Here is a 144,179-nt window from a genome sequence, read left to right as displayed (position 1 = left end):
TTGTACAGAGTTTTTATGAAAAGTAAATGCACATGTGATGTCATCAGTGATGTCATCAATGACATTTGTGATGTCATCTTTGATGTCCTGGGTGTTAGGGTTAGCAGTGCACGGTGGCGCGAGTTATGGTTGTTTATCTTACCAGAACTGCCGAATTTCAGGGGTTTTTCGGTTTTACTTTGAACCATAATGTCCCTTTAACAAAGTTTTTTCACTGAATTTCATAGGTTTTTAGCAGCGCAACTTAACCATAACGTCCCTTTAACAAAGTTTTTTTACTGAATTTCATAGGTTTTTAGTAGCGAAACTTAACCATAATATCCCTGACTTTAAATACATGTAACATAGAACATACTGAACCCCTAGCTAGTGATTTCGATGTCCGCGGACTACCGCCATGTCCGCGGACATATCGAAAATCTGAGCGTGGTGAATGTAAATTTAAATAGTGTGCCCCATTTCCCCTTTGAGGTTGGCTCTGAAAAGAGCCGTTTTTTTTGTTTTTTTTGCAGATGCTTGACAGACACCTGTTATTTTGTATTTTTTTTCTTCTATTTTTCTTACTTTACTCCTAAAACCTTCACATAACCTTCTCCAAAGCAACCCTTACATTCCAAAACAGCATGGCATTTCCCATAAAAGATAAGGAAATGCCATCTTCTTTAAAATAAACAGCATTACTGGAATCAATATTCTCATTATTACAGAAGAACATACTAGCTCTAAGCATGAAGGCACACATGCCTCGGTTGATTACACACCTAGCATTGTTTTGCTGAGGACAAAAAACTGAACTATTGTCCCATATTGCCCTAGGTAGTAATCCAGAAAAAAATACTTTGGCATTTGGAAGGATGTTCATTACTGCTTGAACCAAGTGTTCCAAATCTGCCAACAAAGTAGGGGCACTGACATAGCCCAAACGGAAAGCACCATAGTGCAAAACTACCACATGGGGACTGTTGATCCTGGCCATATCTTCACAAACTTGTACAATTCCCTGTACATTGCAATCAGGCACAGTGCTCCACACGACCTCCACTCCTTTAACATCAAAATTCTTTGCAACATGCCTGCATTGAGAATACTGTTGTAAACCATGCACAGACATATCTCAGAGCACCAACACCCTGACTTTCTCCACTTCTGCCATCTTTACTACGCACAGTCTCTTTCAACACAAATCCACAACCTCAACATCTGATTGGCTGATCCCTACAGTCTTCTTTCCATGCTGGATTTGCTGGAAAACCCCGGATGTAGCACGCCCTGTCCACGGACAGCTGCGGTGTCCACGGACCACGTAACTCTTGGACAGCCCTTCTACCATTTCCACTTCACTCTCTGTGCCATTCCCTCCTTGCATACAGCTAAGCAGTCACACAATACGGAGAACGTCCTCAGAACACCCCCATTTTGTTTATTTTCAAACATTTCAGGACACCGCGGGTGTTCCTATAACACATGCAACTTGCCAACGAACAATACGGACAACGTCCTCAGAACACCCCCATTTTCTTTATGTACGAACATTTCAGGACACCGCCAGTGTTCTTCTGGCTCACTCTTTTTTCTTTTGCTGGCATATCTAGGCCACATGGTTTTCCTCAGTAACAGTCAGAAACTAAAAAATGTATTTTATTTGTAGACATATCCTACAAGTAGGTTCTTATAGTAATTCCCTTAGAGTCCAGCCACATCATATGAAACATGTACCTAGGGGAAGACACAAGCTTTAAAGACAGCATTATTTTCAAGCAAATAAATGATGATTTCTCTGTTTCAAAGCTGCTATTTACCCTATGTATATGTATATTGGTATGTGTTCTTGTCTATTTCTGTTTTCTCTATAGTAATGCAATTATGTAATACATGGGTTTTATTAGCTACTTATTACATATTTCACAGTACACAAAAATCTATTAACAATGATCATTTCATTATTCAACATATTAACATTACGAATATTATACCTTCATCTTGTACGCTACACACAATGCTATGTTTCTGCATTAGTAGCTTAGTATACTAGATAGAACCCATAATAGAATGCTATTTATATCAATGCATCGTTCAAAGCACTAATTAGGGTATGATATTTATTGCAATGATCCTTGACACTTTTTTCGCAACATTATAATAAGAATCCCTTGTACACATATGTCATGAAAAGTACATACACATGTGATGTCATCAGTGATGTCATCAATGACATTTGTGATTTCATCTTTGATGTCCTGGGTGTTAGTCTTAGCAGTGCACGGTGGTGGCGCGAGTTATGGTTGCTTAGCTTACCATAACTGGCGAATTTCAGGGGTTTTTCGGTTTTACTTGGAACCATAACGTCCCTTTAACAAAGTTTTTTCATTAGCACGCAAACAATATACAAAGATGGAGTGTAAAAAGCAATTTCTCAGAGATGGCTGAACACAGAATGTTGCAAACTAAGAATTTATGGTCGTTTACAGTGAAGGTCAGCTGCTTCCATTTTTTGTTCGCTTGCCGGAGAGGCCCACGACTCGCACTATAAGGTTCCATTGTTTTTTGACCTTGACAGACAGGGATCGTGCTAAAAGACTTCTTTTGAAGGAGTGTTGCAAAAACGTAAGACACGATAAGGATGAAATTTCTGAAACAAAACCACTTTTATATATTATATCACTATGAGAAAGATCGTTGGCACAGACAGAGTCATATTTTGGGACTGCACTATGCTTAGACAATGGAAAATGCCAATATAATGTAAGTAACCCTTTAGATTATTTTATACCGGAATATAATAACAATAGCGTGGCGTTAAATCCCGGTTAAGTTATACTTGTTCGTTAAATGTGGCATAGTGTTTTCTACCGCGCACTATCACCGCCGAATTGGTCCCCTGTCGCTTAGAGGGCTCTGAAAAAGGCAGAGGACAGAGGGTGAGTTAATGGGAATAAGTTAACATACTCCGTTGCACTATCCTCGCTAGCAAATAGTTTCACGCCCTAATAAATAAAATGAATATTTTTAATGAAGATCGGTTGGTGAGCTACTTCTAAACAACTTCATGACCCTCACCATTTTATGGGACAATCGCCAAGGACCAATATGCCCTTACGTGGTAGTAGCGGCTAGAAGCAACATACCAACCATTATGGTGGTTTAATGCCTCGTTGTTGGAACAGCCTTCCGATTATCAGTGCGACCATAGTGCTTCTTTAATCATAAACCAACACCCTGTGTACCGCAAAGGAACAGCACGTGACTCAAGATGAACTTTTGTGGATCGACAGCAAAGACAAATGCAAATCGCTGAATATTCTCTAAACATTTGATGTCAAATAAAAGTACTTTACGAAATGCACAATCTTGCTGTTTGCTTTTAAATCACAGTTTCATATTCCGAATTGTGGCACGTTGTGTTGTGAGATGATCTGTGTTGTTTTCCGGGTTCTGTGTAAAGTCGCGTAGGACTGGAGACGACTGGGCGCGTTTAGCTACGCACCCTGTGCCGTCACGGAGAGAGACAGGGAATATGAATGCTTTGATAATGTCAGGCTTAGGGGCGGGAGATATGATTTAGTGTCGCAAAAGCAGGTCAGCCAGGTCGATGGTGCAAGTGATAGGATTATCACATAATGTCGACGCACAGCAGCCTGATTTATCGTTTGTTTAGTGGACAAAAAGTCGGGTAAGGGCCATAGGAAATTGTAATGTCAACTGACATAAGGAGGGTTCTTAGAACACTTTCAACCTGACAACGAACAATACGAACAGCGTTCTCAGTACACCCCCATTTTGTTTAATTGCTAACATTACCTCCACGTCCACTCTTCCTCTTCCCAGTACTTACTTCATGAGGCCCCTGCCTCCGACACAGGACCTTCTTCTATTTCTTTAAATTCCTATAACTCCTCCCCCACATCCACATCACTCAGTTTCATATTACCAAGCCGGAGCATGGGACCTTCCCCGCAGGGAGGGTGAGGAGGGTCGTCAGTACTGTGACGAGGAAGAGTAGGACTAGGAGTAATGAAGACTACCGGTAAGTAATCAGACATTTCAGGACACCGCGAGTGTTCTTAGAACACATTCAACTTGCCAGAGTACAATACGGACAGCGTCCTCAGGACACCCGCATTTTGTTTATGTACAAACATTTAAGGGCACCGCAAGTGTTCTTAGCTCAATTTTAGCTTGCTTGCGAACAAAACAGACACATACTCCGTCCTCAGAACACCCTACCATTTAGTTTACATAGAACATTTCAGAACAGCCTTGTTGTCCGCAGACAAATCGAACACAACAAAAGTGTCTAGCATATAAAAAAACAGAACTTTGAACCTATCTCATACTCCCCCACCCTCCCCAAACACTCTTACACACCAACACACTCCACTAAATACAATTTTGAATCCAAGTTTCACCGCGCTGTCCGCGGTGGTCCGCGAATGCAAGATGGCGGGCGCCACAGAAAATCTGACATGCTTCACGCACCACGCCGTCCAATCAGAGAACACGTTGCATGTCCGCGGACATCACGCAAGCCGCTCGGCCAATCAGGGCACTGTCCGCGGAGCGAACCGGGAAGTCCGTCCACGGAGCGAACGGAGATATCACTAATTTTTTTGCCTTACATTTTGGTCATTTAAAAAAAAAAATACTGGACGGATTTACACCAAATTTGCAAAAGCACGCTTTCAGGACCAAGCCCCCACTCCTGCCACAAATTTGGTGTAAATCCGTCCAGCGGTTTGGGCTGTAGGCGTGCGCAAAGTTTTTCCCATTATGTCTATGGGAAAAAACAAAAGTTTTGGGACTCCCCCTATACCTTTGCCCCCCCTGGACCAAACCTCTCCAAACTTTGGAAAAATATTCAGAGTGGGCCATATACTTTTTTTGCAAAGTTTGGTGAGGATTCGTCCAGAGGGAGCGAAGTTATAAGCCGCCCAAAAAATGCTCTTCCTATGGAAACACCAACTTAACCATAACTACATGGACGTTACCGCGTCCATGTAATATTGGAGCCATACAGGATAAATATGCTGAAGGCCAAGATCTGGCAAGTAAGCAACTGCAGGCATTAGGAAAGGCCCAAACTGATCTGGACTCTGCTGAGCAGAGGCTACAGAGGAGCCAAGAGCCCAAAAATGAAAGTAGGCAGTACATAATCAAAATAAAAGAGGACATGGGTATCCTGCAGCAGGAAAAGGCAGACCAGGATACCAGAATGCTGGCCCTGCAGAAGGACTACCAAGAAAGTTTGGACTCCCTACTGCAGAGCCAGGAAAATCTGGAGCAACAAATAACTTTCAACAGGGCATGCGCAGAGTAGGTAGTCAACCTGCAAAGCCACTTAGACAGAGAGAAAGAAGGGAGCAATAAATTAATCCTGAAAGACCTAGACACCCAGGCAGAATTTGATGAAGAGCGCCAGAAAGCTGGTGCGCTTCAAAGTCAGAGGGACGACCTGGCGGCACAGAGGCAGGCTCTTGCTCAGGAAAGGGACACCTTAGGCCAGGAAGTCTGTCATTTAAAAGAGAAAGTAGAAGAAAATCACCTGGCCCTTCAGGGACTGGGTGACCTCTAAAAAGAGCATGAAAGATTGTTAGAACACATCAGGAGGGTGGAAGAGGCTCTAGCAAGGAAGGACCAGGCCAGTATGGACAGGACTCAGGAGGTAACCCTCCTGCAGAAAAGACTGGCCCAGTACTCAAAAACTACCCAGGAAGCACAGAGAGAAAATGAGGCTCTCTGTGAGAACAATGGGCCTCATTACAAGTACTCCGGTCCGGATTTAACGCTGCCGGTATAACTATACCGGCACCGTTTCCGTGACCACCCAATTATGACCCACGGACCCAGAAATAGCACCACCACAAACCACCACCGCGGAGTGAAAGCGGCCGTAAACTTCGCCTGCACGGAAAAACCCCCGTTACCAGCAATACGAAACACCGCGCGCATCATAAGTAGCATGGACATGGAAACACCGCCACAAAAATGGAGCTAAAACCGTGACCACGGGGGCGGTATCGCTGCCCCCACCAAAATGACGTTAAACAGTGCCTGGTGATCTGAATGAGGCCACAGGTGCACCAAATGAGCCCAGCTGGACCCAGCAGGCCACTGGGAGCCTACAAAAGGGCCACACCCAGGCCAACTCCAAACAGAATCATGCAGGCAGCAGCTCTAGTAGCAGTGGGACTGGGGCTACTCAACCAACAGGCAGGACTGCACATGCTGGCAGTAATGGTGCAGAGGAGGAGGCGGAGGCGCAGGTGGCAACTACCTAACCCTGTACCCATGGCAAACCCTACTGTCAAGCCGGCACCACCCCGCAGGCAGCCAGCAATACCACGCATCCGGGTCTCACCCTGGAACCTTACCCCAGGACAGATCCACACATTATACTGGCTGGACCGTCCCACAATCCTGTACATCACCGCCATGATAGCGGACGACATCAGCAGCCAGATTGAGATCACCACCGCCATCCCCCCCTCCTAAAGGTGGTGTCGGTACTGCATTTTCTTGGCACGGAACCTATCAGCACAGAGTTGGTGAGCTGCACGGGCTATCACAACCCTGTTTCTCTAAAATGTTGGTTCAAGTACTGGATGCCCTGTTGCGCCATGTGTCCGGACATTTTGCCCTACCCCGTACCCTTCCTGAGGTCATTGCCACCAAGTTGGCCTTCCATGCCATTGCAGGCATGCCAAATTACATTGGTGCAGTCGACTGCACCCACATCGAGCTCACAGTACCACGTGCCATCGAGATGGTGTTCCGCAATAGGAATCAGTACCACTCACTGAATGTACATATGGTATGTGACGCTGCACAAGTGATAACACATTGCTGCATATGTTTCCCGGGCTCAACACATGACTCAATGGTTCTGCGAAATTCAACATTGCCACAGTACATGGAACGCTATGCTAGACAAAGCACATGGCTATTGGGTGAGTACAGCTGCCAATGGCCAGGCCATGTGGAAGGGGGTGTGTGTCCAGGGCGCTGAACAATGTGAGTGGGCTGCTGCGACTGCACATGCATTACCCCCCGCCCATACACTGACTAGACAGCACATCCCAAACACCTCCAACCTATACATGCAAGGTCACCACAGTGTGCCCGTACACACCCTGCCACATGACACACACAGTCGATAGTATCACTAGCCATTCACCTGGAGCCACTGCATACATCCACCCACAATATGCACCACTGGTCCACCAATGCACATGATGCCTGCACATGAGACTCCCTGCATTGACAACATCATCACAGTGGACTGATTGACTCTGCCATGTGTGTGCATCACTGCACAATGCGATACTTACCAACCAATGTCACCCGCAGGGCAAAGTAAACATGCACACCAATGCGTTGGACAATGTCCAGATGCCAACGTCCACTACTATGACCCAGGAATGGTAATCAACCACCGGTCCAACCACTGCATGTCACATATGCATGAATGAACAATGACACAACATTGCAATGCATCTGATAAAGCCATGAAACGACAAACACTGACATATCCCCCACATCTACATCCCATGTAGGTGATGCTGGATATGCACTTACGCCATGGCTGATGACGCCAGTACGGAGGCCAAGGAACAGGCATGAGGAGGCGTACAACAGGGCACACGTCCGCACTCGTGGCATGATTGAGAGGACATTTGGACTACTGAAGGCCCGGTTCCGCTGTTTGAGCAGATCTGGTGGATCACTGCTGTACAGCCCAGTGAATACGGGTAAAATTACGCTCGTTTGTGCCATGCTGCACAATGTGTGCCTGCGCAGGAACATTCCGATGCCCCCAGACGCAGAGGATGGAGATGGGGATGGAAATGGGGATGGGGATGGAGAAGGAGATGGGGATGGAGAAGGAGATGGGGATGGAGATGGGGATGGGGATGGGATGGCTCCATCTCCTCCCGGGGGTGCACTAGATGGACAACGAGCATGGGATGCACTGATTTGCATTTACTTTTGAGAGACTGCACATTAACAGCATTGCATGGATATGACGATGCCAGTAAATGAATTCATGTACTGCAAATGAAATGATGGATGTCCACTCATGAATGTTTTTTTCAATGATGATATATTGATAACATTACAACAGGGAAGGAGGTGCAATGGGTAGGGAAGTTGTACACCCGTGCCCACCCACCACCTAAATGTACCCACCCCCAACCAGGCCCCAATTCACTAACCCCCTAATGGACCTCCCCCACCACCCAAACGTACCCACCCCCAACCAGGCCCCAATTCACTAACCCCCCAATGGACCTCCCCCACCACCCAAACGTACCCACCCCCTTACACCCTTCTAGTCCCCATGTGTCCTGCAGTGCCAAACACACATGCCATCATTTGCGTGTGCGCTTCGGTGCTTGTGCTTCCTTGCCTGAGGGCCCTGCCTGGCGACTTGAGCACCTCCGTGGACTGGCAGAGGTTGAGCTAGAGGGAGTGGTGGTAGTGGATGGCACTGTTGCTGGCATTGGTGGCAAACCTCCAAGATATGCCTGGTGGGCTAGAAACATTGACTCTGCAATACTCGAAGTGTTGTTATTGCCCTCCCGCACATGGCGTGCTAGGGTCACTATTGTCTTGGCGAAGTGTCCAATTGACCTTGAGAGCCGACGCACAGATGTGCTGTAGCTCTCCCTCTGCAGCCTGGATTCCTCAAGCTGCCTTTCCACCAGCTGGGTGAGGGTGCCTGCTGCCCCTCCATCTGCTGCATGCGGGCATTGAGCTCAGCCATTGAGGGGGTAGGCGACCTCATTGGACTGTGGAGTGATGTTGGGCTGAACTCCAGGTTATGAAACGATGCCAAGTCATCCAGGTTGTGCACCTGCGCCTGTGGCCCTGAATCAGACTGCAGTGCTGGGGCAATGTTGTTGCTACTTGCTGCCTCCTCTGCAGTGCAGATACTATCTGTGGTGATTGTGTGGGCATGATGGCTACCTGTGGCAACTGTGTTGCAGCAGGCGGCATGGGGATGGTGGAGATGGTGGATATGGTGGTGCTGGTGGTGCTGGTGGTGCTGGTGGCCGGAACATGTGTACCAGATGCTACTGGGGGCAGAGTTGCAGAACTGCTAGTGGCATACTCGTGGGCAGGGGCGCTAGCTTGCACATGTGCTGGAGCCGATTGCCTGGGCTGTTGTACGGTGTCACTGTCACTTGATATGGCTGTGGGGACACAGAGGGCATGCAATTAGTTGTGTGGTGGTGCGTGATGGGTGCATCACATACATCAGACAGGTTGATCGGTGAACAATTGCATTCACACGCATATGCTTGTTAGCGGTCACGTATTGTAGTGCTGTGGGTTGTCATCTGGATCATGATTGCGTCCTTTGGGGCACTGGCTGGGGGGGTTGTTAATGGGTCCTTTGTGGGAAATCATGCACTGGCTAGGTGGGGGGGGTTGTTAATGGGTCCTTTGTGGGAAATCATGCACTGGCTGGGGGGGTTAATGGGTCATTTGGGGCACTCCTGGCCTCCACATGTACTCATGTTGCATTCAAATTTGTGCACTTACCAGCATCTGCAGGTGGGCTTGCTCCTGCCTCAGCATCACCAATCCCATGGATGGTCTCAAGGTGGAGGACACTGCTGCAGCACTCCTCCCATGTCTGCAGCCTCAGTGGGGAAGGGGGCCCTCCACCAGTCCCACTGCTGCATTGCAGGTGTGTTGAAATCAGGTTCCGCACCCTCAGTCTGAGGTCGCCCACCTCTTATGGCAGTCCTTGATGCTCCTCGTAGTCACCCCCACAGCAGTGCACTTGCGTGCAGCTTCCGCCCACACTTCCTTCCTGCGCTGCTGTGTTGCATGCCGTTGGTCTGCACTAAACAGCATCTCAGCATGCTGCACTATATGGTCAACCAATACAGTAAGCTCTGCCTCACTGAAGCGCTGTTTGCATTGCCTCTGGGCAGGGATCCTGGCAGACATGCTGGTGGTCCTTTTTGCCTTCTCACTGTGTTGATTTAGCTTGTGCTGACTGTGGATGGCAGTGGATTGTGATTCTCTGTTTCTGATTTTTCGCGGTCATGGTATTTCCGTTTCCGTGTCCGTAACAACGGTGGAGGACACGGTTTTTACACTGCTTGTGGGGCAACTATGTCAATTTCCGTGGGTGTTTTTATGTGGCGGAATCACCGCATTCCGGACCGGGAAACTTGTAATGAAGCCCAATGACAGGCTCCACAGACAGGTAGCCATGCAAGTGAGATTGATAGAGACTACTAAGGCCTTGATTGAGGAACAGAAAGCTCAGGTTCTTGCATGGCAACAGAGAGCAGGGGCTGATAGAGATGAGGTTCGCTGGGAAAGGGAAACACCTGAGCATAACCTCAGGAACCCTAGTACCAGAGGCCTTCACCTCTTCCAATCCCTGGACCCTGCCACCCCCATGTCCACTGGCGCACATGAGCCAAGGGCAACGGGGATGGCAGATTTCAATCCAATCAGAAATATGGGGCTCATAGACCAGCACCTCCCAGGAATGGATGGGCGGGCATCTGGGTATGGGTACCCAAGTACTGTGAAATTTAGTGGGGAACTCCATGAGAGTAGGCCCACTAAGGGCATCCTGAAAACCTCTGCCCAGCCACGACAGGGGGGGGGTACTCATCAAATCCTGGGAGCAAGGAGGAATCAGAAGACTCCACTGAGCGCCCCAGGACACAGGAGACTAGGTCCCCACATTCTGCCAGCCAGTTCCAGGCTCGCAGAATCCAGGAGAGCCTAGAAGACCAGACAGGCACCTCTGGGAGCAGTGCCTCTGAGTCAGAGGAGGAGTGGTCCAGGGTTAGCCGAACCAAGAAGGCCAATAAGGCAAAAAGGGCCTTGCTTAAGGACCCCTTAAAGCAAATCAAGGCGATAAGGAGCGTCATCACGCCCTATCATAAGAACGCTAAGTATTCTGTTTGGGAGCGCTTAGAGCTCTTTGAGCAGATGATGGAAACTTTCCATTTGAAGGACAGCCAGAGCTGTATTCAATATGTGAAATGGAACTTCTCACCAGAATACTCCAGCTTCTTTGCGGGGCTGGAGGACCAAAATCATTCTAGATGGTCCATTTATAGGGCGGCCATCTTGAAGCATTTTTCTGTACACAGAAATCCTCAGGAGGCTCGCAAGGCAGCCTACAACTTGCAATGTGTGGAGGATCAGGCCCCACAAGAATTTGTGCAGGAATTAAAAGCGTGCCTTTGCGCAGACCACCAAAAGGGTGCACACGGACAGCAAAGAATTTGTCAATACTTTTTTCCACGCTCTACCAAAGTACATCATGACCCAACTAGTGAGAGATTTTCATGAGAAAAGATCACTAGACTGGGTCATTGAACAGGCCACCCGTATTTATGAGGTGCAAAAGCCCATAGAAAACAAGAATAATGCTAAAAGCCCCAAAATAACCAACACCCCTGCTGCGGCTAAGGTGGCAGAGATGAAGGTTGCCCCCATTTTAGATTTGGAGATGGGGGGCCTAAAATCCCACCTGCACAAAATCAGAGCAATCCCAAGCCCAGAAGGTCCTCAGGCCAGTCACAGACAGGGAGCCAAGGAGGTAGTCCCATGAATGGGATCCCTCACTCCCCTGACTATATTAGTCCCCGCTACAAGGGGAACAGACCCATTCTGGGTTATGTGTGGACTCCTCCAGCCCAAGGGGCAGTATCCAACCAGGCACAAGCTAACCCAGGGAACTTCCCTCCTCACTTCCCCCAGGAGGGCAGAAATTCCCCAAATCCTGGACAGAACTTTTTCCCTAGGTACCCACAAAACTTTCAACCCCAATACAATCCATCCTTCTTTCCCCACTTTCCAGAGCCCAGACAACCTAATCCGGGAGAGGGGAGGCCAAGGGTGGGGGGGTACCCAAATTTTCCAAACCCGGGGTATTTTCAGAGAAGGGATAGCTACCCTTCCTGGGATCAGCCCAGGGGAAACAACAGAACCCCGTATCAGCCTGAGCGGGTGTCACAGCTAGAGTGCCAGGTCAAAAACATGGCACAGGATCTGGGTCGCATGCTGAGGGCTCAACAGAACTCTGAGATGAGCATGCCGGCGCAGAATGCCTCAAACTCCAGACATGGTGCTCCAGAGCAATGACAGGGGCAGAACCCCGGCAACCCACCGGTTCCCTGGGAGAAGGCACAAGGAGAAGGGGGGTGTAAAGCCTTGGAGGAAGCTTCCTTCCTCACTTGTAAAAAGCCCCTGGAAACCCAGGAACCAGAACCAAAATCTCCTGCCCCTGAAAGTCTGCCACCCAAGGAGCAGAGGAGGGGTAGGAGAAACAAAGAACCCAAACAGACCCATTTTGAGGAGGAGGTACAAATCTTCCAATTTGAAGGAGAGGGATCCTCAAAGGATCCTGGGAAAAGGATCTTCTCCTTCAGAGATGGGGGAACTCCTCCCAAAGAAGAATGGGTCCCAAAGGATTCAAATCCAGACTGGGGATATGTGGGGACTGAGCTAGCGCTGCCCATTATCCACCCCCAGAAACAACAACATGAAAATCCTTTGGTTCAAACCAATCCTGGTGACTGCCTCCAAAAAGGGAGGGGAGAAGCCCAGAACCGGAACCAGGGGAACCCAAAACTTCTCCCATATCTAATTGCCATCTTTTCTTTTCAGATTCCCTAGATTCCAAACAGAGTGCTGCCCAAATCTCTTCTCTATCAGTGTCCAAATGTAAAAAACTAACCCACCAGTTGTCCAAAAATGTACATTATCTGTGCCCCCTTGCGGAGAAGGAGGGAAGATTCTATGCCCCGGTCCAAATACAGGGGCAGGGTAAAATTTTGGCACTGGTGGAAACTGGATCCCAACCTACCCTTCTGTCAAAAAGGGCCTTTGATAAACTGAACGCAGGAAGGGGGGAGAATTACCAAATTCCTCTCACCCTTCTTCCTGGACAACTTCAGAACTTTGACGGGAAGGAAATTCCCGTCGAGGGGACTGCGGATTTGGACATTAAAATTGGGTGACACAAGGTGAAGCACCCGGTCATAGTTGTTAATCCAGAGGGCACCCCTTGTTTACTAGGGAATGACCTCCTGCGAAGGTTGTCACCCCTAATAGATTGCGTAAACAAGGTTCTCTGGACCCAGACTAGCCGACCAATAAAATTAAAAGAGAGTGTCAACCATGTTAGTTTAAACGGAACCTGCCACATGGTTGAACAAAAATCTGACCAAGTAGAATTCCACTTCCAGAATAACCAAATCCCAGACGTGACAGTAATAGCAGTAGGACAACAAACTGGTGATGGGGGGTCCTCTCTATTTCTGAAAATCAACCTTCCTTCCAGTCTAAGGTTGCATTCCACACTGGAAGGAAACACTCTGAAATTCTTTACCAATCCACAATCAGACATTCCCATTCCTATAGTCCAGAAAGATGAGAAATCAGCTCAAAGCCTGGCTGATATTCAGCAAATTGGAGAGCAGTTGTTCATCCCTGTTCAGTTAAATGAAGGGAAGGACTCTGTTCTCACCCGAGTATGTGTGAACAACGGTAAGAGCTTCATCAGCGAAGCCATGTTCCGCCAACTCCCAAAAGATCCAGCCATTCCCACATTTAGACTCATAGACAAATGGGAAATGGATCTGGAAACACCCAATTCCAAACATCTCCTGCCAAGCAGGTGTATGCTCAAAATCTCCATAGGCAACAAGAGCATAGTCCATAATTGTCGGGTCGTGCTAGACGTCACTGCCGCCTTTTACTTAGGCAGTGACATTCTCAATCGCTTTGCCATTAGTTTGACCTAATAAAGTTCAAAGCTTGGTCCCGATTAGCGGATAATCCCATGGGCTTTGATGACCCAGAGAAAGCATTTATGTCAGCTCAATTGCTGCCGTATGCAGTTGAAATTCCGATTGGAGAGGAAGTCACCATCCCAGAAAGGACCCGACAATTCTCCCTGGAAGTGAAAGTTAAAAGAGGACAGAAATTGAAAAACTCTGATGCCTATGTTCATCTAAATGCTTCTCTCCAACAGCAAGGGTTAGGGGTAAACCCAACACCACTAGTCAACATAGAACATGACACCATTCCAATACAGGTGGATAACATCGACTTAAAGAGTATCACTCTAGCCGCAGGCACCCTTATTGGAATGGCGGTTGATGACCAACATTTTTCCATAGATTTAGCCAATGAACTGTTAGGACCAATCCCCAAGGACTGTTTTGACAGTGATAGCGATGACAACACAACACCAGACAGGATCTTTACCCGGCATGGGGGGAACTTCCTGGTGTACACTTCCTGCCCTTATGGTAAGGAGAATGTGACCTGTGACTTCAGGAGGGATGAGGTGATTTTCCAGGTCTATGAGGATTGCCTTTCCCACCTGAAGCCACCAGTCCAAATCAACACTTTGACCAGGGACTTCTCCACCCAGCTGGAGGAGGCCGCTGAGATAGCAAAACCAGAAGTCTTTCCAGGCTTCAGGCAGATGGCTGAAGAGAGAGTCAACCTAGCTGATGCCTGTGAGACACTGGAGCAAAGGCAAACATTGAAACAAGTTTTCTTAGATTTTCAAGATCTCTTTGCGGGGGACTCATATGAGGGTGGTCGCACCGACATCCACACAACAACAATTCCCACAGACCCTGGCAGGACTCCAGTGTTTGTGAAGCAATACCGCTTGCCTCTCGCATCAATGGAGTCCCTTACTGAAATAATTAAGAACCTTGAGTCCCGTGGGATAATCCGTCCAGTCCACAGCACCTTCAATAATCCGGTGCTGGGGATATTGAAGCCAAACGGCCAATGGAGACTCTGCGTCGACCTTAGGGAGCTCAACAAACGGGTCCATACTTCTCGATGGCCTCTTCCCTACATTGACCAGGGGCTGGCCCAGATCCAGGGGTCACAGGTATTCACTGCAATAGACCAGACCAATGGATACTGGACCGTACCTGTCAGTAGGGAGGACCAATACAAGCTGGCCTTTACCTTTTGGGGGCAGCAGAACACATGGACCCGGACTCCCTTTGGATACATCAACTCCGGCAATTAATTCAACATTTTTCTACATAAGGCCATGCCCGACCTGGGTGAGAGGGGCAACCTGGGCTATGTAGATGATGTTCTCATCAAAAGCTCAACTGTTGAGGAATACATAGCGGAGATCCGTTATGTTCTGACACAGTTGAGGGCTGCCGGAGCAAAACTCTCCTTTCAAAAGGCACAATGGTGTAGAACCTGTGTCAATTTCTTGGGGCATGAGATTACTCCTCAGGGTCTCTGTCCCCAGGAAAAGAAAGTGGAAGCACTCCAGAAATTGAAAGACCCCACAACTCTGCGGGAACTAAGGAGCCTCCTTGGACTGACTAATTACAGTAGAAAGTTCATTGAGGACTACACAGAGATCACAAGACCGCTGATTCATCTTTTGAAGGGGGGCGTCAAGTGGGACTGTGGTCCACAACAAGCCGAGGCAGTAATACAACTCAAAAGAAGCCTCACACAAGCGCCTTGCCTAGCTTACCCTGTCAAAAACAAGGAGTTCTTCTTGGAGACAGGGTTCTCTAATACATGCTTGACTGCAGTATTATATCAAAAGCATGACAAGGTCAATAAAGTAATCTCCTATGCGAGTAAAACTTTATCCTCTGTGGAGGAAAATTTCGACGATTGTGAGAAGGCACTCCTGGCAACGGTGTGGGCATTGAAGAATTACTGCCCGTTCATCCAGGGGGAAGACATCATAGTGGAGACTCCACACCAGCCTCTGCAATATCTCCAAAGTGACAGAATCCGGCCCGGAAATGTGAGTAATTCCCAAATTACTTCCTGGATTCTGTCAATGAAAGGCTTTCCTGTGGAGGTCAGATATGGCCAAAACAAGAAGAGTCCCCTCGCGCAAGGTCTGGCTGACTTGCATGATTGTGCCAGAGAAAACTGTCTCGAGGACGAGGGTCTAAAAATTAAGGACAACATGGAGGCATACCTCAATTCCCCACACAAAGTCTTTGAAGAAGACAAGTTTGAGGGAATGCCCACCGTCTATGTGGATGGATGCTCTTACCATGTTGACAACAATTGGGAAAAAGAACTTGTGGCCGGCGTAGGGTATGCATGGGTGAATGAGACCCCAGAACCCTCCGCTGGGTACAAGATTGGTCCCCGAAGTAGTCAAGTGGCATAGTTGATGGCTGTGCATCAAGCCATCCTCACTGCTGTCCAACATCAACTCCACAAACTGGTTATAATCACAGATTCGGATTATGTACGGAACGGGTTTGTGGAGCACTTGGTTAACTGGAAAACCAGAGGCATGTTATGTGCTAATAATAAACCCTTGAAACATGGGAAATTAATTCAAAACATTGATGATCTGGTCACATCGAACGGGATGACCATCTGCTGGAAAAAGATTAAGGGCATTCCAAAGTAGAGGGACCAGACAAAACTGGAAATTACCTAGCTGATCAGCTGGCCAAAACCAGAGCCATCCAAGGGGATCTACTAGAGATCGAGTCCCTGTTGGGGGAAATTCAGGTCACTGCTATAACTAGGTCCCAGACGAATGCTCACAATGAACTCTCAACTGCACAATGGAGTAAGGGGACCCCAGATGCTGATTTGATTACGACTCAAAAAGGGGATCCAATAATTGGTAAGTTTTATCAACACATTGAGGACCCTGAGAACTTTCCCTTGACGGATACCGATTACATAGGGAAAGAGGACCTCAGAGTGTTGATGAAATGTCCAAAAATGTTCTGAATCCAAGACGGTTTGTTGGTGAGGAAATCCCTAGCTGGCCATGATCAGTGGGTGGTCCCTACCTCATTCCGAAGCCTGATGTTAAGTCACGCCCATGATGCGGCCACAGCCGGTCATAGGGGGTTTCATACAACACTTGAAATCTTAAGAGAGGTTGCATACTGGCCACACATGGGGCAGGACCTTGACCAATATTTCAAGGGGTGTCTTGTGTGTGCACAATTTCAGCCAACATCCCTCACACACCGTGTGCCTCTCCAAAAGAGGGGGATGACACTGCCTTGGTCAGATTTACAAGTCGACTATATCGGGCCCATGATTTGCTCCTCTAGGGGGAACAAGTACATGTTGACTGTGACATGCTTGTTTACTAAATGGGTGGAATGTCTCCCGGACCCAAACTGCAAGGCAGAAACAGCAGCTGCCCTGATGATCAACCACATCTTTTCGCATTTTGGACTACCCCAAAGGATCGAATCAGACCAAGGTAGCCATTTCACTAGCGAAGTAATGACAAAGATGTGGGAGATGCTTGGGGTCAAAAGGAAGCTACACATTGCTTACCAGCTAGCCTCTAGTGGTTCAGTGGAGAGATACAACAAGACAATTGTGAGCATATTAAAAAAGTTTGTGGCAGATTCTGGGCCAAGTTGGGATATTCGATTACCTCTTGTCCTAATGGCCATCAAATGGAAAAGTTTGCCGCGATTCTGCATTTGACTCAATTTCATCACATGTAAAATAGCTATTTTTTTGCATTCAACCTCTGAATTCATTTTCCAATCCGCCAGTCATTCAATCCTGAAGCTATCCAACGTAGCTCCCACTAGTTTTGAATCCCATTTAGAGAATTAAATCAATTTTTAGCATTTTTCCCATTCATTTAAAATCACATTCAAAAGCAATTGACCTGTTTTGAAATCATTCCCGTTTCTATCTAAGCTTGCTGGGGGAATTGGCATTGAGACTGCATTTGTAGAGTGTTTATTCCTGAAACCAGTTTTTTCTCCTTCCATCTCTATATTGCATAGTAGGGGGGATTGAGGATTATCAGGGGGAAAGAGTGATTACATTGCATTTGATTGAACACACAAAAGTATTATTTCTGTGATGCATTAATTTTCTATCATTGCATTTCATTGAACCCACACAAAGTTTTATTCTACGCTACAGTATTCTTCTCATCCATACTCCTATTGATTAAAGAGATTGTTGATTGTAATATCACCTATTGGTAATCATTGTATAAACAGTAATTGTGTGATATCTAGATATTGTTCGAATTCATAAAAGTGTGACATATATCTTGTTCAAATCCATAAAATAAATCTTTCAACTTTGCAAAACAGCCTACTTCTTGGTTCAGTGAGACCAGGGGGGATTCAAAGAGAGGGGCGTGATATAAGGGTATATCATTCAGAAATAAAAGAACTTTAGACATAAAAATATATAATTTAGGGTCCCAGCTGGGCATCACACGCTAGGCATTGACTTAAGTGGAGTGCTGGGTTGGAACCACTTACAGATCTCACCTGGATGGAGAAAATGTCCGGCTCATCATCCTACACACCACCCCACTAGCACCTATGAGAACGGGTTTCCATGCTACTGTCATGCGTCTGCAGAGACGCTGGCCCAATGTTCCATGGGCCGGCACTGCCCATTCCTAGATGGCACTCGCGGTAAGCCACCGACGCCGAGCCAGATCGACATCATATGTCAGCGGCAAGATGGCGCCCGGGACCGTAGCACCAGGTGGGTGATCCAAACACTGGTACGATGTTGCCACAATTTGCATTGCAAACTCTCCTAATGTACAATTCCCAGTTTCCTTCTGCTCTTCGCCCTTCCTGGTTTCTGGCCTATTCCTCTTCTTACTTCTGCCTCTTTGTCTCCCTCCTGATATTACCTTCTGCTCCTTACCTGCAGTCCTGGCTTTACTGCTGCTGCTTACTTCAAGCCTTGGTCCCACTACTGCTGCTCAATATCTTCAGCCCCAGTATTCCAGCCTTTAACTACCTCTTCAGCGCCAGCCTTCCTTCAAGTCTTCACTAACTGCTGGTAGCTGCCATCAGAGAGCTGTTTCTTTCCCGCAAGGGTTTTCCTCTGGTTACCGCTCTGTGGGTCACTCACCCTCTAGACTTTTTACCTGCTGGGCCAGTGACTTCCAGTAGAGAGAGACTGTTTCTCACTAAGGGTTGGCGTCATCCAGTAGAGGTACGTGCAGCCAATGGCAGCTACTCCCCACCTCATCCAAGGTCTCCCCAAAAATGTCCAGTGAACAACACATATCATACTTTATTGGCTACTCCCACATGCATGGATCACTTTCAAAGTCAGATGCATCACATAAATAGCTGCACCTTCATGCTCCCTCCTAGCTAGCGGATAAGGTCACCATCGCTGGTAGTCAGTGCACAACCAGAGTCAGCACCTAGCCAGACTAGAGCAGCAGAAATGCAAAAAAAGAGAACCAGGAAACAAGCATTCTGCATCTACACCCCAACTGTGGAAACTCACACCTGTCAACATCAGACCTCCTCCCATCCTTATGCAATTCAGAAAATAAGGAACACCAATCTTCAGCTACAATGCAGAGATAGGTTTACAGATTATGAATATGCCTGGATCCAACTTTTTAAATATACACTTAGTTTTCGTGCAAGATTTTAATGCTCATTTCCACCAGTCCACTTGAAGGATGGAAACACCCGAACCTTGTTGGGAATGAAATGGTAAATGTTGTTGGAAATCAGGATTTATTTTTGTTGAAAACTCTTTCGGCGAATCAAATGAACTGACTACAATCGCCAAAAAAATGGTGTGAGAATTGCATGCATTGGAATACAGTCTGGTTTATGCAAGAATATTGCTCAAAGCAGCATTGGAAATGACATGCCTCTCAGCAAGGAGTCTGCAACTTTAGCTCTGCAGATGTTTTGGACTATAAATCCCATCAGCGTGAGCCAGCATAGTCAATGGTGTGAGCTCCTGGGAGTTGTAGTCCAGAACATCTGGATAGCCGCAGGTTGCTGACCACTGTATGATTGTGGATAGTGGAGTGCGGAACCTACGTCCAGTTCAGCCATTCTAGCAATTCACTCGGCCCCGTCCGTGGCTTGGGTCCATGCACCAATACAAGTTCAGGTGGCATTCTGAACACTATTTGGGTCCATTGAACGTGCCACTTTAAATGTATGACTGTGATACATGATATGGCATTTATAACGCTATAGTGTAAGGACTGTGCCCTTTGTAACTATCAAATGCATGTCTGTAACGCCTACTCATGTACAGTGCTTTACTGCCTGCCGATGCCAGGCTCAGACTCAGTAAATATCCACAATAAAATGAAATATTATTAATTGAAATACATAGGTAATTCCATAAAATAACTCAGATGCGCAAACCATGTGTAAAATAGCTCAGTTAGTTCAGCACTCAGCAAGATGGATCAGCAATAAAGCACTTGTGTCCGTCATCTTTGCGCAGCCTGCAGTCAAAGATTCGAAAAGCTGTAGGACTCGGCCCTTTTTCATTCTGTGGCTGATGAATTGAGTACCATTACAATGGGTGACAATAGCAGCTATCATTACAGTGCTTAGAGGTGGGAGGAATCTGGCGTGAAGCGCTATTTGAAGCTGCGATATGATTTTTATTATTTCTGGTTGCAGAGGCATCCGGAGGCAATGGTCTGTATATACCTTAAAGGGCCCAGGGACTGAAGGCCCATTCGTTTTTTTTTTTTTTTTTTTAAATATCTTTACCAAGAAACAATTCAGGTTGCGGTGTTCATTTTATGCATATGCTCACAATGATTAATTATACAATTTTCTAAATGCAAAAAAATGTGATTACTGACAGCACTACTAAAGAGGAAGGCAGAATGAAAGGACTCAGGAGAAAATCGAATCTCCCCTCGGACAAACTCGCCTGTCACATGCGTCCTGGAAGACACAAGAAATACATGATCTGCCATAAAAAGAAACACTGTTTCACAAAGAGACACTGTTTCACATTGATTGATAGCACGAAAAGTGATACTTCGCCCCTCTTTCGTTATGGAAATCAGTCTCCGAACCGAGCGGCGGGAGCTCGGCCATGCGTTGCCTCATGACTTAGCCAATAACCTTCAGAACCTTTTTCATAAAGAAAATTGAAGTGATCAGGTGAAAAAAAAGTTGCCACCCTCATATCGTTGCCTCCCAGCAATAATAAGATAAATACCTTCTCTTCCAGCGTTTGCTATTTGCCATCGCCTGTGGAAATGAAGGGTGTCTCGGCCTTGCACCTTTTTCTTGTCCTGAAGAACAGATCCGCTCATAATCAGCAGCAGGAGTATTGAACCCGTAGCCGCAAGTACTAGGACAGTCATTACTCCATGTTTCAGAAGTCCAAGCAGCAAAGTGCAGACCAGCAACTAAAGAACATCCATCTGACATTCACTGCACAAATCACCATCCCTTCCATTGCAGCTGAATCTGCTTTCATTCAATTGTGTGGAGGATCCTGGGTGCATGCCTCTTTAGCATGCAGGGCCAGCCTTAAAGGCAGCAGCGCCCTGGGCGAATTGGCGCCCTTCCCTTACCCCTGCACACCCCTGATTAATAGGGGGCAGGGCGGAAGGGGGCGGGGCCAGGATGGGCCACTTTTTTTGTTTAACCTCCTCGCTCCGGCGAGGAGGTAATGATATGAATAGGGCATGTCAGCACTCTATTGTCATTCAATGAGCCCACAGCCGCAGGTGCATTTAATGACAATGAGGCCCCTGCCACGCCTTCTGCCACTACGCCAGCTCGGGGGAGCCCTTGAAAGACTCCCCGAGCTGGCATGGTGGGGTGCTAATGGCGCCCTGGGGGCCGTGGTGCCCCGGGCGGTTGCCCGGCCCCCCCCCCCCAGGCCGGCTCTGTTAGCATGGCACCATTCTGTCTCTTAAAAAACGAGACTGTTGTAAGCGGTGTCACACATATTAACTAGTGAATTCCATCACCTAACTTCTGTCTCAAACACTAACAGCATGGAAAGAGTGTCTGCCTTGGGCCCCTTTACACTTGCCAGCTGACCCGGGTCTGCCTACATGATAAAGGACTTTATCCACACACTGGCATCCATTATTCAGAAAATGATTCAGGCTTCTTTCGCACTGGAGGAGGGCACCATGGCAGCAGTGGAGGCTGCTGCATTTTTTAATTGGAGGGGGTAAATATTCCCTACAAATGTGCCAGAGTGACCGAGCATTGCGAGGAAGCCCGAACCAACTAAAGGGGGTTTCGGCGTGGTTTCCCCTCCTCCCCTGAGAATTCCTTTTTGATATTGGGTTATAATGGTGCATTATACAGCACACTTTCTGTGAAAAAAGCCAAACAGTTTGCAATTGGTTTTGTAGGGCAACTCCAATCCATAAATGCAATAGTTGCAAATCACCAACAGCGCACAGGAGCATTTTCCAACACATTTCATGATGCCTTCGCCCACAATGTATGCCAGTATAAGAACATTTTCACAATGGCTGTGCCTATACATTTCCATACTGGCAGCACAATTATATGCCAGAAATCCTAACAAACATACTCTTGTTGGCTTTGCCTTTAAAAATGCCACGCGACAATTAGTAAAATATGTCCTTACTGGCAGCACAATAAAGTCCAGTCAAGATACGCTACAACTTAACATACTTAAGTTATCATAAATGCCCACAGTAAAAAAAATTTAAAAATCAGTATGAAAGGGCTAGAATAGCTGCCCCAAAATGCCAGTCTAGACAAGTAACACATATCATGCAGTACGAAAGGGGTAGGCTGGCTGCCCCAAAATGTCATTCTAGCCACCTAATAACATATACTATGTTTGGTTTATCATAGATGCCCAGGACAAAAGTCATGCTACAGTAAGCAAAGGCTACACTGGTGACCTCAAAATGGCAGTCTACCCAAGTAATAACGCATAACATGCTTTGTTTATCATAGATACCCAGAAGAAAAATTCATGCCATGGTAAGAAAGGGCTAAACTGGCTACCCCAAAATACCAGTCTAGTAAAATAATAATACATATCATGCTCGGTATATCATAGCTATACCGAAAAAGATGTCATGCAATCATAAGAAATGGCTAGAATGACTGCCCAAAAGACCAGTCTTACCAAGTAATAACACTTAACATGCTTTCTTTATCATAGCTAACCAGTAAAAAGTGTCCTGACACATCAAGACAAGGCTAGACTGGCAGTCAAAAATGCCAGTCTAGCCATGTAATCATGTCATCCTTTCTTTTATAAAGCGTCAGTTGATGAAAGAAAGGATCACGACACTTTAGTGGGCATCTATAATAGATGCCTATTAAAATGTGTTGTTGCATGCCCCCACCCCTGCCTCCAAACCCCACCATCTCCCCGGCCCAGCACAAACACACACACAGTCACAATTACACAACACATTCACACACATCATTCACTCACACATTCACACACGCATCCAAACACCAAACACATACTATTCATGCACACTTTACAATACATAAAAAATAAAAATAATGTGTTATCTGCACGCAGCTCTCGTTCGGATTTAGCTTCGCTGTGGCTCCAGAGAGCCTCATGCTCCGACACAACATGAACAGGAAACAGGAAGCAGAGAGCTTCCAGGCTCATGTGCGCAGGAGCTGGAACACTGATGACTCGGAGCACCACTCAGTTTGTATTTGAGATGAAGCACAGGAGCACCCCTCACACATACAAACATGAAGGTCCCCAGGCAGCATTACCAATGGGCCATGCAAGGTTGGGACGCTAACACACACGCCCCCTCTGGCTTTGCATGGCCCATTGAGCATGTGCAGCTGTGGAACTGAACTATCAAAGGGAAACATTGTTTCCCATTGACAGTTCAAGCCAGCCCAGAAGTGCTTCCTTGCCTGCAACAAGCAGCTGTGTAGCACTCCTGGAATGGTGCAGCTCCTCCATTCAGGGGGTGCTAACCCAACAGTACCCTCTCACCCATTTTGGAGGAGCCCATTTGCATGATAGCACAAAATAAGAATATATATTGTGAGACATGCATGGTAGCAAGAGAGACACACACACAAAGATGTTTGTTTCAAAACCTTTATTTACTAAGGTTCCTGGGTTGGTATAATGCCTAACTGGCCCTAACACTGAAGGGATGATTCCCTTAACTGATGTTTCTAAGGGCCGTCGATGTCTGAAAGTTCAAAACAATAATCCGTCTTTGTCTAAACCTATGCTTGCCATAGCTCTTTCCAAAAATGTGTTACAAAGTCTTTAAAAAGGAAAAACATAGTGGTTTAAAGAAAAGGAAATGTAAACCACAGCTGGTTTCAGATAGTCTTACCAATAGGTATAGTTCTGCCAGTGTAAGATAGTTAAATTCAAAAGGGAAGCCAATAGAACCTTCCACGCAGGGCTCTTGCAGCAAACCAACAAAGTTCACAATATCCTTGGGTCTCTTGGGGTTCCCTTCCCCAAGCTTGGACTCTTCCATTTCCAAACAAAAAGAATACACAGTTCTGGTCAGACCTCTCAGGGATCCCTTCCCCAAGTGTAGGCCTCTCTTTACGGAGTTCAAAAATGTCTCTTGCACAACTCTTATTATGCTTCTCATGGTTCCCTTCCCCAAGCTTAGGCCCTTTCCATCTTTTAACAAACAAACAAACAAACAAACAAACAAACAAACAAACAAACAAAAAAAGTTCTTCTAGTTCGCATGCACCTTTTGTTTCTTACACAATTCCTCTTAGGCCTCGCAGGGTTACCTTCCCCAAACCTAGACTCCCTTTTTCTTTAAACAAACAAAGTTCTCCTAGTCAGGATGCACATTTCACTGTACAGTTCTTAAATGGGGTACTATCAGAGACTTCCGAGAACGCTGGGCTCTTTGCTCCTTGCAAGCGTGACCACTCTGACCTTTATCCCCTCTCCTTATTCGTTGCTCTTCCTTTTCAACCGTTCACCTTCAGTTGCTTCCTGCACCTGATTAGGTAAAACTTTCATAGTAATGGTAAATATTTCTGACCTGAGTCAACCCCAGAACCTTTTGATTTTACGGGTAGATTATTTTTCCTTATACCTCTATGAGTGGGAATCTTTTCCCACCCTCACAGAATCTTTTACTCTTTTTATGGGTCTCATTTTTAAGACCCTCCATAGTGTCCTTTAAATGTTATCCTCTTTGACAACTTTGTGGCAATAAGTGCCTATTGTTGCTGGGTTGCCCTAGGGGCTCGCCTTTCAACTTTCTATGGCTAACCTTGAGAGAACTGCAGTTCCCAAGGATAGAAAGGATCTTTGGATCCCTTTTCCATTTTATTAAGTGAGACCAGCCCCCCCGCCCCCACCTTATGTGGAGTGTTGGGGAGATACTGAGTAGCCCCTTTCTCATTTTAAATGTAACATTTATGTTACATGGACAAACCTACCTTTAATGGCTGGTGGCAGTGAATCTTTTTATTAATTCAGTGCACCCTTAGTGCAGGCTGTTTGCACAGCCCTGGTAAAGACACCCATGGGTGCTCATTTTACCAAAATGGCCCCGGTCTTGTTTTGTCACCATTTTAGTGTACCTTCTCTTTTCTTGTTCCTTCCTCTGACAACCAGGATGGGAAATTCCTTTGTGTGATTTTTATCTTCAGCGGGAGTCCTGTGGACTCCATGCCCAGGCTCCAGAGTGTCTGTGAAGGCAGGAAGTGAGGGAGGTGTCAAAAACTCTGAAGCCTGGAAAGCTGGATGTCCTGAAAAGATTGCCAACCCTCCAAGTTTGAATGTTGCAAGGCTGTTTGATTGGCTGGGTTTCTGCATAAGAGTCGGATGCTGGAAGCTGAAGAGGTAGTCAACCACTGGAACCAAAACTGAAGAGGATGATGAAGGAAACAGCTGAAACAATTTCCATCAACCATAGAGCCTGCTGTGTAACCAGAGCCTGCTGTAGCCCTTCCTTCCCATCAACCTGGGGATTCCGAAATGATGACCTCGACCTAGAGCCTGATGCGACCCACTAGACTCAAGAAGACCTGTATTTTGAGCCATCACACACCGTGCTACGACCTTGTGGGCTGCAATATCCCAATACCCTCGGACCTCAAGCCATTGTCCAGTGCACGGTCTTCTGAATTCTGAATCCAGCTGAAACTTCGTAGGCATCCTGCTGGATCTCGAGAGCCACGACTCTAGTCCATAAAGTTCCCTTACCACAGTGCTTAACCTTATAAATGACAATAATCCAACAAACAATATTCTGTCTTCTTCTGTGCTCCTGAAAAAGGCTTCAAATCCACAGAATCGCATCCTGCTGTGGGAAAACCTTGCATAGAGCCTTCCCCATTGACCCTGCTACAAAGTCTCCAAGGTCCTATTTTCAGTCACCACACCAAGGAAGTCACTGACCGGGTTTTTCGCTGGAGATCCTAAAGCTCTCGTGCTGTAAAATATTCTTCTGTGCTGAGGTACTGTGCTGCTTGGGTATTTACATAGCAAAAACAAAGAGGTGATGGCTGGAAGGTTCAGAATGAATCTTAACCACTGGCATTGCTCTGGGCGACCCTCCAGACCATTGTTCTTCGCCTGCCAAGCCATTACAGAAGGGGAAAGACCATATGAACATATGGCTTGGTCCCACCCTAAAAGGGGCAGTCCAGTCCAAACTGCTAGGTCACGTCCCTTTTGCGCGAGACCACAAGCATCCCCAAACATGTTTCGGCCTTGTTGGGCCTCATCAGTGAGGAGTAGCTTGGGTCTCTAGGCCCAGCAGGCATGGCACCCAGGTTCAGGCTGGACTGCCCATTTTGGGGTGGGACCAAGTCTGATTTGCATATGGTCTTTCCCCTTCTGTAATGGCTTGGCAGGTGAAGAACGATGGTCTGGAGGGTTGCCCAGAGCAATGCCAGTGGTTAAGATTCCTTCTAAACCTTCCAGCCATCACCTCTTTGTTTTTGCTTTGTCACCCCGAGTGGGACGGGTATGCCCAGACGTGGTTCCCGTGCCTGCTGGGCCTAGAGACCCAAGCTACTCCTCACTGATGAGGCCCAACAAGGCCGAAACATGTTTTGGGATGCTTGTGGTCTCGTGCAGAAGGGATTTCTTTCCAACCTTTCACTTTCAGGTGCTTCCTGCACCCCTCCTTGCTTTCCTTTGTTTCCTTTATTTCACCTGCACACTTGCACCCTTTTCTTCACCATGCACACTTGCATCTTCCTTTGGTTTCTTGTCTTTATGTCATGCCTCTTGCACACTTTACTTTCTTTATCGTGCACACTTGCACCGGTCTGCTTGTTTCTCGTGCCTCTTGCACACTTCACATGCCTTTACTGTGCTTTAATTTCGTTCAGCGCCGCTAGTGCCTTTTCCTTCTTTCTGTTTTCCCTACTTCTGTTATTTCTTACTCTTTCTGTACTTCTTATGCTTTCTCTCTCTTTCCGCTGCGTGCTGCTTTGCAAACTGCCTTTATCCCACTCAGCTCCAGTCAAACCCACCCTCCTGAGTTTCTTTCTCTGACTTTCACAAAACTCACCAGGCAGCATCGTGTTGACAGGCGGTCTCCCTCTTGATACGCAGGGTTGTGGTCATGGTCTCACCACCTGCCCCTCAGACACCCATGGGACCGGCACAGGTCCCAAGTGAACAGGCACTTCACGAACACCGGCAGCAGGATGCAGGCTGCCTTACTCTGGCTCCTTGGAGGCGGGGCTCACTAGCCATGTTCCTGCCCCTCACAAACAGCTGGCCAGCGTCTCAACACGCAGCTCTCCTCCTTGTTTCAGCTCCTGCTGCTCTCTGCTCCTTGTCTTCTCTGGTCTGGACAGCATCACCAGCTTGTTCTGCTTTACTTTCAAAATATGGCTTGGGACTGAGAAGGGATCCCCTGCTGGACGCAGCCACTCAGCCTCCCTTCTGCTCTCCCAACTGCGTTACACCGCACGGTTGAATGGACCACCTTTTATACACCTTAGGCCTGTTATGGGGCTTGAGGTGTGAGTCCTTGGCCTCCCTTGCCTGACCTTCATTGGGCCAATTAATGGGACATGCCTGACCCTTGGGACCCCTTCTCTCCTAGTCAATCCTGAAGTGGTGTTTAATAAGTGCAGGTGTGTAGGATTGCTGGCAATTGCCTGACCTCGCCTGACTATTAACGGACAGCCTAATGGTGGAGTGTAGAAGGCCTCTCCCTGCACAGTGTTGTTCCTATGGGTAATCCTTATAACTCCTGGTCGCCTCTTCCTCATCCCAATACATGTTGGAAATGGGGGGGGCAGGATGAGACGGAAAATACCTCATAAATGCTGAGGGAGAGTATGATGATGTATAACTGGTAAGGATGAATACTATGTGTCTGTGCCAGTAGATATTACATGTGGGAACATTAGGGAAGATGTTTTACTGCAACCAAAAGCGGCCGTGGGAGGGGTTGCTAGATTGATCATCAGTAGGAAAGGGAGGGATACCGCGTCTCACCTGTGGATATCTCAATCCCAATCCTCAAGTACCCTCCACCCAGGTGAACCTCCCTCGCTTGTCCAACCCCTGGTTCTGGATCCAACAGCAATGGCCCTCCCTTGGCCACCTCAGCAGAGGATATAGGGGGAGAAGAAGTGAGAATACCCTCAGGTTTCTCACAAAATATAAATATGCTTTTAAAGACCTGCCTTTGCCAACTACCTTCTTCAGAGGATTTTCTCCACTATTTTCCCCTGCTGTAACTTCCTTTTTCACTCTCCTGCCCCCCCCCCCACCCGATGCAGCTCTCCCCAGTCTCTATCCATTGGCTCTGACCTGTGTTCCTTTTGTCCGCCAGTTTTTCTCACCTTCCTTAGCTCCCCCCTACTCACTCTTCTATCCTGCACGTCTGCACCTCCCCTAGCCTCCTACATCTCTGGACCCTCCTTGGGAGCTCCCCATTTTGGCCTCATACTCTTGCGTCTCTCATACGCTCGCGTTCTGCAGCTCATCCATGTCTCTCTACTCACCTGCCAAGCTCTCACCTACTGCACCCTCCTCTCTCTCTGCTCCAGCATTTCATTCATCCCTCGTTCACCTCCCCGTCGCACCTGCCATGGCCTTCTCTTCTCCTGCAGCGGCCTTCCCTCAATGTGCTCACCTCCCCATCACCGCCTTGCAGTACCTGCCTCTCTTGCGTTCTACAGCCCTCCCCCATCCCTCCCTCAAAGCCTGCTCTCAAATCATGTCCCCCTCCTCTCTCCGCCATCACTTAATTCAGCCAGAATTCTTACTCCATGCAGCCCTCCCCTCTCTTTCCTACTGCATCACTATCTTCCCAAGTACTTCCTGCAACACCAGTGCTTTAAATGGGCCGGTTCTAACTGGCCCTCAGTACCTGCACTTCTTATATTTGGCCGTATCGAAGGTCGAGACTTCTCCAAGTTTAAGTCGAAAACCGGTACTCAATACTGTGGCCAACCGTCTCATATTTCCTAGTAGACATCAACTGTTCAAAGCCTTCCCAACTCAGCGTTTACACTTGTTGCTGTGGAAAATCAAATGGCAGGGAAGCATAGCTGCTCCCACCCTGAAGTTTCACTTTATGTCAACAAAGCAAGGGGAAGGAATATTGTCCACTAAGAGGTGTGAATGGTGGCTGATAATGAAAGGAGGGGGCAGAACGTTGCAAGCTGTGTGAAATAAAGACTCTAACAGATGGCATAACATTGCAATTCATATCCTTTCACTCTGCATACAGTTTCAAAACCAATGTTGTTTCACTGCAGTTTTAACAACACGCTTTTGTAAGCTTTTACTGTGAACTTCTAGTCATGATGGATACATGAAAGCTATAATCCTGTTTTTGATTGATATGTTTCTAAAACGATGTAATGTGTGTACTTTTAAATGCAATGCTATAAAACTATTTTGTTCTCTTTTCAAGTTGAAATCTTAACAAATGAGAAGGTATGCCGCTGAGTGCTTTAAATACTGGTTTCACCGCTCAAGCAAAGTGTGTGATCCTGGCCAAATCTCATTGGGCTTTATCTACATTTGGGAGTCACGAGAACAATATCCTCTCCCCAACAATGGGCTAGATTTAGGTAGCCATTGTCCAATCTTACAAAGCTATAAATGAAGTGTAGAAACCATGTGTAAACGATGTTCACGTGTTTTTCTTTCCCCATTTGACCCTCCAGAGGATTTTCAAAGTTTAAACTGGCTTGGTTGGGGTCCCAGAAAGAAACTTAAGTGCCCACGACCGCATCTGCTCCTCTTTACAAGAATGAATGAACATCAGCCACACCTGATTCTGATGACGGAAGATGTGAATTAGATTATTATGGAATCCACTAGCTTTCAGCAACTGGAAAATCTGGTGGATTCCATAGGAATAAATGAAAATGCTTCATGGCATGCACATACATGACAGGAGGCATTGACGATTGCACTATGAAGTGCAAAGCATGCATGGAAACTTAGGTTCATCTGAGTTTCCATGCATTTGTACTTCATGGTGTAGAAAACCAAAAATGCAACGAAAATTGCATGGAAGGAGTGCTAACATGCCAGTGCCAGTGTTAGGGAGATTGGGTCCTCTCGTTGCAATTAGCATAGGGACAAAAATGACCCCCTTCCAAACAAAGAGTAGGTATCGTATGTTGCCCTCAGTAAATCCTGCAGAACAACTTTTGGATGATCAATTTTGAAGCAAACGTGTTAACCTATCTATTCATTGGTTTAATGTATGCAGCCACCCCCTGCCCTTAACAGGTATAAATGGGGATTGCGAGAGTTTATCTGGGACTTTTCTCTTTAAGCAGCCTAGTTTATCAATAGATCTTCATTCTTCATATAGTTTTAGTTCTCTTTATGACAAACCTTTCATTCAAAATCTGACAAATTTTACAAATCACAATATTGGTGCCAAAGAGGGAAAAATCAGTCTGTGATTGATGAACGCCTTAGAGAGATGACTGCCTAAAGCTGACAGAATCAAATTTCAAGTGAATTACTTAGAATTACACCATTATACTGAGCTTTTGGTTAGAGTCATGGATTGTAATGTTTCAGTGTTCTAGGGTCCCAAGACGTAATCCCAGAAAATAAGGGGCTTACGCAGAGTGAAAGAGAGCATGAAAATACGATGGGAGTGGGGGTAAGTGGGGAAAGAGATAGATAGAAAGTGTTAGGTAAGAATTGGTGCAGTCACACTGTGTGAGAATACACAAGACTTATCTGCTTAGTATTAGGTACCCCACCTTTTGGTATAGATCTGTACTACACAAGTTAGTAGTGTGACTGAGCAGCCAAGCCTATCTCAAGAGGGGTAAATGCGAGCTGTACAGCTGTACAGAGGAAATCCGTCAATACAAGACACCAAGTACCACTTACAATCAAAGTTTCAGTTACAAATAATTATTTGTTAATTTAACATCAGTTTTAAATAACCATTCTTTAAAAAGGCAATTATTTCTAACGGTTCAAGTAAACTTTGGAAATACTTTACAGAATCAATAAAGCTGGTTAATATTCTTAGGATATGCTCAATACACTTCTCCTACACCCTGAAGTGACTTCAATTACAAGGATAGAATTTGCATTTATATATCACAACAATATACTTTGTAGACTCTGGGTTGCATAAAGAAAGGGGTAGGAAAAATAAAAAGGTTAGAACAACTGAATCCTTCGATGAAGTCTGGGTAAGCCTTTTCCAGCAGTAACAGTATTCAGCAAGCTACAACCTATGGAGGGACAAGCAATGTCAAAGTCAATGGATTTAGAAGAGTGCTTTTATGGAGCCAGAACAGCCAAAGTCATTTGGACAAAGTCAATAGTTCTGATGCACTTCTTGGATAAAAGTCTTTCACCACAGTCAGATAGTTCAGAAAATCACTGTAGGCATACAAGCTGTTAAGCCTGTGCAAGGGGAGTTGAAATCAACTGAGAAAGTTAGACTAGTACAAATTCCAAGTGAGACAACACGACTTAAGGCAAGAAGGTAAGGACCCCCAAGCCCAACAGTACCTCTGGTTAGAAGAAAAGTGGCCCAGCTGGATTCCCGCTTGCTGCAGCTATGCAGATCCTGGTTCCTGAGCCTCAGTCGTGGGGACAAGAAGGAGGACGTTTGGAAGGTTCCTGCGGCAGTACTCAGAAAGGCCGTCGGCAGCTATGGGCTCTCTTCGATTCAGCGGCACTTCATGGTTTCAGTGCTTCGCAAACAGCACTGAGGCAGATCGAATATCTCTGTTTGGACTTTCCTGCTTCCTTTGGTCCCGGACTCTGGTGAGAGGACTCTGGCATGGGAGTTCCTGCTTCTGGAGTGTCACTAGGAGGCTCCTGGAGCTTTTGGCTGGATTCGGTCTGCGGACGACGTTGCACCTGGTTGTGGACACTCAACCCCTGGCATTGGGCTTCTGCAAGACTGGAGAGGCACAGCAAGTCTGACATTGTGCCAAAGTGGAGTTCGTCCAGGGGCTAGTTGGTCCCACCAGCCCAAGGGGAAAAGTTTTCCGTCCGGAGCTTCTCTGTCGATTCGAAAAAGGAGGCTAGCACAGCAGCAGGGCTTCACCGGTACTTCGACGTCCAGCAGGTTGCAGTGGGCTTCTCTTCATGTTTCTGCTTCAAATGTTTCTTCCTTTGGTCGACTCTGCCTCTAGTCCCAAAACCCTCACCTTTTAAGCAAGTTTCTCATTCATTCACAGCCTAAGCTGTTAATCACACAGCAGGCCAGCCAACCAGGACTGGTTTCGTTCAGGCATTCCTAGAGACAAAGGACCGGGGGGTTTTGGGACCCTCCCTCACTTCCTACCCTTCCAGACACACTGGAGCCTTGGTCGGGCTTCAGGGCTAAAGCCTGCCTAAGGCGAAACACACAAAGGGCTCAAATCCATCTCAACGCCCAGAGTAAAAGCCAAGAACGACCTGACAGACTGAAAATGGCGAAAAAAGAAGACAGGTGCCATTTTGACAAAATGCACACCCATGGGTGCTGTACTGCAGGTGAGGGTTCAGCCTGCAGCAAAAATGCACACTGGTAGTAAAAATAAACCACTGCCACCCGCCATTTACAGTAGTGAGGGTAACAACATTTTTTATACTAAGTAACCCCCCAGAACTCGACATAAGATGGTGTGTGCTGGACCTGCAAAGAGAAAAGGTAAGTAAGATTAATTTCACCTTACTATTCTTGGTAACAGAAGTTCACCCAAGAAAAGGTATTCAAACCTTACACTGCACTAAAGGTGCTGTGTGTCACCATACAAAAAGCAGATGCCTATGGAGTTTGTCAGACTCCAAAAACAGTGAAAACACAAACTCCAAATCAGGGAAAAACACATGAGACAGTGAGAAAAAGGTCCCACTCACTCATGAGTTAAAATTAAAAAGTCTTAAGCACAACAAAAGAGCTGGGGGTCTCTGGTTGAAGGGAATTAGCACAGAAATGACAATTCTCCCTAACAGAAAGTGATACAAATAGATAGTGAGACAAAAAGAGCAAGACACACATAGGGCCTCATTACGAGGCTGACGGTAATGGGTTAACGGCACCGGTAAGGATGCTGGTGCCGTTAACTCCTTACCACCGCATTCCGAGGTCCCTTAGTGGATCCCACTAAGGCCGGCTGGTTTTACCAGCCGCCCTTGACGGGAGCCGCTAAGGGACCAGGGAGCTAATAACGGGCCTGCTATTTGCAGGCGTGTTATTAGCTCCTTCCCCATTCCCATTGGGCTCTACGGGGGCTCGAATGGGAATGAGGAATGGTTTTCAGAATGGGGACTTACCTGGTCATCCAAGGTTGGAATGACTCGGTAAGTACCCATTGCGAGAACCCGGACCCTGTATGCGGTAAGGGGGTAGCCATGGTGCAAATAGCACCATGGCTACCTCCAACCTCGTAATGAGGCCCATGGAAAGTGAGACAAAAAAAACTATGGGCCTCATTACGAGTGTTGGAGGAATGGGTTTACCGGCACCGGTAATGGTGCTGGTGCCGGTAAACCCATTCCTCCCTATTTCGAGGTTCCCTTGCGGGACCCGCACAGAACGTCTGGTCAGACCAGACGTCCTTAGCTGGTCTCACAAGGGGACCAAGGAGCTAATATCGGGCCCGCTATTGGGGGAATGGGGATTGGTTTTGTGAATGAGGAAATACCAGGTCCTCCAAGGTTGGAATGACCCGGTAATTCCTCATTCACAGAACCCAGAGCTGGAACCCGGTATGGAGGCAGCCATGCCCTTATTAAGGGCACGGCTACCTCCATACTCGTAATGAGGCCATATGTGACTGGAAGGAAAGACAGGGTAAATTGCACAAAAGCAATTTTTGGATCATGCCCCGGCCAACTTAAAGCCTAAATTGGTGAGCACCTGCACTTCTTTTTTTCCATTTAAAGCACTGTGCAACACTTCACCCCCCCCCAATATGTACCACCTTACTTCCTGCAATCATCTCTTCTCTCGGCCCCTCTCAACCTCTACACCCCTGCCATACCATGTCATCTGCAACCCTCACTTCTAGCTGCTTTAACTACTCTCCCCTCCTGTAACCCTCTGTGGTTTGCCCTGCGGACCCCCTGCTGCATCCCTCCTTTTTCTCCATCCTACTTCCTGCACCCCTGCCCCTCTCGCCCACTGCATCTCTAACATACCATGCACCTCTAACCCTCACTTCTAGCAGCTTCCACTCCTCTCACCCCCTGCAACCCTGCGTTATTTGTCCTGCTGACTTCCTGCTACAGCCCTCTATCTTCCGTCCTGCAGTCATCTCTGCTCTATGCCCCTCTCACACTTTGCACCGGTTCCATACTATAAAACACGTAGCCCACCCTTCTTGCAGCTTTCGCTTCTCGCCACTGCAGTCCTGTTTCAGCGTCTGTTTACCCCCATGCCTCCCCTTCTCTAGACCCTGCTGCAGCTTTTCCTCTTCTCTTGCTTCTCCTGTACCACAGTTTCCCCCTCCCACCCCATGAATCCTTTTGCTCCCCTCTCCTCACGCACCACGCTCTTCTTACTTGAATCCTCCAATCCCTCGCAGTCCTCCCTTCTCTGCCTCGTGATTTTCTGTGGTCCTCCTCACCTCCCTGACCTTCACGGCTGCCTCGCGCCTTGAAACACTTGTGTAAATGCCATATCATATCATATCTTCTTTCTAGGCCTACCCCGCCCCCCTGCATCTCTCCCTGTTCGCTCTCTTGCCCTCACCCGTGACCTCCTTCACTCCTTTAAACTCGTGCTGAACCGACAGCAGCCTTCGAAGCAGTGGAGTAGCTTTGCTGAACATGTTCGGGGGGCCATGAAATCTGAAGAAAAGGTCCCCCAGCCAAATGAATGGGGACAAAATGGTGTGCCATTAAAGTTGGCGGGGTGACAAATACCTCTGTCCCCCCCTAAAATTACGCCCATGCTTCGAAGACTCCCCCGGAAGAAGCCAGGAGGCAGAGGATATGCCAGGCAACGGCAGAGAAAGGCCCGGGGCATGCCGTAGGGCTTTACCGGAGGCCTGGTGTTGTGGGGGATGACTACCAATGCCCGGGGAGGTAAGAACCAGTACTTCCAACTTAAACATATGCCATTAGGGCAATTTTAGAAGTGTACTGAAAAAAGTAGTGGCGCTATGTTCTAGGCAGGGGAGAGGATAGGCGGAAGCATAGTGCAACACGTGACAAGTGTTGCGGCCGGGCATTGCAATAGTCTAAGTGACTAGTAAGTAAGACTCCTATGACAACTTTACAATTACACAGGGACATGAGTGGAGAAATCCTCTATATAGAATGGTGAACATGGGCGTAAAAAGTAGAGGAATGGTAAACGGATACAAGTAAAAGTAGTGGAACACCACTCCCGACAGTTCCCGCTCATTTCGATCACTGCCTTGCTGGCAAGATCAAAAGAGTCCCAATAAGCATGCCATGGGTACCAAGATAAAGCACTTGAGCATCAGCTGGTTCCCATGGCAAACCCTAATTCAGGCGAGGTGAGCGCACAACCAGTGAGCTATCCTTGCAGCTAACAAGCTAGAACTCATTTATTGACACTTCAGTACTTTGCTAGATCCTGCCTCCAGTCTTGTGTTACTCTTTCAGGCATGGCAGCGCCTACAGTAGCGTGCCTGTATACACCCAGCGCAGGGCATGGGCCGGAACATGTCGGAGCGGTGCTCTGGCAAAACATGTCTTGCCGCCACGTCCCCAGACTTTGGGGCTTGTCCACAGCATTCACGCTTTAACGAACAGGCTTTAGAAGACTCTGCAGCACTGCCACGTCTTCTGTAAGCAGTCTGCTCAATGAACCATGCGTTGCTTATGCGAGTGTGTCACGACTCTGCTTCAGAACCAGTGATGGAATTGGAAAAAATGTAAAGGGGGATCCCACAAGGGATGGAGTTTTGAGGAGGGGGCAGAGTTCCAAGGAGGGGGCGGAGCTGGCAGTTGAACTCCACTCATAGGAAATGTCCAAAATAATAGTTTTCAAATTGAGAAATGTATGTTATGCTGCCTCTTTCCAATAACGACAATGGCAAAATATAAAAGGTGCTCACCTTTTAAACCCAGTAATCTATAGTGCAATATTCCCTGAGAAATAAAATATAAAAAGATGATACATGTGCTTTGATAACAATTTTATGTGGTCTTCTGGGTAGCCATCAACACTGGGAACATGAGAATCTGGGTGACATTCTGGTAGCCAATCTATTGAGCAAGAATGCCAGCCTCAACAACATCCAAGGGGTGCTGCGTCTGCGACACTGTCCACTGACATGTCTTTTCCTTGTGCCCTGCAAAGCAGCACAGGCCCACAAACAAGGAAAATAACTGCTCCAGTCTCCAGGATTGCAAACGCTCTTGCCAGCTCTCGGCAAATATTCACGACTCACTTGTGCTATTATCATCTCCCCCCCCCCTCACCCGCCTGTTTGGCTTTCAACAAAACTCTGCTTTATAAAGATGGCTTCAAAAGAGGTGTGAGGGAGCTGGCGACGGAGAAGAGGGGTACAAGGGGGCTGGGCCCTTAGAAAAGAGGATTGAGGGGTACAAGGGGGATGGAGGCCTGAGAAGAGGTTTGTTTGGTAGACCATGTGCTATACAATATTCAATAACATAGCATAACAGGCCATTGCAACACGTTTCACTCATTCTCTGTTGGGCAGTACTCTGGATGGCCCATGCCAATTTGGTGACAAGCACCAAAATGAGAACAAAGCCAATGATGCCTCTGCTGAGGCCAGTCCTCTATACTACAAGGGATGACATTATTTGCCCAGGATCACACACTGTGGTTAAACAGTGAAGCTGGGATTTTAATACAGGCACAGTTTAACCACTTCAACACAAAACTTCCAAGCTCCACTTGGCACAACTATTTAAAGTTTGGATTTCAAGGCCTACAATAATGTCTCGTAGAGCAAAGCTCTCAAGTTTCCTGTGGCAATGCATGAGAATGCCACCCAGTCCTGATTTTCTCTGGAATTCTGTGACTTTAAGTTTTCCTAAATTTCAAACAGGAGAGAAAAAACTGCAGGTCCCAGAATCCAAATGGAAAAAACAGGAACGTCATGGCCTTCTCACACGTGGCTCTGGAAACCTCAGAGCTCTGATACTTTACTTATAAAATACACACATCTCATATTATAGTGACATTACACTAAGTGAATCCTTAGACACACATCTTAAAGCAAAATAACATTGTTATTGCTTTATTTTCCACACCCTGACTGGAAAACTAGAAAGGGCACAATGCAAAATATGTAAAGCCCAAAATGTTTTAAAAATTGTTTAGACCACTGCTTGGATAAAGATTACTGTTGTCACAAACTTCCAGTCGGCTGTTGTGCAAGATGTTAAGAGCATATAAAACAGCTCTTTTTTAAAAATTTGTTTTACATGTCAGACCTTTAAAAGGGGAGCTTTATTTTAAGTCAGCTCCTTCTTTCTAAGGTAACGGGTCCATCTGTGTCAAATAAAGGGTGTGCTGGATAAGAGAAAGGCGGCAAATTGCAGGTCATTAAAAAGCCACAGGCAGCCCAGCTCAGTTCAGGATGCCATGTGTGGCCTTGCATAAGAATGGCAATCGGCCTGAGCTTTGAAAGTGGAGGGACTGGGATCGGGACCCTTCTCCACCTGCTGCGGGTTCTCTCACAATGTAAACACACATGAGAAGGAAAGTCCCGCTCTCTTTTGATGTGCGTTTACACTGTGAAAGAAGCCAGACCTGGCAGAGAAGGGTCCTGCTGCTGCGTGATGGCTGGATCCGCCACGGACTACAGCATGATTGAGAAAGACCTGTGTGATTCTGGGCAAAAATACAAGCCTCGCTGGGACTGCGTTGGACATCATTATAATCTTAACATGTACAATCACCTGTACTGGTGCTGTCCAGTACTTTCACGATTACACGCAGGTGGATACCCAGCTTCCTCAAAATGAGGTGTTCTCTAATCGAGCCCGGAATTGACACTGCTAGCCTGATGCATGCATATCATCCCGTGTTCAGGGCCTCCATCTACATTACATATCCTCTGCAGGGCGCTGTATTGTTGCTTTTCTCCTGCGCGGCGCTATAGCAAATGATTAAAATCGATATATACACGCTTCACGTCAGACTCACATGTCATTTACCGTTGAACCTCAAACGCCCCGATATTCCACATGAGGCCCGTTCTTAGTTGACGGAGCAGTTCCCAGAAGTGTGTTTTAAGGTTAACAATGCATTCGTTCATTCATCCATTCGTCCATCCTACTTTGTGCCTAAACAGAATTCCCTCTAGACTTGGGAGTTTGCCTTCTATTTTTTCAACCATTTTTTAACCTACAAAGCAAACAGCAGGGCACATGAGAGTGGGGAGAGGCGTAAACATGCACCGCCACGTCGCTGCTTCTTCCCGTGCGTCAAACAAAGCGCACATCATCCGTCCGAGAGAAGCCCGGGAGGTGCACTGTTCCCAGAAAGAGAGCCAGCCTCTGCGCAGGGCGCCAATTGTGGCTGCACTTGCTTTGCGCTGGCCCTGTGCCCACCTCTAAGGCCAGGCCTGAGGCAGGCCGGGTCCTGCGATTCGGCCAGACATCTGATGCCGGACTTCGGACCGGCAAGTGCCAGCCCAATGACCAGCACTGAACAGGATACTCCCAGCAGACCTGAAGCCCGAGCAAGCCACCTTTCAACAGACAAGTTCAGTAGACTCTGCATGGGCAACTGAATACAGAAACAGGCAAAGCTTCACATACTTGTTGTAGCCGTCCAGGCGGGTATATCTGTCCTACAATGTAGAGAATGTTTTTCTTAGGTTGAGTAGTGTGACCAATTAACACTGCAGACAGCATCTTACACTTTTCTCTCAAAAGGGCTTCTTACTGATTCTCAATAAGACAAGTTTCAAATTTTAAGAATCTGGGCATACTTATGTTCCCATAATGCTGTTTTCCTTAATGCAAATTGGTAGGATTGGGGTCTATCAAGATATATCAAGTGTATTATTAGTACCCGGCGAGGGCGCAATCAGAATGAAAGAGCCATTCTGATTGGCCCTCGCAGAGTCAATACCAGGCCGGGAATCCCACCGTCAGGATTCCACGGCCTTTGTCCCCGGTGGGGGGCGTGGCAGCCCCTCAGCCAATGAGGTGGCTCGAAGCGGGGCCATCCCCGCTCCGAGCCTCCCTGCAGCTGAGAGGCTGCCTTCGCCCCCCGCCGGGGACTCGGGTAAATCTTTTTTAAAATTTGTATTCCCTTCCCACTCTCCCTCCCACCCGCCCCCCCAACTTACCTTCTTGTTCCTGCGTCCCCGGCTCCGCGCCTCCACACGGCTGAAGGCTTCCCTCGTCCTTCGCCGGGGACGCAGGTACGTGTTTTTTTTTTTTGTTTGTTTTTCTTCCTCCATCCCACTCCCGCCCTCCCAACCCCACTTACCTTCTTTTTGATCCTTTTTCGGGAGCGGATGCGCTGGGAACACTTGTGTTCCCAGCGCATCCGCTCCCGATGGCCTCCATGGAAAGGGAAAACAGACTCTGTTTTCCCTTTCAATGGCGGCGGCCATTTTCTTTGTCATCTTTTTTTTTCTCCCGAAACGCGTTTTGGGACAAAACAAAGCTTTTAGTGCCCCGGTCACACAGTTTTTGCAGGCCGCGGTACTAAAAGCTATATTCCCCGAGCGGCGGGGGCATTACCGACTCTGGTAATGCCCCGGGGCCTTCGTTAAGGCCCTCGCTTCGCTCGGGGCCTATAACTATGGCCCCGGGGCATTACCTGACTCGGTAATGCCCCCACCGCTCGGGGCATATTGCTTAATTATTATTATTATTATTATTATTATTATTATTATTATTATTATTATTATTATTATTATTCTGTATTGCCACCTGGTCTGGGACAATTTTCACATTTCCAGCACTGATTACACACTCTCGCAAAACTCTGCTGCCAGTGACACTTGATTAACTCCATTAACTCTAAAAAATAGTTTTACAAACCTGTCTTCTGGGGCCGTATGTCGGACGTGAAATTAATAATAAAAAGACGGTGTTTCCATAGTCACGAACATGTGATGATCAGGGGAGGTGGAGGAGTTGGGGGAGGGGAGAGTTAGAATTCACACGTTCTCGCCTGGTCCCTAAGCTATGTATTTCATTTTATTTTTAGATTGTATTGGTTGAAGGTAGTATAGCAACACAAAATTAACATTTTACATTTACAACGTTTTCAAGCTGCATCTTTAACTCACAGGTATAAATATTGTAATAATACCTAAAAGTGTACAAAAAGACTGTATCTGAAACTATATCTAGAGTGGATTCACCACTTGTAGTTGCATTTATTTGAAAAACAAGGATGTCAATTTCCATCAGAAATGACTTACAATAACAATAACACAGTCGCATTCCCACGGAGGGTGTCTGCACAGTAGCACAAAGGGAAAAACAAGTGGTGGGCCAATTTATGAGGGTGTACAAAAGTAATATATACTAAGGACAAAACAAACTATATATTATACGCCCTAAAGTTAAGATGATAGCCTTGAAAAGTCATGATGCACCAAGAGGTTTCTTTGGGGTTCCACTTGCCACGGCCTTCATCTGTGATATCATCAGTGATGTCATCTGCCATCAGTGATCGAATTGGGCAGGAGCGGTTGGGAGCCGTGCTCCTCTACTTTTTTAAATTACATTTTACTGTTCCTATACTTTTATTTTAAAAAGAAACAGTTCCAGAATGATTTTGTTTTAAAATAAAAGTGTAGGAAGAAGTTGAAATGTGCACTTTCAGTGCACTGTTCTGAACGTTCCCTTAAACAGCAGGTGCATGCATTTGGGAGGGGGGGTTGTATTCTGCATGGGAGGGGGCGCAGTGATGGGGTTTGGTTTGTGGGAAGTGTGGGCAGGCCAGTAGGGAACACTACTTATTTTCATGCACTTCGACCACTGTCTGCGATGCCATCATTGTGCCATAGGCTGTGCAACAGGGGCACAAAGTTAAGGTGAACTTGATTCAAATGCGAGTGCTGAGTTTCAAGGTTTTTTTGTGTTAAATCTGATCACCTTAACTCTATCTTACAAAAGTGTTTTCACTGAATATACATATATATGAAAACTGGTGAATTACAAAGGCAACATTAACGTCAGACGACAAGTTCTTCTTCTCAAGGTGAGTACTATATAAATATACAAAATTACATTATTAAGCAGTACTGGAGGGAGTGGTGGGGTCAGGTAGGGAGTATGGAGGAGAGGGCGTGTTGAGCTTCCCCTTTAGCAAGTAAGTGAAGTTTAAGCCGAACTTTGAAGAGATCCCCGGTTGAACTGGCTTTGATTGTTATGGCCAACGAGTTCCAGTGGTGCAGGGTCACAAGGAACAAGAGCGAGAAGGGGAACAGTGAGAGTATGGGAAAGTGAAGTTAAATGCATAGAAATATCAGAGGGAACAACATAGTGAGTAAACAGAGATATAATCAGACAGGTACTGAGGAGCAAGACCATTGATAGCTTTGTAGTTTAGGAGAAGAAACGTGAAAAGTGGGAGGTTGTGCTTGTAGAGTCAATCAGTATGTTGTTGGTAGGTAGCAGTGAGGGACAATCTGACTAGGTTTTAGAGAGTGCAATTAGCAAAGCTGAGGAATTTGTCTACAGGGAAGAAGGAGTAGAGAGAAATGCCCTTGAGTAGGCCTGAGCAGTAGTCAAGTTTGCTGAGCACAAGGGTGAAGATTAGAGTTTTCATAAAGTGGTTAGTAAAAAAAAGAACACATTTTCTGAATGTTGAGGAGGTTAATACAAGCATCAAAGGGAGTGGTTGGTAGTGATGATTCTTTGCAATTGGGGGTCATTATCAAAGAGGACCCCAAGATTGTGAGTATTGAGTGAAGGGAGCAAGAAGGTCAGGCGGGAAGGAGATAGGGGAAGGGAGGGACGGCAATGGAAGCCGGGAGAAAGATGACTTCTGTTTTAGAAGACATCAGCATGAGGCAGCAGAGAGCCAGCCAGTAACAGACTGCAGTGAAACAATTTGTAATCCATTCTGAGATGGCTGGGGTGAAGGAGGGAAAGTAGAACATTATTTGAGAGTCACCAACAAAAAGGTGATAGTGAAAGTCAAAGGACGAGATATTTCTTCCTAGGGCAAAGGTACAGGGGATGAAGAACAGAGATCCAAGGACTGATCATTGAGGGACACCGACAGGGGTGGGCCCAGAGGTTTGCAAGTTCAAGGAGATTTTAAAGGTTTAACCTTCCAGGCAGGAGGCAATCCCGACAAGAGGAAATGTGCAAAACCCAAGGTCCTTGAGATAGGAGTGGTCCACAATGTTGAAAGCTACAGAGAGGTCCAAAAAGATGAATATAGAAGAGAGTTTGGAGTAGCAAGCATGAAAGAGAAAGATGGAGACATGCATGAGTGCAGTATCACTGGAGTGTTAACTATGCAAGACAGACTGCAGTGTATCTCCAAGGCCATTATCCTTAAGGTACTTAGTGATCCAGTTGAATATCACCCTCTCAGGGACCTTTGAATAATAGGGAAGGAGGGAAAGTGGGCTATAGTTTGCTGATATGTTTGGGTTAGCAGAGGATTTCTTCAATAGGGATAAGCTATTTGCGAGAAAGAGTCCAGCGGAGAAGGAGAAGTTAAAGAGCCCAGAAAGATACGGGCAAGAGATTGAGACTAAGTCTTTGACCATTTGGGGATGAAAAGGGTGGATAGGAGAGCAAGATGGGCTGGATCTGCAAAAGATGAATGCTAATTCTACTGCATAGGTAGGAGATAAGTATTTGAAAGTAGAAGTGGTAGGGGGTGTGTGGTGGCAGACAGGAGAAAGGTTGTGGAGGGAGAGGAGGAGGTCAGTGAGAATGGCACACGTTTTAGAGATTTTAGAAGAAATGTTATGAGCAAAGTCATTAGCAGAAATGAAGCAGGTGATGGATATTGGCTTGAGAGGTGTGAGCAAATCCTGATAAGTAGATGAAGGTTTTCCAGGGTTCTTGCAAAGGGAGATTGGGTTTGTGAAGTAGGAGGATTTGCCAGAGTCCAGTGCAGAGATGAGGGCAGCAAAGGACATATCTGTTGGCTAGGAGCAGGGTACGGGTCTGTAAGTTGTCCCATTGCAGGTCAGGGCGTATGTTTGTTTTGATGGTCTGAATTTCAGAGGTTATCCAGGGCTGAGGATGGGGATGGAAAGGTGTGAATGTGTGTGCAGGATAATGTTGGTCAAATGGAATCATAAGTGCAAAGAGAAAAGGCAGAAAAAATATGGTCAATGGAAGATATATGAATCAGGGAGAGAGAAAGGAGAGAGGTTCTTGAAGAATTCAGCCTGGAGACTCTGACCCAGAGCCCAGGTGGTGGCGGTAAGTACAAAAGGAAAGACTGTACTTTAATATTCAGTTGCAGGTTAAGCCAAAGACAGGAACAGAGGGAGCATGTATCTTAACAGCTCTAGTCCCATGCTGAAGTCGCCCTCAACACTCACTGCTGGAACTCCCACACGCTCACACTCTACATTCCATCAGACATTCCATTCCACAAGCAGCACCAAGCAGACAACATACAGGATACCACACACCTCCTTCCCTAAAAAAACAAGAATCAACCCAACCACTCAGAATCAAAGCAAAGAACAACAATGCACAACAGGATGACACACACTCCAAAAGGAACATCACTCCCACACGCCCTGGCCTGCCACACCAGGGCCTTGGGTCTGTCCTCCCAAGCACAAACTACCCACACAAGCGTAAAACTGCTGTATAAGGCAACACACCAACCTATACTCAAAACCATCCATACACAACATAACCTTCTTTTGACCTGGCCTGCCATCCCAGGTCCTCAGCTGTGCCACCCCGGAGCACAACCCAGCTCACCAACACAGAGCAACAACACAACAAACCAACATCCTGCCGTACCACCAAAAACTCCTAAACATCCTGAGAAAACAGTGCTAAACACCATGGGAACCACTCATCAACACAACCACCACCACCACAAGAAACACGACCAACACTACATGCACATCCCCCAAGAAACAGGAAAGGACATTTAGGAAAGCCACTCACAAATGCCACTACAAGGAAGCAGTAACATGACAATACACGCGAACACAGGGGACCAATCCTATGTTCGCGGTCAACCTCACCCATCACCCAAACACAGGGTGGTGAACCTTGTGTTTTATTTTTTCTGTTACCTTATGTTCGGGTAACAGAAAAAATCTGCAAAGAATAAACATCAATACAACTACTAGCCATCTAAAGTACTCAACTTACATCTGCCACATGTGACACCCGAGCCGGACACAGAAAAACTGCATGCAGCAAAGTGCCATACAGCCTCCACATGACAAAACAACTCCCCGTGGCAGAAACCTCCATGACACAAATGACTCCTTGTGGCACTACAACTACACTTCTTCTGCACCACCGTGCTTGAACTTCCTACTCCTACAACTACTAACACTTAAAGGCTTCTAAGTCAAAACTCCTGGCCAAAAATGTAAAAACATCCAACATCCACAAAACCAAAACACCAACTCATTACCTGGTGCCAGATACTATTCCAACCAAACCTACACACACTCACTACCTGATGTCATAAACTGATAACCAAAATACAAAACACCTACTCTTACCTGGTGTCAGTAACAAAAACTACTGTAGACCATACAAACACCTACACTTAACTGGTGTCCATACTCATAAACCATAGAGAAAAACACCTACTCTTACCTAGTGTCAACTATAAAAATTAATGTGCTTCACTCCACAACATCCATTCACTCCACAACATACATCTCCACACCACAACATAAGCGCCCTACATCCACTACCATCACTCTAACTTCAATGCACCCAGGCCCATACCAAAACATGTAATCTACATGAACATTTACATACAACTTCTTTTAAAGTAGTAACGATCAGGCACTACTTCAACTTTCCGCATAACTTCAATATGACATTTCCTAAAAATGTAGAAGATGTTAGAACACAGTAAAAGGCATTCTGTATAATATTATCAAAATACATGCACATTTTAAATACTTCTATCCATCACGGCGTACTACTTACACCCACACAAGCCTACACGGTGCACTAACTACGCCCAAAAAACATGCCTACATGGTGCACTTCTCATTTCTCACACCCACAAAGTGCAACTCGATGTAGTCTTTACACCCAACACATACCTACATCCACAAAGCACGCCCAAAATATACAAACAATCACGGTCTACTAACCACACCCAAACTGCATTAATTGTAAGCACAACCTGCAACACGAAAACACATGACATACATTTCATTACCAATTTACATTTCTCACGATATGAACACACTTCATTACTCCATTCTTTGCACTACATAAAATCTTTACACTCTTCCCTACAGCTGTCCACTCACATACAAATACTACAACCCCCAGTCTTATTGTAGCATAACATTCTAATCAACATAGCATCCTCCAAAGTGTTCTAATTACACCAAACATGTACCTAATTGCTACAACCCTATACCAAAACTTCATGCTACCAAAACACTCCTGATGTTATGGCGCTTCCATTTAAAAATACATGTATTGGAAAAAATTGAAAATGCCAATAAAAAGTTATTTGGTAAAAATACATTCCTACAAATCACCAATCAAGCACCACTGTGATTCTACCAAGCGCTTGTGCACTTAACTACATATCCAATAACTTCAACGTGCTACCAGAATTGTAAACAACAGTTTCCCAAATGTTGAGAAACATGCATTTGCCTTAGAGACCAGGCGTAGGCAGTACATACAAAATAAAAGTCTGCAATTTAATCTTCAATTGCAGGTTAAAACAAAGACAGGAAGAGAGGGAGTATGCATTTTATTAGCTCTAGTCTCATGCTGAAGTCACCCTCCAACAGTCACTGCCGTGACTCCCACACACTCACACTCTACATTCCATCAGGCATTCCACAAGCAGCACCAAGCAGATAGCATGCAGTATACCACAGTCCTCACATCAAGGTAAGGTGCAAGAGAGTCCTGCATACATTCTCGCGTAGTCATTTAAGAGGGGAGAAGGTGGAGGACAATGCTGGCAGTGGAAAAAAGACATGAATTGTTAACACCATTTTACTTTGTTGCAATTATTGGGTTACAAGTAAAACTATGAAAACAGAGGGGGAAGATGGTTTAACAAAAGAATGTTATAAAGCATTCTGGCAGATTTTGAAATATGACCTTCTAAATGTTCTTCAATAAAACTGTAGTTCACAAAAATGTCCAGATACTTTTAATAAGGAGTTATTACTTTGTTATATAAAAAGGGAGACAAAACAGCATTGAAAGAATTGGAGGTACATCATTTTATGAAGGAAGCCTATACGATGCATGTCAAAGTACTTGCCAAGAAGATGAGTAAGGTTAGGCTATCTGTCATCAATCAGAGCTAGCTTTGTGCAGTGCTTAATATGATAGATAGAGGTGTTCTCCTATGTGTTATTAATCTGGTCTTCGAAAAGACTTACAAAGGAATTGCTCATGCATTTTTATTTTAAGATCAAAAGATTTTAGGTTATGCTTAAGTGTCAGTTCATCAGTTATGAGCAATGCATTTTTAACAATTAGTTACCAGGAGAGGGAGAGGGGTCTCTAAACAAATGAGAAGGCTTGGAGCGAGGGCTTTACCACACAGCATAGCCCCCGCTCTGAACCTCCTTAGAGCAGGAGGCTGCCATCGAACCTCTCTGGCTTGCCAGTTAAGTGTGCTTTCCCTGCATCCTGTGTCACATCCCCCACACCCACACCTCTTTTCCACGCATTTCACCCCCCCCTCCCACTTCCTCCCCACTTTCCTTCAGCTGCCTTGTTGGGTGCCCGGAACATCGGTGTTCCCAGCGGAGCTCCAATGTCCAAGTGGCCCGCCATGGAAAGGGCAAAGGGACTAAGTGGACTCCCTTCTCCTCGATCCATGGCAGCCATCTTTTATTTTGTTTGTTTAAGTTGTGCAACAACGAATCCGTCATTTTACAACTTAAACATTATTAGTAGCCCGGTACAACTTGCTGGGATACCAATAGCAATAAACCCCCTGTTGCCTGGCCATTACCGCGTTTGGTGCATTACTGGATGTGTTCATGCCCCCCCACCCCCAGGGTTTAGTGCTTAATTAAAGCAGAGTGATATTTGATGGGTGGTGGTCAGATTTGTTCCCTGACCCCTGTGGAGTTTGACAAGGTTATCCAATGTCAGAAGTCTTTTTTACTTGCTGTTTGGAATTACATTCCATATTGAGCAGTCATTGCAAAAGTGAGTGAGTGGAGGCCTTCAGGGGGTGGATGGCGAGCAGCTAACTGCTCCGTCAGCTCCCGAGCCCGGGATCGTAAAGGGGGACTGAGTACCCCTACCCCCTGCAACTGTAAGGAGGATTGCCGCCTGGAGTAGAAAGCCTGGTGCACCTCCGCCCCAAGTCTGGAGTGAATTTAGGGCTGGACGGCTGAGATTGTTGTGTCAAGATCCTAGGTGGAGGAGGAAGAAACACGGATGCAAAGCGGAGTGAGAGAAGCAAACTGCGAGAGGCCCGGTCAGGCACCACATGAGGAGGGCCGGAGCGGTGGGACCCAGTGGCTGAGTGGTGATCTCTGGTCGGGGCAACATAGTGCAGCCCCCCAAGGAAGTGGAGCGAGGGACAAGGCCCCCACTGGAACAGCAGTGCAGCACGGGGGGGGCTGCCACAACTGAGGCAGCCCTGAGGAGGAAATGGTGTCTCCCACCCGGGGACACAGAGAACACTGATGCAAGCACAGTGACCCGGCAGCCCTACAGGGCACTGCTGATGACCCACAGGGGAGGAAGACATGCCACCCTGCAGGAGAGAGCATATGTGAGGCCTGGAGTGTGGTAGGACCCATGGACTCCCTGTAATGCTGCACCCCACGTGCTAGGGGTGCAGCAGGCAGGGGGAGAGGAGGTGAGCTAGTGAGTTGAGAAGCGGCGTGTTGGAGATGCCCTCAGGGGTGGCATCAGGTGTTCCCTCCGGTGCTGAGCCAGGGAGTGGGTGTGATCACCCGGTGGAGCTGGTGAGGACCCTTGGAAAGCAGCCTGGTGAAAGGGGCTTGCTGTTGACCTGTATTAGACCCCACATGCCGGCAACATTAATGTTTTTGGGATTGAACTCCCCTTGGAGTGCACTAAGGGTTGGCATGTAGCAATACATGCCCTCTTCCCTAGGCTTGCTGTTGGCTGCCTGGTCCTGTGCCCCTTGAAAGGGAAGGGGATGGCCTTGGCCAAGTGGGACCAGTGCAGGGCTCAAGTGGTGAGATGAGGCCCCCCTAAGTTGGAAGAGTGGCATGTGCCCGCCTCACCACAACACTTTTGAGACTGCCACAGGAGTGTGCCGGTGGGCAGGGAGGGGGACTGCCAATGTATCTGGAAGTGGGGGAGTGCAGGAGTATCTACAAGGAGCCCTGAGGGAGAGACACAGAGGCCCCTGGACACAGCGGGGGTGGCCTGTGGAAAAAGAAGAGGGGGTCTCAGTCTTGACTCCATGGACCCAAGCCCAGCTGACCATCTGGAGTGGGAAGTATGTAATCCATGGGGAGGATTGTGCAGCATTGAGGCCAAGCAACCAACCCGGGAATGACAAGCCAGGCAGGCCATTGAAGGGGCTGGGAGGAGTACTGGGAGCCGGGAGATAAATGAGCTGGAGAACTGCCTTAGAGAGATTCCAGTTCCAAGGACCACTACTGAGTGTACCCCCGACTACCAACACAGGCCGGAGGAATGGAGGAGGACCCGGTGTCCACCAAGAAGGACATTGCTGCACTGATGGAGGAAATAAGGGGTATGCGCTCTGCATTTTGCCTCTAGTTAGACAAAATGAACCATAGAATGGACTCAATCGATGAGAGGGTTCAATGTCTGGAGAGCAATCAAACCTTGCTTGATACATTGGAGACTCAAATGGATATGAGGCTCTCATAACTGGAAAGGGGGGAGTCCGAAATGAAGCTAAAGATGGATGACTTCGAGAATAGGGAACAAACGAACAACCTCTGTTTTTTCGGGTTCCAAGAAAGGGAGTAAGAAACAGAGGGGGATATCAAGAGGTCAATCATGGAAGTGTTTGGACTTGACTGACGAGCCTGCGATCGATCGGGCACACCAGGCAGGTGGACGGGCAGGGGGACTGAGAACAGTACTGTCGAGGTTCCACTACTTCACAGAAAAGGTGAAGATACTGGGGTGAGGAAAGCAGGTACAGTGGCCAATGGACCAACCAAGATAACAATCTACCAAGCTCTGTCACCCTTTATGTTGGCCCGGAGGAAGCAATGTGGCCACCTTATGAAATGGCTCACTGCCAAGGGAGTGAGGTACTATTGGGGGTTCCCCTTCTCAATTTCTTTTGAGGAAAAAGGCTATTCGTACAGGCTAATAACAGAAGATGACATTCAAAGGGTGGTTGCTGAATTTATGGGGTCTCCCAGCCTCCACCACGGGGCCCTGGTGAAGCATTGGAGGGAGCATGCAGCAGTGGCCAGTTGAAAGATAGACAAAAGATCCCCAGTTTGCGGAAGTTCAAAAAACTTAACACCCCCCCAGGAAGGGAGGGGGAGTCAATGAATAACACTGGGATTGGTAATGCTGGGTCAATGCCAATGAGGAAATGTATGATGGGACCTGAGGGGGCCGTTCCTGGCAGGGGCCCGTTGCTGGGACAGGACGATGGGGGCCATGATGGGGCTAGGGGTGAGGGGAGGGGGTGAGGAGACGTGAGGTACATTGTGGTGGGGGCCTCAGGAAAAAGAGCCTTATGGAGCTGGTCCTGGGTTTAGGAGGACCCCATGTGATTTGATGCCATTTTAGGTGATGAATCTGGGCGGGGTTAGATGCAGCAGTGGGGGCAGGGTGAGAAGGGGGAGTTAGGGTTGGTTGTTTTATGCATAGTTCAAAGCTTGTTACGTGATCCATGGGTTCCGGGGACAGGGTCCATCAATGGAAATGTCTTCGGGAAGGGGGAGTTACATGATGCTCCGGCAGCGGAGTAATGTCTGGGCTGGGTGAAATGATTATTAGCTCCCTCAATTGAGGCCTCAACCCACCAAGTAAGAGGTCGATGGTGCTTCGTGAATTTAAGAGGGCACGACTTGATTGGATGTGTCTTTAGGAAGCACACTGGCCGAGGGCCAAAGTGCCCCGCCTGCGATCCCGGGAGTTGGGGGCAGTGATCATGGCTTCTGATGTGAGGAAAAGGCGGGTGTAATGATTTTCTGCTAAAGGACAGGGAGGTGCAACAGTAACTGCTTTCGGGAATCAAGGAATATTTTCTCTTCAATGATACCGGGGAAGTGGGGATTCAATCTGTATGGGAGGGCTTCAAGGTAACAATCTGAGGGGTATCAATGAGGATAGGCTCCCAAAAGAAAAAAGAGAGAAGGAAAGTAATCTACATCATAAAATAGCACAGATACAGCCGGGGGTGTCAGTGGAAAAATATATATCGCTGACGGATGCGGAGGAGCTCTGGTGGAATAAAACACAGTTGAAGGACATCATGACTCAAGATACTGAAAAGAAGCTTCTGTTCCTGAAACGGAAGTACCATGAAAGGGGGGACAGAGCGGACAAGATTCTTGCATGGAGATTGAGGGAGGAGAGGAAGCGCAGGACAATTGGAGCTATAAAGACAGAGGAGGGTGGGTCCATTTTCGACCCCATAAACATTAGAAATCAATTTCCAAAGTACTATAAAGTAGAGGAGCAGCTGTGTACATCTGCAGGAGATCCTGCCCCCTAACTCCACTGCATTTGAGACATGAGATTATGCCGTGCCTATCACCAGCCATAATACCAATACGGCAGCGAGTGTTTGAAATAAAATAGCCATTGAGACAAAACTACCGAATATACTCTCGACAAGATGATAACCTACAGGAAGAAAAACCTGAAGGAGTATGAAAAGAAACTAAATGGGTGAATTGATGACATCATAAAGAAGTGTGCACGCTGTCTCAAGATAAAGAAGTTTGACAAGATATGAGTCCTAGAGGACAACGATGACGCAAGAGGTCAAATGAACTATCAACATAGACAAGAAGAAAACTATGCAATAAATAAGATGTTGAAGAAAACAGAAGTTCAATGCATGTACAGATGCTGAAACGCAAGATAGATTAAGTCATCATAGAAGCCAGCAATAAGTAGTGACTAGAATGCAGGCGAAGCCACCATTGTACAGAAAATGGACATTGGTATCATGAACCCATGAAGCGGGAATGGAAAACTGTGTTGCAGCAAGAATAATAGGGTACAGTTTGCTGACACATCGGATATGAGTGCAATTAAAACATGTAAAATGAAGGAACCTGAAGACCATATTGCTTATATTCAGTATATTCAGGAGAAATATCAGCTTGAAACTCGTGGACCGTGTGAAAATACAATGGCACTATTTTATCATATTTTATGTCAGGGGTTACCAGAACCAATACAAAGACAGATATGAAAAAAACAAGTGGGAATGGAAGCAAAGCCACGGGCTGAGATACAGTTGACTATAGTACATCACTGTCGGTCATTACAAGAGAAAAACAAAAAGAAGGATGAAAATAGAAAAATTGAGGAAGCCAAATTGGTTCTGAAAAACCACAAAGGGTTTATCCCCCACGGAAGCGTTATGGTGACAGGAAAGCACTGGAAAGCCAGTAATGCCAACAACATTATTGAAAGTCGCACTTGAACAATTGCATTACCCCACGCATATAACCAGAGAAAGTCTTGCTGCCACTATTGCAGAAAACTGGTTTGTTCCTAATTTTCTGCAACATGTTGCACAGTTCATGGTGAATTACATTGTGTGTCAAAGTTTTAATGCTGGGCATACAGTGAGAACAATTAGAGGAGTAATACCTTGACCAAATGGTCAGTTTCAGCATTTATATATGAACTACGTCAATATGCTGCAGGCATGTAATGGCTACAGGTATCTATTAGTGGTGGTGTGTCCCTTCTATAGGTGAATCGAAGCTGGTCCATGTGCACACCCTGATGCCACTTGCGCAGCAAAGTTTTTAGCGCGCAAAGTCTTCCGAAGGTGTGGGTGTGTGCGAAGTACTAAGATCTGATAATGGGCCACATTTTGTCAATGAACTATTCGAACAAATGGGGCTTCTACTAAGTATAAAGCATATGTTTTCTTCTGTGTATCATCCACAAGCGGACAGGATATGTGACTCAATGGCCTTGTCAAAGAGAAAATAACCAAGATTAAATTGACTTTGAAAAAGGGATGGCTGTATTGCCTACCCCAGCCTTATATGCCCTTCGGAATCAGGCAGGTACTGACCACCACCTCACGAGTTAGTGACATGGCGTGAAATGAGAACGCCTCTTACACCTCCATCTAGGGTTAGGAGCTATGCCCACAGTGTAGCAAAGACTCTAGGTGATGAAATGCACGATTATTTGACATGTATGACTACCAGTATTTCTTTCATTTCAGATCAAGTCAAGCATCGTGGGAGAGGTCTTGGAACACAGTAGAGGACAATCCAAGTGAACTATTGTCACCACCAAAGTTATATGTTGGGGACCTGATCCTTATAAAGCATTTTACTAGAAGGTGCCACAAACCTAGGTTCAATGGCCCCTTTGTTGTTGAGGAAGTCTCCCCTTCTGCATTTAACGTATCAGGAAGAGGAGCTTGGCTGCATCTAAGTGACTTGAAGATTTATAAAGGTGAGACCCTCCCTTCAACAGTTGCTGACCTAGAAGCAAGATAAGAAGAATCATTTATGCCTGTCCATACTCGATCAATGACCAAGAAGAAGGACGATAAGGCAACAAGTGATTAGCACATATTTCCTTTGGACTTGAATTCAGTGGACACTCATTATATATTTTAGCAGGAAGTGCAAAGACTTTCAGAGGAATTCCAGAGGCTGAAATGAACTTTTAGAAATGTATTGAAAAAATGAATAAAACATCAATATTATGCCTAAACGTCAGTTCTTCATTAGAAATTGGAAGAGAGATCCATATCTAGATTCATCTCATGGAGAATATCTATTTTAATTGATAGAATACATGGTATCTGTTGGCAGTAACACAAACAGTCTTGTGGTTGCTATTTTTGTGTTCATACTTCAATCCTACCCTGCCCTTGTTAAGAGAGACATTAATATTCACACCTTTTTACATGATCCCAAGACTGGTCCAGTGATAAGGAGACTATTGTCTGCGATTATTGAGCAACTTGTACAATTACAGATGTAAAATTGAATACTTGCAGCAAAAATGATTTGAGATGAATATAATGTGATTATAGAAAGAGCAAGTATTAGGATGGCACACTAAATGTTTTTCCAGACTCTTATGCTTGATATATATATGTTTATGTATCCTTTTTATCTTTATGTATCTTACATTTCTGAAAATCTATTTTCCTACTGATCGAATTGAAAAAAGATTGTCTATGATTCTTCTCAGTGCAGGTGCAAATGAGGATAATTTTGTTAATCTCTATGAGAATGTTAAACTACATAGGAGAGATGCAGAAGAAGATAATCAGGGGATAAATACTTACCTTGATAATGAAGCTCACCTGGGGAATAATATGTGGGATCAGCACATGAAAAAGAGCATCTGATGAGAATTGCTATGTCTGCTCTCTCATCCCCTATGCCATGAATACTGTCACAACCTTCATTTCAAAAGAGATGCCTGCGCAAGATGCAAAGTGCCTCAGTCATCTAGCAGCACGTACTATTACAGGACAGTTCCAAGGGAGCTGAGCGACATCATGTTGGAGATCAAGACTATCGTTTCCATACCAGGATGATTATATCAAACAGCACAAATGGAGAAGGGACCAGGATGGACAGAGAGTATGCTCGTGTATTCTGATGAAGGCCAGGACGAGGTGATCGTTGAACAAATGAAGAGAATGAACTGTTCTGACATGACAGAGAAGACTGAAATGCCTGGATGCTGGGAACGGTCACCGCTGCTGATCTATGGGTGAGTACATATCAGTAAAGGATGGGAAGATAGAATGATCTCATGTGCAGCTCATCTACTGAGAAAGGAAGCAGTACAAGGAGTGCAGAAAGTGAATGATGAGTGCTTGAAGTCAGTCTAAATACTCTAAACTACTGACATGGGTGGAGGATGAAGCTGGGCCACTATCCGTATTCCCATTAATAAACGCAACCATGTGCTTTCAAAGCAAGGGAAAGAACTAAGACGGACATAATAAAATAAAGGGTGTAAAAACACCATGGACTTTCCAGGAATGAGGAGAGGGACGGCTGACCTAATGGATCGGTATTGGGCCTGAGGATCTAGAGCATATATGAAATTGCCCATGAATTCGGGTGGAGTGTGCTCTCTGGTATACATCCATGTTCCAGCATTAGTTATGCCACGAAGTGACCTGAAGATTGAAGACTTCCCAAAAGTAGATGATCACCTGAGAAGAAGAATGTCAATAGAACTCCGGTGAAGAACAAGATCGAATTACCTCTAAGCAAACTCAAAAGCAGCTTTTGATGATATTCCTGATGAGCTCAAATTGTTCAGTAAAACTGCAGTGTTGTTCACATCTATGTTCACGCCTGCGGTTCATACTCCTGTAAATGCCAGTTGGTTACAAATCACCAGATTGGAGCTGCTGCAAACAATCAATGCCACCAAAAAGGGATTTAACACGATAGAAGAATTGAGGGCAATAACGCTGATGACCCTCCAGAACAGGTATGTCTTCGACATGATCACAGCTATGGAAGAGGTGTTTGCGCCAAGATCGGGCCATCATGTTGCACATTCATACAATCTCATGACAGAGAGAATGGGACGTTGACAGAGGCCATATAGATGTTGATAGATTTACACATAAAAATTGGGGACGAGACATCAGCCTTTGAACATGATAGTTGGTTCCCCTTCCTGTTCTCATGGATTCCCTATTGGCTGTCAAACCTACTCAAGTTCCTTGGAGCAATATTGGAGATAATCATATTTGGATTTTGTATGATAAGGATAATAATTATACAATGTAAGAAAACTGCCAAGAAAGCAGTAGGAATGAAGATCATGATTAATGCCAAGGCTGAACCAGAAGCAAAGGAGCTGACTGATGATGCCATCAGAGATTACATAAAGGCCAGCATTGTAGCACTTGAGGGAACAAAGTGTTCTGGTATCCAAAAGCTCATAATAAATATGTGGGATGATGAGTCTACTGTACCCCAAATAGACAATGTAATTACATGACCTGGAGTGTGGACGAACACATCAAAACAGTGGGCATCCTGAGGGGGTTGACAAAGATATGGACACGGAAGAGACATTTCTTCAAGAGAAAATGCAAGGACACAGAGAATTGAGGAGGTGGTCGAGGACTCAACCAGAGAGGGGAATGTAGAGGAGCAGCTGTGTACATCTGCAGGAGATCCTGCCCCCCTACCTCCCCTGTATTGGAGTAATGAGATTGTGCCGTGCCCAACACCAGCCATAATACCAATACTGCAGCAAGTGTATGAAAGAAGATATCTATTGAGACAACCCTACCGAATGTACCCTCGACGTGATGATAACCTACAGGATAAAACCTGAAGGAGTATGAGAAGAAGCTGAACCGGGGAATTGATGACGTCATAAAGAAGTGTGCACAATATCTCAAGATGAAGAAGTATGACAAGGTATGAGTCCTAGAGGACAATGATGACGCAAGAGGTCAAAGGAACTATCGACGTAGACAAGAAGAAAACAATGCAATAAATGAGATGTTGAAGAAAATAGAAATTCAATACATGCACAGACGTTGAAACGCAAGATAGATCAGGTCATCAGAGAAGTTAGCTATAAGTAGTGAATAGAGTGCAGGAGAAACCACCATTGTATAGAAGCTGGACATTGGTATCATGAATTTAGTAAACCAGAACCCATGGAAAACTATGTCACAGCAAGAATAATAGGCTCATGGAGCTGCATGGCGAGGCTGTCTGGCCTGGAGTCAAGACTGAAGCAACCAAGGTCAGCTATCTATTCTGGAAATGAGAGAGTGTACGGAGGATGAATCTTTTTTTGTTAAGGTGCAAGAAAGAACACCAAGGATTCCACGTTTGAATTCATTTAGAGCATTTAAAAACCTGCAAAATGGACTAGATGGTGGTCTCCTGTCACGTGAGGCAAGAATGGAAAGAGAGTTCGAACTTGGCGTCACAGACATGATAGCGAGTGCCCTCACTCCCGTGCATTGCCAAAGATGAGAATACTCTACCAGGCCAAGTACAAAGACAATTACATGGCAGAAGGCATGGGCGATGAGAGATGCTGGGCTAATTGTGTGTTGGGGTAGTTTCATGCCCTAATCTCCTTGCACCTGGGTCTGGGCTTACATGCTACTAAATGAACCGAATGTTCCAGACATGGCACAAGCGTGCCAACCAATTGTATGAGTCCATATAATGAAGGACCTTATAGTTTGAAGACCAATGATAAACTGTGTATCTAATGTTTCTGAAATTACATGTTTTTGGAGGTAGGCAGCGTTGTCCACCTGATAACGAACAACCAATAACAATCCTAGCTCCTATAGAAACGTATACTTAGATCTCTCCCTTAACCAATCCCAACCCTTGACAGTTTTTTCACTATTGCCACATAGTGTGATGTCATTCTGAAGTAGTTTTCATAGGAAAACCATATTTTGTGTAGAGATCATTGAGAGACTGAGCATACATCTGTTAATGTTCGTTGTAATCTCCCTATTTTAGATAATTGTTAATAAAACAGTACTTTGTCATCTTCCTGAGTTGGTTCCATTATTTGGACTCAGAAATACTCTGGTGTAATCCCATACATTTTATTTGCACATTCCATATGCTCAATAGCAACCTCTACGTGTCAGAATGGAGGGGTGAGGAGTGTAAGGAATCATGGTGGCAACAGTAAAGACAGACACAAGTGATCACAGTTCAAGGGTGTTTATTAAACTGTATAAATGGGCGAGAAAAATGCCTAATCTAAACCTAAATCTAAGATAGGAGCAAGCTATGATCATCAACTAATAAAAAGGCAGTCCTTGTGGCATCTTGTAAATAAAAGGGCCTATAGTAAAAAAAAACTATTGCCAATCCTTAACGCTAAGTTTACAAAAATAGTGTGGGATAGTGTTCACAAGAAAAGAAAGAAGTGTTCACAAAAATGATAAGTCAGGATGCTATGGCCGTGGTCTCCCTTCCCCACGTTTTTAGCATGGGACAAGGTGGGACTCTTGAGCACAGCACACTCCTTGGCTTCTTCAGCACAAGGGTACAGTTCCTTTAAGCCCCAGTCAAGCTCTCTATTAAGCCTCCAGTCAGGCTTCACACAGTTCGTTTATCACATAAGGTTCCCCTCCATCAGGGTCAAACCTTCTGGTTCTTGCGCCTTGCCTTCCCTCTGTTGGGCTTGAGCCGCTTGGCCTTCCACTGTTTGCTGGGTCAGAGACTTTTGAGTGGGCAAGGACTTTTATGAGAACCCCAGCCTGACCATTCTGCTCATTGTTCCACTCTCTCTATTCCTTTGGTATGCTTCCCTCATCCGGGCTCGAGCTGTAGGGTTTCTTTTTCATCTTCACCCCAATGCCTCTTGGGACTTGTAGTTGATTTATTTATTCTGCATTTCTCTCTTGTGTCTTTGCGATAGTCTCCCTCAATCGGGCTCAGACCATCAACTCACTGTGGACATCCCTCAGTCGGGTTCATGCTTGTCCTCACAAAGTTCACAGGTCTTATTTATTCTCGTGATTACGGGTCAAAGGGCCTCATTACGAGGTGGGTGGTAAGGGATTACCGGTAAGGGCACCGGTGCCGGTAATCCCTTACCGCCCTACTATGAGTTCCCTTTGTGGGTCCTTCCTTAACACCTGGTTTTACCAGGCGTTCAGGACGGGACCCGCAAAGGGACGCCGGGGTCAATAACGGTACCGCAATTTGTGGTACCGTTATTGCTGCCTTCCCCCTTCCCATTGAGCCCTATGGGGGCTCAAATGGGAATGGTTAATGGATCTGGTGAATGGGGAATTACCGGTCCCGCCAACCTCGGAATGGACCGGTAATTGCTCCATCCACCAGACAGGGGTTGGAACGATTTTGGAGGCAGCCATGGCGCTAATAGCGCCATGGATACCTCCAACCTTGTAATGAGGCCCAAAGACTTTCGATTGTTCAATGGATTTTACTCAACCCTTGTATGACCACTTTGACCTCTTACATCGGCCTCTCCCAGGGCCTCCTAGTATCTGTAGTTCAATGAAAAGGGGACCAATCAGAGTCTTTCAAATAAGCACCCGGTGGCACTGGACCACTCTGCATCTGGTCATCCCCTGTTCTCAAAAGTTCATCAACACACACAAGTTCTTCCGTCACAAGCTCTTTCAATTCATATCATGTTGCCATTTGCTACCTTCGCTCAGCGCAGCCTGGTCTGCTATCAGTTCACCCTCTGACTCACCGGCTTAGCTGAACTCCCTGGCGTTCTTGTCTCTGGAGTCAAGGACAGTACCACAGAAGTAAGCGCCTCTCTCCGTCTTGGCTATCAGGGTCGGAGGCTGCCGTGCACCTTTGACATCTGTTGCACCACACGTTAGCTGTCATTCCCAGTCTTATTATTCCTTTCACAGAGGATTCACAGGTCTGTGTCAAAAAGGGCAACGGCACTTCACTCCTTGTCATCCTTTCAGGTTTCACCGCTTTGCTTCTTCTTTTGAAATGCCGTCCTGGAACAGCCAAATCCTCGTGTGTTTTGCCTTGCTCCCAGTGTGCTCTTGTGCTCCACCTATTATCCTGGTGAGGAAGGGAACGGCCGTCAGGTGTGTGTACATATTGTCAATTGCCTGACTCTGCCTAACCCTTGTATTGGGATATGTCAGGTGAACGCCCCTGGTTTTAGTCTGTTGTCTTTCCTGGTGTACGAAAGTGTTTGTGTCAGAAAAATGGGGAGATAGAGTTTCTGAATATCCTACAGGGTAGGATGGGGAAAGGGTGTTATAAGGAAGGAGGTAGCATGTCTCACCCATCGGTGTCCCACTTCCACTTTACTAGGACCCCTCCTCCAGGTGATCGCCTGCACTGGTCCACCCCCAGGAACTGGATCCAATAGCGATGACCATGTCCTGGCCACCTGGATGACAGATCTAGTCATTGAGACAACTTCAGGTTTCTCACAGGAGCCACAGATAGACAAATTCTTGAGGGGGCTCTCCTTCCGGGGATTCCGAGGATATAGTGGAGAATCTTGAGAGCCATATAACTGGAGAGGAAGTCTTGCAGGCCATCGAGGGTATGAAGTCAGGGACAGCTCCGTGGGAAGATGGTTTCTCGATGAAGTATTATCAACAATTTCGGTCATTGTTAGCCCCATACTTAGTGAAGTTATCTAACGCATGTCTGCAGGGGGAGGCCCTGCCCTCCACGACTTTGCTGGCAACGATAGTGGCGATCCCGAAAGAGGGGAAAGATCCCACCAGGTGTTCTTCATATAGACCCATTTCCCTCCTGAACAGTGATGTAAAAATTCTGGAGAAAGTGCTGGGTACGAGACTAGAGGGGGGACTTCTGAAACTGGTACATGGAGACCAGGTGGGCTTCATAAGAGAAAGACAAGGATCGGACAATATTCAGAAGACCATACATTTGATTCACTGGGCTCAGGTGAGGGGCCTGGATGCCTGCTTGGTATCTCTGGACTATGAGAAAGCTTTTGACAGGGTCGAATGGCCCTTCATGATGAACGTCCTGACGAAGATTGGGTTTGGGACAAACTTCCTGAGATGGGTAGCAGAACTCTACAATATGCACAGGGCTAGAGTTGGCATCAATGGGGAGTTTCAGAGGTTTTTATGCTAAGAAGAGGCACAAGACAGAGTCGTCCCCTCTCACCATTACTTTATGCCCTAACGATGGAACCATTAGCAATTGCGATTCGGGAAAATGGGCAGATCAAGGGCATAACTGATGGGGAGATCGAGTGCAAGCTCTTGCTCGTTACAGACAATATGCTGAGACACCTCACTGACATCCAGCGCTCATGGCACAGATATCGGAATATGGCTACCTCCCGGGTCTTGAGATCAATGTAGGGAAATCATGCATTATGGCGATTCTTAAGCATAGTCCTCTCCTCGACTTGAAGAGACGATACCAGGGCATGAGAATTGATGAAAAGGGCATACCGTATCTGGGTATTCAGGTGACTAGGGACTTAGAGGAGATGGTTCCAACTAACTATGATCCCTTTCGTGCACAATTGACAGCTGATCTTAAAAGGTGGGACCCCCTTGTACTAACCTGGTACGGACGGATGATTTCTATAAAGATGAATGTACTCCCACGCCTGCTATATTTATTTGCAGCTATCCAGAGACAGCTCCCAGAGAGGTTCTTTTTTAGAAGTAACAGGAGAACTACATAGGTTTATCTGGAGTAATAAGATGCTGAGGGTGAAAATGGCAACTCAAGACACTCCTGAGGGATAAGGGGGATTTGAGTTCCCTGATGTTCGACTGCATTATAAGGTGGCCCAACTGAGGGTGATGCTTGAACACATGAGGTACGACTGGAGGATTTACTGGACCTACTTGGAAGACTTGGTGGCTCATCTGTTGAAGGTGAGCGACTACTTTTGGTCCCCACTTAGGTCCATTCGGGAACAACTTAGATCCCACCCTACTGTGGGGGTGTTTTGATCTATCTGGTGCGACACCATGAGTAACCGCAAATTCTCAACATGGCCCTCCCCAATGTCCTCGGTATGGGCCCCCCAACCCTCCTGATTCAATTTAGGGCATCAGGGGCTGGCTTTCTTGCAAAAATGGTCAGATATGGGCCATGAACGGGTGCGACAATTATTTAAGGGTGTGGTTTTCCGGACCTGTAAGCCGTCAGGGAGGTATTGGGGAGAGACTCGGGTTCAGTGTTTGAATATCTCTACATCAAGGGCATATTGACAAACTCAAAATGGGGAGGATCCGTGGCAAGGGAGCTAACTATTGTTGAAAAGATTCTTGATGTATCCACCACGAGAACGGATATCTTGTCTAGATTGTATAAAGCCATGAAAGAGACCTGCCTAATGGGGACACAAACATTTCAGAGGTATTGGATTGACTTGTTGGGGAAGGATATCTTGAAGGTGGACAGGGCACAAATCTACAGAGTTACCTTCCAGTGCACTCTGTTTACCTCCACGATAGATCATAATTTCAAAATGTTGATGGGCTGGTATAGGGATCCTCTGAGGCTATCCAGGATGTTTGTTGGAGCCTCTCCCATATGTCCCTGGCGATGCGGCCAGCGGAGGTCTCTAGTCCACATGTCGAGGCAGTGCCCTAAGGTACAGTTGTTTTGGATGGAACTGTTGAGCTGGAAAGAAGCAGTTCAGTTAGTCCTGGACCCATTGCAGATGCTGTTGGGGGTCCCAGAGAAGGAGATGGAGGGATACAGGCTCCCCAGGATGTGGGAGGCAATGTTGAGAGTGGGGCGATTGGCCATAGTCCAGAGTTGGAAAAGTGAAACGCTTCCGTCGAAAGAAGTCTGGGAGGGGAAAGTACAGAGCATGATGGTAATGGAGAAGCTGACAGCTGTAGTGCACGATAGGATGAGTGTGTTTAATACAGAGTGGAGCACGCTACAGCTTAAGTGGGGGCTCGGAGAGGGGAACCCTGCGGGTCTTACAGGTACATGAGCTATGATGGTGTTTGGGGGAGGCCTTAGAGAGTAAGGACATGATGAGGACAGAAAACAGAACCTCTGAGACATTGGTGAATGGGTAATTGCACCATTTGACAAGTGTTTGAGTTGGGGTCAAGGGGGGAGGGGAGGGAGGAGGAGGGATTAAAGGGGTTTAATATGCAGGGGATAGAGAATTGCAGTGCATCATTGGTGGAGATGAAGGAGGGTAGAGGATTGGCAAGGGCTGGGGGACCAAGATTGTTGATTATAATGTGGTTTGAAATTGAAAACATTTTTGTTATGTCTTGTTCCCTTAACAAATGTAAATAAAAATTAAGTTTCAAAATAAAAGTGAGTGAGTAATAATCATTGTGTTGCTGGAAATGAATTGGAGGGACAGGGCCTCCATATCCTTGTCCTTTACTTCTTTTTATCATGTGTTCTGTCGTGTTTTCCACACAGGAGTTCATGTGGGACTCCTGGCGGTGCCGCTCTCTCTTTTGGTTTTTTGAACAGACCTATGGGATACCCTTATGGCACCCATGGGTGGGGGTACAACTCTGTGCCCCTAGTGTATGTTTTTGGGCACCTGTGTGTGGCCCACAGAGCAGGGTACGGGCTGGTGGCAGCTCCGTGCTGAATTGACTGGTGCCCTGAGTATCCTCCATTTTGGGATGCCCAGGCCCTGTCATTGGAATCGGTAGATTCCTGATGGGGACAAGATGGCCCCCGTGGCCTCGTGCCTTCCATCGCCTGTTACCTTGATCTTCTCAAAGTCCCGGGAAGCCCTGACTCTGTCCCTTCCCTCTGACTGGCTGTTGGGTGGAAGTTCCATATATGGTAGTGTGGGGAAGTGCCGACCAGACTGGCTGGAGCCTGCCCAACAACCGTATGTTGTGGGTATGCCTGTGGGTCGGACCTGGGTGAATGGAGTGTATGACAAACATACCCTTCTTGTTGTGGATGTCTAGTTTCTGGTGTTTGACACAATGACTGAGACAGCCCTGCCCGAAACTGGTATGAATGCAGTGTGTAGTGTTGAATGGGGTGATACTTGTCTGAATCCACATTCTGTGTTGTGAGTGTCTGGATGCAGAAGAATGGCCTGAATGCACCGTGCGCCTGATTGGCTGACGGACTGCTGAATGCCCTTCATAGTGATTGGATGCTCGAGTGGGACCCAGCCGAATGAATGGGAGATCAACAGTATATCTGGGGACATCTCACTGCTAAGAATCGTGTTCAGAAGTGTTCAGAGCTGAAGTCCAAACTACGAAGAGTAACTGGAGTGAAACTGACACTTGACCTTGAAGCCCTGCTGGAAGAGAAGAATTGCTGTTGCTCTCCTTCATCATGCTGAAAGCTGCTGTGTCTCCAAGGACTGACCCAGAGAGGACCTGGTAAGGCGCCCGCTTCCTGAGCTACGAGGGACCATCGTGCACCAGCTGATATTTGCCAAATCTCCCTGGTAGACAGACCTTCGACAGGCTGCCGACCCGAGCTGGGGCCTGCTGAGGAATCCCAAGGAGAACCGCCCAGACTGTTATCCGCCACTGTCGACGACCGCCGTTGCCGACCGGAGCCGCCGTGCTCCCTTTGCCTAAGACCTTTTGATCCAAGGATGCTCTCGTCTGCATCTTCGCCCGTCTGGTCCTGCTGGAGAAGGCCAGGCCGTCGGCGTGCCGAGGAGTATCCGCCGGTGGCTTTCCCACCACGCAAAGACCACAGAGACGCCGACGACTCAAGGCCCTTGCTGGGCCACAGTTCTTCAAACTCTTTGAGGTCCAGAACTATCGACATCAAGGTGCCCTGCACGCCTCTTCCTTGCAGGACGTTTATGATTCCCCATCAAAGAGCACCGCTAGGAAAGAAGCTGCCACTTCACCGTCATAGCTCACCCTGTTCTCCGTCGGACTTTCGATGTCCCGTGACTCCTGCCTTAAAGGGAGGGTACTCAAGAAGGGCCAGTGATTCCCCGACGAGGAATGCTACAGCGCCAGGTACTTTGGGGTTGCAGAACTATTGGGAAGTCTCTGGTGAACAATATATGGACTGGGCTTGTGATATATCTTTATTTCTACAGGTTGCCCAGGTGGGGGGATCTCCACACAGAACTGTGTCTCGGTAGGGGCCAGTATTCTGTCAATTGTTCTAACCAACTGCTTTCTTCTTACCTCTATTGTTGGTTTCCTTTATGAACTGATTTGTGTGCCATTTAACCGTACAGTTGATGCACTTTAAAGAGATCTAACAGTAATTATGGTACCACGTACAACAGTTTATTTGCCATTATAGATAACTGAGCACAAAGTGAGTTAACCGGATATTGTACATAACCTTGAATATTAATTATATAAAGACTGTGTTTTAACTAATACAGTGTGCGGACATTCCTTTGAGGGTGCTTGGGGACTACACTGTACTTAAGAACCAGCCCACATCACCTCCTGAGAAGCTAGGCCTTGATTGCTCATCCATTGCTACCTTATAGAGAATCTTGGCAGGGATTGTCTGTGCCTCTCCTCTACCAAATAGAGAGCGGAAGTACAGACCCCCCCTCCGGTCCCTCACACTGGCGGCAGCGGTGGGATGCTTATGGTTTTAAGACTTAGTGTATAACCGTGCCACTTACAAGGATATCTGCACTTTGTTAAATTGAGGTTTAGTTGTGTACAAGATGACTGCATTACAAGCAATGGAATCTATTGCGAATGGTAAATTGACTCGAATGAGATTAGAGGCTTTCCAAGATGCTTGTGAAGCCAGGGAGTTAGAGTTTGTGGATAAGTCTACAGCTGAGCTGATAGCTGGCCTGGTGGACTGGTGGACTACCAGACTGATGGTAAAGCTCTTGATGGGGGGATGCAACCAATGAGGACTATACCCCGAGGGTTGTCGCTGAATCTGATTCTGGGAATGCCGCCATTCCTGCTCCCTCTTTTCTTGGAACTTGAGTTATTAAGGATGAAATTGGCCTTTGAATATCGCAAGTTGGAAATAGATGCTGAGCTTAAGAAAGAGGAGTTGGCACAGGAAGTGGAGCTCACGAATAGGGATCTTGAACTCAAAAATAAGGACCTCGAACTCAAGAACCGGGACACTGAATGTCAGTGAATCCAGTTAGAGAAAGCTTGAGTGGAGAATTCAGCCAAACCAGTTGAGAGTGTCAGGTCCCCAGCAACCAAGTTTATGAAAGATTTGGTTGGTGTGTATGCGGAGGGTTCTGATATCCTCCAATGTATTGAAGCATTTGAGATGGCTTGTGCAATTCATGATGTTGATAAAAGAGATTGGGCTAAGTGTTTGTTAAGCAGAGTGCCTCACACTGGATATTAATGTATTCTGATCTGAGTGTGGAAGAATGGGGTCAGTATGAGTGCATGAAGTCTGCTTTGATTGCCAAGTTTGGCAAGACACCTACCCAATACCTTAAGAGGTTCAAGGATTTTAAGAAACAAGAGAATGTGTCTTGGATTGACTGGGTGAGTGCTGCGCACATGAACATGATGGGGTGGATTTATGGTTACAAAGTGAAAACATTTGTTGAATCGTCCCACCTTTTGTCTTTTGAGCATTTTTCGGAAGCCTGTTCACCAGAGCTGGGTAAGTATGTTACTGACCAGAACATTTTGGACCCCTTTAAGCTGGCTAGGTTGGCTGACAAGTGGGTCTCCCATCGGGCGTCCCCTAAGGACTCCAGTGGGAAGGACAAGGAAAAAGAAAAGGGGACCTCTCAGAAAGCTGAGGAGTCCCCAAAGCAATCACAGTCGGGTAAACCAAAACCTTCCTCTCCTAAGACCCAACAACCTAGTGGGTATAAGTCTGTTGTGGGTGGGAGTAAGAGTAGTGGTCCGCCTGCTGCAAAGCAGGGTCCCAGTGGTTCCAGTACCGTACCCCGCACTAACCGGCACTTTTTGGGATTGTGGGGCTCTCGATCACCAAAGGGGTGACCCCAAGTGTAAGGGTAAGGCACTTGGAGTCCAGGCTGTCAGCCTGACCTACCCCTACTCCGTACCTGAGGTGGCGGCCACTGTCCTCCCCTCCTCTACCGGGATCACCTTTGGTGCTCCCGTAGAGATTTCCTTAGTGTCCCTTGGGGCCTCGGACCAGTACGCAGAAGTACTGGCAACTATCCCACAGAACACTTGTAGGTTTTTGAGAAGTGTCCTCTTGAATGGCCAGCCTTCTACTGGTTTGAGAGACACTGGGGCAAGCATGACAGTGGTGGACAGGACCCTGCTCAAGCCAGAGGTCTATGTAGGTGCTCCTCTGAGAACCACCAGGTTAGCTGGTGAGCCTCCCAAATTATTGCCTGTAGCCTTAGTCAACATTATGATTGGAGACAAGACAGCAAAGCTTCAGGTCCTGGTTCAGAAAAACGTGCCTGCAAACATCTTGTTAGGAAACAATTTGGTCGAGTTAGGGATGTTCACAGATGGTCTACCCAGGTCTGCTGTGGCGGTCACCCGATCGCAGGTCACACAGGGTCCGGCTGCGAGCCCGGTACCCTCGCTGACTAGGAATCCCAAGGCGCGAAGGAAATGGAAGAGTAAGAAGGCCACCTCTGTGGAGGGAGCCCCTGCTCTTCCTGCTGTTCCGACAGCACCCATTGGGATCCATGCTCCAGACGGGCTGGATCCAGTGGTACACCCCATCTCAACTCCTGTGGGAGAAGAGCCAGAAGATTTTCCTGTGGGAGAGGTACTCAATCCGGAGGATCATCCCGAACTTCAATGCTTGTTAGCTGAAGGGGGACCCTCCCGGTCGGACTTCTGTAAGGGACAGAGAGAGGGCCTCTCTCTCTCGAGGGTCTGAGGAAACAGGCCCTGTCCCAGGCACAAGGAGAAGTGCCTGGGACATTCCAGATCTAATGGGTGGGTGAGCTCCTTGTTAGTGAGCCCACTAAGCCTGAACCTGGTGCCCTCAAGAGGTTGGTGGTACCCCGGGTTTACAGGCCATTCCTGCTGCAGTTGACGCATGAGGTGCCCTTGGCTGGTCATCTTGGTACCAAGAAGATTAAGCAGAGGCTCTCTGCCCATTTCTACTGGCCTCGGGTGGGAGTAGAAGTGGAGTCCCACTGCAGGACCTGCTCAACTTGTCAGTTGTCTGGCAAGACTGGAGGCAGTGTCATTGCCCCTCTGCAGCCGTTGCCAGTGGTTGGCACACCGTTTTGTAAGAAGGAGAAAATATCGAGGCCACAAAGGAAATACACCAATCACAGGCTGAAAAGATTCACAGATCTTTTAATACTATACGGTTTACAAAGTACACAGATAGCTATCTGGCTCCCAACACCCCGCAATGTGTACCAGCCCGACAGAGAGAGGTGAGAGAGTGCTGGACGTCTAAATATTTGTGCTTTTATACAATTTTGAGTAATATTGTCCAGCCCCTCTTCACGTTAATAATTTGTGGTCTAGAGTTTGTGCCTAGTTCACATACGGTTCATACAATATTTTACAAAGGATTACATAAGTTTGTATTTCCGCAGAGGTAAAATGACGGTGTATGTTCTCAAATCCTACAGCAAGCACTATTTATGATTCTCTTACAATTGAGCTTGGCCTGTGTCCACGCTCGAGGTTTGCTTTACATTGTCCCCAGTGTGTATTCAAGGAGGATCCTGCGTTAACACAGCCAAAGCACATCCATCACGTTCATGCACATAAAACTCGAAGACCTTTTCATAATTTGGTGTGCCCAAAACTGTTGCTGAACACAATGCAGTCTTGGGCAGATCAAAAGCTTTCTGGTGTTCCAAGTTCCAGGGTAGTGGGAAAGAAATGCCCTTCTTTGTCAATGCCAACATTGGTTTGATCACTAGCGAAAAATTGGGGATCAACTGTCTACAGTAAGAAGCCATTCCTATCAAGGCTCTGACTTCCTTCTGTGTATTTGGGACAGACATTCTAGAAATTATTTTAATCCGTTCAGGTATCAATCTTCTTCCCTCCTTTGACAGGAGATAGCCTAAGTAGGCGACTTCCTGTCAACAATATTGAAACTTTTTCAGTGAAGCTTTATGTCCATGTTTTGCTAGATGAATAAGCAATAACACAGTGCCTTCCTTGCAAGCACTTTCTGAATCTGCAGCCAAAAGAAGATCATTGACATATTGTAGCAATGTACAAGTAGTAGGCAACTCAAGTGTGTCGAGCTGCTCTTTCAAAGCCCTACTGTAAATGCTCGGACTTTCCATGTACCCTTGCGGCGCATGGGTGAATGTAAACGAGCGTCCCCCTAGGGTGAACGCGAACAAGTATCTGCTATCCCCGTGTATAGGAATGCTAAAGAAGGCATTCATAAGGTCCACGACACTAAAATGAGTAGCAGAAGCTGGAATCATCGTTAATATCGTCGTTACATCAGGCACAATTGGAAATTGTGGAGCAACAATCTTATTGATAGCGCGTAAATCGATAATGAAACGAAAAGGAATTGCATTATCCCCTTTCTTATACACAGGTAAAATCGGACTATTGCACAAACTTCCTGCAATTTCTGTACACTTCAAAGCTTGTTCACCATCGACTGAAATCTTATACTGTGGAATTCGTGCAACTTTACTCCTGGTGTCAACACAATTTTAACAGGCTCAATCTGCAAAACACCAACATCGTTGTCATCAATCGCCCATAAACACTCCGGAACTTCACTAAATTCCGGCGGCAAAGGTCTAGTCAGAAACTGTGAAGCAGAAGATTGCTGTGGTGAAATCGTCAAGTGCACTCCATCCGAAGAACAATGAATTACCGCATTTAATTCCATCAACAGATTCAACCCCAAAAAATTCTCTCAACAATTCGATGTCAAAAGAAATGTTTAGTGATCTGTGAATGGACCCAGTGAAATCGGTACCGGCAGAGAAACCGGACTAACCACTGGAGTACCAGAAAACCCTACAGAAACGTTAGTTTGCCCTGACAGTGGAATGTCTAGCACCCGTGAATGGTCAATGGAACACTTCTGTGCTCCTGTATCTATCAAAAATAGATGCTTCCTATTCCCCACCATCATTTCAACGTAGGGACCTTTCTGATGAATGGGAATAGGCATTGGTTGCAAAACCTACTTCGGGCAATTCTAGCGGAACAATATATCTTCAAAGGGAAGATCTTCAGAAAGATAGGCAGTAGAAGGATTATCGAAATTATTTCTGCTATCCACACTTGGTTGCTGATTGTCTTGCGAATAAGACTGAGAATTTTGAGAAAACTGGCTTCTACCAGGACCTCCTGCCCCAGGGCAGCCTCTGGATCGTCTACCCATGACACCATATGTGTTATTCGACCTCTGCTGGAGGATCGGGCATTGTGCTCGCCAATAACCCTCTTGTCTGCAATAAGCACATTGGTTTTCGTGTACAGGACCGAACGGCGCATTACCTTGTGGAACATACTGTCCCCGAAACTGTGTACTACCCCCTCTAGGTCCTCTAACTATCTGTTGCAACAATACCTTAGTTTTCAAGTCTCCTTTTTTCTTTTCAATCCTTTCCTTTTCATTATTGACTTGGTTCTCATAATACTGAGCCATATGCAATACTTCAGACTGCGACTTAGCTTGTCAGGCGCTCTCGGAAGTGATAATTTGTGACTGGATATCAGGCAACAATCCACGCACAAATTTGTCCACAAATAATCGTTTTCCGGACTCTGTGCTTAAGTCTTGTTCGCTAAAATCTGAGAATACTTGTTCAAACCGATTAAAAAATGTGTTAGCACCTTCAGAGTTTCCTTGGGTACATGCAGTAACTTTGTCCCAAACAATCCTTCTCTCAGGAATTAAGGTTTTCAATTTTGTCACTATTCTATCAGGCAAAGTCAGTATCGCCTGTGGTGGTCTCTCACCAGCTTTCCTTTCTCTATCTTGCCTAGCCAAACTATCCCATGTGTCACCTAACCCTGCTGCATCGTCTACAGTCCTAATCTGTTTCATAAATCAGCAGGTAGGAGCACAGAAAATAGCAAATCTATATCACCCAAAGTGAATACTGACGATTGCAAGACAGATTCTCTTTATAGAACCCTGTTGGATTTTTCCTAATATCTGGGATGGATTGTCTAATAGTATTTACCTCCTGTCTTGATAACGGGACGTGAACAAACTGCAATACATAATGTGCTTCAATATCATAGGTGGCTACACCCGTTGCAGCATTAGCCGGGACCTCAACTTTAGGAACAAATGTCGGAGGAACCTCTCTCATAGGTAACTGAGAAACAGGCAAATACAAACGCCTACTAAGCAACAGAGCTAAATAGAGTGCTAGAGCGGTGGAAGCGGTGTCAGATGAAAAAGCTCTCTTATAGATATTCAATAATTCTACGGGACAACAAATCTTTCTTTTTATACATTCATCCTGCAGGTATTCTACCATTACCTGTATCACTTTCTTCTGCATTTCTGGAGTATACTGACAATACGGGTCATATACTTCGACGGGAGATATCGACATGTCTGAAATCCATCTAAGTGCATCTCTTGTGCAAATTCGTGTTTCTTAACTCATCAATTTACAAAGAGGAAGGAACCGTTTCTGTACATAAAAAGTATCTAAACTATCACCATCTATTTCATGATTCCGTAACTTTTCTAACTCCCTTCTAAACTCAAAAACCCTCTCGACGTGCTCATATACTTTCTCTGCAGTATCTCTCGAATATGCTAAAACATTGAGATCCCTCAACCCTCGTGGGATATCTACATTGTTCAGTCTGTTCCACATTACAGTTAAATGGATTCCCATCCCTATAATAAAGACATTTTTCTCAGGAAAACTTTCTAGATTAGAGAGTGTAGTGAAAACATCAGATTGTTCACCTTTCTCCATGCACTGTCTAGCCCATGCAATCAAGCCTCTCTTTCTCTCTTTAGAAACTGTATTACGAGTTACAATTTTTGATTCAACACCCGTTCTCTTATCAACTACAAGCAGAACAGAACTGCTTGGAAGAGAAAGTGTAGACAAATCTTGTACAACAACCAATGGAGGTATTATTACTGGTGCCAAAGACAAATCTACCGGAACCACAACAGCAGGCAAAGGTGGAGGTACAGGTGGAGGAACAACAATAGGAAACGGAGCAATAGCTGGCGGCGGAGGAGCAATAAGAGGAGCAATAGGAGGAATAATAAGAGCAGCAGGAATTAGTATGGGAGGAGAAGCAACAGCAGGAAGAGGTTAGACAACAGGAAAAGGTACATAAGGAGGTGGTGCAGTGGCACCAGGCCTACTTTCATTTAAAAGTTTATCAATCAATTCATCTGATGTATGAAAGTCTTTAGACGGATATATTTTCTGTACACCAAGTGGAAAAGCCCTATCCATGTTTGTAGCTGACTCTGACTGTTTTTGCTGAACATACAATAACGCTTTTTCTGCATTTGACATATGTCGACGCGCATGTTTCTCTCTACTTTTAAACTGCTGAATAGCTTCTTTTTTCCAATTTTGTAATATATCAAATGCTGCAGGTCTAGCTTTTTTCTTTAAGAATATAGATTCTAAATACTCTATATGAGAAATCTCAAAGCTACCATTGATTGGCCACAGAAGTTCGGAAGCATGTCTAGATTGTCTGTGACAAATATCGTTGAACACTATACTACCAATGCCGTACTTACAGTACATAGTACATGCCGGCAACCCCTCCTGTGGTGCCGGACGGCCAAATTCCAAAGATTGTCTGTCTCTGCGGAATAACACCCTGAAACAGGCAGACAATTTCCCAGGCATGTCAGATTACTGGTGTTACCTGGCAACGATTGCGCTCGCGAGGACAATACTACAACCAAATATCAGGATACTTAGGAATCGGGGTACGACTCACCTGATTCAAAGAACTAAGGGAGGTCCGATCGGATTACTAAGGACAACAAAGGACCCTCGTGGTTGGTGATTTTGGCAAAACTGCCCATCGCGATATATGGATCCTCATCAAGATGCCGCCTCGGACCGCGTGCTCACCATCCAGGTATCGGGTCGTGCAGTACTGTTGAGGTGTCTTGCGTCTCATCCAAGAAGGGGCCCCCTATCCCGGTCCGATAGCCGCATCAACTCTTCAACGAGATGGCATCAATCTTGAGGGTCCCTACTCGGGTGCCATCTGTAAGAACGAGAAAATATCAAGGCTGTGTACCACAAAGGAAATACACCAATCACGGGCTGAAAAGATTCACAGATCTTTTAATACTGTACAATTTATAAAGTAACACAGATAGCTATCTGGCTCCCAACACCCCGCAATCTGTACCAGCCCGACAGAGAGAGGTGAGAGAGTGCTGAATGTCTAAACATTTGTGTTTTATAAAATTTCGAGTAATATTGTCCAGCCCCTCTTCACGTTAATAATTTGTGGTCTAGAGTTCGTGCCTAGTTCACATATGGTTCACACAATATTTTACAAAGGATTACATAAGTTTGTATTTTCCGCAAAGGTACAATGACGGTGTATGTTCTCAAATCCTACAGCAAGCTCCATTTATGATTCTCTTACAATTGAGTTTGGCCTGTGTCCACGCTCGAGGTTTGCTTTACATTGTCCCTAGTGTGTATTCAAGGATGAGTCTTGTGAGCGTAGACAACACTTAAACAACAGTTCATATGCAGTGCAATGGCCATTACCTAGTCTAAACAGTCGGCTCTTGGACAGTCTAAACATTAACAGAACTCAAAGGTTGGGAGGCTTGGTTGCAAGTTGAAAACACAGTCCACCATTTTAGAACAGAGAACGCAAGGGTAGAAATTAAAATGGCGGATGAATCTTAAAATGGCGGCGAAGTCAATCCAAAATCACAACTTTGCAACGCGGTTTTCCTCGTGGAGCTACTAGGCGTAGGCCAATATAAATATAAAGGAGACACTATACAATTACTGTTTAACAGTTTGAGAGGGTGGACATCGACATTGTCGGTCCCCTTGACCCTCCCACTTCAGGTGGACATCGGTTCATCCTGGTCTTGGTCGATCATGCCACCAGTTACCTTGAGGCTATACCCCTTTGGACTGTTATTGCCAAGGTGGTTGCCCGGGCTCTCCTGAGCATTTTCACCCATGTTGGATTCCCTGAGGAGGTTGTCTCTGACAGAGGATCCACCTTCATGTCTAGTTACATGAAAACCATGTGGAAAGAGTGCGGGGTAACCTACAAGTTCTCCACCTCTTACCATCCCCAGACCAATGGTTTGGTTGAGAGGTTTAATAAAACTCTCAAGGGCATGCTAGGTGCTTTGGAAGTGCCCCTAAGGAGGTAATGGGATCTCCTCCTGCCATGCCTGCTGTTTGCTTACAGAGAGGTACCTCAAGATGGTGTTGGTTTCAGCCCCTTTGAGTTACTCTTTGGACATCCCGTGAGGGGGCCCCTTGTCTTGATCAGAGAAGGTTTGGAGGCCAACCCTCCAGGTCCCACCAAGCAAGTGGGGGACTATGTGTTAGGCCTCAGACGGAGGATGACACAGATGATGGGTCAGGCAACAGCAAATCTCACGGCCAGCCAAGAATTGAATAAGTACTGGCATTACCTTAAAACATTGCAAGTGGATTGGACTCTGAGACAGGAGGTCCTCGTGATGGAGCCTACCAAGCCTCGAGCTTTGGCCGATAAATGGACTGGACCCTTCAGGATAATCTCCAAGATGGGCAAGGTCAATTATCTGGTTGACTTGGGAGTCTCTGGGGTAGCCACTCACGTATTCCATGTGGACTACAGAGGAGTCAATGCCGTCACCAAAACAGACGTGCACCCATTGCCCAGGGCTGATGAGCTCTTGGACACCATAGTTCCAAATTTGTGAGCACCTTTGACCTTACCTCAGGCTATTGGCAAATAGCTCTGACGAACATGCCAAGGAAAAGACGCCGTTCTCAACACCGGAGGGACTCTAACAGTTTAGGGTCATGCCTTTTGGGTTGAAGAATGCCCCTGCCACCTTCCAGAGATTGGTCAATCATGCGCTAAGTGGTCTAAGTGTGACCTACTTAGACGACATTGCATTCTACAGTTCCACCTGGGAAGAGCATTTAACACATCTGGATAAGGTGTTGCAGGCCTTGAAAAGGGCTAACCTCACTATCAAGGCAACCAAGTGCCAGATGGCTCAGGGGAAAAACGTGTATCATGGTAATAAGGTAGGAGGGGGTCAAATCCAACCTCTCCCCATTAAAGTACAGGATGTACATGATTGGGAGACTCCCACTACTCAAACCCCGTTGCGATCCTTTTTTGGGTCTCACTGGTTATTATTGCAATTTCATGGCAGACTATGGAACCATAGCTGCACCACTGACAGCTCTGACTTCACCCAAACAGCCTAGGAAGGTTAATTGGACTGAAGACTGTCAGAGGTCCTTTGATGGCTTGAAAGAAAGTCTGTGTAGGGCACCCGTGTTATGTGCGCCTGATTACAGCAAGTCCTTTATCGTTCAAACTGTGACACCGGAATTGGATCTGTCTTGTCCCAGTTAGATGACAAAGGAAGAGAACATCCGATCATATTCATCAGTAGACAACTCAAGGGTAGAGAACTTAGGTGGGCTACCATAGAGCATAGACTAGGGAAGAGTCACGATAATGAAGATGGCCTTTCTAGAAGGTATGTTGACCGTCTGGATGAGGGTGTCTATCCCGTGGGAGATTAGGCACCCTAACCTCAGTCTGGAAGGGGGGGAGCGACTGTGATGCTGGAAATGCTTCGGAGGGACAGGGCCTCCGTATCCATGTCCTTTACTGCTTTTTATTGTGTGTTATGTTGTGTTTTCCACGCAGGAGTTAGTGTGGGACTCCTGGTGGTGCCGCTCTCTCTTTTGGTTTTGGTGAACAGACCCATGGGATACCCTTATGGCACCCATGGGTGGGGGTACAACCCTGTGCCCCTAGTGTATGTTTTTGGGCACCTGTGTGTGGCCCACAGAGCAGGACATGGGCTAGTGGCAGCCCTGTGCTGAATTGACTGGTGCCCTGAGTAGCCTCCATTTTGGGATGCCCAGGCCCTGTCATTGGAATTTGTAGATTCCTGATGGGGACAAGATTGCCTCTGTGGCCACTTGCCTTCTATCGCCTGTTACCTTGATCTTCCCGAAGTCCCGCAAAGCCCTGACTCTGTCCCTTCCCCCTGACTGGCTGTTGGGTAGAAGTTCTATATATGGTAGTGTGGGGAAGTGCTGACCAGATTGGCTGGAGCCTTCCCAACGACCGTATGTTATGGGTACGCCTGTGGGTGGGACCTGGGTGAATGGAGTGTGTGATGAATATGCACTTCTTGTTGTGGATGTCTGATTTCTCGTGTTTGACACAATGACTGAGACAGCCCTGCCCGAAACTGGTATGAATGCAGTGTGTAGTGTTGAATGACGTGATACTTGTCGGAATCCACATTCTGTGTTGTGAGTTTCTGGATGGAGAAGAATGGACTGAATGCACCGTGTGCTTGATTGGCTGACAGACTGCTGAATGCCCTTTGTAGTGACTGGATGCTCGAGTGTGACCAAGCGGAATGAATGGGAGATCAACAGTACACCTGGGGACCTCTCACTGCTAGGAATCGTGTTCAGAAGTGTTCAGAGCAGAAGTCCAAACTACGAAGAGTAACTGGAGTGAAACTGACGCTTGACCTTGAAGCCCTACTGGAAGAGAAGAATTGCTGTTGCTCTCCTTCATCAATCTGAAAGCTGCTGTGTCTCCAAGGACTGACCCAGAGAGGACCTGGTAAGGCGCCCTCTTCCCGAGCTACGAGGGACCATCATGCACCAACTGATCTTTGCCAAAGCTCCCTGGTAGACAGACCTTCGACAGGCTGCCGACCCGAGACGGGGACTGCCGCGGCATCCCAAGGAGAACCGCCCGGACTGTTGTCCGTCACTGTCGACGATCTCCGTCGCCGACTGGAGCCGCCGTGCTCCCGTTGCCTAAGAACTTTTGATCCAAGGACGCTCTCATCTGCATCTTCACCCGTCTGATCCCTCTGGAGAAGGCCAGGCCGTCGACGCGCTGAGGAGTATTCGCCGGTGGGTTTCCCGCCACCCAAAGACCACAGAGATGCAGACGACTCAACGCCCTTGCTGTGCCACAGTTCTTCAAACTCTTTGTGGTCCAGAACTATCAACATCGAGGTGCCCCGCATGCCTCTTCCTTGCAGGACGTTTACGCTTCCCCGTCGACGAGCATGGATAGGAAAGAATCTGCCACTTCACCGTCGTAGCTCAAACTGTTCTCCGTCAGACGTTCAATGACCCGTGACTCCTGCCTTAAAGGGAGGGCACTCAAGAAGGGCTGTTGATTCCCTGACGAGGAACGCTACAACGCCAGGTACTTTGGGGTTGCAGAACTATTGGGAAGTCTCTGGTGAACAATATATGGAATGGGCTTGTGATATATCTTTATTTCTACAGGTTGCTCAGGTGGGGGGATCTCCACACAGAACCGCGTCTCGGTAGGGGCCAGTATTCTGCCAATTGTTCTAACCAACTGGTTTCTTCTTACCTCTATTGTTGGTTTCCTTTACAAACTGATTTGTGTGCCATTTAACCGTACAGTTGATGCACATTAAAGAGATCTAACAGTAATTGTGGTACCACGTAGAACTGTATATTTGCCATTATAGATAACTGAGCACAAAGTGAGTTATTGTGATATTGTACATAACTTTGAATATTAATTATATAAAGACTGTGTTTTAACTAATACAGTGTGTGGACATTCCTTTGTGGGTGCTTAGGGACTAAACTGTACTTAAGAACCAGCCCGCATCACCTCCTGAGTAGCTAGGCCTTGATTGCTCGTCCATTGCTACCTTATAGAGAATCTTGGCAGGGTTCCTCTGTGCCTCTCCTTTAGCAAATAGAGAGCGGAAGTACAGACCCCCCTTGCGGTCCCTCACAATCAACAATCACACTGTAACATGCATATGGAAGGAATCACCCTTCTTGTCCAGTACTCCAGGCAGAACATGATGAAACATGTAGAAATGTTTTGTGCCGTGTCTGGAACAAAAGTGAATAAATACAAGTTCTTAAATATGTTGTATGGGAAAAGGGCATGCTTGCCAGTAAAAGGGAAAGATTTTAACCCTACTTTTACTGAGATTAAAGATGTCAAATCTGATTAAATTGGAAGGTGAATGCACACTTGGGTGATGAAATTCCAATAATGTTGCAATAAATTGGCGCCTACCCTTCTCAGAATCAAGAATGGCAGGAAAAGTATTAATGATGAAACGAGTATTAAGTTGTGGACTTATAGCTGATATTGTTCCTTCACCAAGAATTGTAATAATCATAAGGAAGGTGATGCTATTTTTTAGGGTTGATGGAGAGGAAAAGTTAAAAATAGATGTATTGCAAAACCCAAAAATGATAACAGTAAAGCATTACCAAATACACCTCGGGTTCCAAGATTATAGTTTTTAGTTGAGCAACTCGAGATTTGCTTTTGGGAGAGAAAGTCAGTCTCTGCTTTTGTAAGATATATTTTAGGAAGAGTACAAAGAAATTTGCAGATGATATAACAGTCTTTGCAAAAACCAATTGGTTTTCATGTTCCAAAATGTGCTTTTTTTAAAACGTTGTTGTGAGACTTAGAATTGGCGAAACAAGATGTTATGATGTATAATGTTCTCCTGTCCTGCTGGCCATCTCTGAATGCAGGCGAATATTGGTACAAGGTGTGACTGACAGAATGCTGATGAGTGCTTGAGTGTGAATGTTCTGAACGTGCCAGTTGGGGGTCTGAGCTGGAGTGCATGAGGATGGCCGGTGGGAGGTCTCATATGTGTATACTAAAGAGTAACTGGAACCATATACCACAGGTCTCTGAGGAGATTTGGAAAATGGTTTCCTACTCGACTTTTCGTCACCCACACTGAGATCTAAGCTGGGAGTGGTGCATGAAATCCTACCAATGGGTTGTATAATAGCCACACAATACCTGTTTGCCCATCAGACTGATGTGATGAAGAGGGGACAGAAGAACGTATCCTTTGGGTCTGTGACTGTGCAACCCTCTCGATGACAAAGGGTCCCTGGCATTTCAATCCCTCTTCTTCAGTCATCATAGTGAAGAGGGGAGGTCGAACTATTCCCCCCATCCTGAAAGACACCCCAACCGGAAGAAGAACTAAAGACAATATAGCCGCCGATTGTACGAGCTTGCACCAACCCCCACTGCACCCACGATGGACAAGTACCATGAGAAATCCCCTCTCAGCCGACCCTACAACCCAGGTGCAGTGCAAACACTACCCAAGGTGGTTGAATACGCACAAGACGGGACCAGTGACAGCTATATGGACAGAATGGACTAAAGCACTGAGAAGACATGCCTCAAGTCTTTAGAGGCACATGAACACCTAGGAGAGTCAGACATGAAGCACACGTGCCATCCACACATTCAGGACACCCACACACCCAAATACACGAAGAACACACAAGCACTGTTCTATGAGTTAGAGGACAGTGACATGCACATACTGTGTGCACGTTATTATTTTGCCATTAGCTTATCGCAGCAATGCAGAAAACCACAAAGAAGCAAGAAGACCATGTGTGAATGCTTGCAGATGCTTACATGCAAATAACCCTATGGATCGGCAGGAGCACTCGAGGGACCCAACCCAGCCATAACTCACTAACCTACGGATACTGTACGGAAGCACATGCAGTTGAAACCAGACTATGGTTTGGGAAATCATAGTAGGTCACAACCGTCTCAGAAAACCTGAAGCCACACAGATTATTGACAAGGTTGCTTGAGTTCAATATGACGCTTTTGTTGAGGAGAGATGTCTTCTGTCTGCCAAACAATCTGGTTTCAGGAAACCTCATGTCACAGAAACAGCGCTGCTTGATGTCAAATCCATGTTAGCTGGAATAGTTGACCAAGGGAAAGTGGCTATGTTGATGTTATTAGACCTGTCTGCCGCTTTCGATCTTGTCAATCATGATAGGATGGCAGACAGGCTAATCGAGGTGGGAGGCTGCTCTAAATCAGTAGCTAATTGGTTTCGATAATTTCTGGACCCCAGAAGAGCAAGGGTTGTTCAAGGGGATTTGCAGTCAGAGGAAGCGATTCTTGACTGTGGAGTTCCTCAGGGCTCCAGTGTGTCTCCCCTGCTCTACAATCTTTATTCAAATCTTTGTTTTGATGTGCTGGATGGTCTGGGTGTCAAATTTGCAAATTATGCTGATGACTCCCAGATCGTCCTGGAACTCACAGGCTCCTTCGAAGCTGTCTCTCTAGTGGTCATTAAAGTGTATGATGCCATAAAAGCTTGGATGCAAGATAATGTTCATAGCACTCAATGATAAAAAATCAGAGATCCTGCTCGTCAGCAGAAAAGCCAAACTTAAGGCTCTTGGACCTCAATATGATACATTTTTAGTGGGGGAGCCATCATTCAGATCTCGAGCTCTGTTAAAACATTGGGTGTGCTTTTTAACAGCAATTTAAATTTTGCAAAACACATGGCGAACTTCTGTGCCAGCTGTACTTACATCACATACCTTCTTTGGCAAATTTGACCCTACCTTTCACAAGGAAATAGAGCTCTGATAGTGACAGCCACTATCAACTCAAAAATAAACTACTGTAATAGCCCACTGGTTGGTACCACTGTGGCTAATATTAAAAAACTGCAGACAATACAAAATTGAGCTGTGCGTGCAGTGTGTGGCTTGGGACGCTCAGAACACGTTTCTCATGCACGAAGGAAGCTGCATTGGCTGCCTGTTCGCGAAAGGGTCCACTTTAAGGCATCTTGTTTAGTCTTCAAGTGCCTCGCTGATACTGCCCCATGATATCTTCAGTCATGGATCACGAAGCAGCCTTTCAGACGTACTTTACGTTCCAATGATAAGGATCTTCTCTCTCAACCCTGCTTCAAATTGAGAACCTATGGGGACCAAAACTTTGATGCCTGGGGGCCTAGAATTTGGAATGGCCTCCCCGTTCATCAGGCAATTGCCATTGTTGGCCCAATTTAGGAAGGCACTTAAAACGCTCCTATTCGATAGAGGTGGCAACTAAGTCACTGCCACATTGAACACTATCTGACTGTAGTTATACTATGCCCAGCTGTACTCCTCACTTGTTTTATGTCTGTACTGTTCTATGTGAGCGCTCTGAGGCCTGCGGGATAGCTGGCGCTATAAAAAAATACACAAGAATACAATAGAATAGAATAGAATAGAATAGAATGCTGCGCTAGCAGAATCACCACATGTGGAACGAGGTCACCGCCAATGTTGCAATGTAGCAAATAAATTATTTTCCCTGAACTGAAGTGACACTGACGGCAGAAGTACATAATCCTTCACAAAATGCAGAATAATTGGTATTACCCAAATTGGTCGTTTATAATTGTTCGAATGAACAATTGACCGAATTTAAAGGGTCACAATTGACCTTTTCACAATTGACCAAATATATATATATATATATATATATATATATATATATATATATATATATATATATATATATATTATATATGGGTTTTGGGGGGTTTGGCGTTGGGTGGGGGTTGTGGGGGGTTTCCCCCCACATATATGGTACAATTGACCTTCACAATTCGGTCAATTGTGAAAAGGTCAATTGTCATTCGGGCAGTTGTAAAACAATCAATTCGTATACAACCGAATAATTCAGAGCTCCAGAGCTCACAAACACGGTCTCTGGACACGTGACCTAGCCAACCTGCTAGTGGGCCAAGCATTGGGAGTTGGGAAGAGCAGCCGTCTCACGGACCAGACAAAGGTTGCAACAATTTTGTTACACGTGAGCTACAGTCATGCGATGGAAAGGAGCACTCTCACGGCAATAATGGTCTAAACACGGTTACATCACAGACACATAGTTGCACATAGCACCATGAACAGGTGCTGTCCGAGCTGGGAATTGATTTTGTCGCAGGCCTGGGGGCTCACAGCTCAGCCAATCACAGTTTATGGCTCTAGGGCTGGGTAGCTGGGACCACCGACCAATCATTGGGTCCACATACTGTAACAATTAGTAAGTAGCAGTTTTCGGGGTTGGATCAGGCCTGACATAGCCATGTCCAATCCAATAACCTCTATAGGAGCTACTATAGGGGAACTACCACTCGTTAACCTATCTACAGTGGAGTTAGGTTTTTGGAGAAGGGCCCAGAGCATGACGTGCTTGTGACATCATTTTCTCCCAAAACTGGCATGGGGGCCAGAGTTCTTCGAGCTGTGCCTGGATTTGCCTCCGAGCATCGGATCCCTGTTGGTTTGTTGGCTGAAATAAACCTCAGTTGAACTTGCTACTTGTCTGGGCTTGCGTTCCTTTTGGGATTGGGAAGGAGTTATGCCTTCCATGAGTTTGGTGTCTGCAAACTTTTAGCAAACCGCCCTGCTTGCCTGGGAGTTCTCCCTAACAATAGTCTTGAAGGTGCACTGGAGAGCCAGATCTTGCCTATGCACAGCTGCAAATTATGAGGAAAGTAGTGGAATGAGCTTGACCTTTTGTGATCTCAGAGTAGCTTAGACTGGGCAGTATGTGAAACCTAGACCGTTCTTATCTCAGAAGAGAGCAGGCCTTGATACCTTCAGAATCTCAGGGGTCTCTTCCATCTCATTTGTCAATTACACACCACTGCCGGCATGCAGGACCCGGTGGTGCTCGCTTCTTCTTCCCAGCATTTCTAGTTAGAGATTCCCTCTTTTCAATGGTAAACTTCTGCAAGAGTCTCCCTTGGGCACGTGGTACCTCGCCAGGTGTGTACCCTGGGCTTGGTGGCCCTAGCCTGGCCCCTATACTGTGAGTGTCTGCTATTCCCCGGATCTCATCAGGTTTGCGTCCTCCCTCGACGGAATGCATGCGCAAACGAGGGGCGGAGTTTTGAGGAGGTGGCAAATCTTCCTGATGATATTTTACGTCTTTAGCTTCAAAGCCATATGCACCTGGGAAGGGGCATGCATTGGGAGAGGGACTCTGCAGCTCTGGCGCTGTACTGCCTCCAGGTGGCTCATGCCTTGGTCGCAAGGCCCAGGTAGGCTGTCTTTGGCTTCCAGAGTTCCCTCATGCCTTGAGAAAACTAAGTCTGATTAGTATGTGTCAAGCCCCTCCTGTAATCACTCAGTATTTTGAAAAAATATGGGTTGGACCTCTGTATAGAGGAACTGCCGCCATAGTTTGGATTAATTATATTCTGTTCCATCCTTCACTCTTTAGTGCTGTGTTATCTTTTTACCCAACATGGCGGGCATGGAATCTTTTGCTACTAACACAGATCTCCTCTTTGACCGACCCCTCCTGTCATGGCCTTTTTACTTGGGATAAACTGAGTTGTATTGGTGCGTGACGACGCATCTCAATGGGAACATGGCTTTATATTGGCTTTATTCTATTTTGGGTGACTCTCCAAAGGCATCAGGAACATGCATTGTCAGTCTGGGTCGCTTGAGAGACGTGTGTGCCCTGTAGTCATCTAAACCGCCCTTCCTACAACTCACATTTTATTCCCTTCATGAATTTGAAATGTTTGCTTTTTGGGGGAGAATTTTGAGTAGGGGCCTCCTCTGGCTGTTACCTCTACACAGAAGTGCATTTGCATCCGTTCTATTCCAAGCACTGTCCAAAGTGAAGAATAAAGCCTGGAATGGAGGGGGGGAAGGAGAGGGAGTGAGGGAGAAGGAGTGGGAGAAGGCGAGAGAGAGAGACAAAGAGAGAGAGAGAGAGAGAGAGAGAGAGAGAGAGTGAGAGAGAGAGAGAGATATGAATGATGATACTCCTAGGTATTACATTCGAGGAACCTCGAATGCCATTGCCCATTGTTTTATTAAGGTTGTCTTCATTGCAATTATTTTCTACTTTTGTAATTCGCCCTTGACTACAGTTGACGTAAGTAAGTCATAGCCTGAAAACTTCGATGCTTGCAGCAGCTTGGTTCCCTATCACCCATTATTTCCTGAACCCAGCCATAACTAACATCTCTACGATCCCCACATATCCCATGCAGGGTCTCTCTCCTCTGTGACTGTAAATTTGCAGAGATACCACTAAACTGTATTACTGTTACCTCCACTTGGTCCGGTGGTATTACTGACAAATTACAAGTGGCGGTACGCGGTGTTAGTGCCCATTAAATGGAGGTCATAGGACTCCATGGGAGAGTTTTGGCCGAATTACCACAGCAGTAATTCCAATGATTTTGGCAGAAAGCTTTGTGGATTTATCTCCAGCTCATCGCTGGAAGTGACTACTCCAACTTTCAGCCAAAGTTATAGTTGGGTGGTGTGGTAATGCAGCGGTATATGGTAATACTGCACCACCTAGCTTGTAATCAGGCCCATAGATTAGGCCACTTTCTTGAGTAGACCAGTTATCCTTATCTGGCCCTAACTCCTTGGAGAAAAGTTCTTCAGCGCTGAAGTGACATTCCTGGTAGCAGTATTAGGGAGAACTTGTGCGGGGAAATGTGTTTCATTATATGTCAGACCAGCTGGGCTCTGACTAGGGACATCTTCCCCTTGACCTTGTCTTGTGATACGGAGGAAAGTTCCAAGGATTTCTATGAAAAGAACTGATGGCAACCAAAGAGAAAGACAAAAGAAATTAAACAATCAGTTAGAACCTCTTTCCATGAACCTGCAACCTCAGATGCAGTTTTATAAGCAAGGGAGACAGCAATGGCGAATAGTGCAGCCCACTGCTGGAAATCCTGTGTGTGGGCCTGCCTTAAGGACTTGGGGAAATGTACAGTGGATACATGCAGTCTCCTAGTGTCTGGGTAAAGTTGGGATAGGCCAGACCATGGTCCATCTTATGTCACAGATCAATTCGCCCTTCCAAGGCTCCCAATCCCCTCCCCAGGTGGTTTTCTTCCAGAGCACCATGAGGTTTGGTTTAGGGCACGGTCCTACCTGAGGGCACATTCGAAGAAATGCCAAATTTCAGTGGGAATTAGACTGACGGATGCCACAGCTGAGCCCTTGCCATGGTTTCCTATCCCACTCAGCACCGATAAATCTGTGATTCAGTGCATATATGTGGGAAGTCCCAGGTTGCCTGTTCCTTCACTGCATGCATGCGAGAACTCCCAGATGACGGGGCGCTTTTTAATCCGGAGGGTTCTCTGTGGAATGGACCTGACAATCGATGAAGCCATTGTTGCAATGCCCCAAATACCAATGCAATAGGTACAAGTGCACAAATATTGCAAACATCAAAATGTGCATGCGTCCCATGTAGCGGGGAAACATAATATATTTACTGCTCAATGCCCCTCTCAAGCAGGGAAATCTGTTCCAAAATATCTTGGATCGGAGAAGACATGGGGAGTGCTTGCCTGTGTCTACGTCTATTGAACAGTGCCATTTTGCACCTCAGTGACAATGAAGCAGTTAATGTCCGGTCGAAGCGATGTTGTCTGGATAAGTACGGCATCCACCAGTCTCAGGCTTGATGTACTGCTAGCCTCATTGAAAAATGGCAAGGGAACTTATTCTTTGTCCCTCCAGAAGCGTCGCTATTGACTTTTTGTCCTATATGCTAAGCAGCTGGGAAATGTTTTATTAGTCGCGCACTAGATAATTGAAGCAACCCTGGAATCGATGCAACATTTGTAGACAAGCAGTTGCTAATATGTTGCTGATGACTGTCAATTCAATGGCGCTGTTGCAGGCAGTTGACACATTTATGTCTGCTGCCAGGAAATGAGGCCTTCCTTGGAATTGCTTTAGCCGCGTAATCTTTTTCTTCCTGCTTTTATTCAATACACCATGGTCTGTGTAGGAATTGTAAGGTTTGCTATATGTGGGATACAGTATCCCCTACCGTACGTTACAAGAATATGGCAAGTCACTGAGGAGTTCGTGAACAAACAGAGGAACGAGGCAGAAGTTCCTATAAAAGATCATGGACCTCCGAGGGGACTTGGAAATATCCTTTATATGTACAGTAGGGGGTATTTTATTCCTTATAATACATGGTCACGCACGATCACCTGCTTTACTACCTGGTCTTTTGCTTAATCTAATGTAAGTGATCTTCCATTTGCTGTTCCATATAACTAATGTAGAATCTATCTGGATTTATATAAAAAAAACAATATGCAGCTTACAATGTGGTGCAGAAAAATAGCTTGAGCAGTTTTAAAAAAATGAATGAAAAAACGTTTTCATTTTGTGCTTTAAAATAAGTACAAACATGCAGATTCTCGCTCACGTGTGTTAAACTCTAGAAGTGCATAAATTAAACAATCTACCATAAACAGTTCCTTGTAAATTGCTGTCTGTAAAGTATGAGAAAACTATTTTACATCACAACATTTGAAAAGCTTATGCTTGTCACATCTTTAAGTGCAGCAGTGACAGCTGGAGTTATGTTCTGTGCTCGGGCTCAAGCAGCAGGCATTGTGACATCACAACTAAAATGTAATAACTGATTACAGAGCACTTGTGATGTCATTTTCTTACTACAGGTAAATTGTGATGTCACAACTAGTCTGTAATAAGCACATTATTTGTATGGTATTGGAGCAAGGGGTAACAGCCTGGCAGCCCAAATTAATGGTATGAGCAAAGCGAGGGCGGCTAATGAGTGCTCTGGACCATTGCCCCCCCTTTCCAACACTTGAAATGGGGGATTAAGGCTATTAGCACCCTGGGTTGCCAAAGCGGTAACCCAGGGTGCTACAAAAATGTATTTTCCTTCGTTCAACGTGTAGAGGAGCAGGTGTGAGCCTCTTCTCTAGTTCTCACCCCTTCGTCACTGTCCTATTGGAGTAGCAGACGAAGGGCTAACATTGGGAATTCATGCACAACTTTATGTGCTATATCCATACCGTGTCAATTGTACGAAAGACAATATGCACTCAGACAGCCATTCAGACACCCTCGCGTTGAGACAATGGAAGAAAGTTTGCAAGAAGGATGCCAATTGCCTAAGTTCCAGGAAGCGGCTATGAGACTCATGGATGAACTCTAAACAGAAGTTTGATGACAAAAATATGATGTCATAAAGAAGATATAGTCGCCTAAACCGAAAAGATATGAAAATACTTAAGACTGACGGTGTAACAGAAGTACTAAGAGAAACATGTACCAAAAGATAATGTTATTCTGAAAATAAGAAGAATAACTTGTTGACCAATAACTGTAAACACGCTGTACCGCAAGGTAGAAAAAGCATATATAAGCTTGCTAAAAAGATATATAATGTTTAGGAAGATCATTGGAAGAAAATGGACGACAGCCTTTGTTAAAGAATAAACCCAGCTACCTCAAAAATGAGCCTAGGATCACAAATTGAAGAATTGATGAAGAAGCTGTTTTCATGTTCAGAATAAGCTAGTACGTTGGCCTGAAGTCAAGGAGGCTATTTCTAGAGATGGGCACAAGGCACAGAGAGAGGCAAATGAATAGACCATATGCATGAGATATATTTCTGCTAAGATTAGGAGGGCATGGACATTTGCGGATGCTGAGTATTGGATAACCACATAGGCAAAAGCCTATATGAGGTAGAGTGAGCAAGTCTCTAAATGCCAGAAAGGGTTATGGCACCCTGTTTGATTAAATCAAATAGCAGTAATTGAGAGGCTGAAATAGACAAAATCAGGTCTCCCAACACGTGATTAAGAGCTCAAGACAAGGGCTTTTCATTCGAGCTTTGAGTTAAGATAGTGGTGTGCTCACACTCCCTTGAATGTCCCAGAATGTCCCAGAACAGTGAGCAGACTACAAGGTCAACTACAAATAATAGACTTTGGCTAAAGATCAGGTTGATGACATACGATGAACTAATTGGGAAAACCGAGAAAAAATGACGCAGCTTGAACACCTACGTTTCATTCTGTCCACATGCTAGTAGACGAGCCGAAACTCCAAGGTTGGATAGGGTTGCCAACCAATCACAAGGCCTGTCAGGCACTTTCATATGCAATGTTGCAGTTAATAGCCCACTGCCATATTCTCTGCTATAATCAGTATGTGACGTATGTAGAAGTAGCTCAGGGTGTGTGCTACAAACAAGGGGCAGCAATGTGATATTAACACTTATATTATTCTATATGTAGATATGTTCCCCTAATCCAATCCCTGACAGCATTAGGTTGTGAAATGCCACGTAGGATGACGTCATGAATGACGTATTTAAAAGTATATAAACTATGTGCAAGCAAACCTAGTTGTGAGTACCGAGCATCTACTTTGATAGCTGTATTTCTCCCTGCTTTCTTTTATTGAGATTAAAGCAGTATTTTACCATCTTCCTTTGGTCTGTCCGATTATTTGGTCTGTGATAATTATTGGTAATTCCACATAGCACACAGAAGACGCTTCAAGGTGCTAGAGCACAAATGGGACACCGCGCGTGTTCCATTGAACGAAGGAAAATACTTTTCCAAGATGGCCTCCATGGAAAGGGAAGGCAGGGCTCCATACAGAGACACTCCGTTACAGCCAGCGGTAGCCGAGAAGAAGAAGCAATTGGGGCAATGCCGCAGAAATAAGGTAAGTGGAGGGTGGGAAAGTGTTAGAAAACAAAAAAAACAGGGACAGAGGGTGGGGGGAACATGACGGCAGGGGAAACCAGCCATCGGTGGCTTATAAAGCAGGCTGAGATTGTAGGTTTCAGCCTGCATTCCTAGCCACCTGATTGGCTTGCTCTGTGGGCCAGGGTGCTACTATGTATTATGAGCCTGTACAATACTCATATGTTTCATATACTTTTATTTTCAAAGGTTTCGATAAGACAGTTGTTTATGGTACAAATGGATGAAATGTTGCCTTTTGCTCCTTTTTCTCTGTCACTAATGTTATTTATTAAAATGCATTGACGGGGCTAGCCTTTTGAGGCTGTTGCCACATAAAATACTTTTTTGCAATATAAATTGAAAAAAGGCATAAACATACATTTTACACAATTGGCATCTACGATATTGGTGCAGTTTGGATCCTGACTAACTACAAGAATTTGGACGAGATTGGCAAAATGTTTAATCATCAAGAGAATGAAAAGTACCCAAACCGAATCAATCTTCTAGTGGCCTATTGAAAACTTGAAATCCTTCCAGAAAGGGCGACATTTCTCTGACACAGAATGATTTCATCAACATTACACATGGTCATGCTACCAGTTCAACCACATAGGCCACCACGTCCAGAGCAGCAACTTCTAATACTATTCTAGGCCCTCCTTCTGGACCACCTATGATGACCCACATCTCACAGAAAGATGAGAGTGTATGGCCCTTAAAGATGTCAGTGAACTGACATGCAAAGAGTAACATGATACCGGAACTCTCTAGAGACAGCACTTCAGCAGGAAACTACCTACCAATAAACAGTCAGCTTTCTGCACCATCAAGGTCAACACAAATTATGAACATTTCAAGGGCTCTGTGACTTACCAACCATACTAACTGCATTCCTCAACAAGATCGTAAGCCCGACCTCCAGCAACACCAAGGGCCACTCAAAGCAAATGACTGGGCGTCTTATTCAAGGACCTACCAACATTCCCATATATCAGTAAAGGGCATTGCTGAAATTGAACCGAACAGAAACACCAAGCATCAAAACTGAGCAAGTCAATACTTGCTTTGAACCATTGTTTGGGGATCTGGGACCTTATGGAAATGAAACACCCTATCCACACCCTAACGGATGTGGTTGTCACTTATTCATACACAACTTTTAACATTTTACAAGATGCCCCAGACAGCACTAGAGAACCTCTACACTAACCTCACCAGGGCTTTAGATGTGTTAACCTCCTTCATACCACAAAAAACTAAAATCAGAAGTAAAAGCAGCTAACAGATTAGTGTCCCACAATCTGCCATTAATGAAGAGACTGAGTTACAAACGGAAATGTCCATGGGAAAAACACACCTGGGGACAAGAAGACATTTTAAATGCACATTAAAAAACCGACCAACCAAACCTGTGAACTATTCTGAATATACCGCAAGATCTCAGAACTGTTCTCCATCAAGAAGGCAAGAAGATCCTCAACAGGCAATAAAAAGTTCTGACCACCATACAAATACTACAATACCCAACCGTAAGAGCTGCCCATATTGAGAGCCAGTTAATATCCTCTATGAGCCACAGTCTAGTACACCTTGCCGTTGCAACAATAAAAACATTGTAAATACCAGCAATTACATGCCCAGAATCTTTCAGTGAGGATCATATCTGTATCCTAGTATCGAACAACAGGAAATCACCCACCCACTCTTTTCCGAAAAGAATCAATGGACCCAAAGTACCCAGTGAATTATCTATTCTTCCTTATCCTACTAGGTTTTTGCAGGGACAACAGTTTATAGATTGCAATTATCGCAGCAGGATCAACAATCCAATAACAAAGATGTTAGTGACAAATAACCTGCGATCGATATCCGTGATGAACTTCTCTCCTCTCTACGAAAGGCACCCTTGTCTCCTGATCCTATTGGCTATATCTACTGCATCTGATGCCACAGATGATGAGATGACAATCGAAAGATTGGAATTGAGGGTGGGAATATTGTGTCTGGCCTTGAAATGGTCCACGTCTTCCTCTCACATTGGCACCAACCTATTAGAAGCAGTACTTCTTACTCTACTCAGAAAGGTGGCATGTGGAGTACCCCATGTCCTGGCCTTCCACCACTCAACATGTATACTCAACATGTATGTTTGATTCTTGGCTGCAGTGAGAAACCTACACTCGCTCAAATTCCAAATGTATGTGGATGGCATCCAACTTGACCTAAAAAATGGCGGGGCAACCACAAACGTCCCAGAATGCTTTGAACAATCTGCCCACGGAGGAGGGGGAACGTGACTGGTTGGGCTCAAAACAAATGGCCTCGTTGTTTGGGTCCTGCAAGAAAATAAAATATCATTTGAGTGGCCACGAACTCTGGTAACGACCCTTGCTATGTCAAATGAAGACAAAAGCTTCTGAGTCATTTTGGACTCTGGCCTTGTCTTCAAACCACATATCAATGATGTTATAAATATACAATGCTACAACTAATGATCCTCAGGCAAGTTCTCCCACTCCTTGTACACAACCACCACGAAGAAATCAAACAATATCTAATCCTTTCCTATTTTAGCAACTTAAGTGTCGTTTATGTGGGGGTGCCCAGAAAATAAATAGTGAAATCGGAAAGAATCAGGTTTGAACGCATAACTCCTGCACTGCAATGTTCTCACTGGCTCCCACTGGAGCAGAGAATGAAATTCAAAACACTTTGTACCATGTACTGGGCGTATACCAGCAATGGTCAGAACTAGGAAGGTAGCGAGCTCTATATTAACACCCCTCCTGACCTTCCAGATAGAGGTCAGCTCATTTTAGCCATCAACAGCGGTGGACTGGCCTATAGGGAACTCTGGAGATTTCCCGGTGGGCCTATGCACCCTGGGCCTCTTTTGTGTGGTATTTCCAAATTTTCACATAGGAAAAGCATTGGGCTTGGTGAAAATGTGTCATATGGGGCCACTTTTAACATTATTTCCAGGGCCTCTTTTGGTCCCCAGTAATTTTTTCCAGGGCCTCTTTTAGTTCCCAGTCCACCCCTGGCCATCAAACCAAATTCACTTCTGACACACTGGAGAAAAGTCAACCCAGGTCAAGGCTGCCAGCAATGGAACTCGCTTTATCCCAGCCTAAAGACACTGCAGATACTTATGGCATTAAAGTCAAGCATTGGTAAATCCACGAGTTTGGAATTTTGTGTAGGCATAGAATAGGCATTTTACTGTCAGTGCCATAATCGTATTACCTGGCCACAGGAAGGATGGCCAGAGCAGGCAATTGGTACTAGAATCTGGGCATATTATGTCAGTGCCTATCGAAGAACTATTAGCTTTGCACGTGCTTTTTTAAAATAGAAATTCAGATGTAAGGACACTTATTGTTTATAAATCAAGTGGCTGAAGGCACAGTTGGTTAAGACATTGTATTACGCCAGAAGCAGATTTACAGCTAAGCTTCAGCCATTACCTTTCAAAAGACTATTTTTAAGCAACACTGTCTCTCCTCTACAGCACAGAGCTCACTCCGGGAGATCCCCAGCGTGTCTATTGGCCCGGGAGGGGCATGTAGTGGGTGGGAATGGCCATAGGGATAAGCATGGACATAGTCCGTCAATAGTTGGATAAAAAGCCAAACACACCCACAGGCTCTGTGCCACTTCTTGCATCCCATCTCTCTCCAATTATATTTCCCATGCCAATCGTTTTGGGCTCACAGACAGCACTTACAGCACCACCTAACAGCTTAACCTAAAAGATGCTGAAAAACGGCTTTATTGAAGAATTTATTGTCCTGTTACTAAGCCAGAGTAGGCCTGAATGCAAGATTACTCAACACTTCAAATGACTCACCAACACAGTACCAGCTCCCAGTTCATGCTATGGACCCCATTGCAGAGGACTGGATCACATATTTCACCACCTGGGAACCCTTAAAGATCCTTCCACCAGATGGGTCTCCCCGTATCACCAAGTGGAATACCTCCGACCAAAACCCATGTTCCCAATACCAGGTTCCGAATAGTGCTGTGAAGTTTCCAAAAGGCAGCATGCAGCACTGCACAAAATAAAATAAATAAATAATCCATGTCCTCTTACCTGGTCTATATTATTTATTTTATTTCCAATTGCATTGGAATAAGGGCGAAGCACCCACACATCAGCTCAACTAGCCCAAATTAAAGCGTGCATTTTTCCTTGCACAGTGGTGGTGGCCGGTGGGGAGAGCACTCTGATCGCTGGGTGGTGTGGACAGACGGAGAGTGAAGATGCCAGCCCTACCATGCACCCCTTCGATGCGTTCTTTTACTATTTCAACTGTAAACTTCTACTTTCATTACAGTCTCACTGAGAAATATTTTCTTGCAGTTTGTTGGGGTGCATCTGGAAAGGTTTGATCAGCAAACAGGGGCGGATCTGCTAAAGCGGGGAGCATGATTGGTGGGGGCCTCACTTGGACCATAGTGCCCTGTTCTGGAGGCCATACTTCCAGAAGTATATATGTAGACTGGAGATGCCTGCCAGAGCTACCAGGGTGGTATGCGTGCCAGAGCTACCAGGGTGGCAGCACGTTTGCACCAGGCCTCCTAGAAAGAGTCAGTCTACACAGTCTGGCATGAATAGGGGAGGCAGAGGGGAAATGTGGCAGACTTTTACAGACTGCATGGGTGCACCCACAGTGCATGAGGTGGGTGCACGCCAGCAGAGCTGTGGTTGCATAACAACCGATAATGAGATAAAGGCACAGTTAGTTCCATGGGGTGCTCAAACCTAACGTGAAATGTGTTAAATGCATGAAAGTGGACTCCCTCTGCACACCATGGGATCTCCTATCAGATGCGACTGTGGGCTTTGAAAGCTGGATCCCCTCTAAGGGGGAGAAAACACTTGCTTTCCATGAAGAGTTCTGTGCCTATTGCCAGCAGGACTTTCAAGTTATGATGTAGGCCCTCACAAGTGGCAGCAGGTGAACATCGAGGTCAACAGGGAATAAATACCATCCTAAACTAAAGAAAGTGAGCCACTATTAGGAGCGGGGAGAGGGGCGGATCCTCTCCAGTTGGGGTTTAGGGAAACACAATGTTCTAATGAGTTTGTCTAAAATAACAAGTTTTCCATTCAGATCAAATTATTTGGTTATGCATTCTGATATTTTAGCCAGCAAAGATGTCCCTCGGGTTAGACAGATCTTCCAAGCATAGACAGTCGAGTTGAATCGTGATTAAAGAGTCATCAGAACTGTCACTATTGGCTATGAAATACCGCCATATTAGCAGGAATTAATTGCCAAAGAAACAAGACAGTGCCCTCTTGCGCCAAGACAAATGATACCCCAGGTATGCATAGATGTGGGTCCTGAGCTTGCTGTACTTAGAATTCCAAGTTAGAGCACAATGACGACCACCCACCCCCCCAGTTCACTTGCCCCCGACCCCCCAGTGAGCACAAAACATGTATGGGTTTGCTTGCCAAAGGGAAGTGACCTAGCAATGTGGTGGCCTGTCACTTTTTGGGTGGGACGAAGCCTGATTGTATATGGATTTCTCCCCTCTGTAATGGCACAACAGGGTGAGAATATGATGCAATGGAAGGCTGCCCAGATCAATTGCCAGTGATTATGATTGCTTCTAACATCTTCCATCCATTTCTCCTCTTCATTGCTGAGTATCTTTAACCTTCCTCGTGGGATATTCTCAGACCCTGCCTCATATGCCCAGTACCAGCCTAATATGCCCTGGTGCCGCATTCACATGTAGATACCACTTTGAATTCTAGCAGCCGCCTCAGATTTCCTGGGTTCAATGGACTATGCCTAGTAACAGCTTCAGGGTCTGCACCAGCATCATCTGCTCAAGGATACTTTCACATGTCAGGACCAGCCGGATATGCCTGTGTACACTTTCAAATGCTCAGGATCAGCCATTATATATACAGATAGTCTCATATGGGCAGGTAGAGCATCACGTGCCAGGTAGTGCCATCACGTGCCCAGGTACACTCACCATTCATGAACTCGCTCATGCACAAATGTGTGGTAGAAATTAGGATGCTGCCACTGGCGCTACCTGTGAGATTCTAGGGTGATAAATGCAGCACCTACGAGCCCCGTTAAAGCCATTAGTTGGTTCCCAACCATTTGCCTGCAGGGCGTCAACTATGTTTTATAAGGGAAGCAAAGAAGTGGGTTCCATACATATGGACAGACTAATCTGGAGAGATTAGTCTGTCCATATCTATGAATAAATCCTCATAAATCCTCATAAATGCAGACCCAAAGAGCTCAATTCTGTGGCCCATAACCACGTGATGCAGTCGAACTAGACAATTGGCATTTACCCATGGTGGGCAGACAAGCCATTCTCAGCAACCCAGACGAGAAGTGAAACAAGTGTTGCAACATGGATGCACACTCTCTTAGGCAAAGGTGGTCTACTGCCAGATACAATTGGGACACATAGTCACTTCACATCACCTTGAAGAGGTGCACAGAGGGCTGAGAACCAAACTGGTTCCCAGGCCTGGGGATATGAGATCTAACCAATCAAGAGACAGAAATCCAGGGGGGATGGCAGAGGGCAAGGGCCAATGGTAAGTCTATGACCCTGCAACACTGTAACAGATAGTTTTTTGGGGACGGGGCAGGTCAGCCATCTGACATGTGAGGGCCAGTAGAATAACCTCTATATGGGCTAGCCATAGGTGATACCACTCTAAGCACCCAATCAGTCAGGGAGATAGGTTTTTGGGGCAGGGCCCAGGTGATGACACCATTTGAGGTGAAAACTGTGGAGCGTGCCTTGGGAATGCAGAAGTACTGGAGAATTGTGATTGTCTTGTATAATCCCTGTCAGTTTTTCGTAATAAATGACAGTTTGACTTGCCCTTGGCTGAGTCCTGCATTATTCTGAAGAGAGGGTTGTTGGGCCCTCAGGAGAGCCATCCCCGGACCTCTGGTATACCAGGTTTTGCACCAACAACACACACTACGATCTGTATTTGAATCTCCCTGTGCACTTGGCACAAATGTTTTCCATAAGGTTTAATTTAAATTAAATGTAAAGTTTTTCAATGATAAAATAATTTTAACTGCCGCTCCGCTCTTCTCAATGCTGACAATCTCATAAAACAACAAACTTTCAAAACAAACACTTTTCATTTATTTTTTTAAACCTTTTTCATCACAACTCTGCAATGCAAAATGTCCCTTCTCTCAGGAAACACTTCCCCACTTTCTGCAGAGATGCACTTTTAATTCAGTGACCTCACTCTGCTTATTTTTGTGAAGACACTGTTCTGCCCCCAGAACATAACCCTGGATTTAGTGGATCCTGTGAGACCCCTGTGCTTTAACCTAGGGTTCAGGGGAATGGGAAACAGTAGGGAATTCTGTTTTTAATGCACCCCTCCCTGTCGGGAATTTTGGGGTTGGCAAAATGAAATGGGAGTACCCAATTGCTTTAACAGACTATATTTATTTTAATGAACACTGAAAGCAATGTTGTTGAGTTTGAATTTTAACAAAATCACTGTGTAATTTGCTATATGGAAATTAAACTATTGTTTACTTAAAGAGCTAACGGTCTACTGCCATCCACCCACCCACGAATTAAGGGGACATTATGAACTTAAGCAGATCCCCACAAAACCTGGTTTAGTTGGACAAGTCAACTTACATCAGTGTCTCTGGGTTTGTGCTCAGGAAAAAAGACATCCTTCTGGTACAGAACAGAGACCATCATAATCTGACCACAGTCATGGATATTCTATACCTATTTTGCCTCTCCTTTTTACTGCTTTCCTTCAGCAATTAAATCAGCAGTTACAACCTAGGTCATTTTAGTTAGTACCTCTCATTAATTTCTCAGGCATATCCCGATTTCCATTGCACGTCTCCTTATAACACCTAAAGCACACCCCAAAAATTTCTAAATGATGACTTCCCAACTCATTGTCATTAGTTTTGATTGGACAACTATGTTTCATCCCCTTATTCAAGGGCTAGACCCTCTCGTTTGATTGGTCCCTTCAGTTTGCCAAGGTCAAATTGGGAGGATATCAGTCCACCCACTTGCATTTACATTTCTACAAATTTCAATTTTTTTCACTAAAAACTCTAACATGGCACATATTTGTACTTTACAGTTAAGCATGACTATATAAATATAATTGGGTTCCTCTAATCAGGCCAGACCTAATGAAAAATGTCCCGTCACAGCACGATGTGGCAGGTTGGAGTGAGGGTTATTCATGATTTTGTCAAAGAGGATAAAAGTCAGGGTCACAAAATTTTATAGACAATAAAATACACCACTAAGCTACTATCTCCCAATATCTCTGCTTCACAACATTTTCTGGGGAGCTAAAACACATTTTAGATCGTAACTCCTGTTCTCAAGGTTGAATCTTTATGAGAGTTGTGTCAACAGAAAGGCCTTTTTATCAGATGTGCAGTGATATCTGTCTCATTATCATGTGATCTATGGTTCCTGAAAAAATGAACACAATATGAATGTCCATCTAAACTAATGGCTGGGGCCATTCCTGTGGTGACCGTGTGCAGTATTAATACCTTTAACATTAACATTAACATGTAGGCATATTTTGAATTTAATGGCACATTAGGTTTCATTTCTCCACTCCACATGGACTCTGGATATCTGCTTTCTGTGTTGACCAACTCCTGCAATAAAGACCTTCAACATTCTTGCACAGTCAAAGGCTAATGGATGATTTGTTGCTTGGGAACAGGCCTGTCATCAGTATCTCTGAGCTGACCACGAACTTGGATTTTATTTTCAAGAATTGTTCAGAGTTCACCCATTAAATGAATCATCTGTTTTCCTCAGGGGTCAGCTGGTGACCTCATAAAAGCATTGGTCCAGCACAAGCTGGCTCTGCAGAAACTTCAAAGAGATTTTCAGATAACGGTGGAAGGCAGGGCTTGCCTGGGCCTTCGAATCTCATGAGAAATGTCATTGGGCTTGTTTTGAGCTAAACATAGGTATTCCTCATACACACAACCTGCACTTTGAATGTTGTAATTACATCACACATGAGGCCTTGTTTTTATCTTTCATATAATTACATCTTGCCATCAATGTTCATTTTTCCATCAGGATATATTCACATTACTTTGACAAAGTAAATTTGGTCTACATGTGTTCATTGTTTTGGGCTGAAAACTGCACTGACTTCCATGATAGGTGTCTCTTCTTTGCAAAGTTACACATTCAATGGAAAGTGGGCCTCTGGTTTTGGGCATTATCATTTCAACACAGGGCCCATTTAATTTTGTCCCTCTGGAAACAGCAATTTGATTTAGCAGTTGAAAATGAAATGCTGCATTTTCAGTTCGGTAATCATCTCTATGTGTTTTCAATGCTCTTCATTTTTAGACTCAATAAAGCCAAATGCAGTTTCCTTTTTGTCTGGCGGTGAGTTTAAACCCCACAACTGACCATGCTAACAGACAAACACACCTCCCATTGCCTCATGGGATAGCAGGACAATTCAGAAGGCAAAGCATAAACCCCTCTTTGCAGCATTTGAACTCCCAGGATGTAAAGTTCATTTCTTGACTAGATCCAAGAAAAATAATGAGCTTATTATGGGGGCTAGGGATTTAAAAAATGTATTATATAAACATATCATAACATAGAAAAAGAGCTCACTGACCTAAGATATCCTAAACGTGATGATTGAAGGTTTTGGCCAAGAAAGAAAGTATAAATGTTAACAACTCTTTGTCACCAGAAAGAAATACAGGTCTGTGATTATAATAACATGCCCACGGTAACGCCTTAGGTGTATTGCTGGAGATTCCTGGTTTGCCTGTGAAGTTGTGCTTACCTCTGGAGAAGTGTTTTGGGGCAAAGCCTGCATCTCAGTTGCTCCCATTCTGGAGGTATAGCTGTGCCTACATGCACGTGAGCAGGGAGGTTCTTAGCAAGGACTGGACATGTTTTGTGGACCACACAGTTGCAGACTAAATCCTGGATTTTGTTTGTTTCCCCCAAAATGGTGATCAATTGTTTACCTCCATTCAGAACATGTGTGGAGAAGTGTTTCCTGTACACGGAGAATGGTCATGACTCTGGATAGCGCCCTGCAGACACCTGCGAGACAGACAGTCCCTGATCACACACTTCTTCTGGGATGAGACACTTCCCGATCACTCACTTCTTCTGGGGATGGACACTCCCTGATCAAACACTTCTTATGGGGAGAGACACTCCCTGATCGTCACACAGTTCTTGTGGGGAGAGACACTTCCAAGGACACTCAGCGATCATCACACACTTCTTGTGGGGAGAGACACTCACTGATCACACATTTCTGGTGGGGAGAGACACTCTGTGATCACACGCTTCCTTTGGGGAGAGACACTCCCCCTAGCAAACGCTTCTTGTGAGAGGCCTGTTTAATGGCATTGTCTTGTTTCCCAGGTCTTGCAATGTGGCCTCACCATCCATTCTGCCAATCTTGTCCTGGTTGCTTGCTGAAGCCATCTTGAATATCACTACTGCTTATAAACACTTTGAAGACTGAATGAATGCTGGGACTTTGGCACTGACTCTTTGTACCTTATGTAGTTAGGGACAGCGCGCAGAGATTGTTTTATTGTCAGTAAATTGCATTTTCTACGGAGCCAATAAAGGCCTTTGCAACTTCCTGCAAAATCAAAGGTTTTGAGAGAAATGGGTTGTGAGAGGGCACACTTGAACCATTCAAACTGTGGTATTATATTTGGTATACACCAGGAGTCCCCTTGCACTGGGGACAAAGTAATCAAAAAATTGTCGGGGTGATTCTCCCGGGACCGGCAGAGCCGTCCGCGGACCTCCGGGCTGGGGAGGCCCCAACTCCTCCTGTGTCCCCAAAAGGAGTATGAGACACACACAAGAAGGAAGGCAGTACTGCAGTTTATTATAATAACGGCAGGGAAGAGTCTCGGTTTGTATGCATCCGATGGGACTCTCACTCGTAGTGGGGCTCACAGGCCCTTTTTACGGCAGTATGACGCGCTACCCGCGTCACCTGGGAAAGTTAGCACAAAACCTACCGCCACTCTGGATTGGTTCCCCGAGTGGTAGGGTTAGTATAGGTAACATATGGAAAGAAATATTAGTGGATGAGGATGGGTCAGGTGGTATGCTTGGGTTGTCCCTTGCAGTTGTTACTTTAGCATTGTTACAGAGGGACCCTTGGTGATTGGCTAAGAGTAATGGCATCAGTAATAAGCCCCCCTGTATTCTGATTGGTTCTCCCGCGAGCCCCCAAGCCTGGGACCATCGCCGTTCCCGGCTCGCGGTGTACCTGTCATTAGCAACAATGTGCAACTATGTGTTTGGGCAGACAATGGACAGGTCCACTCATGGGCTTGCGGACAGGTCTTTCCCATCACTGTAGGTGTCCATCTTGCCACTTCGTTGTTGCAGCCTGTGTCCCAGACGTGGGACCCTGGCGGCTTCTTGTCTCGTGAGCTTGGCACCTTGTCAGTTCAGCTTAGTCACGTGTGGAGAGACCGTAGCTGGAGCAGAATTATGAGCATTAGATTTGTATTTCATCTCTGAGGGCTTGGCACTTACAGGTGTAACCTTGGCGCTGGGCTCGCAGCATGCGAGTTGCAACATCGTGGCCTTGGCTGTGAGCTCACGCTGGGGGCTCGTCCTGCATGGTCAGCACTTGTACTCTTGTTCTGAGAGGATTTTCATTGCGAGGCTCCTGCCTGGGGACTCTTGCTTGCGGCCTGCTCGGGCCTAGTTCATGGGTGGCGGTACATAATCCATAGCATGGAGATCGCGTGGCGACAGAGTGTCACATGCAGCATTAGATATACATGGTGTTGTCGTCATAGGGATGGGTGATGGAAGAAGCATCAGCAAGCATGTACACAAGCTCTTCGGCGTCTTGCGTTTCTGCGGTGCTGAAAAACGGTCTATGTAAAAAAAAAAAATAACAACAATGCACGTCAGTGGCTGTGTCAGTCACCTACGTCATAGCACTGAGTTTGTTCTTTGTTTAGGTTGGTGTGTGAGTGACCAGTATGCGTGGTGGCATGTGTGTTCTCGTCTTGTTGGTTATGTCATTATGGCATCTCTAACGATGTGGATACTTGTGGCTGTTGTTCTTAGTCAAGCTCATCCATGTCGCAGGCGTTGGCTTGAGCTTGGCGTGCTGGTGGTCATGCTCCTCTTATGTGTAAGTTTCTGAACCAGGGTATTTTATCATATAGTAAATAGACAAACTCGTCTCGTGGGGGGGTGTCTGGGCCGTGATCCTCTAGGCCATGGTCTGGCTGAGGTTGGGGGGAGGGTCTTGTCCCATTCTCCCACTTCAGTCCCCCCTCTGGTCGAATTGTCGACCACAAACTCATCCTTTTCCTTATCTCCTTTTACTCTCCATACTTTAGTTATTCCAGTCAAGTGCCCATAGTGGTTGACATGATCTTCAAATGACCAGTACATGCAAACGCACCCGCCGCCAGGTTTGCAGTATACCCATCTTCCAACATAGCTCCTTGGGTTTCTTGGCTTTTCCACCTTCACAGATGGCGGATCCATATAGTTGTCAAGTATCTGTTTGCGAAGCCTCTCTCTTTCCTTTATTATCATGTCGGTGTGCTTTCCATCATCGGCTGGCAGTAAGGCGTGCATGCCTACCATCTCCATTATTTCGTCTGTTGTACATGCTTTTCTAGCTTTCCAAAACTTTATTAGAATCAACACAGCTGCAGCCAATATTATGCATCCTACTATTATCTTCAGCCCATCTGATAGCTATGAAGGCATCCATGACCATAGGAACGAAAACCAGATGCCGTCTTTCTCTACTCCTTTACTTTCTTCCACCATTTTGGAGTGCATCAGGGCAAGTTGTGATACTGCTTCAGTAAGTGTCCCATTGTCTGCGTCATTAGCAGGGGTGAATGTGCAACATGATTGCCCTATTTTTGCACAAACTCCTCCTTCCATTGCCGTGAGAAGGTCTAGCACATACCTGTTTTGCAGTGCTACCATTCTTACCGCTCTCAGTTCTTCTTTTATTGCATTGAATCCGTTTACTGTCGAATTTATTGTCATCATCAGCTCCCATCTGGTGATCTGCAACCATTTTGCATTTGCATATGCCTGTAATCCTGGGTGTATTATGGATGAGAAGAACATTGCTGCTCTGATGAATAGTCTGTGTTCTAGTGGGATGGAGGTGAGAGCTGTTTCTGATCTTCCCCACAGGTAGTTTCCCGTCAGGTGTTCTTCTTGTCTTTTCACTCTTGGCAAAACGTTATTGTTGTTGTTCTCGTCACCTTCTTCTACTTCTACTGATCTTTTCCTCCTCTTGTTTCCTTCGTCCATCTGGGGAAAGTTGGCCATGTTGACATGTTTCTGAGGCACAACCAGGGATGGCACATCGATATGCACCATAGTGCATATTCCATTCCATGATGAAGGCAAGGTGTGGTACGCCTTATCGCCGCAGGCCCAATAGTGGTCCATTATGACTGCTGTGCTGGTACCCCCGTCTGGTATCTCTATCGTGTTTTCACAGTTGGTGTTATATCCCACATCCACATCGCTGTTGTGTTGATAGCACAGTGCGGGTGCTGTGAGCGGTAGTATAGTTATTGGATCTTCGTCCTTCTCCAGCCATGTTAACATCGGTACATATTTTCCCCACGTTGTTCAACATCTGTTGTTGTGCACTTTTATGGTGGTAATATTTTCTCTTGTTACCATGTTGCTCCCAACCACTCCTATTTCCCACCCTTCATTCATATGTATTTTCCCAGTTATAATTATTAGAGGTCTTTCCCAACACCCTTGTTCACCAGCAACTTCGTTTGCATACCAATCGCATGGCAGGTATTGTAACGTTACTTTCTTCATTTCTCCTCTTTCGGCGCCATCTGTCATGTATCTGAAAGCTTCAGTATGGAGGCTTCTTTTGTGGTACATCAAATATGTTTTGGTGAAATTATTTTCGTATGGATATGTATCCCTTGTTTCCATTGAAGTGTCACCACTGTCCCTTGAAACCGTCCTTTTGTTTGGAAGAGTGCCAAATATAGCAGGAATTTCACTGTCTTTGCTGGTATTTCAGTGGCTACAAATGTTCTTCATGCGCTCATAGCGTATTGGATCAACAAGCAAACATAGCAGTTGTTGGGGAGAAGCTGGATCCCCCCCCCCCAGGGCAGTGGGGGGCCAGCAGCCATACCCTCACCAGCTTTGGGAGGCCCCAACACCTCCCATATGGCCCCCAGAAATGCAACAGAGTCCCAAGCAGGCAGCAGCATGTTTCAAACTGCATTTATTTCTAGGCAAAGAAAAAAGAAAAAAAAGCACAGAGCATCGTGCATCGCGAGTTCAGGCGCCGTCTCCCCCGGGGCTGGCTTGCAAACCAGCTTTATAATCACACTGCAGGCTGACCTCACAGAATTGGATCAGCTCCCAGAAACCTATCTCCTCCTGCTATTGGCTGCAAAGTGGTAGGTTACCTATGTAGCCCTTATAGTGAGCCTGATAATTGGATATTAACCTCTTGCGTCAGTGGGTTGATTTAGCTGTGCCAGCCCCCATTACCTAATTCTAACTTGTTGCAATGTGACTTTGTTCCCATAACTTTTTAGCTGAACAAGCAGTTCGCACCTGGGCTCTGGGCGCTGGGCTGCGCCATTGTTGTTACAATTTTATGTTTCACATGTTGTGCGAGTCCTTGAGAAAATGTCTTTCTTTCCCGGAAAGAAAAAAAAAGCACACTGGGTTGCCGTGATTTATTCGCATTTGTGGCAGTCTTATCTTGAATGTGCGGCTTTGGCAGTTGGGGGTTTTGCGAGGAATGTTTGTCTGCAGAAAGCAATTTTATCTTGAATTTACGGCCTTGGCAGGTCGGATGTTTTGCGAGGAACATTGATGAGGCTCCTGCAGCCAGTGTTCAGTGAGTGAAATGAACTTAGCTGTAATTTTCCTGAAACATGGCTTTACACTATGCATTTAGACCATGTTAATTCATATAGGCATTTGCAAGCCTTTAAACAGGGATTTTTGTGTTTGTAGATTCTGATATTGCAGCATGGATTCTAATGTAGCATGGAAGTTGCACTGTTGGTGAAGTGGGTGTTTCAGCATATTTGTCACCCATGGGTGCGCTGGGGCCTGGTTCAAATGATAAGTGCGCTCCTTGTTCTTCCTGCTGTTCTTCTATATATGCGCTTGGGGTGAGGGGGCATGGGTTTGGTCTCAATTTTCCCTCTTCAGTCCCCCCTCTGGTCGACTTTGTCGACCACACCACCAAGCAACATTCACCTCCTTCCGCTCTGCATATCTTTGTCAATTCCTTGAAGTGTCCATAATTTTCTGCATTGTTGTTGATGAACAGTACATATAGGAGTGTTCTCCTTCTGTGTTCCACCACACTCACTTCCCTTCGTACTTCCTCTGATCACAGGGAGTGGCCACCTTTATTACTGCTGGAACCATGTTGCACACCGCTATCTTAGTCCGGCTCTTCCTTTCACCATGTCTCTTATTTGCATTCCGATAAATTCTTCTGTTGTTCTCTTGCAATGTATCTCTATCTTGCACAATGGTGCTGTGCTCGGTACTCGTCCTTCCGTTATCACCTTCAATCAACCAGGCGGTCATGATGTCATCCATTACCATGCAAGCACTAGCTAGTTCTTTGCTTTCTCTTTTCAGATGCATTTTTTGCTCATCTTTCTTTGGTATGCTGGTACTTCACCCAATCATTCTTCTGTCTCGCTCGAGAAGTAATTCCCCCCTCTTTTTACTCCTCTGTCTGTTTCTCTTCTTCCGTTGTTTTCCATCTTTGTTAATGTGTCACTCTTCACATCTTCCTTGGTCATCACCAACAAGGGCATGCTGATGCGCACCAATGAACACTCTCCTCCCCAATTCAGTGGTAGTTTCTCTTGATCTTTAGATGCATGTGCTCAATAGTAGTCCATAAGCAGTGATGTTCCTGCTCTCATCTCGCAACTTCTCTCAACCTTCTCGCATCCAGAATGATTGTCCACTTCTTGTCACTGTTGTGCTGGTAATATAACGTTGGTACCTTAACATTATACGTCCTTCTTCAGTGACCATCTTTGCTCCTTTCTCTCACTCCGTTAGGCACTTATCATATTTTTGTCTCTTTTATTTTATTTTTTCTTCTTTCTTTTTGTTTTTCTTTCTTCTTTTATTATTTATTTATTTTTTTTTTTCAATCTCAATGTTGCTGTCTTCCCTTGCAATCTTCTTCGCACCTTGTCATACATGGGCGTCGTGCTCTGCTGTAGTAATTTCTGTTGTAATCAATTCTCTTCCGGCATATGTTAAAGAACAGTCAGGACAGCTCTCTCCAGTGGTGTCCCTACCAATTTTGTACATGTGTGCATGTTGTTGGTCACTTCTGATATGTGTGTTATGTGTATGTTTTACTCCCTTTGTGTCTGCCCTTAACTCTCTTTACTTTAGCAGCAGCTTTTCCTTACCCACTGACGCCGTAACTCTTCCTGCTTAGGTTAGGGAATGTTAGCAGGGGATACAGCGGTAATGCTCACTATTACATACAATTTTCAAAGTACCACCCCCATTATTTCGTTCATCATTAATAGTCCCATCGTGAAGGTAAAAGTCCTTATTTGCGTGCCCATAACCACTTACGCTGCTGGGTCCTTGCAGCTGATGAGATGATAAAGTTGCCCGCCTGAAAATCGCAAGAAAAGCGTTAATACGTTAGTACTTGTTAGTAACCTCAAGCTCCGCGAACTAAACAATCACTAAGGGCAAAAATCAAACCTCCCCCTGGACATTTCGTGTTTTCAAAATTTCTCAATATGGGTAGGGAAAATCTTGGGCTGTTTATTCAATGGAAGCAAGGAAATATACTTCAGGGAAACATGCTCTAAGGGGTCTGAGGTTCTTGATAGGGTGGGCAATTGAGTGGGGAATGCTACACAATGTTTTACTCAGTAGACCTTACAATTTCTAATGGAAGATAACATTAAGGAAATTTCCTACACATTTCTAACAGCATACATACGCAACAACCTGCATGTGCGGGGAAAAGAGAAGAAACAAAACAGTGTTACAGCTGTAGGTGCAAAAAATGTAATATGAAACTCAATTAAACTTTGGAAATGCGTGTGTCAGTCCCTATTCTAGTTGCTAGTGTGCGTTGGACCATAGGATGGCCATGTTTCCCTAACTCGGGAGTGTTCGTGCTATTTTGCAGTTCATGAAAATCTCTTGCGTTGGCCCTGTTGATCGTTGCTCCCTCGTTGCCAGGGTGGCCACCGCTTTGTAGGGCTTGACGCCTTACACTTCTAACAAAGTCTGTCAGGAGGGGAAAATGTCCCACTGTAGTCCATAGCCATTGGGTGTTGGTGGTCCGTTGTCTTCAGGCCTGCCCTGGGTCCTTTATATCTGGCGAGAAATGAAATGGAAGCGCTTGAGACCTGAGAATTTACATATTCTTCAATTTCTTGACCTAATCTCTCTGCACTACTCTCACACTATTCAGTGTCCTAGTGGGAGGAGCCAATGGTACACCTATGCACCATCCTGTCACCACCTGGTGGCGTTCAATGGCGGTCTGACTGTAAATTATTACACAATTCGAAATGTACCCAGAAAATGGGTAGGCACTTAATTTATGTGAAGATACTCATTACACACTTGGATCATATATATGCAATTTGGGTGCTAGTGTACAAATGGGCCTTTGGATCTTTATATTTACTGTGCTTTTGTTGTAAGCTATTTATAGTGCGTGCCTTTGTCCCGTGGGGCATCAGGCACTGACAAGCTAAATAGGGAAACATCAGGGTGGTAAATTTGTCATATAGGGTGGCTGTGTTTCTAAATTAAGTGCACCATGTTACTTAGTTAAGATAATCGCAGGGTTTTTAAATCTTTTTTTTTTTTTTTCTATGGCTCCTCTCACACTTCTCAGGGCGTGCCTCGCCGTGAACTGCAGGCACTTTAAGCTGGTACTAATGAAATCCGCTACCAATTTACTCCCATTCTCTCTATCCCACCCCACGTCCACTTTTTAAAGCCTACCTACTCTGTTAATTACTCATTTAGTCTAGTATTTTATTACTCCACTACTGTAATTACTGTTACATTTAAACAATATATATTTCTCCCCGCAATATCTGCTCTCAAATTTTAATACAACCATCATTCTCCAGTTCGTGCAGCAATGACCTCTTTCCCTATGTGTGTTGGCTAATGCATTTGTGCCAGTGCTATTTTCAAAAGCGCTAGTGGCATTACCACTTGCACTGTCATTTTGTCGCCAAATTAATTCTGTTGGGAACATGGATCATCCACCCTTTACCTCTATTTCTCTCCTCCTGTGGTGAACTGTCAATGAAATGTAGGCCTCCCCCTCAAGTGCACCTTCTTCCACCTTGTGTGTCTCATTTAATTGTTCTGTGTTAATCGTGTATTCATGAGCCCAGTCTCCTCACTGAAAGATGTGTGCTCAAAATGTAGCTAAATGTACTCTCTTGTGATGCGCTATCATTATGCACCCCCCCTCTGTACCGTGCACCCCCATTATGCTTAAACAATCTTCCTTACTTTCAACATGTGTATGTCTGGTGTTTAACAAGTTATGGATTTCTCTGTTAATAAGGTGGTCATATCCACATTGCTCATGATGTCACAAATCTCTCTTCCCTAATGCATGGCCTAGTCGCCCCACTGTCACCCAGAAAAGAAAATGTTTTGATACCTATCACCACCCCTATGCAATTGTCCTCTGCATTATTAAGTGTGCGTGAGTGTGTGTGTCGGCGCGCGTCTCGCCCGCTCTGTCGGGGAGGTGGAGCATGAGTGTGTGTGGCAGAGTGAGTCAAATCAAGTTTGTCTTGGGCTGTCCTATTAGCGGTATAATGTCAATCTATGTCCTTTGAAAGGTTTGTTCCCCATCAGGAAGACCCCTCCCAGTCATGCAACCGGTACCATTGCTATTGTGTCAGTGTTCTGTATGGGTGCTGGCTGCTGTGCAGTGCCCCTGTGTTGTGATTCTAGTCAGTCCTGGGGTAGTGGTGCTGTCATTTGTTGTGTCTGTACATGTAGTGGTGACAGTACCTGCGTTGGTGCTTGTGGTGTCTGCTGAAATGATCCCATCCTGCCCCATGTATCCTCCCCACATGGGCGGTGCATATTGTGGTGATTGTTGACACTGCTATTGTCATTCTTGTGCGTGTGTGTTGAAGCTGTTTTTAACTGCCCCTCCCATTGCATACTTTAATGATTTATTTTGTGCCTACTTGTCCTCATCTCCCTTTCTCTGCCCCTGTGTCATCAAATATTACACTCCCAGAGGTTCAGAAGGGTGAGTCCCCTCTTCCCTCTGCTCGTGTTTGTTCAACATCAGCTGACCCCTCGCATCTTCCCTTTCCTTCGTGCACACAGTTCAACTTAGCCATGTGCTTTTAAAGCTATTCCCGTGTAAGTGCTGTGTATGTGTGTCCTTAGCGATTGCTGCACGCTTCTGGAGAAGCCGCCTATGAGCAGCCATGGTCTTTTTAATTTACCTTCAGTACTTTTGAATCTTTGCACACTATGTTTTACTGACTTATTTCGGCATGGAAGCTGTGTGCTACACATCAGGTGAAGGGGAGTCATTTCTGTATTGTGTGATACATTTTACCTCTATTCAATTCGAAAATTTCGATAGTCCGCTGTTCAGGGAGCAAAAGTTAGAAGATAATTGAACATTTTTCAACTTCTGTGAGCCTTCTTGGCTCCGCACCTTAGCCAGTGCACTCCACGTGCAGCCCATCTTCACCAAACCATTGCCTTCTCCGGCACCCCCCCACAATCTTGCGCATGTGTCTTCCACACACCGCCTCTGGGTCACCTATTCTCCAAATCCAAAACCACACCACTATCTCCTCACCATCAAAACTTTGTGTCCTTATGCATCAATCTGAAGGTGACGTCACCAAACTAAAAACACAGTGCAAATGAACAGACAAATGTGCATACACAGAACAATAACCCATTTCTCCCAACCCCACAAAAATCCCAAAATAAAACCCCACAATCCCCACAGCTGTCTTCCTGTCTCAACTGGAACAAGGTAAACCACAATAAAACTCTTATAATTGGACTGCACACGCTGCGTCTCCTAGCGTGTGATACGCTCCTCACCAGGGGACCTTAACCAGCCAACTATCTTCCACTCACTGAACTAAACGCTCAATTAGCAGGGAACCTCATCTACTCATTGATCTATAACGTCAATTCATAGGAAATCCAGACCCCCGTACATGAAATCACCATCCAGACCAATCAGCGCGGCACTCCTGTTCTATGTGTAGGGAGTCACTACCCCACCCAATACGCTCAAAAACACAAGAAGGGCCCACTGCAACCGCCCCAGTCCCAACTACAATTCACGTGCCGATCACCACCAATGCGTCGAATTTTGCGACAATGTACAATCACCCACCACCCAATTTACAATCCCTCCCTCAGTTTCTACCCAAACAAAAGAACTTAACATTTCTGCAACATACTGATCAACAATGCATCATAATACTTTAAACATTTCCCCCCCTCAAAGCCCATGTTGCTAGTTGACTTACATTTTCCTATGCTGCACTGGCAGTTGCTCCGCTGCTGGACACCCCCTCAATGCGCTTCACCGGACCCCTTCTCCTGCAGGGCTCTCACCTGCCCTCAAGCGGGGTATTTCCAAGTGGCCCTCGAAGCCTTTAGCCGGTTACGCGTTTTCCGGTGGTCTTCAGGTGCAGGCGAGGGTCCCACAGCTTCCTTGAGTCAGCGGCAGGGAGCTCAGTCCACCGCAGGGCTTGCGCAGGCAGAGCTCATTTACCCATGTTACAATGAGCAATGAGCCTCACAGAGGGCACCAACTTGTTGGGGAGAAGCTGGATCCCCCCCCAGGGCAGTGGGGGGCCAGCAGCCATACCCTCACCAGCTATGGGAGGCCCCAACACCTCCCATATGGCCCCCAGAAATGCAACAGAGTCCCAAGCAGGCAGCAGCATGTTTCAAACTGCATTTATTTCTAGGCAAAGAAAAAAGAAAAAAAAGCACAGAGCATCGTGCATCGCGAGTTCAGGCGCCGTCTCCCCCGGGGCTGGCTTGCAAACCAGCTCTATAATCACACTGCAGGCTGACCTCACAGAATTGGATCAGCTCCCAGAAACCTATCTCCTCCTGCTATTGGCTGCAAAGTGGTAGGTTACCTATGTAGCCCTTATAGTGAGCCTGATAATTGGATATTAACCTCTTGCGTCAGTGGGTTGATTTAGCTGTGCCAGCCCCCATTACCTAATTCTAACTTGTTGCAATGTGACTTGGTTCCCATAACTTTTTAGCTGAACAAGCAGTTCGCACCTGGGCTCTGGGCGCTGGGCTGCGCCATTGTTGTTACAATTTTATGTTTCACATGTTGTGCGAGTCCTTGAGAAAATGTCTTTCTTTCCCGGAAAGAAAAAAAAAGCACACTGGGTTGCCGTGATTTATTCGCATTTGTGGCAGTCTTATCTTGAATGTGCGGCTTTGGCAGTTGGGGGTTTTGCGAGGAATGTTTGTCTGCAGAAAGCAATTTTATCTTGAATTTACGGCCTTGGCAGGTCGGATGTTTTGCGAGGAACATTGATGAGGCTCCTGCAGCCAGTGTTCAGTGAGTGAAATGAACTTAGCTGTAATTTTCCTGAAACATGGCTTTACACTATGCATTTAGACCATGTTAATTCATATAGGCATTTGCAAGCCTTTAAACAGGGATTTTTGTGTTTGTAGATTCTGATATTGCAGCATGGATTCTAATGTAGCATGGAAGTTGCACTGTTGGTGAAGTGGGTGTTTCAGCATATTTGTCACCCATGGGTGCGCTGGGGCCTGGTTCAAATGATAAGTGCGCTCCTTGTTCTTCCTGCTGTTCTTCTATATATACGCTTGGGGTGAGGGGGCATGGGTTTGGTCTCGATTTTCCCTCTTCACAGTTGTCCTCAGTTGTCTGCTTACCAATTTTGGCCATGTGCTGATACCACATGTTGTTCGAGACGTGTGCTGAGTCTGTGAGGTATGTGTCAATTCCCTTATCATCTCCATATGTGCTGCGTTTAACCCTGTGTTCCTTACTTCTGGTGTTAATTGTACCACCTGACACCGTACCTGTTGCAGCTGTGGGAGGGGCTGAGTTAGTTTGGGGTACAGCCATCACATCATAAGCGTAGTGTTTCTGCCAGACAGAGGCAGCCAATAGACCTGTGACAACCAACACTCCTATTAACTTTATTACAATAGCTAATCTCCATGGCATTGTTTGCTCTTACCTTTGCTGCGGTCCTGCAGCTTATTCTTGCGATGTTAAAGATTCCCGCCTGAAAATTCTGAAAATGTGCGTTATTTGTTAGTGTTTTTAATCAAGCTCTGCCTTTCAGGTAGTCATTTAGTGCCCAGGTGAAAAGCTGTTCCCACGCTAGTCTCAGTGACCTACCTCTCAGAGCTGGTAAGTGCTCGTGGTGATGTGGGAATGATTGTTCTATGGTCAAAATGAACGTGTTGTAGTACACACACACACCCTTCTCTTTTTTATATACTTTGGCCTCTTTATATGGTATACAAATTGGTGTGACAGGGCCTCAGGGGTATTATCATCTGTTGGTAGCATTTACTCCTGGGCATAACACGACGTTAGTTACTTCACTTTCTAAACAATACAATAATATGCGGTGCCTGCATGTGCGAGACAAAAAGCAGAGAGAGAACATACACATGTTTATGTGTGTGTGTGCAACATTCCAGTTTGTTATACAATTTCCTTTATTCGGTGATGGCAGGGATGGGGCTGAGCGGGGCGGAGGTTTGTTTGCTTTGAGATCTTGTGACCATGGGGTGGGCTATGGGTGATTGTCCAAAGTCTATGGCCGTGTCTGTGACTGGGGAGGGGTAAAAGGTAGTGTCACAATTGTCCTTGTCTGCGGTTACTGTGTCTTTGTCTGTTGTTGGTGTTGCTGATGCTGTTGTTTTTTCGGTGGCCCTGTCGTCAATGCGAGGGCGGGTCTGGCCTTTGTAGGGCTTGACGTCGTGGAGGTGGTTCCACACCTTCTTGTCAACTATTTTAATTGTCCTCGGAGCTACTGCTTCCACTAACTGGGGCCCCGTAAACCTGGGGCCGTTCCACTTCCTATTGAAGTTGCGGAGGAGAACGTAGTCTCCTTCCGCAATTGTGCACTGTTTTTGCTGCGCTTGTTCCTCGTTTGTTCCTTCTGGTTGGGTGATCTTCAACCCACCCCGCGTGCGCTCGAGCTGTTGAGAGATAAAAGCAACACTAGTAATCAAGGAAGACACGTGTTGATACATTTCACCACCAAATACATTTGCAGAACTTTCGTGGTCGGTGAAGGCCCTTGATGTTGGCGTTAATGGAAGGCGCATCTGACGTCAAGTCACCACCTTGTGGGGAGTGAGGTGGTGGTCAGATCCTGGCCTATTCCTCAGCTCAAACAGAGCCAGGGGAAGGCAGTACAACCAGCTTTTCTTAGTTGTGTGCTGTATCTTGGCTATTTCTTCTTTTAGCAGGCCATTTGGGCGCTCACAGGTACCGTTAGCCTGCGGGTGGTATGCGCATGCAAACCTATGTTTTATGCCGAGCATTGCAGTTATGTGCTCGAACATCTCATTAGCAAAGTGTGGGCCATTATCTGACCGCAGCACTTCGCACACTACCCATCTTGGGAAGACGCCCCTCACCAAGAATTTGGCTGCTCTGAACGCGTCCGCATGGGAGCAGGGTCCACCCTCAATCCACCTTGAAAATGGGCACACCACTACAATCATGTATCTTTGTCCTTGACATACGTTGATCATGTCAACATAGTCAATATGTAAGTGCAGGAAGGATCCTTCAGGCTGGGCTATAGTACCTTTTATCATTTGCAGCGTGTGACCGACTGTAAACTGTTGGCATGTTAAGCAATTGCTGATGAATGCTGCAACATGTGAATTTAGCTCAGGACAAAACCAAGCTTCCTTTATCCGTGCTGCAATCACCTCCTTTCCTGTGTGCGCTGGATGGTGTAGCTGAGCTAGGGCTGTTTTTAGTATGGTAGGGGCATCACTACCTTTCCTGTATTTCCTGGCTCTGACGCCACAATGCATCTGTAGGTGACATTGTGCATCCTCTTTTTACCCATAGTTCCTTTTCTGCCATAGGTGCTGCTGCCTGTAATTCTAGTATCTGCGTTTCAGGGATGTGTGTATACCCATCCTTTATCAACATTTGTCTCGCTCCCATCCTCCTGCTATCTTTTCCTTTTTCTGGGGGTGTCCACATTCCTCCAAAATACGCAGCATGCTTGGCATGTGCGTCTGCTGTTTCGTTACCTTTTGAGATAGGGTCATCCCCATTGGTGTGTGCCTGACACTTAACCTGAGCTATCGGTTTTGGGTCATTAATTACTTCAATTAGTTCTGCTAGTAATAGAGCATGTTGTACTGGCGTACCATCTGCTCTTCTGAATCCTCTCCTCTGCCATTTTATTAATCCTGAGTGGACTGTTGACGTGATGTATGCACTGTCAGGGTATATCGTCACTCTTTTATCAAAACTCTCCCTTAATGCCAATATTAAGGCCACTAGCTCTGCGGCTTGTGCCGAATAATGTTGTGGTAGTTGCACGCATTTTACTGGCACATACATCCAGTCTTCCGTCAACCTAACCACTGCTGCTCCTGTCCTTCTAACACCATCGTTTTGATCTATCGTCGATGACCCATCAATGTACATTATTTCCCCCCCTGCTAGGGCATTTTCCTCAACTCTTCTTGTGCTGGAGTAAAGTTCAATGGCTTGTGTGCAGTCATGAGCGTAGTCACCCTCCTCAACTACCTCAGCTATGAATCTTGCCGGGTTCACATTGCTGCACCTTACAATTTTCAATTCTGGGCTGGAAAGAATAATTTCATAACCTGAAGTTCTCTGGGTGGTCAGTGTAGATTTAGGCTTGTTCAAAATGGCAAAGAGGGCATGTTCCACAAATAGTGTGGTCGGGCACCCCATTGTTATCGATGATGATTTTTCTACCACAAAATCTGCGGCGGCCAGGCTTTGTTCGCAAGGGAAGTGGCCTAACATTACAGGGTCCAAGTGTCCGCTGTAGAAGGCTACGGGCTTGTGGCCCATTCTTGTTTTCTGTGTCAGTACTGCCTGCTGAGTCGCAATGTGAAAAAATGAAAAATTGGTGTTCATAGTTCAGAGTGGCTAGCACAGGTGCTGTAGATATAGCGTGTTTCAATTCATCAAACGCCTCTTTCCTTTCTCTTGTCCACCCCAACTTTTTGTCCCCTTTTTGTGCGTCTCTGAGGGCCTCGAGCAGGGGTCCTATGTAAGAACTGTAGTCAAAAACCCATGCCCTGCAATAGTTGCATAGGCCCAGAAATTGCTGTAGTTCTTTCACTGTCTATGGTTGTGGTGTGTTGGTTATTGCTTGTGCTCTTTGTGGTGCGATGTTCCTTCCATGCTGAGAGATAAGTTGGCCAATGTACAGTACCTGTTCCTGACAGTACTGTAACTTTTCTTTGTCCACCTTGTACCCCTTCTCAGCCAACACTGTGAGCATCTTTACTTAGTCTTCCCTAAATCTTTCTTCAGTGGTGCTGCAAATGATGATGTCATCAACGTATTGCAGCACTGTGCTCTCCATTTCGATATTCCCTAAATCCATCTGTATTATTCTGTTGAAGATGGATGGCGACTCACAGTACCCTAGAGGCAGCCTTGTATGTTTCCATTTTGTGTTCCTGTATGTGAAGCTTGTGAGGTCTTGTGAATTTGGGTGTAGAGGTATCGAGAAAAAGGCTTTTTTGAGGTCAATTACGGTAAACCGTGATGCCTCTGCTGGTATTCCACATAGTATTGTGGCTGGGTTTGCTGCTATGGGGTACTCTGCTTCTACAATGTAATTCAAGGGCCTAAGGTCCTGGATGAAATGCCAAGACCCTCCTTTTGCTTTGCGCACTGGGTACACGGCTGTGTTACATGGTGACTCTGATGGTACTAATATGCCGTTTCTTATCAATGCTGTTATTGTTTCATATATGCCCTCGTCTGCCTCTTTTGATAGTGGGTACTGCTTTACCCTAGGTAATATTACTCCCTTTTTCAATTTTATTTTTACTCCTCCAATGCTCTTTTTGCAGGCCACGTCATATGGACTGGTGGTCCACAGTGATGCCAGTACTTTTGCCATGTCGTCCTCATAAAATGGTACTGGTGTGGATGCATGATCCTCTAGTGCCATTACCATTTTTAGTACCACTTGCTTATATGTCACCCGTAGCCAGATGTCAACACTCATCATAAACACCATCTCTCCTTCTTTATTGTCGGAGAAGAGCTCCTCATCAGACACCTGTGTGAGCCTGCACCCCTCAGCCCCCCAATCAGTGCTATTACTGCTCTCCAGGCCCTCCCCTCTCTGTCTTGGGCATGTACTGCGATGTAATCTGCAGTTGCCATGATGCTCTCGATGCTCACTGAAATTATCTTCCCCTCCGGTTCACTTGCCGGGGTCTCTGGTCTGAACAAGTATGCTGCTGGCCTCCTCCAAATCTTGCCCTCAATCACAGGCATCCATGCAAATGCCATGTCTGTCCCATATTGAAATAGTTCTCCATCTACAGGCTCAGCCCGAGCCACTGTTTGGCCACAGTAAGCTTGCAATATTTGTCGGGCTGTGAGCATGTTTATTCCTGGCGTGGAGCAGATTATGCCATTCTCCGTGAAGGAAATTGTCATATTCAGTCTGCTCATTATGTCCCTCCCAAGAATGTTTACTGATGAATGCTTTGAATACAGGAGCGGGAGAGACATATCATGATCAACTATAGATAAGGAGATGCTATCAGTGAAGGGAACCAACCCTCGAGCCACAGAAAATCCTTGAGTGTGCATGGCCTCGCCTGACAGTTTAAATTTACCCTCCTTTATGCAAGACCTAGTGGCCCCGGTGTCAACAAGGAAGGAACATTTTTTGTCACCTATCTCTACCTGTATGCATGGTTCCTCCGCAGTGCTAGGTGTTACCGATAGGATGGGACACATCAAAGACATCTGTGGGCTGTCCTATTGTGGATATAGTGACTGACCACTACCTGTGTAAGTGTTATGCCCCAATATGGTCACCTTCCCCAACTGTGTTTGTTGTAGTTGTGTACCAGTTGTTGACACCTGATTGTTTTGTATCTGGGTAAGCTGCTGCATTGGTTGTACCTGGTGCTGTTGTGTTACTACTACCTGTTGTTGTGGCGGTGTGTATGCCTGTACCTGTTGTTGCGGTGCAGCGTGTGGTTGTACCTGTGGTTGTGGTGCAGTATGCTGTTATATCTGCGGCTGTGGTTGTTGCGTGGACGCTTGTTTTTGCGAGGTGCACTGTTGTGTTCCTTGCTGCTGTTGGCAAACTAGTTGCTCTCCCATATGCCCTTGTTGCCCCGGTTCCCCCCAAGCTGGTGGGGTGGGTCTGATTCTACATGTCCGCGACATGTGTGTCACCATTCCACAAACCCAACATGTTCGTGGCTCCCTGGCCTGCCATGGAAAGTTCCCCGTGTTATCCTGATGCCCTTGCTGCCCATTTGAGTAGTATCCCCGGAATGTCCCCCCTTGTTGCTGTGCATGCTGGCCATGGCCCCTTCCTCTCTTCAGTCCGCCCCTCCCTCTGTAGTTGTTATAGTATCCATTTCCCATTTGCATGTATCCCCCTGCTGCGTTTTCCGAATAGGGTGGGGGCGGGGCATTTGTTGTGTTATTGTTTGCGCTGGCTGCTGAATTTGTGCTACATGTTGCTGTGTCGTGCCTTGTGCAACTATGGCCTGAGTAGGTGCTGGAGTGACTACCACAGGTGTTGTCAATAGTGCTCCCTCCAGGGCGTACTTGGATAGCTTCTTCTGTACCAGTTTTGCCTCCTCTGCCTTCCTACCTTACTCCTTTTGTTTCATCTTTTCCTGCCACATCCCACAGTGATGCACTATAGTTAGCTGTGTTTCTGGCCAAGCTTTAACTTCCATCCCCACAATTATCTTCAGCTGTTTCTGAACTGGTTCGGGGAGTCCTTGTATTAGTATGTGGTAGAAAATTGCTAATGTTTTATCCCACGGCTCCCGAGTTTCGAAGCGCCACTTCTCCTGAATCTCCTGGAAGTAATCAACAGGATCTTCATTCTCACGCATTTTGCATGACGTAATTGCTCCTATGTCTGATGTGTCTGGGTACTCAACCCTTAATGCCTGCCACAGTGCGTGCCTGCAGTTGGCAAATGGTGCCCCATTATGCAACGTATCTGTTACTGTGACCCCTGGGAAGCCTGCCCTTCTCCAGATGTCATCTGCAGCATCCCCTAATATTGATATAAGGAGCCCTTTCACGTCCCCCACTGCTAGTTTTTGTCCTGCAGTGTGTTTCTCCATTTCATATATCCATTTCCCAGCTCCCCCACTTAGGGAGGGGAGTCTGCACTTTATGTTTTCCTTGTCGGCATGCTTCCATGGGACATATTGTGGTCTGGCCCTCCCCTTTCTAGGAGTGGCATTAAGTCCCCCCCCCTTCATTTCCCCTAATGCTTGTGGGGCTATATCAGTGTGCTCATCCTCTTCCTCCGTGTCATGTGATCCTATCATTAGATCATTACAGTTATCTGTTCTGTTGTCCCCTTCATTCTCTCTTCCTCTTGTGTTACCCTCGTGTTTCACAGCGGGCGTGCTCGTCCTTTCTTCCTGTCTAGTCCCGGGAGATCTCTGAGTCTGTAAACATATGGAGTGTGCTGTGGGCGTGGTGTTGGTGGGTGAGGTGGGCGTGGTATTGGTGTTACTGAATGTGGCGTTCTCCCTGCTACTTCTCTTACCTGTTCTTCGCTCATATTTTCCTCCTCCCTTTTCCCGCATGCCCAAGGTGACTCGCAATTTACCCGTGTGATGTACAGTTTATCTAAGCTTTTCCTTTTGTCATCTCCTCTATTGTTTCCGAACATCCTTCCTCCTCGCTTCAAAACTCATCAAGGAAAGACTATCTCCAGTCTGTCAGTTTTCCCCCCGCTGAAACCGTCTTTAAATCAATCAATTTCCCTTCGTTATGTTCTCCTCTTTTAATAGTTGTTCCCTGTGTTGATGTTGTAGGTGCCTCTGAGTCCTGGCGAGTGTAAGTTCTTACTTCATGCTCCATCCTCCTTTCTCCTCTCCCCATTCCCTCGTTTCCCAATACTTCACCCCCTATTTCCTCTCTCTTCTTCCTTAATTCCTTCATTACTTCATCACTTACCTTCGCCAGTATCTTTTTTTCTTCTTCCTGTCTTCCCCAGTTTACTCCTCTGCTTTTCAACATGCTCCCTATTACTTTACCTTCTTCATATTTCCGGGCGCTTTCAGACAATATTTTCCTTTTCCACATTTCCATTTCCTTTTCCTCCTCCTTCCTTTTCATTTCCCGCTGCTCCATACGTGACACCCTCTCTGCTATCACTTTCATCCTTTCCGCTTCCTTCTTTCTCTCCTCCAATCTGTCCCTCATCCTCTCCTGCTCCTTCCTACTCTCTTTTCTTTCCTTCTTCCTTCCCTCTATTTCTTGCTCGTACTGTCTAATCAGGTCACTTCGTACTTCTCTCAGCTCGGCCAACCTTTCCTCCAACATCTCTTCCTCTGCTTGTGACAGTCGCCCTTCCTCTGCGTTACTCACCTCAGTCCCTGTCTGCGTTCTGTCCATTTCTTCCTCTTTCATTTTCCTCACCGCGTCCTCCTCCTCCCTTGTTAGTGTCCCTCAGAGCTTTAGGAGCACCTGTCCTGCTCTCCACTCATCTGGTCCTATGCTTGCAATGTGTTCTCCACTTTCCTTCCCTCCCCCTGTGCTGACCTGTACTGTGTTTAATCCTAACGTGCCCGTCGCTGCTGCCGCCCCCCTCTGGTAGCTATCATTAGGGGCGTAAGGTGGAGGGCTGTACGCGGGGTTTGAATATCCCTCAGAAGCTGTTAATTGTGGCCTGGCGACTTCTCTTAATTCCGTCACTGGGTACAATCCTCCTTCTTTACTACTTTCGCCAGAGGCGTATCGTCTGTCCCTTCCTTCTCCATATTTACTTCTGATACTGCAACCGATCCTCCTTCCTCCTTCATGCCCTCCTTCACTCGTGGTTCATTGCTGCTCGCCGGGCCCACGTCCCCTTCTTCTTCCTTCACCTCTTTACCTTCCTTTGTTTCTTTGCTCCCCTTCTCCTCTTTTGCTCCTTCCATAGTAAACATCCCCGTTGCTCCTGGCCTGGATTCCTGGAACTTCCTCCACAAGTTAAATATCTCTACATGATGAGCTAAATTCTTCCCCTTGTGCGTGTTATGTATGTATGTCAATAGCGAGTGTTGGACGTATGGGTCAAAACTGCCGTTAGGCGGCCATGGTGTCGTCATTTTGTTGTCTGTTCCTTGTGTCCAGTCTATACTATACTTGATAAGCTTCTCCTTGTAAGGTGATAGTGTCTTGCAAATATGTTGGAGAGGGGTAGTTAGAGTGTTTCCCCACCCTCCGGACCCTGACCCGTGGGACATTGTTATGTTATACTTCAACTTTTTTTCAGCAACCACCGTCTTTACCTGGCCCCGTAAATTGGGAAGCACGAGAAAGCACTGTTTGCTGGCCGGACCTGATAACTGTGGCTCGTGAGGACTGCTTCATTACACGGCCCGGAGGACGTCTTTAGCAGCTACACCATGCTGCCTGGAGTGTGCGCCTGTGGCTCAGCCCATTTTGTGCCTCGGGCACTTTTCTTCTCCTATTAAATCCCGTGGTGCAGCGCACTCGCGCGCGCACCGGGAAGCACGAGAAAGCATTGTTTGCTGGCCGGACCTGATATCTGTGGCTCGTGAGGACTGCTTCATTACACGGCCCGGAGGACGTCTTTAGCAGCTACACCACACTGCCTGGAGGTGAATCAGCGTGTGTGTTGTGTCTGTTTTCAAACCTCCTTTGGACCTGCTCGACTTGTGTTGGACTTGTGTTGGACTTGTGTTGGACTCTGTTTATGTGGACTTGGTTATGTGCACTGGAGGGAACAGAGTATCTGACAGCCTTTTTCTTTAATCTCTTTTCAGTGTGCGCCTGTGGCTCTGACCATTTTGTGCCTCGGGCATTTTTCTTCTCCTATTAAATCCCGTAGTGCAGTGCACTTGCGCGCGCACCGGGAAGCACGAGAAAGCACTGTTTGCTGTTCGCTGAGTGCAGTGGGAAGTGCGCCTCGACTTCTCTATTTGCAACTGTGCATGTCTGTTATTATTCCTCTGGAAGATTTACTCACGATTGGCTACATGCGACTGCTGGCCACTATAGGGTAAAAATAATTTGATACACTTAGGGATCGATTTAGGTCTCTGTTGTGGTTTTCAAGTAAGTGTATTTAAAGATGGGGAAAAAGAAATCAGGATTACCAATGAAAGATATAAGAGCAGATTTTTTCAATGCTGTTAGCACGCGTCGCGCTAGTTTGGCGCGGGTTGCTGCTCTTCCTCTCCCTGTAATCAGTGATGAGGAAGAAGCCCTGCTGCAATGTGCTCAGGACTGTTCACCATACTGCAAAACTATTGAGGATACTATCGACCCCTCGCAACCTCTTTTCGTTGATGATGAACTGCCAGAGCTTACTGAGGGGGGGGGGGGGGAATGGTTGTGAGGGTGAAACTGTCTCTGTGGCCTCTAATGGACAGAAAGACAGTAGTTTCTGTTATGACAACTTTTCGGAACTGCCACTCAGTCCATCAACTGCTTTCGGGCAGGCCTCCGTCCTTGATGTGAAACTTGACAATCAGGTGGGGGACAGGGGTCTAGGTTCGGATCTTGTTACCACTCTAAGTATATTTAACAGATTACTCCTAACTGAATTGAGAAAACAGACCCAGGTTTTGAACAACCTATCGTTAGAACTATCTAAAATACCCCACTACCTATCGGAGTCCATTTCGGTGGCGTTAAATAAGGAAACCCCCTGCATTATGGCGCAGTTTCTTAAGCTAATAAGGGACGATTCGAACACTGTCCAGGAAAAACTATCCACTATTCACTATTCCATCCACACAGACCGTGGGGGGATGCCTCCAAAAAGTCCTACCAACAATTTACAGGCCCATAATTCTGACAAGGTCAAGGAAATAAACTGTCCCTCCCAGACCCAGGACAACAAAGTCTATGAGGTAAATCCAAACGCCAAAGTAAGAAACTGGCGAAGCAAATCCATCCCAATCCAGACACACGTGCACTGCCAAATACTAACGTTATGGGTCCCACATGTGATGAGGGAATTCCTTTGAGGGACTCCTTTTCAGATGGGGCTAACACTCTAAGTGAAGAGCTAAAAAAGAAATCAGACGTGATGTACCAAATCTTTAAAGGTCCTCATTCACTTGAAGCAACTAAAGATAATACTACCCGAAAGGGCGTTTGGGGAACAAATCTCCATGATGCTTGCGCATCCATCATTGCCCGGGAGTTCACCCGTCCACTGCATTCCGAAGGAATGTCATCCTCCTGCCTGCCACGAGAACCCTACCATGATAAGCATACTACGATTCTCTCTGATCCAAAAAAGACAGTAACATCTATTAATAAGGGTTCGAATGGTTTGGAGCTGGGTGTTAACGGCAGTGCCGGAATAGTAGACAGTAAAATTAAACCAAATAAAAATCTGAATGCCAATTGTATCCTTGACAACAATGTAGTGTCTCTTGGTTGTTCTGAAGATGAAAAAGAGCTAGAATTTAGACGTATTATCCTGGGTGAGAATCAGACTCCAACAAGTAGCTCTACTCTGGGTACGAAACAAACAAGCATGCAAACTGGTGAGAAGTTTGTCTCTACTCATGGCTTTGTGCAGGATGGTATGGGTAGAATTGAACACGGAATGGGAAGAGCTGACAAAAAGGTTATACCACGTGAAAATGTATATACTAATGGGTACTCATCTTTTGACAATATGGGATCTGATTTGAAACAACCTGTTTCTCCTGAAATCCCTGGTCTGATACTGACAGTACTATTCCAAGACCAAGTGCCCATTTCACTGAATCGATCGTATATACTTTCATTACTTTCTACCAATGCCTGAATTTAGCCTGATCACTTCGGCTGATATTACCCTGGTTGATTTCATTCATAGGAACAGATATAACTACGTGAGACTTGCTATACCCTCTGCTTTGATTAGGTCGGTTCTGTTGAAGGAATCAGAATCCTTTCAAAAACTGGGTTTTGATATCTATGAATATAAGTCTCGAACTGTTGCTCAACAGAAAACTATGCTGTCTGAACAGGGGCAAGTTCAACCTAATCAATCCACTAATCCTCGTGATGAGGAATCAAAACTGAACAAGCAGGAATGGAGGTGGCTTGCCTTGACTCTGAGGGAGTCCATTGGCTCACTCAGGAAGCTTGGCAATACCCTCTAGTCTCCTCCTCGTTCTTCAAATGTGTGAGTTGGAACTCTCGGGGAAATGTGAATCTTTTGAACAACGAAGAATGCATGAATTTTCTGTCACAATTTGATTTAGTTTTTCTTCAGGAAACCTGGTCTAGCGAACAGCTATGCTGGGAAGGGTTTACTGTGGTCAATTTGTGTGCACGGGACTCCAACCAAGGCCGCCCAAAAGGTGGACCATTAATAGCCATCAAACAAAATAACTCTTTCTCCAAAATGGGGGTATGGTGTCTGGAACACCACTTTCTTGTTGCGGCTTTTAAAATGGATATAGAAAACAATGAGTCACTCTTTATTTTATTTATTAATATCTATTGGAACCCCAGTGAGATGTCCGATTTACAACTTGGAAAGGAATTGACCATTTTGGGATCTATAATTGAATCCTGGCGTGAGACAAACCAGGGAGGTCAAATCATTATGGCGGGGGATCTTAATGAAAACTGTCTATGTGAATTGTTAGTGGGGGATGAAATGCTGGGCAATGCTGAACAGTCTGTGAGGGTTGGTGGCTCTGGAATATTGAGAGGCAGATTGTGGTTACATTTTGCGGAATCTCTGGGTTTGGATCTCCTTCGAGGGCACCAACATACTTGGAAGGCCAGAGGCTTGGAATCCGCTTTAGACTATATTTTTGTGTCTATTGGTATCTTTAGGAGTGTATATGATTTGGAGGTGATTGACTCTAGTTCTAGTGATCATTCTTTTCTCACCTGTAAAATGGCCTTGAAATTCCCTACCCCAATTAAAGAAAAATATACTCATGGGGTGACGATAACAGGGAAACAGAATTAAATGGTGCCATACTAAAAACATGAAGTTTACCTCAACTATGATAAGCAACTATCGGGTAATGACTGAGTTACATCGCGAACTATGCTATTCTCCCTCAAATTTCTCTACATATATTAAGGACACCATTGACAATCTGTCCCCCCGCTTTACACCAGGGTCTAAAGTAAAGTCAAACTGTAAACATCCTATGGATATGGTGGTCCATACACGGAAACCTGTTTATAGAAAAGTACTGAGAAAATTAAAAAAGGAAGTACTGTCATCCTCTGACTTCTATAAGAGGAAAAATAAAATCAAGCAAACCTATAAGAATTGGCATATCCAATATAGAGCAGTATGCATGCAGCAAGATGGTGAGCTTCTGTTGAAAGCACTGCAAGGGCACTGCTGTTCAAACTTCTGGTACTTGATAAATGCAATTGAAAAACCTCAACAAGATATGGCAGAAAATGTAATTAATGAGGATGTTTGGCATGGACACTTTACAAACCTTTATGCATTGAACAAAGTTAACCAACAATTGCTCATGTCTGAACCTCAGTCTTGGTCTTTGAAGTTTTCGAGCTATGATGTTACTGATATGATTAGGAAATCCAAAAACTCTGGAGCTATGGGTCCGAATAATCTATCTAACAAACTCTTAAAAAGGGGCCCTGTGATTTGGGGAAAAATCTTATATATACTGTATAGTAACATTCTGGAGACCAAGATTATACCCTTATCATGGAAAGCATCCATCGTTATTCCTGTCTTTAAGAAGGGAGCACGTATGTCCCTATCCAGTTACAGGCTAATTGCGATTGCGGACCCCGAGTCTAACATTTTTTGTTCGTTGGTCCTAAAGGAACTTCAAGAATGGATTACTGAAAAATCTATTCTTGACAACAAACAAATTGGCTTCAAAAAACACATTGGAACAGACTGTGGTGGGCTAGTGCTAAAAACGTTGATAGCCAACTCTATGGTAAAGGGGACTAGATCATGGTTTGTGGCATCGATGGATCTTAGTTCAGCATTTGACCTTGTCGACAGACAACTTCTCTGGCGGAAGTTACAGGACCTCAAAATACCTGCTCTTTTACTCCAGATTATCATTGCCCTATACACTGACACCAGTTTAATGGTCCGCTTGACAACGGACGGTTTACTTTCCAGCCCCATTAAAATTCCGAATGGTTTAAAACAGGGTTGTATGCTGGCCCCGACTGTCTTTAATTTGTACGTGTGTGGAGCCCAAAATGCTCTCAGTGGTAAAGGTTTGATTTCCCCTAAGCTTAATAATGTGTGTATTGACTGGTTGGCTTATGTCGATGATTTTCTCTTATTGGACAAAACAAAAATTGGTTTGCAGAGGCTACTACGAGCTTTTGAATCATTTGTTGAGGGTATTAAGTTGAAAACTAACCCAACAAAAACTGTTATTGTTAGATTTGGCAATAAGAATAAAAAGGAGAATGCCTTTACTTGGTTGTGTGAAGGAAAGAGAATTAAGGCGCTACCTTCATTTAAGTACCTAGGTTTCTATTTTTCTGGTCAGGACTCTCTTGCCCTGATAAAAACTCAGCTAAATCTAAAAGCAGACATTGCCACCAGGCAATTGAGGGCAATAGACAATACATTTGGTAAATTTACTATGGTGCCGCTGAGAGATTTTTATATAAAAAAGGTTATACCACGTCTAACCTATGGTATAGAATTATTTACTAAGGAATTACACACCTACCTGATAACTATTGAAGGGAAAATCTTGAGAGCGGTGCTATGGTTCTTGCCGAAATGCATACCCTTAGACTTAATCAGATATGAACTTGGTTTGCATTCCCTTTCCTCCTACGCAGTTTGGAAAAGACTATGGGCCTCATTACGACCCTGGCGGAGAACCATGGTGCAATTTGCACCATGGTCCATGGCGCAGAGCTGCCAACTCCGCCATGGGGGTTGGCGGACTTACCGCCCCATTCCGACCTTGGCGGGGCGGTAAGTCCCCAATCCCCATTTACCCTTCCCCATTCCCATTTTTGCCCCATAGGGTATAATGGGAGTGGGGAAGGCGTTAATTACGCCACTGTAATTTACGGTGGCGTAATTAACGACAAGTCCCGTAGCGCCATGGATTTTTCCGCCTGCAAAAAGCAGGCGTAAAAATCACCATGGCGCTACGGGAACTCGTAGTCGGGCGGAGAGGTACGCCATGGGTTACGCCGGCGTAAACCCCTTTCCGCCAAGGTCGTAATGAGGGCCATATGTCTTTGGAAAAAATGCAAAACCAGCAAGGAAGAAACTCTGTATAATTGTGTGTACCTTGATGCTCCGAACCCTTTTATGGCTGCGTTAAAAACGGAAAGTGAGACTTGTATGATAGAACTAGGTCTAGCTATGAGCTCACTATGTAACAAGCCTGGCAAAGTTAAATTTAGTTTAATGGGTTCAGATTGGCAATCTACGAAATCAACCATTGTAGACTCTAAACTGTACAATTCAGCCTGCTCCATTTGGAAATGGCAGGCAAATATGGAAGGCTATCTGTGTAAATACCCAAGCAAGAGGTTGCGCAGTGACTTCATGCGGTTCCGCTTTAATGTCTTACCCACCAGACAAATTTTATGTATTAGAAATCGGACCAATGAGGTTGTCCCTTGGTGTAGACATTGCAAAACAGTTGAGACTGTTGAAACTTTATAGCATATCTTATTGGTCTGTCCAGGCTTAAAATCACAGTTTGTAGTCTCGATCTTTGAAGTACAAAGAGACTTAATTTGGCACAGAATGCTCCATGACAACTGTTTAAGTCTAAAAATAGCTGTGACAAGTTTCTTGAGTAATGTCTGTGATTTGAGTTAACCGGGATAATTAATTTTCTGTTAAGAAAAGTGATTTGTTCCTAATTTATTTTTGGATTCAATGTCTTTGTCTTCTTTTTTGTGCTCTTCTCATAAATACAATTGGTTGAAAAGTTATGGTTTTCATCTATGCTTTTAACTTCTCTGCTGCTACTAATTCAATGCAAGTCTTTACTGATGTGTACAAAGTGTAATTAAATTGATCAATGTGGATTTTTAAGCTTTTGAATTCTATTTTTATGTTTAAACTCATTGTTGAATTAACTTAACAATTGATGATTTTCTGTAAAAATTGTAAAACTGTCTGTTTTCTCTTGTGAAATTGTAAAGGTTTGAAATAAACCAAAACAATACATTTTAAAAAAAAAATTGGGGACTTCCGACCGTCTGCTGAAAGGTAATGCAATTGCTGATTTACAGTTCTTTTCTTATTGTTTTTCCTCCTCTGATATCACTCATATGTCCCCCTGCGGCCGCGGCACACGGAGCCCCCTGCGGCTGCGTGCCCTGTGTGACGTGCTGATATAGCCGCCCCACCTCTTTTTTTTTTCAAACTTCTCCCTCCTCTTTTCAACCACCTTGCTCAACGTGACCGGCGTTCTCCGTGCGCGGCCACTTTTCCCCTTTTCGCCCCCCTTATCGAGGGTTGCCGGCGTTCTCCATGCGCGACCTCGCCACCCTTATCCCGATAATTATCCCCTGGCCACCCCTTGGTCAATACGGTGTAGCCGCAGTGTCCTATGGAAGCCCTATGGGTGATGTCACCAACTTCTTCAAACTATTACCGGTAAGAACCTCTTATAACATTAATGGAGCGCGCAATATGTTTTATACTTTTGCCTTCGTGGACCCCACAGCTGTCCTCTCGCTATGCCCGGAGCAAGGTACTCAACAAAAACTCTTATAATCGGACTGCACACGCTGCGTCGCCTCGCATGTGATACGCCCCTCGACAGGGGAGCTTAACCAGCCAATTATCCTCCGCACTTGACAACAACCTAGCTACCACCTACGGGAAAACGTCATCTACCTAACAAGTTTTACATTCAATCAGTGGGGATCCTCGTTTATTCATTGATCAAAACGCCAATTCATAGGAAAGCCACACACCCCTTTTACAGGTACCCGCGATCTAGACAAATCAGTGCCTTCGAACAACCGCACGTAGTGCCTTTTGGCTCCACCCACCCTGCTCTGTGACGTGATAGAAGAAGGCCTTCGTGCCTGTCCCGCTACCGCTCACTCGTCTGTAAACACTTATTAATCAAATCCTTGCAACACACCGTAAAAACACCTCCCACCGCCTTTATTACACTTCCTCCCCCCTCCCTCACAATATCACATTGCTTGTTGGGTGTGTCATACTCACCAAGTTCCCTCGATGCAGGGCCGCTCGACTGCGTGCACCCCTCCAAGCGGCTCGCCACCTCCCCTCGTTTGGTCCACGTCTGGACACTCGACAACCGCGGGTGGGACACTTCTCAATCGGCTCCCGAGGGTCAATATCCGGATTGCGCTGTCCGGTCTTCTCACAGTTCCACGATGGTCCTGTAGTCCTCAAAGGGGGCAACGGCAGAGGGGGCCACGCTGCCGGGTTGCCTCGCTGCAAGGGCCTTGGACTTGTGTTACCAGGCCAACAGACATCAACCGATCTCAGCAGTGCCTACAACTTGTCGGGGTGATTCTTCCGGGGCTGGCAGAGCCGTCCGCGGACCTCTGGGGTGGGGAGGCCCCATCTCCTCCCGTGTCCCCAAAAGGAGTATGAGACACACACAAGAAGCAAGGTGGTACTGCAGTTTATTATAATAACGGCAGGGATGAGTCTCGGTTCGTACGCATCCGACGGGACTCTCACTCGTAGTGGGGCTCGCAGGCCCTTTTTACAGTAGTATGACACGCTACTCGCATCACCTGGGAAAGTTAGAACAAAGCCTACCGCCACTCTGGATTGGTTCCCCGAGTGGCAGGGTTAGTATAGGTAACATATGGAAAGAAATATTAGTGGGTGAGGATGGGTCAGGTGGTACGCTTGGGTTGTCCCTTGCAGTTGTTACTTTAGAATTGTTACAGAGGGACCCTTGGTGATTGGCTAAGAGTAATGGCGTCAGTAATAAGCCCCCCTGTATTCTGATTGGTTCTCCCGCAAGCCCCAAGCCTGGGACCATCGCCGTTCCCAGCTCGCGGTGTACCTGTCATTAGCAACAATGTGCAACTATGTGTTTGTTCAGACAATGGACAGGTCATATCATGGGCTTGTGGACAGGTCTTTCCCATTGCTGTAGGTGTCCATCTTGCCGCTTCGTTGTTGCAGCCTGTGTCCCAGACGTGGGACCCTGGTGGCTTCCTGTCTCGTGAGCTTGGCACCTTGTCAGTTCGGCTTGGTCATGTGTGGAGAGACCGTAGCTTCGGCAGAATTATCAGCATTAGATTTGTATTTTGTCTCTGAGGGCTTGGCACTTGTAACGCTCACCTGGTTCCCACGGGGGCGCTGGTCTAGTCTGGATTGCTGTGGCCTCTTCTAGCGTGATGCGCAGGACCCGGAACACCGATTGGACAGGACCTCCAAATCGTGCTTGCCTGGCCCGTAGGAATATCCTTCTGCAGATGAGAAAGGGGATTAACAGTCTGCAGAATAGTGTGCGAGCTCCCCCCTTACCCCATTCGTTCCTCTCTAACTTCCTCCAAACCCCGGTTTAAGCTCACCTTATGGTTTGGAAGGATGAACTCTCCATCCTGCTTCTGGTGCAGGGGCGCGCGTTCGTCCAGTTGCTTCACTGGTTTTCAGAATGGCGCTGGCAAAATCCACTTGACTTTCCTGAGCGATGCGCCGTAAGTATGAAAGTTCAAAGTTCAAGGGAGGCCCCCTTTATGTAGTCTTTCTAACCTGTGATCTGTCCTTTATTTCAGGTGCAGAATGAAGGCGATGCGTCGAGGGGTTAAACTGCCGAGGTGAGTAGTGATGAGGGCGATCCCTCTAAATGTCCTTATCATTCCCCAGAAATGTCTCTCGTCCTTTCCCCATAGGGGCCGGGGTACGGTACCTGCCAACGGGGCGGCGCCGACCCGAAATGTGGAAGAAAAGCCGGTAAGTATTATGGCTGTTAATCAGGCTTTCCTTCTGTGTTCCTTCTGCTCACCTTTTGTTTCTTCCTCTCTCCCCTAGGTGCAGAGATGTGGCGTCCGATGCTGACAGCCGCGATGGAGCCGGGAGATGTCTCGAGGACAGGTGAGTGAAGCGTGGCGCTGCAGCGAGCAACGCGATGCTTTTAAATGGAAGTCTTTCTTCAGGGATGCTGGCGAGAAGATTCCGGATGCAGGTAAGAAGTTTGAAATAGTCCTTGGTTTTCACCTTTCTCTTCTCTTCCTTCCTTGCAGGTCTTCCAGGTTCGAGGCGGGCGTGGCTGGAGTCCAGGAGCAGGAGCAGACACGGTGAGCGTTAAGCTGCAGGAAGCAGAATAACGCGAAGCATGAGCTGCTGTCTGGGCGTGGCTTAAATAGCCTCCAAAGAAGTCCCAGGTATGTATCCTTCCCCAACTAGGTATGTATCCTTCCCTGGCCACGCCCGAGTGAAAAAATAGTCCCTATGAAAAAATAGTCCCTTTCAGGTCTCAGGGAGGCCTGAAGCGTGCAGCATGGTCTGCATCAGGTAAGTGCACAAAACACCTCCCTTTATGAGCCTGGCGCCTATGGCGCCAGGACTGATGTCCAACATGAGCCTGGCGCCAAAGGCGCCAGGACTGAGTCCAAAGAGCCCCTATAAGGGGCCGCTGGGCTTTTACCTGAGGGCATGATGCCTGCTTCCGGGGGTGCTGGGCGTGGCCTGGTGCTCCGGGGGTAGGCATCATGACAGCACTTACAGATGTAACCTTGGCGCTGGGCTCGTGGCATGCGAGTTGCAACATCGTGGCCTTGGCTGTGAGCTCTCACTGGGGGCTCGTCCTGCATGGTCAGCACTTGTACTCTTGTTCTGAGAGGATTTTCATTGCGAGGCTCCTGCCTGGGGACTCTTGCTTGCGGCCTACTCGGGCCTACTTCATGGGTGGCAGTACATAATCCATAGCATGGAGATCGCGGGGCGACAGAGTGTCACACGCAGCTTTAGATATACATGGTGGTGTCGTCATAGGGATGGGTGGCGGAAGAAGCGTCAGCAAGCATGTACACAAGCTCTTCGGCGTCTTGCGTTTCTGTGGTACTGAAAAAAGGCCTATGTAAAAAAAAATAACAACGATGCACGTCAGTGGCTGTGTCAGTCACCTACGTCATAGCACTGAGTATGTTCTTCGTGTAGGTTGGTGTGTGAGTGATCAGTGTGCGTGGTGGCACGTGTGTTCTCGTCTTGTTGGCTATGTCGTTATGGCATCTCTAACGATGTGGATACTTGCGGCTGTTGTTCTTAGTCAAGCTCATCCATGTCGCAGGCATCGGCTTGAGCTTGGTGCGCTGGTGGGCATGCTCCTCTTATGTGTAAGTTTCTGAACCATGGTATTTTATCATCTGGTAAATAGACAAACTCGTCTTTTGGGGGGTGTCCGGGCTGTGATCCTCTATGCCATGGTCTGGATGAGATTGGGGGGAGGGTCTTGTCCCATTCTCCCACTTCAAAATATACACCGGCTACTTCCTAGTTTATTAGCTTATGTAGAAAGTTTCCCATTTGCCATACGAGCAGGAGCCCTTCTGCACATGTCAGGAGCAGTGATGGTTTTCAGTGCTGAGGACGAGTATGCTCATCCTATTTGCAGAGACATGCATAATAGCCCAGCAGTTAAGGGGTTAAGAGATGATCTCTAGCACAGATTCGATATGTGAATTTGAATATGGTGAAGATTTTTTGAGACAGTGTCACACCGTCAGATCCCTGAAGAAGAACATGGTCCCAAATGCATTGGATCTACATGCATAATAAAAGCCTGTGGTTTTAACATAATTGAAGACTGGAGTTGCAACAGTGAAAAGCAATTATGAGAACAATTCTGTAATGTCTGTTGTACAAGAGAATTACAGTGATAGAATATGGCAATGGCATTGTCCATTTAGAGTTCACCAAGTCAATGGGCCTCATTACAATTTTGCTGGTCTGGAAACAACTTTGCTGGTAAGCTTACAGGCACTATTGTTTCTGGACTGGCAAACTACGAGTCTGCCGGCGGGATGACACCCGCCCACAGAGTTTCACAGAAGCACCGACACTGTTATTAACCGTGCCGGTGCTTCCGTGGTCCCCATTCCCATGGGACTCCATGGGAATGGGGACTTACAAAAGTACCGACTGCCAGGGTCATAATATCCCAGTGTTACCAGGAAGTCAGGTGCCGATAAGTTATTACGGGTCCGGCAGCAACCTACATGTTTTACCGGCGCGGTTTGTCGGGGGGAAATTCTCCCGGGGTCGGCTGGGCCGCCCTCGGACCTCCAGGCAGGGAGACCCCAACTCCTCCCGTATATCCCAAAAGAGATAGAGTATGAGACACACGCAAGAAGCAAGGTGAATCTGCTGTTTATTAAACAAAACGGCAGGGATGGGTCAAGGATCGTATGCGTCCGTCCTGACACTCTCTCAACATCGTGGGGCTCGCAGGCCCTTTTTACCTTAGTATGGCGCGCTACTTGCGTCACCTGAGAAAGTTAGCAAAAAACCTATCGCCACTCTGGATTGGTTCCCCGAGTGGTAGGGTTAGTATAGCATACATATAGAGAACGTTGTTATTGGTTAAGGGTCAGTCAGGTGGTATACTTGGGTTGCCCCTTTAGTTTGATACATAAAAATTGTTACATGAAGACCCCTGAGGATTGGTTAATGTTAATGGCGTCAGTGATAAGAGCCCCATGTTCTGATTGGTCCACCCGCGAGCCCCCCAGTCTGGGACCATCGCTGTTCCCAGCTCGCGGTGCACCTGTCACTTGCAACAATGTTTCACTATGGGTATGTGCAGACAATGTGAGGATTTATTCATAAGCAGGAAGGCCGACTACTCCCACCGCCGCAGATGTCCATTGAGTCGCTTAATTGTATCTGCCTGTGTCTTGAGACGGGGGATCCAGGCGCCTTCTTCCTTCTGGGCTTGGCACCCTATCTAGTTCGGCTTGGTCACGTGAGGTGGGGACCGTGGTTGAGGCAGAATTCTGCACAATTAATATTGCATTTCTTACTGTGTGCCTGGCTTATCTTGCAGGTGCGACCTTGGCGTCGGCTTGCGGTATGAGAGTTTGCAACGTTGTGCCCTTGACTGTCTGCTTTCGCTGGGCTCATTCTGCAGGGTCAGCAACCAAACTCTTGCTCATTCAATGTTCATGGAAGCTTTTGCTTGCGGCCTACTTGGGCCTGGTGCATAGGTGGAACCGTTTGATACAGAGCACTTTAGCTTATGGTATCATATTGCTCTATCCCCAGTATCGTGTCTTCGTTATATTTCTCATTATGGTACATTGGTTTAGAAGAAGCGTGAGCAACCCTTTTTAGATGAGTTCATTATGCGTCTTGCGTTTCTGCATTTGAAAAGCCTATGTGGAAAATAATAAAGATGCACGTCCGTGGGTGTGTCTGTCGCCTACGTCATAGCGCTGAGTATGTTCTTCATGTGGATTGGTGTGGGAGTGTCCGGTGTGTATGTTTGTACGAGTGTGCTGACCGTTGGCTAGGTCGTCATGGCATCTCTAACGATGTGTTGATTTGGTCCTGGATGGTTTAGTCGAGTTCATCCATGCCGCAGGTGTCGGCATGTGCAGGGCAGGCTGGTGGGCAGGCGGGTGGGCACGCGAGTGGGCACATCCGTATGTTCTTGTACCAGGGTATTTGGTCGTCTGGGAGATGGGCAAACTCCTCTCGTGGCGGGTGTCTGGGCCGTGATCCTCTAGGCCAGGGTTGAGAGGGGATTGGTGGGAGCCTTTTGTTCACTTTTCCCACTTCAGTCCCCCCTCTGGTCGACTTGTCGACCACAAACATATCCTTTTCCTTATCTCCTCTCACTCTCCATATTTTAGTTACTCCTCCCAGATGTCCATAGTGATTAACATGGTCTTCAAATGACCAGTACATATATACACAGGTTCCTCCAGGTGTGCAGTATACCCATTTCCCTATGTAGCTCCTTGGGTTTCTTGGGTTTTCGAGCTTCACAGACGGTGGGTCCAGGTGGTTAGTGATGATCTGGTTGCGCAACCTCTCTCTCTCTTTTATTATTGTGCCTGTGTGTTGGCCGTCATCTGCTGGCATCAAGGGGTGCATACCGACCATTTCGATCATCTCGTCTGTGGTGCGTGCCTTCCGGGCCTTCCAAAATCTTATTATGATAAGTGTAGCTCCAGCCAATATAATGCATCCAACTATGATCTTCAGTCCATCTGACAGCCAAGATGGCATCCATGACCATAGCGTCGAAAACCAGCTCTCATCCTTTTTTACACCTTTACTTTCATCCATCATTTTGGAGTGCATCTGGGCCAATTGTGATACTGCTACTGTCAGTGTACCATTGTCAGCATCGTTAGCAGGAATGAATGTGCAGCATGATTGCCCTATCTTTGCGCAAACTCCTCCTTCCATTGCTGTGAGGAGGTCCAGTACATATCTGTTCTGTAGTGCCACCATCCTCACTGCTCGCAGTTCCTCTTTTATTGCGTTGAATCCATTTACTGTAGAGTTGATTGTCATCATTAGTTCCCATCTCGTTATCTGGAGCCATTTTGCGTTTGCGTAAGCCTGTAGTCCCGGATGTATTATTGAGGAGAAGAACATTGCTGCTCTGCTGAATAGTCTGTGTTCTGGCGGAATTGAAGTGAGTGCTGTTTCCGACCTTCCCCACAGGTAATTTCCTGTCAGAGGTTCTCCTTGTCTTTTCTTTCTATTCAGGACAGTGCTGTTGCCGTTGTTTCGGTGCTCTGGCCCCTTCTGAAGCTGTGCAGATCTCTTCTTCCTCTTGTTCCCTTCATCCATTTTGGGGAAGTTCGCCACATTTACATGTTTCTGGGGCACCACTAGTGAAGGTACATTAACGTGTACTATTGTGCATACACCATTCCACAGAGGGGGCAGTGTGTGGTATGCCTTGTCTCCACAGGCCCAGTAATGGTCCATTATTACTGCTGTTCCTGCTCCCCCCTCAGGTAGCTCTGTCACGCTTGCACAGTTGGTGTTGTATCCTACGTCCACTTCTCCTTTGTGTTGGTAGCATACCTTAGGTGCAGTCATCGGCAGTATCGTTATTGGGTCTTCATCCTTCTCTATCCACGTTAGCATGGGTACGTACTTGACCCAAGTCATCCAACATCTGTTGTTGTGTTCAGCAATAGTTGTAGTGTCTTCTCTCATTACCATGTTGCTGCCAACCACTCCTGTGTCCCATTTGTCACCCAGGTACACCTTCCCTGTTATTATTATCAGTGGTCTTTCCCAGCATCCTTGTTTACCAGGAACTTCAGTGGCGTACGAATCACATGGTAGGTACTGTAGTGTAACTTTCTTTGTTTCTCCTTTTTCAGGGCCACTTGTTATGTATCTGAATGCTTCAGCATGTAAACTGGCCTTGTGGTAACTCAAATAACTCTTAAGGAAGTTATTTTCGTACGGGTATGTGTCTCGTGATTTCCATACCAGGTGCACCTTGTTCCCTTGAAATCTCCCTTTCGTTTGGAACAGTGCCAGGTATATTATACATCGTGCTGTTTTTTCATCTATTTCCGTGGCAACGAAAGTTCTGGAAGCACTCATGGCGTATGGGATCAATGAGCAGACGTAGCAGCTGTCTTCCGTTGTTTGTTTACCTATTTGAGTCATGTGTTGGTACCACATGTTGTTTGAGACGTGTGCTGAATTGTGTATGTAGTTGTCAATATCTTTATTGTCTGAGTATGTGCTGCGTTTAACTCTATTTCCCTTGTATGGAATTTTGCTAGTACCACCTGACGTAACACCTGTTGCAGCTGGGGTTGGGGGTATGTTAGGTTTGGGTACAGCAAAAATATTTATAGCATAACTGTTCCGCCATACAGAGGCAGCCACAAACCCGGTGATCATCAAAATCCCTATCATCTTTATTACAGAGGCTAGTCTCACCAGCATTTTACTCTTACCTTGCTGCGGTCCGGCAGCTAATTCTTGCGACGTTAAAGTTGCCCGCCTGAAAATTCTCAATATGCTTGTTTTTAGTGTTAGTTGTTGTTTTCAAGCTCTCCCTATCAAGTAGTCGTTCAGTGCCCAGGCGAAGAGCTGTTCCCACGCCAATCTAAGCGATCTATCTCTTAGGACAGGCAAGTATGGGTGGAGGTGGGGCATTGATTGTTCTATGGCCAAGAGAAGTGCTGTGTAGTAGACACGTACCCTCCTCCTTTTCAGGTACTTTGGCCTTTTTATGTAATAGACAAATTGATGCGATAATTCTTCAGGGTAGTTATTGTCTGAGGGTATCATCTACTCCTGGGCAGTGAACTTTGTTAGTTATCTGTTTTCTTAGCAGTACAATAATACACCGTACCTGCATGTGCGAGAGAAAAAAAAGAGAACATTCAAGTGTTTACATGTGTATGTGCAAAACAATGTCCTTCAGTTGGGTTATTATTGCAGTGGGTAGGGGGTCAATGGGCAGAGGTTTGGGGCTCAACTGGTAGAGGTTTCTTTACTCTTTGATCGTGTGACCATGGGGTGGGCGGTATGGTAATTACCCCTCTTTATTTCAGTAGTTGTCTCTGGGGAGTAGGGGGGGTGGCAGGGTGTGGGGACACTTTGGCCGTTAGTTGCGGTAGAAGTCCCTTCCTCCGTTGGCGACGCTGTTGCTGCTCTTCCAATGGCCCTGTCGGTGACGCTAGGGCGGGTCTGGAGTTTGCAGATCTTTACGTCGTGTAGGTGATTCCAAGCACGTTTGTCCTGTAGTTTTACTGCTCTCGTTGATACTTCCTCTACCAGGTGGGGGCCAGTGAAGCGTGGGCTATTCCACTTTCTGTTGAAATTGCGGAGTAGTACGTGGTCACCTTTGGCAATTTTGCACAGTTTTCCCTTTTCCAGTTCTTCATCCGCGTCTTCTTGTTGATCACTCTTAGACCCGCCCCGCGTGCGCTCGAGCTGTTGAGACACAAACACTACACTAGTAATCAAAGAAGACACATATTGGTACATTTCATCACCAAGAACACTTGCAGTACTCTCATGGTCGGTGAATGCTCTTGATGTTGGCGTCAGAGGAAGGCGCATTTGGCGTCCGGTCACCACCTCGTGAGGAGTGAGGTGGTGGTCGGAGCCTGGTCTATTCCTTAGCTCAAATAGGGCTAGCGGAAGGCAATACAGCCAACTCTTCTTTGTTGTTTGCTGTATTTTTGCAATTGCCTCTTTTAATAGGCCATTCAGGCGTTCGCATACACCGTTAGCCTGCGGGTGATATGCACATGCAAATTTATGCTTGATGTTCAGTAAGGATGTGATATGCTGGAACATTTCATTGGCGAAGTGCGGCCCATTGTCTGACCGCAGTATTTTGCACACTCCCCACCTGGGGAAGACCTCCCTCACTAGGAATTTAGCTGCTCGGAATGCATCTGGGTGTGAGCAGGGCCCTGCCTCAACCCACCTCGAGAATGGGCACACAACTACAATCATATAGCTATTTCCTTGACATACGTTGATCATATCAACATAGTCAATATGGATGTGTCGAAAGGGTCCCTCTGGCCGGGGTATAGTACCTTTTATCACCTTCAGCGTGTGACCGGCCGTGAACTGCTGGCATGTGAGACAATTGCTGATAAAATTTGACACATGGGAATTTAACTCGGGGCAGAACCAATCTTCCCTAATTCGCGCTGCGATTACTTCCTTGCCTGTGTGGGCTGGGTGGTGTAGTTGGCTCAGGGCGGTGTTCAATAGTGCCAGTGGCATTACCATCTTTCCAGTGCTACCCTGGCGCCATAGTGCGTCAGTTGGCGACATTGTACATCCTCCTTTTACCCATATTTCTTTTTCTGCCATTGGTGCAGCCGCTTGTAGCTCCATTATCTGTGTGGCTGGGAGATGGGTGTACCCTTCTTTTATTAACATCTCCTTAGCTATTCCCCTCCCTCTCCCTCTCTCTGACTCTGGGGGGTTCAATATCTCGCCAAAATATGCAGCATACTTCGCGTGTGCGTCTGCTGCTGCATTCCCTTTTGAAATATGGTCTTCTCCATTAGTGTGTGCGGTGCATTTGACCAAGGCTAATTCTTGGGGGTCATTTATTACTTCAATTAGTTCAGCCTGCGTCCAGGGAGGTCTATAAGCCTTCCTGCATAGGGTGTCAGTTCGCTTGTGAAGGGCGCGAGTTTAGATGGGCATGTTGCACGTAATGAGCGTGAGGTGGTGGAGCATGCATGACGGGACGGTGACGGCGTGGCTTCACGTGTCTGCCTTTCCGCCATTCCATGCTCCTCCTCCTCACTTCTCTGCAGTTCTTCCTTTCTCCTGCAGATCCATGGTGAGTCTTTATTTGTCCGGGTGGTGTATAGTTTATCTAGGCTTTCCCTTTCACTATTTCTTCCTTCCTTCTCCATTCCTTCTTCTTCCTCACTACAAAAGTCATTCATAAATGGCAACCCCCAAACTGCCTTTTTCCCCCCAATCGTTACTGTTCTTAAGTCTATTAGGTCCGTTCCTCCCTTTTCTTCTTTACTGATCGCTCCCCTTTGTGCCGATGTTGTCGCTACTTCTGTGCCTCTATATACATTCCTCCTTACTTCACTCTCCCCCTCCTATCTTCTCTTTCCCCTTCATTTCTCTCCGCTATTTCTCTACCAATTTCCTCTCTTTTCTTTTTTAATTCTTCCATTACTTCACAACTCATTTTTTCCAATATCTTTTCATCTTCTTTCTTCCTTTCCCATCTCTCCCTCTCCCTTTCTATTATACTCTTTAGCATCCTCCCTTCTTCGTATTTCCTTGTTGTTTCTGACAGTAATCTCTTCTTCCATATTGCCATTTCTTTTTCTTTCTCCTCTTCCTCTTTTTTCCTGTCGCGCACTGCTGCTCTTGATACCCTTTCTGCTGCTGCCTTTAACCTTTCGGCTTCTCTCCTTTGCTCCTCAGTTCGTTCTCTCATTTTTCCCAACTCATTCTTACCTTCTTTCCTTTCCCGTGCTCTCTCTCTTTCCCCCCTCTCGAGCTGCTTGATCAATGCATTCTGCTCATCCCTTAATTCTGCTAATCGTTCCTCCAAAGTCCCTTCCTTTTGTCTTAACAGCTCTTCCCCCTTTCTTTTCCCCTCTTCCCCTTTCATTTCACTCTCCCTGGTATTATCCTCGTCCATTTTCCTTACCACCTCCTTCTCTTCTCCTGTTAATGAACCTCATAATTTTAATAGTATCTGCGCAGCTACCCACTCATCATTTCCTACGTCCGTAGTCTGCTCTTCTTCAGTCCTCCCCTCCCCTGCTAGCATCTTCCTATGAGCTGATCCCGTTGTACTAGTCCGCTCCCCTCCCGGGTGGCAACCTGTAGCTGTATATGGGGGCGGGCTGTATGCCGGGTTCGAGTACCCCTCAGCCGCCCTTAATTGTTCTCTTGCTATTTCTCCTAGTTCTCTTAAAGGATACAACCCCCCTCCCTCTGTTTTCACTACCTTCGCTAGGGGTGTATCGTCGCTCTGTTCCTTTTTTATTTCATTTTCGTTTGAGTCGTCACTCTTTTCTCCTCCCTCTTGTCCGTTCCCCGTGTTCTGTTTGCCTTCGCTCTCCTTTTCCCCATTCTCTCCCTCCTCTTTAATCTCCTTATCTCCCGTTGTTTCCCCTACAATGAACATTCTGTTTGGTCCTGGTCGGGACCCTTGGAACATCCTCCATAAGTTGAACACCTCCACGTGGCGCGTCAACTTCTTCCCCTTGTATGTATTGTGCAGATGGTTTAATAGTGAGTGTTGGGTATATGGATCGAAGCTACCATTAGGCGGCCATGGTGTCGTCATTTTTTTGTCCGTCCCCTGTGTCCATTCTATGCTGTACTTGATCAATTTCTCCCTATGGGGTGATAGTGTTTTACATATGTGTTGCAGCGGGGTAGTGAGGGTGTTCCCCCACCCCCCGATCCTGTCCCGTATGACATAGTAGCGCTCCACTTGTTACCCTTCTCCTATTTGGTAGCGGTTATCTCACTAGCAGTTTACAATATACAGCCTTATATCTTTACCTGGCCCCGTAAGTTTGGGGACTTGCGATAGTCCGCTAAGGAAAAATTAGTAAAATATAGTATTTACATTTGTATATTCTTTTCTTTCGTTTCTTCCTTTATACAACATCCTTACAGCCCCCTGCGGCCGAGGCGCACGTAGCCCCCTGCGGCTGCGTGCCCCTTGTTACGATCTTATACTGCCGTCCTACTTTCACTTGCTCCTCCACCCTCTTCTACACTTGCCGTGGCCGGCGTTCTCCGTGCGCAGTCACGTCCCACTTTTCGCCTTCCCCCCGATCAACTCATTACCGTTTACCTCCGTTTCCACGCCCTTAACACAGCTCTCCTCCCCACCACTCAAAAATAAAGATGCCTGGTTCTCGAGATGTCCTATGTAAGCCCTGCTGGTGACGTCACCGATCTCTTCAGACTACTGGTAAGTTCTTCATATATTCTATAAATCCAAAATACACTTGCAATCCACCCCCATTAACCCCACAGCTGTCTGACTGTCACTCCTGGAACAAGGTAGTCAATAATATAATCGGACTGCGCACACTGCGTCGCCTCGCGTGTGATACGCCCCTCGACAGGAGGGCTTAACCAGCCAATTATCTTCCGTATTGGGCAACTAGCTAGCTACCGCCTACAGGGAAACCTCATCTATCTATCGAGTTTCCTGCTCGAACAATAGGGATCCTCATCTACTCATTGATCAATAATTGCCAAATCGTAGGAAACCACACACACATACACCCTTACACATGGTCGCGATCTAGGCCAATCAGTGTCTATGAGCGGCCGCACGTGATGTTTTCGTGCTCCGCCCCCTTCTCTCCCGTAACGTAGCGGACTGCTCCCGCACTCGTCCGGCTACCATTCATTTCATTGCCAACACTAAATTATCAAACCTTCGCCGCGCACCTGTGCAATACCTCCCGTATTCAATTCCTCCCCCCTCCCTCACAATTTCACATTGTTTGTTGTGTGTGGCATACTCACCAAGTTCTCTTGATGCGGGGCCGCTCGACTGCGTGCACCCCTCCAAGCGGCTCGCCACCTCACCTCGTCTGGACTACGTCTGGACACTCGCCAACCGCGGGCGGGATACTTCTCAACCGGCTCCCGAGGGCCAATATCCGGGTTGCGCTGTCCGGTCTTCTCGCAGTTCCGCGATGGTCCTGTAGTCCTCAAAAGGGGGCAGCGGCAGAGGGGGCCGTGCCGCCGGGCCTCCTCGCAACGGGAGTACTTGGAAAAATAAAAATAAAAGCGGACCTTAAACAGATCTCAGCAGTGCCTCCAACTTGTCGGGGGGAAATTCTCCCGGGGTCGGCTGGGCCGCCCTCGGACCTCCAGGCAGGGAGGCCCCAACTCCTCCCGTATATCCCAAAAGAGATAGAGTATGAGACACACGCAAGAAGCAAGGTGAATCTGCTGTTTATTAAACAAAACGGCAGGGATGGGTCAAGGATCGTACGCGTCCGTCCTGACACTCTCTCAACATCGTGGGGCTCGCAGGCCCTTTTTACCTTAGTATGACGCGCTACTTGCGTCACCTGAGAAAGTTAGCAAAAAACCTATCGCCACTCTGGATTGGTTCCCCGAGTGGTAGGGTTAGTATAGCATACATATAGAGAACGTATTTATTTGTTAAGGGTCAGTCAGGTGGTATACTTGGGTTGTCCCTTTAGTTTGATACATAAAAATTGTTACATGAAGACCCCTGAGGATTGGTTAATGTTAATGGTGTCAGTGATAAGAGCCCCATGTTCTGATTGGTCCACCCGCGAGCCCTCCAGTCTGGGACCATCGCTGTTCCCAGCTCGCGGTGCACCTGTCACTTGCAACAATGTTTCACTATGGGTATGGGCAGACAATGTGAGGATTTATTCATAAGCAGGAAGGCCGACTACTCCCACCGCCGCAGATGTCCATTGAGTCGCTTAATTGTATCTGCCTGTGTCTTGAGACGGGGGATCCAGGCGCCTTCTTCCTTCTGGGCTTGGCACCCTATCAAGTTCGGCTTGGTCACGTGAGGTGGGGACCGTGGTTGAGGCAGAATTCTGCACAATTAATATTGCATTTCTTACTGTGTGCCTGGCTTATCTTGCAGGTGCGACCTTGGCGTCGGCTTGCGGTATGAGAGTTTGCAACGTTGTGCCCTTGACTGTCTGCTTTCGCTGGGCTCATTCTGCAGGGTCAGCAACCAAACTCTTGCTCATTCAATGTTCATGGAAGCTTTTGCTTGCGGCCTACTTGGGCCTGGTGCATAGGTGAAACCGTTTGATACAGAGCGCTTTAGGTTATGGTATCATATTGCTCTATCCCCAGTATCGTGTCTTCGTTATATTTCTCATTATGGTACATTGGTTTAGAAGAAGCGTGAGCAAGCCTTTTTAGATGAGTTCATTATGCGTCTTGCGTTTCTGCATTTGAAAAGCCTATGTGGAAAATAATAAAGATGCACGTCCATGGGTGTGTCCGTCGCCTACGTCATAGCACTGAGTATGTTCTTCGTGTGGATTGGTGTGGGAGTGTCCGGTGTGTATGTTTGTACGAGTGTGCTGACTGTTGGCTAGGTCGTCATGGCATCTCTAACGATTTGTTGATTTGGTCCTGGATGGTTTAGTCGAGTTCATCCATGCCGCAGGTGTCGGCATGTGCAGGGCAGGCTGGTGGGCAGGCGGGTGGGCACGCGAGTGGGCACATCCGTATGTTCTTGTATCAGGGTATTTGGTCGTCTGGGAGATGGGCAAACTCCTCTCGTGGCGGGTGTCTGGGCCGTGATCCTCTAGGCCAGGGTTGAGAGGGGATTGGTGGGAGCCTTTTGTTCACTTTTCCCACTTCAGGTTACCGCCAGACTCGTAATGAGACCCAATGACTAGGAAGTAGCCAGTGTATATTTTGTGATGACATCAAAGGCATTGCCAGTCAGTCAAAATAGGTTATTTCAGATTTACATAATTCATAAAACAGCAGAGTTCATAAAAAAGTATGACAATAAATAAATAGTGTGAATATCCTAGATACAGAGTATAACTCCCACTAAGGCGAAATAAAACAGTCAAAAACATATCAGTGCCCTTAACACCTGTACAACGACACATAGCAAGCAGGCAATTGAAAGGACAGTAAAACAAATACATTATGAAATCTGTGTTTCCAAGCAAATTGCAGATGTCATGCAAGTTTAAAAGCAACTTTACATCAGAAAGAGACAAACGCGATAAAAGACGGGTCATTCCGCCTTCCCTGAGAAAGTCAAGTAGGTAGTGCTTACACAAATTTGCTTAGAGCGGGCAGAATAATACCAAATGGGCTAAGGACTCGTGGGAGCCGCATAGACAGCTGCCATCTTCTGCTTTCCCAGACCCCAGCCATGTATTAGTAATGGCTTTTACGCAGAGGACATTTAGTTCATCCTTGGCCAGCAAAGTACGTCGGTATAAATGTGTAACCGCATCAAGGTGCCAGCTGCCCCAGACCCAGGTGAGAGGGGAAGATGGGGCTGCACTGGGGATTTTGACAGGTTCAAAGCTTCCCTTTGATTTTCCCACTGATGCATGAACTTGTGTTTTAAGAGTCCATTTGTCACACCTGGAAAATATTTGGGGTTATCAAAATACTGCCCCATGCCCACAGTTCTCAACGATGGTATTTTTATATATTTAAAGCGGGTTACAGTATATTTACCGGAAGTGTACATGCAATGATCTTGGAACCAACACCCTAAAAGAAAGCCTGCCCACCACTTATAGCCTGGTGGGGAATTCTGCCAGCCTTGTTGTGTGGCCCATGGGTTTCTGTGTGTGCAGGACCAGGGCAGTGGGAGGCATTTTTCACCATATTCCCTCTTCAAGCCTTGTTCTCGCCATGTGAGTCATCGCATGAAATGAGCTCTCTCTGGCATATTTGGTATAGATTGTTCTATTTTCACTTGAATGCATCCTTTATCTATTTGTGTTGTGAAGCTATCCTGGTATTCTGCACCTCCTTATCGTATCAGCTAGAGACACTAGGGTACTTTTAGAGGACACTATATCCTCTCTTCTGCCTCCCAATTAATGAATCACTGGAGGGTTTGTTGCTGGCAGGAGAGGCTTACACCACCTACGCACATGTTCAACTCGATCCTGCAACACGTGCTCTTGTTAGTCATCTGCACCCCCACTCTTCTGATCAGGCATTGTTCTTCTTGACACGCTGTATAACACAGGGCACTATTTACGTATTAGTGACTGCAATATGGACATCAAACAAAACTGTTGTAAGCAAGGAATCAGTGCAAATTGTAGACATTGAAAAGCGGCTTCAAACCTGCAGTTATGGAGTATAGCTACTCCTTACTACATGCCTTCTGCACTTTTTGTTTTAATTATAAAAATTATGCAATGATATTTTGCATGGATCTTTTTACGGGCTTTTCAGAAAGAATGCATTCTAATAACATGAATAAACATAATAACTCCTTATAAGTGTATAATATATAGATATAAGGACATGGAACGTCATTGAAGAGTTCAATTTCATGTGAAGTTTGAGTGCTTAATACAGGCACAGAACTGAGAGGTGACAATATAATACCTAGTTTTATGCATGCAGCGTTGCAACCCCAGAGGTATCTAAGTGCTGAAATTATTCATAGCTCGCCTCTGTCCTCAGTAAGGTTTGCTTGTTTGTTTCATGCTGAGCAAGCACTGATGAAGGGCTTTGATGCGGGTGTCACAGACTGCAGGTCATCTGCACCTGCTCTCCCTGTTGTGTTAAGCAGCCCGTTTGGCCTATATCTTATCGCGGCTGCGGTAGAAACACGCGTGAAATGGTCGGTGGCACTCGTCAATTTCTCTGTCTAGTCAGAGCTCACACTGGGACAGGCCCATTAGCGCGTCAAAGCCGCTCAATCTGACCCCACTCCAAAGTGAATACCTTCACAACATAAAGCTGGCTTCACACCCAACAACGCCGACTACTCTGTCCTGTGTCTGCTTAGATGACATGAAAACAAAATGCTCAATATTTCTGTGGAATTATTGCACGTTATTCTGGCCCTGCATAATGAGAAGCAAGCCATTGTGAAACAATGACTAAAATACTTCTCTGGTGGTCTCATGAGGTATGATCTAATCAGCCAGTCCCGGCTGACAGGCTCGCATCATATTGCATTCTGGTACTCGTAGGCACGACTTAATAATGTGGAAAACTGCAAATGTAGAGGAATGCTAAATGGAATGACCTAAAGAAGATAGGATTTACATTACAGGACTTATGAGCATGATTTTGCATATGCAGTTTTAAGAATGAGTGTGAAGTAGTGTGTGTGTATTACTACTTTCAGGGGGCTTTTGAAAGGCTGAAGGAAAGGCCCTTGTGTGCCTTTTTCATTCACCTGCAATAGCTCATGTCCAGAGCTTGTGCTGCTGAGATGGTGAGAAAGCAGTCCTCGGAGGGCCTGGTGCAAAGGTTGCCTGCCAAGAAAGGATCTGCCGAACGGCGCCATTGGGCCACACGTTTAATAAGAAAGGGGAAGGAATCTTGGAGACCAAGTGGTAGCAAACTGCATTTTCATGGATATGGGTATTAGAGTGGACTTTGCAGACTTTTTTCATTTTGGAAATAGGTGGAGACAGTGAAATGGAGGTCAGAAAGAAGAAAAGAGAGTACTTTCAAAGATGAGAATGAACGTGTGATCCACATTAGAATGAGTGTGCCACCACTGACTTGAAGCCACAGAAACAAGCTCTCCTCGGGCAGAGCCTTTCCGATGCTGCCCGTGTGGCACTGGACATTGATTTCGTATGCTACATTTGGTCGCTTGCCTGGCACCTCACACCATCCTGTTTCCCACCCTCCGCTCGCTGGAGTAATGCCCCTTCCACAGGCGCTGAGGGTCACAAGGGATGTTTCGGTGTCATGGTAATTTACAGAAGGAGCATCATGATTGCAGTTCCTCTGCCGTCCTGATCTGGCAATCAAAGAGGAAACCTTCCTAACCTGCTCCAGCCCTAAACTCCAACTGTACCAGGACTACATGTACAGATGCCTAACCTGCCTGCTGCACTTCATTTATGGATAGGGAATATAAAGCTACAATCATGCTACTTTTGCTCAATATGTTTTATTGCTTACACTTATTTTGTCAGGTTTCTTTATGATGTGATTTGTGCATATTTAAATTCATTTCTAAAAGCAAAATATTATATTAGCCCTGGGAAGGCAAACAACATATATCAGTAACAACTAGAGCTAGATAGATATGTGGCCAAGTGGCACCGAATCCCAGCTTCCCCAATTAACCAAGGCATGTGATCTTGGGCAATCATTTAATCTCAGTGTGCTTTAGATGACAAACGTGTGAGTCCCTAGAAGTGATTCAGTTCAGAGTGTACACTGTATTGTACACTATATTAAAGAACTGGCAAATTTTGATTTGAGAAAAGTGAAAATGTTTTCTATGTTGCAACCTTCACCATACAAAGAAATATTTGTTGTTTCCAAATGTGTGGGTTACCCTGATGATCTTGGTTACAGTTCTGTAAATTAAAATAAGGCTAATGAT

Source organism: Ambystoma mexicanum, chromosome 11, assembly GCF_040938575.1.
Source record: "Ambystoma mexicanum isolate Mex_15411 chromosome 11, UKY_AmexF1_1, whole genome shotgun sequence".
NCBI lineage: Eukaryota > Metazoa > Chordata > Amphibia > Caudata > Ambystomatidae > Ambystoma > Ambystoma mexicanum.
The sequence above is the reverse complement of the archived record's forward strand: the minus strand, read 5'-3'. Positions refer to the sequence as shown.